Here is a 112,921-nt window from a genome sequence, read left to right on the forward strand (position 1 = left end):
TCACGCTTGTTGCTTAACTGTACTTTCTACTCAAGCCACTTACCACACTCCAACGTCTTTCCAATAGCCATACACCCATCATCACCAAAATGATAACCAAGAAGCCAGCTCCATGGATCAATAATACACTTCAGAAATAGCAGGCATAGAAACTTCCCTTTCTTCAAGGCCAAAAGGGCCAAAAACCCTGATGATTGTATGTATGAACAACTGAAAAATCGAGCATGTCAAGAACACAGAAATGTTAAAATATGCTTTTATTTTAGTTCTTTATCAAATCAACAATCAATAAAGTCGCTATGGGCAAAAGTAAAACAGCTAGGAATAGGAAAATCCTCTAATTCAGATCTCACAACCTGTAATCTCGATTCCATAAATAATTTCTTTGTAATTATACCCAGAGATGTATCTGGCACTGAAAAATATTTAAATGTGCTAATACTTACCCTGGAGATGTCCATCCTTGTCAATTTAACTCCATTCTCAATGTCACTTAATGTCAATATGTGTGTAGTTATTTATACCACTATAATACAAAACTACACTCCTCATTAATATCGGGGGGTGCTACAATAATCTTAAGTTTAATAACTCAAAAGACTTAAAAATCATATTTTGAATTAATGTCATATAAACTGGTGTGTCACTTGTAGCCCGCATAAATAAATATGATGTTTCTATAAATAGTACTATAGTTTTTTGTAAAAAATGTACTATAATATTTAATACTGTAATATTGATGTAGTTCGTATAAATACGAAGCTTATCTTATTAAAAGCATATGCGATAAGGTACATAGTATATAATGTATACTAGTAGGTATACAAAAGTTCAAGGACTACATTTAGCATTTTTTAAGACCGTGTATTAAGTAATTTTATTTAAAACTCAATGAAAATGTACGTATTCTAGTATCTTCCCTTACCAAAATAGTATGAAGGGAGTACAAGTAAGACACACCTATAACAAATATACTTACAACGCTGGGTCACAGCGGGGACAATAACAGTGTCTGTTGACTTTCTCAATCTATCTCTTTCTTCTCAGCAAACAGAGAGAAGCAATTCTCTTACCCCTTCTTACTTACTTTCACAAGACGTTTTGGTTAATTAACATAGAAGCAAATGTACTTTAAACAAAACAAAATAAAAAAATAAATAAAAAATAATTTTTTTTTAATTTTTAAAAAATTAAAAAAATTGATAACTGGTTAAAGATGTGTTATATATTTTGTTAAGTTTTGTTATTGTTATTTAGATTTGTTGATATTTCTATATGTGTTGTTAACTATATTTTAATTTATTTATTTATTCATTATACAACATTTATTTACATTATTTATTATAGAACATTTATTTACATTATTTATTATTATACAACATTTATTTACATTATTTATTATATTTATCTATGTGCACAAGCCCGAAGATATTATGTGTCTACTTGAGGTAGACTGAATAATTAGTTTTTAATATGGTTAGTGGAATTCCGAGACGAAAATGTATTTCTAATTTGTATGTACTTACGGAATAAATATCATTATTTCATCATTATTTCATATCATTATTTCAGAAAATCGAATCATAATAATTCAGACTACAGCACAACAGAATAAAATAATAAAATGTTTTTAATTCAGAAATTCCTGCATTTCGAAGGGCGATCAATAATATAGGCTATAATTACTCTCTGTACTAAACGTGTGTACAGTATTCATGATTTTTATTTACTGTCAAGATAACGATTTTGGCGATGTTTTTTACGATTACTAAGTATTGCAAGATACAGTAAGAACTTATTTTAATTTACGAAGATCCTAGAATGCCTTGCATTAATAAACTATATAGTAGACATTTCGGCTAAGGCACCATTAGATGATTTGTATTATTACTATCATTTCAGTCAAGGTTTAGATTATAAAATCACAATGAATCATTGAACTGAAAGATTTATTGATAAAGCAATTCTTCCCAAAATAAAACTATTTCTAATACAAAACTAAATTTTACAAGAAAACCTGTAAAATTCTAAATGTGTATTAGAGCTTTGCACGTAGCCTACCGTACAGGTGTTCCATAGGAAGAGTATCCATGAAACCTGCAATGGATTTTTTCAAGGAGGTGATGGAATTTCACGCAGATGGAGATCATTTTTTGTTCGCAAAACATTAGTTGGATGGGAAATTCTTGGTCGTTTACTCGGTTTTGGCATTACACTGGTGTAAACAGTATCACTGTCTTCGATGTTTTCATTACGATTATCGTGAATCAAGAATTCGCCATACTCTTCTTTGAACTTAATCGAGTTGAGCAAACTTCCTTCCTTTCGTGTTCCCAAAGCTCGTTGATCTGTTATATACAGAAGAAGAGATGCTGCGGTGATTGAAATATCACAAGAAATACATGATCACACGAACTGTCCATTTTCTTGTTCTTACTGAAATTAAAAGTAAAATAAAGATGTCTTATTTTACCAGGCGAAGTTAAGGCTAAGAAGCCCTTTCTAACACTAAACCTGAGGACCAACGGCTTAAAGGTGACTTCCGAACCACCACCAATGGCCGGGCAAATCAAAAACATCTTGGAAATTCTTTAGTAACTGATAAGCCTGTCTAGAAAGTCCACTCCTTCCGTGCAGGGTTTTAGCTTTTTACAGCAAAAGGCCTATCGATTTTAAGAAATGTCCTTGCTATCCTATACTACCTTCTGCTTTTTTCGTCAGGTTCTACACCGTCTTTAAATAAAATTAGCAGAACAGCTTTGTTATCAAACCATATAATAACACTTACCTACCCGTCTGACCTTACACTTTGATCTATTGTTCCTCTCCATTCTTGTCCTTGTCCCTGTTCCTGACACGTCACACTCAGAGCGCAGCAAGTCTTAGGAGGTCTTCCGAGGTAAAGTACCTGTCCATGAAACTATACCCCCTTGCGGGAAGGTCCTTAACAACCTTATTACTGCCTAGCCACCAATGTTAAGTCGGCTAAAAGTTGCCTCCTCAACAGTGGGAATCGTCTTTGCTATTTTAAAATAACGAATCAAGCTGTAAGCCTCCTGGGGTTGCTTCAACAAAGATTTTAATCCCGCATTGCTTGGGAAATTGCCCCAAAAAGGGACCATTTGTCCAACTTCTAAAGTTTGAGTTCATTCATTTAGGAGCCAACCGAATTTGACAGAGTTCATAAGGATTCCAAACACTTTTGTAGCCTTTTTTCAACCTCTGATACCTCATTGTCATATAACACTTTAAATAATTTCTAATGGCAAAGTATTGGTCTCTTGGTCAAATAGATGCTATTACAGGCACCTTGGTCCTGGCATCTTAGTGTATGCTCGTTCAAGGAAGACCAATTATTGACATTTTTATGGAGGCACCAAACACTGTTTGGTTTTTTTCTGAATTTACAGTAAGGGGATGGGCGTTATTTTAAATGTAGGTCCAGTTGGAGTTTTCCGTAATAAGAATAAAAATATAACCATAAATATATTTACTAAGAGGCAGATTTAATCTTATATGTCTTCGCTTTAAATGTTCAGGATCGGTTGGTAGAGGATCAAAGCATACTTGATTTTATTCCAAAAAAACCTTATTTTTTCTTTTCGATCTTGTCTATTTATATTTGTCGCTAAAGCATGCGCCCAAATATTGAAATGTGTACAGGCTATATACAATTATCTGTTCAATCCATTTATAAGTTTTGATGTTATTGCATGAGACAGGGACAGCAAAAATAAAAATAAATCTATATAATAATAATAAAAAAGCAAATTAGATAATTAAAAGCTCAATAACAACAATGACTTATTATTTAAATCAAGTATTTTCAATCTAACAAGTTCAACGTTTTCAAAATACACTTTAATATCCTTTCCATCTATTAGCTAGTGAGATAAGTGTAGATATACATTAATTCTCTAATCTAAGGATAAGGAGGCTGAAGGTAAGTAATGTTCCCTGTACACAACAAGTAATACCGTCGCTGTATTGCTCCATTACTCTAATTGCTAACTGTAAATCCTCCCTTTCGGAGTTCAGGACTTTCTTTCGTCTGAAACACGGCAATTAGCTGCAGAGGAATTATCTATCTTCTTTGAACCTTTTTCAACTCCAACGATCCTTTGAATACTGTAATTTGCAATGTATAATTAATTGGCGGTATATTATAAGTGCACTCTGAGCCCCGGCATTATAAAATTCTTTGTATTAGGTTTTTGTTTTTATGCAGGTTTATAATCTACCTTTGGTCTTTTGTTGGCATGAAGAAAACTCATTTCATGTAAAATTGAAATTGTACACTATAGAGCTCCGTAGTAGAAACTGTGTTCACAATTATTTAAGAATAATGGATTTGAACCAGAATTGATATGGGAATTTTTCGGAACAAATGATAACAGATAGTCCATTTAGAACTAAAGGGCTACAGCAAAATTGTGCAGGAGTAGCACATCACTAAGCGCAAATTTCGAGATATTTGTGTGTAAGGGTAGATCAGAAGTCTACTGAGGGAGATGATTGTCGGAGTTGGTGGGGCTCCCTAAGTGTGTAAGTGCGTGCCACCCCCTGTCTGTTTTACCGGAGAGGCTGCTACGGAGCTGGCTTCCCCTTCTTCCCTGGAGACATGACTGAAATTAATGCCCAAGAAATCCCATGGAGAGGCATGCATCATCATGCAGTTCTTGCTTATCTATATATTAGTAAACCGATACAACTGAGTATCGAAATGCCCGATAAAATTTGGAAGTACGAGTCTTGCCAACCAATCCACCTATTTAGTTTTATTTTCCATCTGAATGATAACTTGTCAGAATGTCCGCATCGGCTATAATAGGATAATCTGTTTATAAATTTGTTTATTCTGTGATATTCTCATTGCCATCTCGGTTACCCAAGACTAATGAAATATTTTCGCTAACGCTCAGCCACATCCCATAGAGTGACATGGTGGTTATGACTGTAAGTCGCACTCACTTTGATTTGGTAAATAAAGATTCCAAATGCGACCTTGAGTAGACTTCTTCACATATTACTTACTACAGTATACAAATATTATAAATAAGAGATACGTTGTTTATGTTGAGCGCAATAGATGAATATCCAAGCGTATGTGCTACGTAGCACCCACACACAGTGCTGCTGTTTTCCACAGTGTTTATGTTGAGCGCAATAGATGAATATCCAAGCGTATGTGCTCCGTAGCTCCCACACACAGTGCTGCTGTTGTCCACAGTGTTTATGTTGAGCGCAATAGATGAATATCCAAGCGTATGTGCTCCGTAGCACCCACACACAGTGCTGCTGTTGTCCACAGTGTTTATGCGGCACCACTACAATATTACTGCTGTTCCAACAAAATATCTTCACTATAAATATATATATTGATTTACATCACATGTATACATCTTCTCTTTATTGCTACCACTGCATTGTGTTCTTGTATTGTCTTGATACATTTATACGAGTACAAATCGTATCAAAGTAATAATCTATTATATCGTACACCCGTTAGTGTTGTTGTTATCAGTATTAGGCCCCTCTACTATTCGTTGCTACGATGTGAAGTATCTAGATACTTTAAATTTTTATTCTCTAATTTAGCAATGAACATAAAATTCTGAGTTCATAAAAAATCGTCCAGGCAATTTATCGTAAATATTAACATTATTTTGCTACTAGCAGTTACCCGCGGCTTTGCACGCAATTTTCTGTTGAAAAACTGGACAATATATGTATGTATTCTTTTTCTATGACATAATAAACAGTCTAGAGATAATCGATAGTCACTCAAAGCTATTCCAATCTCCTGATCCAATTTAGATTTAAGTTTAAAGAACAGAGATTTGGGATCCTGAAATCTTAAAGTGAAACAGTTTTTATAAGATTAGTATTTCCCTCCCACATTCCATGATAATTTATTGAAGTTCTTCGATGGCTTCAGTAACAATAAGAGTTAGCCTTTTTATCACAATGACGAAAGTGTATCGTACAACTAAACAGTTGCTGCGGTCAATATGGGTCTGTTCTGGTCGTTTAAATTCACCCCCGTTGTTTTGGCATAATAAGTCACCCGCCATTATCTTTTTATGTTCATTAGCAACGTAAACAGATGTTTCAGAAAGTTTGTCGAATTATAGCTTTTAACAGCTGTTTAGTGCCAATCTAATTTGAATTATGAAACGTTATTAAGTTTCGTTCTTATCATAACATTCGAATGTAAACAAACTATTTTTTCAATTTGAATTCGACTTTATTTGGTGAAATGAATGTGTTATGGGTGGAAAAAACACTCTAAATGTTAATTCAGACCAAAAGCTATACCTGTTCCAAATTTCAGCACAATCCGTATAACAGTTTCAGCGTGATTCGAGGACAATCCTCAAAACATCCAAATATTCAAACATTCAAACTTTCGCATTTATAATATTAGTGGGATTGCGGTACCTAAATACTTCTCTAGTGAATCTGAATGACCTTATACGGTAACATGATCGGTAAGACATAATACATTTATGCCCAATTAACATCATGCAATATAACCCACGGCTCAGGCATATAACCCTCTGCCCTGTTTCTACTAGGTAGCGAATGCCGATACTGGCACAAGTTGAAGATGAGAGCTTAAGCACCCCCCCACCCCACCCTTCACCTACCAGCTGCAGCTATCACACACACGTAATGGTTATGAATAGGAGGAGCACAGCTATCTCTCATAGCTAATCTCAATGAACACTGATGGCCTGGAGGATCGCAACTGACACTATTAGCTAAATTAAGTATAATCTGGAAGGTTGTGCTGCTCCTAATAGTTATTTTTACTATTCGCTTACCTAAAACAAGTGTACAATGGAAAGAGGGAACAGGAATCCCTTTAATTTATTATGTGAGCAATTATATTTACTGCATGCAACATTGATGCCATGTAAAGCTGACAACATGAGAAGCAGGACAATTTCATATTATTAGCGACAATCATAACAATTCTTAAGAATGTTATGGATTTAACAAAAATTCCGTTGTAAACATATTATAATTATCTCATATAAATCAACAGATGCTCGCTACGTTTAAAACTATATTTCCTACCGTTGCCGATATTCAGCAAATGTTTAAACGTCACACAAAATGACAGTAGAGTGAGTTCTGTATTATTTACCGCAAATTCTGGTTCAGCTAAATGTTCATTGAATATTTACACGCCAATAAACTGCATTGTTTCCGCTCACTGCGCTAATGACGTAGGCTACTACTACAAACCACCTTGCTGCTTTCAACCCGAACTTTATATATTAGTAACAAATTACACACTTACTAAGGTATAAAACAATAAACTGCATTGTTTCCGCTCATTGCGCTAATGACGTACTACTACAAACCACCTTGCTGCTTTCAACCCGAACTTTATATATTAGTAACAAATTACACACTTACTAAGGTATAAAACAATAAACTGCATTGTTTCCGCTCATTGCGCTAATGACGTAGACTACTACTACAAACCACCTTGCTGCTTTCAACCCGAACTTTATATATTAGTAACAAATTACACACTTACTAAGGTATAAAACAATAAACTGCATTGTTTCCGCTCATTGCGCTAATGACGTACTACTACAAACCACCTTGCTGCTTTCAACCCGAACTTTATATATTAGTAACAAATTACACACTTACTAAGGTATAAATTCTGTTACTTACTTTATCTTAATATACCGGACTGCATGAAAACATTTCGTTGTGAAATTTAGAATTTTAAAACACTGAATATTCTTTATGGCACTTATCTTTTTACGAAGGTCAAATTACCAAGCATAACCATCACGTCTACTGATATATGACTAACCCCATAACTTTGCAGATTATTTCGTGACTACATTGTTGTGGCAGAATAAAATACACTTTAGGACTTCCTAATCGAATTGTAACGCTGAAGATATGTTTATAATGTTATAATTCTTTTAAAATAAATTGATGGCTGACTGTTAGAAAAGCCTATCGGTCGAGGAATTGAAAATTTTTAATTTGTGTTTGTCTGTTTGTCCGCACGATATCTCGATAAAAACTTAAATATAAACTTTAAATTGTCCATGAAGCTTCATTTATATGCATGGAACATCGAGTTCGATGTTGGTGCATTTAACTCTATGATTGGTTGGATCTGAGAATGTGTTGTATGTTAAAAGTTCTCTAGTTATATACACCAATTAATTCTACATTGTACATTACAGTATTCAAAGGATCGTTGGAGTTGAAAAAAGTTCAAGGAAGATAGATAATTCCTCTGCAGCTAATTGCCGTGTTTCAGAGGAAAGAAAGTCCTGAACTCCGAAAGGGAGGATTTACAGTTAGCAATTAGAGTAATGGAGCAATACAGCGACGGTATTACTTGTTGTGTACAGGGAACATTACTTACCTTCAGCCTTCTTATCCTTAGATTATAGAATTAATGTATATCTACACTTATCTCACTAGCTAATAGATGGAAAGGATATTAAAGTGTATTTTGAAAACGTTGCATTTGTTAGATTTTAAATACTTGATTTATAATAAATCATTGTTGTTATTGAGCTTTTAATTATCGAATTTACTTTTTTATTATTATTATATAGATTTATTTTTATTGTTACTTCTTATCCTTAGATTACAGGATTACTGTGCATTTACACTTATATCAGTTACTACTAGGTGGAAAGGATATTAAAGTGTGTTTTGAAAATGTATTTTTTTATTGAAATTACTTTGGTGGAATAATAAGTAATTGTAATTATTGAGCTTGTAATTATTTTGTTATTATTACTATATAAACTTATTTTTATTTTTATTGTTACTGTCCCTGTGGCATGCAATAAAATAAAAACTTATGAATGGGTTGAACAGATAATTTTATATAGCCTACACACAATGACCTTATAATACGTAATGTATATTGCAGCTGACCTGTAACAGTTATTATTTCAATATTTGGGCTTTAGCGAACAGTACAAATACAGAAACGCTTTATTAAATCGTTTTCTGTGTATCGTTTTTCTTTATTTTACTATAAGCTATGCGTATGTTTGATTAAAATGTTACACGTAGATTTTGTTATTGTTGATCAAAATATTTCGGTTGTTCTCAATACAGGCGGGGTCACGTTAATCCGTCTTACGGATTATCGAAATATTAGGATTACGAAAAAGCAAACTGTCTCCTCAGCTTGTTGCCCCCATCTTTTAATCCAGCCTGTTTATCGTTTAACTAACAGCTACGTGAGAGAGTATCCCTTGCTTACTTTCTTCTACCTGCTTCTACGCTATTTTTTACGTATTTTTAGTAAGTGGCATAATTTTCTATAGTGTATTTATTTATTGAAATTATGTTCTAGGCTAGAATGTTGTTAGTTCAAGAATCGCGCAGCTATCGAATATACTGCAGTGAATACCACAGTATAACAGATTTATCCTAACGAATATTGTAAGTGCAAAAGTAAGTGTGTTTGTTTGTTACACTTTCACGCGTAAACTATTCAACAACCTGCGCTAAAATTGTACGTGGATATTATTTAGGTCCCTGATTAACATGTAGGCTAAGCCTATTTCTATTTTTAACTCTTCTTGGCTACTACGCCCCACTGGTCTCTAAAATTACATAAAATCTCATCTTTGTCTTTATATTTGCATTATAGCAAACACATTTGATTAATGGAAAATAATAACCTCTTAATTGTAATCAACAAATGTAAATATTACTTTGTGACAGCACAACCATATTTATAATTAATTTTAACCACCATTTTTAGTTTGTTTACATTTATAGCGTTTAAATCACAGAATAAGATTGATAGTAATAACACTCCTTATTTCATCCTTTTCTGCAATCGGCTTAAACCGAAAAACCAACAACAATACACAAAAAATGCACAAAAAATACTGAGACCTGAATAAGTTACAATGGCCAAAAATATAAACGTTTTGACATACTTTCGATCGTGACAACAAGGCAAACTCAATATTGGCATCGGTAATATAATTCCCTCGACCCAGAAGTGCTCATACATGTGCAAAGCCTACGGAACTGTGTGAAGCGGAGTGTAAACAGCTACTAACTTACAAACTTCTTTAGTAAATTATGCCAATCTTTAGCAGCGTGTTATTCCTCGGGATCAGATTAGAGTTATATAATTTACTTCATATCGTATACGAGGTTACACAGTTACTCAACAACACATTGACTTTTCGTAAAGTAAAATCGTTACAGCAGTGTTATAACTTAGACCTAGTAAGTTGCAGTCAGGGACTTCACTTTTTCGTTAATTAGTCAGATAATTGGTTCATGTCGAGGTCAGACGCTCTACTGAAGTGAAGGCTTCTCCCGTCAATGACAGTGAAGGCTTCATTTTACAACAGCTGCAGAGATCCTCTCCTTTGTGTCAAGGCATTAATGATCGGGAAACTCGTCTCAGTTCCAATTTAGTCTTTCTATTCCGTCTGCAAATATATTTTTAACGTTTTCAGTGTTATTGTTCTTTAGATTCATTCTTTTTTCGAATACATCCTTAAAATATTAGATCTTCACTAAATGAAGATTATTACATTTGTTCTATATTCATTTATTAAAAGTTATTAGGATCAACAAAAAATTAATAGCATTAATTTATTTTGGTAATGGCATTAAGAGTATAATGGTTTCTTAAAGATCATTATGTAAGATCATGTTTCAGATTATTACTTATACATTTTACTAGGAATTCGATGTTGGATTACCTACTATCATACTACAACTGTTATAGTATTCTCAATCATAGTATTCTCAATCATACCGTCATAAACACCTACTTATTGAAATTTAATATTAATTTATGACTTGAACTCCGATTTCTTTTCAATCCTTATGTAACAATTTAATTTGTAATTTTAAATATAATTGTGGCCTAACATTTGACTATAAAACCTCTTGTGACAGTTAAAAATATTTATTTATGTTCAATAATTCAGTAAACCGAGGAATATCTGTCTTTATATTCACGTTTTGACATATTTTATCACCATTAAGCATTTTAAAAGTGAATATGAACACCATAAAAATGGAAAATTTATACTTATAAGTATATATTTTTCCAGTACTAATTATGTAGACTGCTATAATTTCAACCCCTCTCAGTTACCTTATTAAAAACGTAACGTTTGTACAGACGGACTCAATCATAAACATTAACTTCGGGTCAATACGGGAGGGAGTTCAGATAAGTTATACAGGTAATACATTTGGAGTTAGCACTATCCCAGTTACGTCTTTTTATTCAATTATTGTTATTCAACTCAGAACCCAGGTTATGTAACCAAAATTAATTTGTTTTAATGAAGAACTAATAATCTTAGCTAGAAAATGTCTATAACCAAATTAAACAATTAAAATATGTAATTTGAATTATAATGGTAGCTTAGTTTATATTATTTCTATCGGCACTTTTATACAAATAAAGAACATTACGGTCATTATGTACTCTGGTAAATACTCCTGCTCGATTTGCGAGCAAGTCCAGACTTATATCCTCGGCCGAACTTTTTATGCGGTACCTCACTAGCTAAAACTTGCTACGTATGGGACTAATCCTAACCTGCTTAGGTTCCTAGGTAACCTTGGGACCTGGCTGGTAGTTAAAATCGCTCTTCTTGATAAAATTATCGCCATCTGGGACTTCAAGCCTTATATGATCTGCTATACATCAAAGAACATTTGAGTATACAGGGTGATTCAAAACTAAACGGCAATCTCTCGGGAGCTTATTCTATAGCTAAAAACAAGTAAAAAAGTTCATATAACCATATGCCCGGAAACGCTTCGTTAGCGAGTTACGCCTAGCGAAAGATTTCGCCCGGATTTCAGAACCCTTGGTGAAGTCAGGCCGTATAAAAATGGTAAAGGTAGTTACAAAGATACAAATACGATTGTTTTTTATGTTTTTATATCTGACAAATTTATTAAAATTCGTCCCAGAGCTGTAAATGCAATACTTTCAGAGATATCTTACGTAAAACACAAAAATTGGTGCAAAAAAATAACACATTTTTGTGTTTAACGTAAGATTACTTCCATAAATGTTAAATAAAGGTCAATTTTTTTCTTAAACAGATTTGTAGAACATTTAATTCTGAAAAGATTCATGTGAATTACTTAGGAAAAAAATTAATAATAGATAATGAAATTTAGCTTTATTTAAAAATAAAACAGACGCACAAAAATGCATATTCTTATCTGCATAAAATATTAACTAATGTTTAGGTTGTGAGTAACAGCTGATCATTTATTCTAGACTGAACATTAACATAAAATGTATTTACCTTTATAAAACTGTAATAATCACCTATAATAGTTGCTCAAAGTGTCCTCCGTTGTTAGCAATGCACGTTTTCGCACGACGAATCCACTATTTTCTAGCGCGTTTCATAACGTTTGGAGCATTCTTATTAGTTTCTGCCGCCTCTGTAATGCGATTACGTAACTCCTCTATGGTGTTAATCCGTTTTGAATAAACAATTGACTTCATCCAACCCCATAAGAAAAAGTCTGCTGGCGTGAGGTCAGGAGAACGTGGTGGCCATTTTACTGGTCCATTTCGACCAATCCATTGTCTACCGTATGTATCATTTAAATAGTTTTTCACATCATTAGAAAAATGTGGAGGTGCTCCGTCGTGCATAAACCATGCATTTATTCTGTTTTGAACAGGAATATCTTCCAAGAGGGTAGGCAGGTTTGTTCTTAAAAAATTTAAGTACGCTACTCCATTAAGTCGATTAGGGAGGAAAAATGGATCAATCAAATTATCACCCAGAACACCAAGCCATACATTGACTGAAAATGTATGTTGAAAATGCCTCGTCGCAGTTTCATGTTGGTTGTCGTACGCCCAAGTATGGGTATTACGAAAATTTACAATTCCATTTCTAGTAAAACAGGATTCATCAGTAACGAGAATACGCCGAAGAAAATACTGATGTCGTAAACAATTTCCTCTTAACCAGCGGCAGAACATCTTCCGTTTATTAGGATCTTGCGGTAATAAGTCTTGAACACGTGTTATATGGAATGGGTACAACTGTGCTTCATGAAGTGTCCGCCATACGCTTGACTGGCAAATATTTAACTGACGTGATAATCGTCTGGTGCTTGTGGTTGGTGATAATTCTACAGCATTTATTATTGCTTGTTCATTATTATAGTTCCTTGCGCTACGTTGACGACCAGTATCTATTCGCTTCGGTTTAAAGCTACCAGTTTCTCTAAGTCGTCTCTTCACAGCTTCAAATGTTTTGCGATCAGGTGTTCTTCGATGTGGAAAAGTATCACGATATTCCTGAACTGCAGCTAAACCATTCTTGTTAACTTTGCCGTAAATCAGTATCATGTCCGTATACTCTTCAAACGAATACATACCATTTACATTATCTGCCATTATTTACTAAGATAATTACATACACTTTTATAAAAATATTTAATAAAATATTTTAAAAATAAATATTTAATAAAATATTTTATACACTTGTATAAAATATTTCCAAATAATCACAGGATCTCACAAAATACAATCTTCACACGCCACAATACAAAAACCTCCATAAAGGTTATTCAAATATTACTTCATGAACTTAATTGTTGATCAGCTGATATTGCCAACCTTTGCAAAGAAAATATGACGATAAAAAGTGTTGAATAAATGATCAGCTGTTACTCACAACCTAAACATTAGCTAATATTTTATGCAGATAAGAATATGCATTTTTGTGCGTCTGTTTTATTTTTAAATAAAGCTAAATTTCAATACCTATTATTAATTTTTTTCCTAAGTAATTCACATGAAACTTTTCAGAATTAAATGTTCTACAAATCTGTTTAAGAAAAAAATAACCTTTATTTAACATTTATGGAAGTAATCTTACGTTAAACACAAAAATGTGTTATTTCTTTGCACCAATTTTTGTGTTTTACGTAAGATATCTCTGAAAGTATTGCATTTACAGCTCTGGGACGAATTTTAATAAATTTGTCAGATATAAAAACATAAAAAACAATCGTATTTGTATCTTTGTAACTACCTTTACCATTTTTATACGGCCTGACTTCACCAAGGGTTCTGAAATCCGGGCGAAATCTTTCGCTAGGCGTAACTCGCTAACGAAGCGTTTCCGGGCATATGGTTATATGAACTTTTTTACTTGTTTTTAGCTATAGAATAAGCTCCCGAGAGATTGCCGTTTAGTTTTGAATCACCCTGTATATAATATTAATTAGTTTTATAACAATCACTGATGCATACTTCCATTGTCTGTGACACAAATTTAATAATGTTTATAATGCAACAAATTCTTAAATGATATATGTGATACAATTATAGTTTATTAAATTTAATCGTTTAAAAGAGTCGTAGAGAGAAACAGTTTTCATACGATTCGAATTTCTCTCCAACATTCAATTATAATTGCTCCAACGATTTCAATAACAATGGAACTAGCTTAGACCATTGTGAAGAATTCTTTAATTCGAAGACAATAGCAGGTAATGATGTAATAAACGGCTATTGATTGATATTTTTAATAATTCTACGTACTTATAATTCTAATATAAGTACATAAGTTGATGAATGTATTATTAACAAATGAGACGTTTTAAGTCTGAAGAGTTAGATAAATTGGAACAACTGCCTTCTTCTTCTTTATGTAAATCTTACACTTAATCTTACTTCCTCTTGCATGCCTGAATCTGGATTAAGTCTAAGTAATACTGAGCTTAAAGCTAGTGTCGACTTAACTAATGTAGTAGAAACTGTGTTCATCATTGGTCCTAGACCTACTACTGAGAACTTTCATTAGACATCGCACTGTGGCCCCCAAACCCTACAAGCGAGATGATAGGTTCCCCCTTCCCAAAATATAATAAAAAATGTTAATACATTTTCAAATCTAAAAAAAAAAACAATTTACATAGAGTAGTATTATAATCATATTTTAGACGCCTACCACAAAAACGCTTTTTCTGGATCAAAACTGATTGGGGAAAATAAAAGCGAAATTGGTTAACATTTTCTGAGACTACTAAATCAGTCGCTCACGGTCTGGCCAACCTCACCACTTCACCCCACTCCGGTCCTAAATGTGTCCTGCAATTAATTATTTCTAAATATGTTATTAAAATAATATTTTATTCGATTTTAAATATTTAAAAGTATTTTTGTTTTTTTTTCTTATTCAAAAGAGCTTTACATAATTATTATAATACATTTTTATTTGTTAGTATACTATTTGCATATTTATATATATATATATATATATATATATATATATATATATATATATATATATATAATTTTTGTGTGTTCAAGATTATCGACTTTTTAAGAATTTACTTAAAGAATCCATCCGAAGTTTTTTTAAAAGAAATTGACGGGTTATTGTTGTTAGATGAGTTAAATCATTCCGTGAGTTTCTGAATAACTCAAAATAAGCAAATGCAAAAAGCAGGACCACCGTAAGTAAAGGAACAGACGTAAACGTGAGTAAGAATTGTCCAGAAAAATGGTATAAGCTTATAATGACAAACAATGGGCCCAAAGAAACCTTTCTCAATCTATATCTTGAAAATCTTTCTTACAATTTCAATATCCAATGCTTCTGGTGAGAGATTCTTTAGTGCTTAGAGGAGAATAAAAAACTCTTCTCACAACTCTTTCTGAAGATCACCTCAATGACTTAGTAATTCTCTATATTGAAAGTGTCTCTTTGAAAAAAAAAATACAGCTACGACAACTAACTGAAAGATGCTCAAAAATGTATAAAAGATTGTATTTAGCCCTTGCTCTACATATGTCAATATAATGAATAAGCTCCAATTTCTTACGAGGTCGTACAATGTTATTATCTTTACATTATTACTACTTTTATTTTCAATAGATCCATACAAATGTATTATAAAAATTGCTTTCTATTCCTGTCACTAAGATTTAATTGAACAAAATTTCCACTGTGAAACTATAGAACCAATTATTAATACACGTATTTTACGCTGTAAAAGTCTTATTTATGGAAATTCATTCATATGGGTAAATGATATTAAAACAATTATATCTACAATGGTGTAACCAATAGAAACCCATGTAACTAATACAGTTTCTTTGTTGATTTTAAAACATGGGATTTTTTATTTATAGAACGTTATGATGTTTTGGTAAACGTATATTAGTGAAGTACGTACCTGTTCTCGATATGTTGTTACACTTCATTTAAAAAAATGTTGAAGCGTCTAGAAGCTAACAACGTAAGTATCATAGAAATCACAAATTACAATATGTTTATATCCATAAATGTAAAGACTTATTATCTGCTTTACATTGTACTAGGAACAAACTGGACACATTGTATCATATACGTTATACGAGGCAGTCGACATTGGATAAATAACGGTATAACACCATTGCAAGACATATTTACTTCTTGCCAAGCAACTACTGTAAACTATTCAATAACCTTATAACCTCTATGCGGTGAAACTTATTATCTGCTTTACATTGTACTAGGAACAAACTGGACACATTGTATGGATACACGTTATACGAGGCAGTCGGCATTGGATAAATAACGGTATAACACCATTGCAAGACATATTTACTTCTTGCCAAACAACTACTGTAAACTATTCAATAACCTTATAACCTCTATGCGGCGAAACTTATTATCTGCTTTACATTGTACTAGGAACAAACTGGACACATTGTATGGATACACGTTATACGAGGCAGTCGGCATTGGATAAATAACGGTATAACACCATTGCAAGACATATTTACTTCTTGCCAAGCAACTACTGTAAACTATTCAATAACCTTATAACCTCTATGCGGTGAAACTTATTATCTGCTTTACATTGTACTAGGAACAAACTGGACACATTGTATGGATACACGTTATACGAGGCAGTCGGCATTGGATAAATAACGGTATAACACCATTGCAAGACATATTTACTTCTTGCCAAACAACTACTGTAAACTATTCAATAACCTTATAACCTCTATGCGGTGAAACTTATTATCTGCTTTACATTGTACTAGGAACAAACTGGACACATTGTATCATACACGTTATACGAGGCAGTCGGCATTGGATAAATAACGGTATAACACCATTGCAAGACATATTTACTTCTTGCCAAGCAACTACTGTAAACTATTCAATAACCTTATAACCTCTATGCGGTGAAACTTATTATCTGCTTTACATTGTACTAGGAACAAACTGGACACATTGTATCATACACGTTATACGAGGCAGTCGGCATTGGATAAATAACGGTATAACACCATTGCAAGACATATTTACTTCTTGCCAAGCAACTACTGTAAACTATTCAATAACCTTATAACCTCTATGCGGTGAAACTTATTATCTGCTTTACATTGTACTAGGAACAAACTGGACACATTGTATGGATACACGTTATACGAGGCAGTCGACATTGGATAAATAACGGTATAACACCATTGCAAGACATATTTACTTCTTGCCAAGCAACTACTGTAAACTATTCAATAACCTTATAACCTCTATGCGGTGAAACTTATTATCTGCTTTACATTGTACTAGGAACAAACTGGACACATTGTATGGATACACGTTATACGAGGCAGTCGGCATTGGATAAATAACGGTATAACACCATTGCAAGACATATTTACTTCTTGCCAAGCAACTACTGTAAACTATTCAATAACCTTATAACCTCTATGCGGTGAAACTTATTATCTGCTTTACATTGTACTAGGAACAAACTGGACACATTGTATGGATACACGTTATACGAGGCAGTCGGCATTGGATAAATAACGGTATAACACCATTGCAAGACATATTTACTTCTTGCCAAGCAACTACTGTAAACTATTCAATAACCTTATAACCTCTATGCGGTGAAACTTATTATCTGCTTTACATTGTACTAGGAACAAACTGGACACATTGTATGGATACACGTTATACGAGGCAGTCGGCATTGGATAAATAACGGTATAACACCATTGCAAGACATATTTACTTCTTGCCAAGCAACTACTGTAAACTATTCAATAACCTTATAACCTCTATGCGGTGAAACTTATTATCTGCTTTACATTGTACTAGGAACAAACTGGACACATTGTATGGATACACGTTATACGAGGCAGTCGGCATTGGATAAATAACGGTATAACACCATTGCAAGACATATTTACTTCTTGCCAAGCAACTACTGTAAACTATTCAATAACCTTATAACCTCTATGCGGTGAAACTTATTATCTGCTTTACATTGTACTAGGAACAAACTGGACACATTGTATGGATACACGTTATACGAGGCAGTCGACATTGGATAAATAACGGTATAACACCATTGCAAGACATATTTACTTCTTGCCAAGCAACTACTGTAAACTATTCAATAACCTTATAACCTCTATGCGGTGAAACTTATTATCTGCTTTACATTGTACTAGGAACAAACTGGACACATTGTATCATATACGTTATACGAGGCAGTCGGCATTGGATAAATAACGGTATAACACCATTGCAAGACATATTTACTTCTTGCCAAGCAACTACTGTAAACTATTCAATAACCTTATAACCTCTATGCGGTGAAACTTATTATCTGCTTTACATTGTACTAGGAACAAACTGGACACATTGTATCATACACGTTATACGAGGCAGTCGACATTGGATAAATAACGGTATAACACCATTGCAAGACATATTTACTTCTTGCCAAGCAACTACTGTAAACTATTCAATAACCTTATAACCTCTATGCGGTGAAACTTATTATCTGCTTTACATTGTACTAGGAACAAACTGGACACATTGTATGGATACACGTTATACGAGGCAGTCGGCATTGGATAAATAACGGTATAACACCATTGCAAGACATATTTACTTCTTGCCAAACAACTACTGTAAACTATTCAATAACCTTATAACCTCTATGCGGTGAAACTTATTATCTGCTTTACATTGTACTAGGAACAAACTGGACACATTGTATCATACACGTTATACGAGGCAGTCGACATTGGATAAATAACGGTATAACACCATTGCAAGACATATTTACTTCTTGCCAAGCAACTACTGTAAACTATTCAATAACCTTATAACCTCTATGCGGCGAAACTTATTCAATTATGATTTTATCTCAAGTTACACTTCCATTAAAAGTTGCTCAACCTGGACACGAGATTTAATTTAGTTAAGGAGTTTCTAAGCTGTAAGTTTGTTTTATCTGCGTTTTGCTCTGAAGAATATTAGATTTTTCTCTACTGCGTTAGTCCTTCTATCCATTTTATGTGCTACATCCCTACAAAAAAGTGTTTTTTTTTTCTTTTAACATTACCAAGTATAATTCAGTTGCGTGGTAAATGTTTTCATATTCATAAAATTATACTCTCGTCAGGATTATTATTGCTTATAAAGAGATGTCCATAGCTTACGTAGCTATGGTAGGAGGGATTGATTCCATTTGAATGTTGAGTTTAGCTCCAGTTCAACTTCCTTTTATTGCATCGTCTGGTATCTGACGCTGTCTCAGGCTTGACTCCTGGAATCTGGAGTCATGTTCGTCTGAAGAGATCCAAAGAAAGTCGGCGACGAAGAAGCTCAAAACGAACCTTTACATCGTTTTTGACATCAGATAAATAATTGAAGTGGTAGGCTCATCGTCTCATGTTACAATTTGAGACATTGAATTTTATAAGTGTTCAGTATCTATTTTAATAACCACGACCAGGACTTTTAAACATATTTTATTTATTAAAAATAAAACTAATACAATGATAAATTAATAAAGGGGGCAGTGTTAAGGGGGCTGGCCCAGTAAAAAAAAATTTTTTTGCAATTTTTTTTTATATTTTTTAATTTTTTCTTGTTTATTTACAATTAATTTGATGTAAATATCATGGGCATACGATTTTTTTTGGCTGAGTTACAGGTAAAAGTGTAAACGTATGTCAGACAAGACTTTGTTTTGATTCTATTTTCCAGTCTTTTATACCAACAAGCAGTTGCTTCAAACAGTCTTGGGACTTTTAAACATAAAAACACTATCCCCAAAGCCATCATGCTGGAGATAAAACCAATATTTGTAGACCTAACAATGCCAAACCTCCTCCAAAGATGTCTTATGGGAAAAACACAGAACTCCAACGAAAGTTTCAACAGTATTTTGTGGTCACTGTGTCCTAAAAAAGGATTTGCAGGAAGGGATATTGTGGAAATAGCTGCTCATGAAGCTTCCCTGATATTTAATGAAGGGAAAAGTCAAAGTCAAAAGTGCTAGACCACTTGAAAATCAAACCCGGAAAACACTTCAACAGCTGCATGGAGACTTTTGACGTTCGACGAGTGCGCGACGCAAATAAAAGAACTATGTTGGCAAGTCTGGAAGAAAGGAGAGCAAGGAGAAGGCTTAGAATAGAAAAGGAAAGTCAAGACAAGGAAAAGGAAGGTGTTTCTTATGCTGCTGGAGGATTTTAGAGTACCATTTTAGTAAATTTATCAATAAAATATGTTTGTTTGCGATTTCCCGAAACATTGTTTTTTTCCTATTATTTACATCATAACTCCAAAAGTATTGGAGCAATCTTCACCAAATTTTCACCAGATCTTCATTTTAGCTGTGTAAATGGCTTGAACTAAAATTAAAATGGTGAGTAAAGTATTTCTTATATTCCAAGCCTATTTACCTTCTAAAAAGTCAATTTTTTTGGTAAAACTACTTTAAAATTCGGTAATTTTTTTTATTTGTACATTTTTTTTATATATTTTTAGTTCAGGCCAAGAAACTATTGCCTAGGAACAAGATACATTTTATTTTGTGAAATTATCTCATAAGGTAGGTAGATTATTTATCATGTTAAAAACCATTAGACTAAAGATTTTTTTTGCAAAAAAAACAAAAATTAAAAAAAAAATAATAAATTTTATATTTACAATTTTGTTTTTTTCTTAAGTGTGTATAAAAAGTCTATTTTGACTTAACCTGAAAGTTTCAAACAAATTGGGCAATATTTGACTGAATACAAAATTGTTTTCCAAAACCATGCAAACGTGATTGTGATACTGGGCCAACCCCCCTGAAGACACTATCTGTCCGAAAACTATCATCTACTACTATCTCAATAAACTATCATCTACTACTATCTCAATAAACTACCATCTACTACTCTCTCAATAAACTATCATCTACTTCTATCTCAATAAACTATCATCTACTATTATCTCAATAAACTATCATCTACTACTATCTCAATAAACTATCATCTACTACTCTCTCAATAAACTATCATCTACTACTATCACAATAAACTATCATCTACTACTATCTCAATAAACTATCATCTACTACTCACTCAATAAACTATCATCTACTATTATCTCAATAAACTATCATCTACTACTATCTCAATAAACTATCATCTACTACTCGCTCAATAAACTATCATCATATACTACTCTCTCAATAAACTATCATCTACTACTCTCAATAAACTATCTCTATTACTCTCTCAATAAACTATCATCTACTACTGTCTCACGGTCCAATAACACTATCCTGAAGAGCATACCCAACAAAAATTCTTTGGAGAGTCCAGAAAAGAAATCTCCAAAAAAACTATACCAAATGGCTCAAATATACTTTCTCATTAAACTCAATAAACAGTGCATGGTAAACAATGTCAGATTCCTTATTTATCTCACAGAGAGGTAATTTTTGCTCATTTTGATTGAACCAAAGCCACAGCTTTTCGAAAAAAATAAAGAAACAGCGGAAATGTGAAGAAATTATGAAACCCAAATTAAGATCAATTAAGCACATTATATTATTGTTTTCAACAACAAATTACAGAACAGTAATGAACTAAATTATTGTACTGTAATATAATAACGCACATTAAATTCTATGTTATGCAGGAATAAGCAAATATGTAAAATATTTTTGAAAAAAGCATGTTTTCAGAATGGGGATAGCTGCAATAATCTTCAAATCTGTCGTGAAGACACTGATACATATAGGAGTAGAACAAGAAAGTCAAGATACAGGGATAGCTCAAACCTTATTCTTTAACGAATAAAGAAGGCAAGGAAAAAACTGAGGAGAAGCGGTTCAAAATGTTTAAATGTAAAGACCCATTAAGTAACACCTTAATTGAAAATTATTAATAAAAGAAGAACGGTGGAAACTAAAGCTTTCTATGTCAACCCAGTACCAAATCGCAAATCACTGAAATTAATTGACGCTAATCATGAACATCCTAAGAAGGTAAATACTTCAATAGACAACCACTTTACTTACAAACGCAAGCCCTTTTTTACAGTTATTAACTGCTGCAGGGCAGGCCTCCCTTATCGTATCAGTTTTGAGGAAGTCCAGTATCGTGTTTAGTTTCTGGTTGGAATTAACAAAGTTAAGAAGAGTTTTTATGATACTTTACACTGAAATGGAGTGTTTAAGTGAACAAGAGCGTATTATGATCATGATGATGCGAGGCTATGGAGACCGGGTGAGATCTTATGATGAAGTAAGGAATTTAATTAATGATTCTTATCCGAATCTAAACCCTATGTGCAAATCAGGCGTTCTAGAATGGTGTCCCGAGTTCCATCCGTCCATCTTTATCCATAAAAAACTAAACTAAAACATACTTTGAACTCACACTGTACATCAGTTTAAACGTCAATACCTTTTTATGATAGATAACATGGTTTGAAATGTAAAAACACAATTTATACGTACAGTACATATTTAAATTGTAAAAATACATTCCCATTCTCAATGTAAAATATATTTAGGAAGCCTATTTTATAATCTATAAATTCAACCAATACAAATATTGATAATATGACTTGTAGGCATTCTCTACAGCAATTTTCTGCTAAATGTCTTTAAAATAACGTAATTTTCTTATTTTTATGTGTTATCGGGTGGGCTCCAATTATATTGAACTAAGTTATGACGATTTTTTGGAACACAAAATAAGATCAATGTGCTGTCAGAAGGCTGCCAAACCTGCAGTGTTTAATGTTTTAACATATTAAACATATTCCGGGGGAGTGCCCTCGGACCACAGCCTCACTGGGAGGTGTAGAAAATTCCCAAAATTCTTCGGTTATGGTAACCCCCCTCCCCACCAATAATATCCCGTGTCTTAGATACGCCTATGCCTAACAGCTTAAGTAGCCTGCCATCGTTGAGTGATGTACAAAGTCACTGTATCACTGAACGATGGCAAATTTTCGGAAAATTCCTGTTTCCTTCGAAATCATTCATCGCTAAAAACCACTGCAAACAAAGAGTTGAGTGGTTTGCTCTTTTACCGATTTATTATTTCCACCTATACTGTTTATTTAGCTTTGACGTGATTTTACAAAATCTCAGTTTTCCTATTAAGATTTTATGTGTGGATTACTTCTAAAATCTTTCACTTTTAAACCGGCTACTTCATTATTTATCTATAATATTTTTGTCTGGGTATAATTTTTTGTGAAACTTATTTCAGTGAACCTACCACACAAATCTCGCAGTTGCAGCATGTGTGACTCTTCACCCCCTCTGGGGAACGTGCTGTAAAGAATTGATAATTGATATGTGCACAATCATAAGTCGGTTGGCCAGTTCATCTGAGATGTCTCGAACAAAATCGCTGTGATATAAAAATAGCCAATGATCCATGAAAGCGGCACCTTTTCGAAGTGTTGGAGAGAAAGTTACGTGACTTAGTTACATGAAGCATGTAATAGCTACAAAACATGTTAAATAAATCCGCTCGTCGTTGAAGTTCACTTATCTGGCAATCTGAAAACCTCATATGCCTTGTGGTAATAATAAACCACGATATTTTCGATAAGATATAGCCATTAGTAACAAAACATGCGTGTCAATAAAATTATGGAGAAGAGAAGTTTTAAAGTATACATGGAAATCGGTAATGCAGTATTGTGTGTTTCTCCAAATGGTTATTCGTCAAAAAGAAAACTTTAGGATTCTGGTTCACCTATCAAATTCAATGAATATATATATATATATATATATATATATATATATATATATATATATATACTAGCTGTTTCCAGCGGCTTCTCACGCTTTTCGTCAGCTTTGCCCGTATATGAATTATATTTACAGCGCCGATGTAGAGTTTGTCTTGTTGCCATGATCAAGAAAATCTGTCAAAAGTGTACGTTTGTAGACGAAATTGTACACGTACATGTACTTTTGTTATAAAGTGGTCTAACACTCAAGCTTTAAGTTCAACAAAAACATTATTTTAAAGACAAATATACGTCAAAACTTAGCGCCTTCAAATAGTGTTTGGCTATTTAACGTACGTAACTGTCTCGTCATTGCAATTTATAATGTGCAGGCGCTTTTAAAACTTGCAGCGCCGCCTGTTGGCGAGTTACATTGGACATAGCATATAAACCTTCTCCGTGGAAAAATACATATACATACAAAATTTCATAATGATCGGTCAAATAGTTTACGATTCCATAAAGGACAAACATTCATTTATATATATATATAATATGAATCTCACCGGCAAGTGAGAGATCCGGGTTCGACTCCCGGCGGAGCAAGTAATTTTTGCGATTCAATGTTTATTGAAATTAAATAAGGCAATTGCCATTTATACAATTTAATGTAAATAAAAGTCGTTTGACAGGTATTTGGGCTTCCGATCATATGTTAGTTTGCTTATTTAAACGCATATGTGACAGATACGGCCAAATACAAAATAATTGAATCGGAAAAAGTAAGCGCTCTGTGGTGTAATGGTAGCACATTCACCCGGCAAGTGAGAGATCCGGGTTCGACTCCCGGCGGAGCAAGTAATTTTTGCGATTCAATGTTTATTGAAATTAAATAAGGCAATTGCCATTTATACAATTTAATGTAAATAAAAGTCGTTTGACAGGTATTTGGTCTTCCGATCATATGTTAGTTTGCTTATTTAAACGCATATGTGACAGATACGGCCAAATACAAAATAATTGAATCGGAAAAAGTAAGCGCTCTGTGGTGTAATGGTAGCACATTCACCCGGCAAGTGAGAGATCCGGGTTCGACTCCCGGCGGAGCAAGTAATTTTTGCGATTCAATGTTTATTGAAATTATATATATATATATATATATATATATATATATATATATATATATATATATTGCTTCAATGTACATATTAACACAGATTTATGCTTCAATTGCAATTGACAGGAAAATGTTATCTGTAATTCTATTTGAAACAATTGTGGGAGTCCGATGTAAATTACTCCAAAACAATGGCGATCAGAAATAAACAGAAACATTTGCCTTGGTTGCGAGAAATAAAACTTCATCTGATGAATTATTCATGGATCAATAATTTGCATTCAGATGTAGATTTTCATTTGGTTTTGTTTTGATTATTTATCACGATTAATTATATAGCTACTTTAATTTGGATATACACTGTACGTTTTAAATCACAGTAAATTATGGTGCAACCTATGCATTAACATTAGACTGATAGTGAGTTTTTACGTGCTCCCTATTATAAATTTTGTAACTAATTAACGAAATATATAACAAGTTATAATTTACTATAACCGCATGAGCGTTTTCAAAAAATTTGTTTTTTAGAACAAAATATGAGTTCAGACGACAAAAATGCGTGTAGAATATTTTACAAGCTGAAAAAACATTAAACATGAATAATTCGTATATATAAGTTGTTATAAATTTTGTGAATTGCATAAGAAAAGACCGCACATCTTCCGAACTTATTATTATACTTATTATGACAACCCATAATATTGAAATCAAGTTTCAAATATTTTTTAAGCTGGAAATCGCAAATAATTTGAGAGGTTAAAATGCAAGTACGAGAACCACACATAAAGGGACCGAAATAATTTCGTTAGTTGATTATTTGCGGTTTCAAGTGTTTATCGGCGAGAGGTTTTGAATTAATTATGCCAATTCTATGAGATGTTTTGTATTTGTAAAGTTCTATGCCCTGTTGTGTTGAAATTTTCAAATTCATCTGATTGTAGTGGAATGTTAATTTTGTTTTTATCAGATTAAATTTTCATAGTAATTCATAAGAATTAAAATATATAAAAATATATTTTTTTAGAACTATCTTGAAGATGTTTACGCTGAAACCTAAAAGCACCTGCTTGTGATTTCAGTGAGACCATACAAATTTATGTTTGATAAATAATAAATTGTGGTTGTTTTTTTATAAAGTAGGCACTGTGTTCGGTTTATTTTAATTTTTCAACTCGAAATAATTTCATTTCTCCATTAAGGACGCGCACCTGACCAAAACTAAGGATGTACACAAATTTTAATTATGTTCGTAATGAAATGGACATTACCAGCTAAAAATACTCGTGCTTCACTAAGTAAAGGTTCATTACGTAAGTGACGATTGAGTTTTATTTCGTTCACTTACAGAAATATGGACTTCCAATAGTGAAAAGCTGGGTAAAAAGCAACCTCATGAACAATGTTTATATATATATATACTCTGTCAGGAGAGCTTACACGTTAACAAGGAAAATAAAGATGACAGGGTATAAGCAGTCAATCCTGTTTAAACTGAAAGTGGTTGTAGCATGGCACGGAACTCTAGGTAGAACAATTCTATTCCCGCACCACTGTCTGTGAACAATGTTTTTTCGTATACTCTGTCAGGAGAGCTTACACGTTAACAAGGAAAAATAAAGATGACAGGGTATAAGCAGTCAATCCTGTTTAAACTGAAAGTGGTTGTTAGCATGGCACGGAACTCTAGGTAGAAACAATTCTATTCCCGCACCACCGTCTGTGAACAATGTTTTTTTCGTTTACTCTGTCAGGAGAGCTTACTCGTTAACAAGGAAAAATAAAGATGACAGGGTATAAGCAGTCAATCCTGTTTAAACTGAAGTGGTTGTTATGGAATCTAGGTGACAATTCTATTGATCTGTGAACAATGTTTTTTCGTTATACTCTTGGTTAACAAGGAAAATAAAGATGACATTCCTGAACTGGCATGGGACGGAACTCTAGGTAGAACAATTCTATTCCCGCACACCACCGTCTGTGAACAATGTTTATATGTAAAGCTTTAACCTTTAGTCGCGTGCCACTGCATCGTTTCGGAGGAATCAGATTAAGCAAAAGTATTACTGGAGCAGCAACTTTCAATTGAAGGGCTGTATCAAATCCCAGGCCTTTACAAAACCATGAGATCTTCTGAACAATGCTTTCCTGTTCCAACCCTCTTCCACAACAAAACCAGAACCCACAGATTCATATTTTACTACCTCAGTAGGAAGTAGGCCCAATAAAGAATCATTATACAAGCCGTTATGTCATGTTTGGTGATATAATCTACCCTAAAGTCATTCAATATTATTATTGTTTATGGTTACATTGGAAGTAAACCGTTTAACAATTTAAATGATTGACGGCTGTACATAGTCGTAGATTGTTTGAAATTTTAATTTACCATTTTACTGCACTAAGAGGAAGGTAAACTGGAACAAACCCAACATGCACATCAAATCGACTATAACTACGTTATGTGTATAAAACTTGATTGCTCCACCATGGATTGGGATCCTTTCTGAAAGATCGTAGTGCACTCAGTTGTGCACCTGATGAGACAATGAGAATACCTCTTCACCTAGTTTACACTATGTTACATAGTTTATGTGTATCTGATGTCGAAACGACGCAAGGAGTTCGTTTTGAGCTTCTTCATCGCAGACTTTTTTTGGATTTCTTTAGTCGAACATGACTCCCGAATCCAGGAGTCAAGTCTGTGAAAGCGTCAGATCCCTGACGCTGCTCTGGAACAAACTCAACATTCATATAAGTCAACCCTTCCCGCCATATCTACTTTATGTGTAAGATACTCACATGTATAATAAGTCATAGAGGAAAGTAGAGACAAAAATCGACCAGCACCTACTTACTAGATGAGCTCTACTCACTAGCGCGGTCCAGGCTCAAGTTTATGTGTATGTGTGTGCAGTGAATTGATACATTTAGAGCATTTGTAGGGTTTTAAGTAACAAAATTTAGTAACGTACCTACATGGCCTAATTTGTCTGTATTCGTAAAACGTGCTTGTACACTTATCGTGTTTAGCTTAAGTTCTTTTTGATGCTGAATCCAGTCTTTCAGCCCTCCAAAGCGTGAAGTAGGCGTGTGGAGTATAGAGAATGGTAACAGTATCGGTAACAGAGCTATGTATAAGGGCTAGACTTCCATCGTTCCCAACAATCTCAGTCAGACAATGCGGTTCATCTCATCTGGTTTAACAATCTATGGAACATGTGGAGTATAATTCATCTGGGATAACAATCTATGGAACGTGTGGAGTATATCTCATCTGGAATAACAATCTATGATACATGTGGAGTATATCTCATCTGGGATAACCAATCTATGATACATGTGGAGTATATCTCATCTGGGATAACCAATCTATGATACATGTGGAGTATATCTCATCTTGGATAACAATCTATGATACATGTGGAGTATATCTCATCTGGGAAACCAATCTATGATACATGTGGAGTATATCTCATCTGGGATAACAATCTATTATACATGTGGAGTATATCTCATCTGGGATAACAATCTATGATACATGTGGAGTATATCTCATCTGGGAAACCAATCTATGATACATGTGGAGTATATCTCATCTTGGATAACAATCTATGATACATGTGGAGTATATCTCATCTGGGATAACAATCTATGGAACGTGTGGTGTATATATCATCTGTGATAACAATCTGTGATACATGTGGAGTATATCTCATTTGGGATAACAATCTATGATACACGTGGAGTACATCTCATCTGGAATGACAATCTATGATAAATGTGGAGTATATCTCATCTGGGATAACAATCTTTAATACATGTGGAGTATATATTATCACGGAAAACAATCTATGATACATGTGGATTATATCTCATCACAATTAGTTCGTGAATATTTTTAGACTCATATGTGGCGCCATTAACGCCATTTTCATTATATTATAAGTTTTCTAAATGCCAGATATTTTTGTAATTCTTTGACAAATATTTGTGATCATATTTAACCTCTAGATGCAACAACTATATTATATCTATATATATATATATGCCTCCTCTTGATCTACTCGAAGACTAGTGTTAAGTTATGAGTGTAAAGTTCTACTAAAGAAAGAAGTATAATTATAGTCATTGTGAGATGATGTAAATGCAACATTAATTCAATGGAGAAAGGACAAGGTCTTTTTAACTAAATGTCGTTACAAAATTAACAACGTATTTATTAATCTCAGGATTTATTATTGAGTAAATTTTAATACACTTTCTGGGAATTGTTTTTCGATTCAATCTATATATTTAAACCCTGCCTAACTCGTCCATTCGTGTAGAAAATTACTTAAATCTACTTTGAAGAGGGAATCAATTCCAAACTTGCCTTCTTTATATTTCCCAAAATATCACATAATCAACAGATTACTAGATTTATTTATAGACTAAGTATATTTAAAAATTAATATTTTAGATAGATTGTTTCAGTTGAAACTAATAATCAAACAACGAACTCGCGCGTTAGCATGGAACTAACTCTACCTACTTACAGCTATTGTGGTCTCCTATCACAGTTTGTGGCGTACAAACAGCTAACTGTGCCAAACCCCAACACAAACAGACAAACACCTGAGCAAACCTTGATCGTTGTGGGAGAGTAACGATGTAATTACCGGTATGAATACTAATTGTGCGTACGAGTATAGTTCATTTACCGAAGAAAGACACGGACGTTGAATCTTTGAACTCGCATTACCTTTGTTTCCCGCAAGTTTAATCACAATAATTTACGTCTACAGTTCAATTAGAAACAGACATCTCAACTTTTGAATTATTTCCCCTATGATCAATATCATAGTCGAGTAACGAGTAAATGCAATGTTCTAAAAATGCAAAAGTTCTATAACATGCAATAGAATAGCAAATGTTTATGATGATATTCCATTTTATTGCACTTTGCAGGTAAGCGACGCTCACACGTAAATTGTGTGAACTGCTTAGTTCACAATATAAACCTTCTTGTTAAATCTGCTCTCCTGACTTATAGAATAAACCAAAAGTTATGTTCTGTTACCACATGATCTAAGAAATAGTTTTACTTTTTAATTCAAGAGAACAAATCTTAATACTTTAGTACAATGTGAAATTTCTAACTCGACATTCCATGGGTGCGGGCCAACGACATGCACCTGATAAGGAATTTCTTTGTAGGTATTTTGGAGGTGCAAGGCACGTGAATGATCTAATAAAACTTACTATTATTAATTATAGTATATCCTCGGTTTAACATTTCAGTGCCACGCGTGAAATTGACATGTTATACGCATAACGATGCAAAGGGTATTATTTTGTACGTTGTATAACCTTCTAATATTATTTAACCCTTTGAGTGCCAAACACTTTTGAGAGGGTGGTGCTGTCAGTGCCAAGCATTAGTGTTCAGCCAAATAATCCATAACTTTAAAAATAATAAACATATTGAGATGATATTTCTTTTATTATGTAGAAGGAAAACTAGGCTATAACTTGTAATATTTATTTGAGTAATAAAACACGTTAAAACTTTTAAATAAAAAGAAATAATACAAACAAAATATTATTTTATTTAATTTTAAAATGTTTTAATAACAAAATTTCAATGTTATAATCTAAATTTATATGTAAGTACCATTTTTATGTCTTCCTTATGTACGTAAGAACAAATACTCGTATACCAAATTTCAAAAAAACTAAGTATCTATGTAAGTGAGTTTATGTTTTTTTTTATAGTTAAGTTTTTATTCTTTATACTTGGTATTTGTGAAATGTTACAAAAAAATAATTTTAATTTTTCAAAAATAAACTAAATTTGATTATTTTTGTTTTTTTTTTTGTTGGGGGGGGAAGTGGGATATGACATATAATGTTTATTCAGGTGATAAAATCTGTTGAAAGTTTTAAATTAAAATCTTTTTTTTAACTTGTATTTAAAAAAATTTAAGTGTCGATAACAATATTGTAATGTTTATTGCAACTTTTTCACTGTTCTTTATATAAATAGGAACAAGTGCAACTTACTAAGTTTAAAAAAAAAAGTAAGTATCTGTAATACTGAGTATGACGTTTCTTATACATTAGTGAAAACTACTGAAAATCTACACTCGTATAAAAATCAAATCAATATGGATAATCTATATTTATTTGACTTATTATGTGTACAATGCCATGTGTTTTTTGTTCCTGTTATTTGTTGAAGTAATTTTATATTATTTATTTTAAAATGTCCTTTACCTTAAAAAGAACAACCCTTAAAACTCGTATATTCTCTTTAACGTATGGTGAATAAATTTGTGAAAATATGATTATACAAATTTTACTTGGGTTACAACGTGATGGTACGCCTGAGTATTGTTTCATTCGATATGAGCACTACTGAAATGGAGCACTATGAGCACTACTGTGGATATTTGAAGGTGACAAGCTTTTATCATGGCATTATCGAAGTACGATGATGTCAGTGCTTCAAACCAGATAAAACATTTCGGCAATTTCATAGACATCCGATTCCCTTTTGAAAAGTTCAAAACAAATCAAAAATACATGGATTAATGGTGGTATTTAAAACCAAGATAGGTTTTACCATACGATTTTCGTGTGAAGAAAAGGGAATTTAATTTTTTGAAAATTATAACAAATTTTACAAAAACGTCATGAGTCGCAAAAGCTTGTCGTAAATATAAATGCGAAACCACTGCAACAACTCCTGGAACATCATAAATACATCAAAGGATTTAAATCGTCAAAATATCAAAATTTTCAAAAATCATAATCGAGACAAGTTAGTTAAAGATCCGTTAGAAATATCTATCAACAAGTTGTTTTTCTTCTGTTGCGTTGCCCGATCCATCATTTACATCGCCCCTGAGTTATAAACTACTTTTTACTTCTATTTGCACAATTTGGCAAAGCTGCTGGTTCGCTGTCTTTCTTTTTCTTTCAAAATGTTTTTAACACTTAATAAAAAGTATTAATATTAAATAGGATTTTCTCATGATAATGAATATTTAAAATTTATTTTTAGTGGGACAAGTAATGGTTATGAAAAATGTTAGCAGTTACCAACTATATGTTTAATGTTTACAGAAACATTACTTTAAATTGTCCGATTTGAATTATTTTTGCATATTCATATGTATTGACAGTGAAACTATTACTGTATTGTTATCTTGGAAAGAAGTGAAAATATGCTTAGCATATTTCTATATCTTTCCAAAGCTATTTATTGTGTGTTGCATGAGATATCGTTGCATCAGTTAAAAGCATGTGACATTCGAAATCTCCCACACTCATTGATCTCGTGTTATCTCGGAGATAGTATATATATGATATCGAGTATTGTATCGAATAAATTAAAACTTATGCTTGGAGTGCCGCAGGGTTCGATTCTGAGTACAGTATTTTTCTTCAATACGTGAGTAAGATTGAAAGGTTGTGCAATTCGCGGTTGATATGACTCTTCAGTCATATCAATATATCAAGATATATCAAATATTTTTCATAAGAGGAATTTAAAATTATTCATCGTTATCGAATCTTACATTAAAATTTTTGCAAATCGCTGTTTGACCTGGAAAGTGTTCTAAAGTTACTTCAGGCATTCATACTAGTAGCCTACGGAGTTCTCTCTTACGTAACTTGGAAAATGTTCACTGCAAGTCTTGAGAATGGCGTACTTTGGCCTAATCCATCCTCAGTTGACTTATAGGATACGACTTTAGGACCCTTGTGCTAAATCCAATTTATTAACAGAGTATTTGGGCTACAAAAAACGAACTGTTCGAATCATTTCAAAATTTAAACCCAGTTATGGAAACTAACATAGAGTGGTGACAAACGCCTGTTGGTGTACCAAGCTTATTACTTGGTAGACGAGTTTGTGGAAAAATAATTAATGAACAATTGAGTCTGTTAAAATCTGTTTTCCAATCTACATTCCTGTCAAAATGGGCATTACTCAGAAGCTTGTATGTGCAGGCGTGTATCATCGTTCATTATGTCCAATCTATCCATACGCCGGAGCTTGTAATTTCCCTTACACACGACATAAATATGTCATCGACATCAGTATTCAGTAAATAACCCTTGCACAATCTCTCTCATTACATTTTCCAGTGATTCTAACATCCTCTCTTTAGCCTTGATACGTACGTATTCATTTTATTGAGCAACTTACTATATTTTAATAAAATATGAGTTATAAATCAGTTTGACTTATGAGGTTTTTCTGTAACGGAACAATCAAAAGAGCAAAAACCAGTTCAGAACATACTAGGAGATGTATAAGGATATATCTACAATATTATATGTGACCTAATATTTTTAAGAACTGAAGCACAGATTCTGCAAACACATTCTTGTCCCGCAAAATTGTTATGTGGCTTATTTATTTTATAAATAATTAATTATTCCGAAAGCAAATATTTACGTCTTCAAAACAGCAGAACACGCTGTCTTACTATGACAACATTTTTAATGGAACTCTACGATAAAATATTCATGGTGAGGGAAGATATTGAGCTAATTATTCTTCTGACAAGAAATAGGTTTTCAAGAAATTTGGAAAAGGTAAAGATAGTCATATACATATTATTCTAATGACTGGTTCAGTACACATTATACTCATGCACCGTCGTGTCGGTGTACAAACCTACCCTTGCTAACAGCGTTCTACAAATGAAACGTACCTCTTGCAACTAGATATGACCTTGTGTAACGTGCAAGGAATTTACAAGTTAATTTGGTTAGGCCGCGAGCTCAACACAAAACAAGAATTCTCTCAAACATCTTCAACAAAATATAATCTTTGTATAGATGAAAAGTATCATCCTATTCATTAAGAAATTTAAAAATATATTCTCGTCAAAATAACTATGCAACTTAATTTAAGTCTCTTAATAATTTGGAAATTGAGCACAATGTATCCAGACGATCGTCTGCAAGGAGGTTTAAACGAGCAGGTCTTATGCAAGTGCAACAAGCAGGGATACAGTTACAAGTGTACCAGTACAAATGTCACAAATATCAATAATCAGATTAATAAGCAATAATGAATTATACAACCATCACGGCAGCCAGCTAACCTTTCGTGGAAGCTGCAAAGCACATATTATTAGCTATAAGTGCAATGCTCATTGGGCAGAGTCGTCCACTACGTTAAAAAAAGTCAAGCAGTTGGTAATTTGAGCCTGAATTGCACTGTTTATTAATATACAGTGAGACTATTTAAAAATGTTTCAAACGGTTGATGGAAATGTATTAATTGGACACCAGGCCAACTTAGCACTATCATACTGTCGCAGATTTCATTATAAAATTTACATTACGTTATTTTCGGATTATTTACAGAGACTTGAAATTAGATGAAAATATTAACCCGTTTAATAATGACTAGAATCTTGTGATATATGTAAGACGCCATTATTACAGGCCAACTTCTCACTAGCGAACTACACATAATCCATTAAAATTAATGTTAATCGTAAGTTTACGATATTTTAGGTTAGTTTGCAGAGATTTTAAATTAGTTTTGAATTTTAACTTATTCAAATATGACTAGAAACTTTTTTGAATTATGTATGACACCATAATTTAAGGCCAACTACACCCTAGTGAACTGTCACAGAATTCATTATAATCTTATTTTACGTTATTTTAGGTTTATTTAGAGAGATTTAATATTAGTTTAAAATATTAATCCCCGAGATATGATTCGAAACTTTTGTGATATATGTTTGACGCCTTTTTTGCAGGCTAACTTCACCGTAGTTAACAGCCACAGAAATTATTTTAATCTTTATTTTACGTTATTTTAGGTTTATTTACAGATATTTAACATTAGTTTAGAATATTAACCCGTTTTGATATGACCCGAAACTTTTGCGATATATGTTTGACGCAATTTTTGAAGGCCAACTTCACATTAGTTACACTACGTTTCGAGATCTGTAATCTGACCTCTTCTTCAGGTAAATAACTAACCTAACACATACTTAAACTAGGTTAAAATAAACTAATCATACCGGAGCGTTGTGACATGCCTGTCAGGAATCACAACCACCATGTTGTGTGTCAAATTCACTAACTCTAAAACATGCAGTTAATTGAAATAGAACTAAACACAACACTAATTAGTTAAACAGAAATACAGAATACATGCCACAATACGTCTGCATTTGTTTATTACACGGTATACACCATTTTACATAAATTTGTGCAAAAGCTGATGGCCAATAAGAACAATAAAGTCAAAAAACAATAAAGTTGTGCGTGTGAATATTGTATTTAAAGCAACATCTGAACTTAATAATATAATAAATAACTTATGAGATTTAAATACTTTGTAGCGCAACAAGGAGGCAAAAATAACTAATATCGACATGCAATAGAGAAATATAACAATAAATACAATATTTATAGGCTACATGGCCGATGTTCCTCTGATGAAGCCTAAACCTTTTACCTCCTATGTTCCTTCGCCTGACTTTCGTCGATGTAACTTGGATGGCGTTTTGGAGGATCTGTCACGAACATCTCTTCCTCCTGCATTCACATTCGATGTCAACATGTTGTTTGAGTTTTTTACCCACCAGCTCAAGACAATCGTATTTCGCCATACTCCCATGAAGAAACCCCACTCCTCGGTATTTCCTTGTTGGTTTACTAAGGAGCTCAAGGATCTTGTAATAAGGAAAAAGATATTGCATAAAGAGTACAAACGGACTCATAAATTGGCGGTCTATTTCGAATTTTCCAGAGTTAGAAGATTGTGCCGTGATATGTCAAAGCAGTGTTACATGGACTATGTTCGACACGTTGAGAATGTCATCCCAAATAACCCGAAAGTTTTCTGGAGTTATGCGAGGAATTTAAGAAGACAGGAACCTCTGCCATCCAAACTAATTCTTGATGATGTATCTTCATCTAACCCTGACCAAATGTCTGATATGTTTGCAACCTTTTTTTCCTCAGTGTACTCTCCTACATCATGCCTGGCTGTGAACTATGAATTACCTTCGTATTCATCGATAACTAGTTTCTCCTTCTCCTACGACGAAGTCAAGAAAGAACTCCTTTCCTTGGACACTAATAAGGGATGCGGACCTGATTTGATACCGCCTAATGTTTTGCGTCATTGCTGTGAGCTGGTAGCTGGCCCCATTCTCACTCTGTTCAATTTATCAATAAAAACTGGAGTCTACCCGCGAGTTCTTAAGCAAGGATATGTTATTCCTATTCATAAGAGCGGCTCCAAGGAAGATGTTAAAAACTACCGTCCCATCACCATTAAGCCTGTATTAGCTAAACTGTTCGAAAGATTAGTTCTCAAGAGAGTTGCCCCGTTTTTTTAAAAGTATCACTGTCCCCAACCAGCACGGGTTTATCCCCTCACAAATCAACAGAGACTAACCTTCTGACATTCCAAAATCATGTTGCATCGTCATTTGACGATGGAAGGCAACTTGACGTCATCTACCTGGATTTTTCCAAAGCCTTCGACAAGGTTAGTCATACACATCTCATAGCTAAACTCAAAGCCCTAGGAGTTACTGGGTCTTTACTCAGTTGGTTCTCTAGTTACCTTGATGATCGTCAGCTCCAGGTCAGATTCTCTAACTGCCTTTCCTCTGAGTTTTCTGCCACGTCGGGAGTTCCTCAAGGATCTCACCTTGGGCCTATCCTCTTTCTTGTTTTCATCAACGGCATTTTGGAACATTCTTTGATTGAATATCTACTATTTGCTGATGACATCAAAATCTTCAGGAAGATTGAAAACTTGGCGGACTGTGTGTTGCTCCAGGAATGTCTCGACTGGGTGCTTCGGTGGTGTGAGTTCAACTCCATGTCCCTGAACATAAAAAAGTGCATATGTGTGACATTTCATCGTACAAAAACTCCTATTCTCTTTTCCTACACCTTGGAGGATGAAATCTTGGAACGCCGCTCCACTGTGCGTGATTTGGGTGTACTTCTGTCACATGATCTTAGCCCTGAGCAACATGTACTTGATGTGTGCAAGAGAGCCCAGAGAAATCTTGGTTTCCTTTTTCGATCTACCAGAGGCATGACTAGCACTACGGCACTCAAGATGTTGTATTCCTCTCTCGTAAGATCCACTCTTGAATACTGCTCTTCTGTGTAGTCTCCGCATCAAGCTACTTTCCAGGCAGAGCTCCGGAAAATTCAGGACCGCTTTTTGCGAATGGTTGGTGTGAGACTGGGTTTTGCTTACTGGGATGCTCCTATTTTGGCGATTGGTCAGTCTCTGTCTCTTCACGCACTCTCTACCAGGAGAAGTGTCCATGATGTCCTATTCCTGTTTAAGCTGCTGAACAACTTGGTGGATGCTCCAGAACTACTTGCCTTGATCTCCTTCAGATGCCCCACTGCTCTAACTAGGTCCAGGGAGCTTTTCGTCCGTAAGCACGTGGACACCAATTATCGGGCCAACTTTTTCAGCAACAGAGTCCATCATTTGGGTAATTTGGTGTGCCAGCATCTGGACTATTTCGCATGTAGCTATTGCTTTTTTAGAAATAGTCTTTTCACCATGCTCAATGATGCTTAATTTATTTATTTTTTATGTTATTATTTTTTTCTAATAGCTTGGTGGTAAATTGAACTTATTTGTTTTGTACTTTTTTAATGAATTAATAATTGTTTCTAAAATTGCACTGCTGAATGTGATTGTACATTGTTAATTGCCTGATTTCTTGTAACTGTATAGACTTTTTCAAGTAGATCTGCTACTTTATTTCTTGTTGTTTGTTATTTGCTCTAAATTTATCTAGTTAATTCTTAAATGTTTATCATTGTTTTTCTTTTATCTTGTTGTTGTTGTTATTGTTGTTGTTGTTTTTGTATTATACTCAAGTTATATTAGTTTTCGAGTTGGTTAGTGTTATTTATGATTTGTTATTTTTTTATACTTATTGCATAGTCAAAACTAACACACCATGTTTTATTGTAAATTTGTTCGATTATGCTGTCTGTCTTGAATTAATTAATTTGTATTATTCTTATAAAAAATTGTTGTCCGTTGATAAATAAATAAATAAAAGAGCACAACAATAGATAATCCAATAATTTACAACTAAGATAATAAGTTACAACACTCCCAACAAGAATTGACATGCACAACACTCCTAACGAGAAAGACATGCACAACACTCCTAACGAGGAAAACATGCACTGGCTCAGAAGTGAGGGGAGTCGTCGGCCCCAACACTATATCACAACATTCTCAACATTTAAATACAACCTAATGGTTAAAGAACAATATTGGGGATAGAATATTTTTTATTAAGTGCATGTTTTAGAGTTAGGTAGTGAAGTTAACACACAACATGGCGGTTTTTATTTCTGACTTAGGCGTGCCACAACGCTCTGGTATGATTTGTTTATTTTAACCTAACCTACTTTATAATTATGTATTAGGTTAGTTATTTACCTGAAGAAGAGATCAGATTGCAGATCTCGAATCGTAGTGTTACTGATTTTTTGTTTCACTGAACGATGGCAAATGTCCGAAAAAATCATGTTTCCTTCGCATTCTGTTTATTAATATCATTCATGAACAGCTTACGATTAATGTTGTGTACCATTGCCACCTGATTGATGTCATGAAACTGGCCTATTAGCAAACAAAATATGAGATGCGCCTATTTTAAGTGCAACCCTACTCCATAAAAATGCTCTTGTAGATATAGCTGAATTGACTAAAAAATTGGACAACATTCATTGTGAAACATTTGAACATGTACTGTACCATTCATTCCTGAAATGGTTCCAGGTGCCTTCCACGTTATTGGGAGGTCATCAATTTGTCGATGATGAAGAGACTGAAATACTTACGTAAACACGTTACAGATGCGATTAGCTTCATCTCCAGTAATTGCATTAAAAACTTCTGATTCTAGGGAGAAAATGTGTTAATAAAAGTGGAGATTATTTTGAAAAATATGATGTGTTCAAAAATAAGTTGTATTCGCTCTACAAACACTAGAAATCTTGTTAATATTTCACTCTCTTTAGCTAACAATTTGGCAGCCTGGATTTCATCCATGAGACTTTTAACTTGTGCTGTGGTTGTCCGTCATTTTTGTTCTTAAAGTAAGATATTGTGGTTAGTATATGAGCATTGGGTGTGATATCTGGCAAGTTCAGGTTAACGGTTAGCAAGAAGGTTGTCTTACTAATGACTAACTGGAAATTCAACAAATGAACTTAAAAGCGCAACTCAAAACATGAAAATCTGCAAGAAAATACCAACCGATCAAGGTGCTAGCCCAACGTAATCAGACCTATCTAAGACTGTGTTAATTTACCCACAAATTTTCCGTGAGTTAGTAATCTGATGTCTCCCGATATTTTTAAAGGTAGTATCACATTACACATAGACGACTATGCCCGTAGTCGGGCAAACGGAGACCATGTTTTCTCTTGTGGGCTCACTTTTATGTGCGCATCCTCTCTCATTACATTATGCCCATAGGACCTATCAGCGGATTGTTTTCTTCTCAGATTCCTCTTATCTTGATTTCCATACAGTCCATACGATTTGAGACTGTGCCCTAGGGACTTCGTTTTAAACATTTATTCAATATTAAATTAACTGGTTGAAATATCCGGATACAGTTTTTAAAAGGTTAAAATTCGAGTTATTTTTCATGTCAGGGAAATTCTTTCTTAGGGGCTGGCAACCTGTAAGGATGGTGGGAAATATTTCATTGGCATTTTACTAGTGTTGTTACAGTTGTTTGAATGATTCAATGTTTTTTTATCACCACGCCAAAGTAATCTAATCTCAAGTTGGTTTGGTAAATTCAAGTAAATTGAATAAATGTGTTGTCATTTTTTATTCGTAAAACTTTAACCTAAGAGACCTGGATTTTGATTTGATTAGTCATAATTGATTATTACGGAATATAATTTGGAATTATCAATTTACTTGACTTCATTTGTGTATTTCTCATCAAATTTAACCTCATCATGACTGAGCCAGCATTTAAGTCTGTTGGAAATGAAAAGGTACTGTAATGACTCATTTAAGTTAGGCTACAATGATATATAAGCATAATTTTGCGATTTAACCATTAGTTCTTATTAACTGTACGAGATAGTTTCTTTTGGATTGAAGATGATTTTACAGGACACATGATTTCAACAAGAATTTTAGGTCCAATTTGCATTGTAGATAAGAAAAAAATGTCATGTAGGTAAACTAGCTACCAGTATTTAAACCTCAAGTATAACACCATTTAATTAGCATGTAATCGTTTTTTAGGCTAGGTTGATTCCCAGGTGTTGAACAAGAATCAGCTTTAGGGTACGGTCCAATAAGCGGACCCGGTTTTTTATATCGAAATTGGCAAACAATATTACTTAATCATAACCATCGATATAATCAATCGATACTGATGAATTATTTTTAACAACTTAAATAATCTATATGAACAGCTGTAAACACTTTCAAATAATACAAGGTAATATTTTAAATTTCACGTAACATTGTGTATTAAAATGGCCGTCAATCTTAGGAAGCTTCACGAAATTGCTTTAAAAGACGATAAAATATGTTTTTTATGGCTTCAGGATGTTGGGTTAGTACCTAAGAATCCATTATGTGATATTTGTGGAAAGGTAACAAATGTAACTGTCAGAGGAGCTAACATGGTCGTCTTCAGATGCAAAAAAAGAAGGTAATGGTGGACACAACTTTAGTAAAAACGTTTTCGTTCTGTTTCATTTAGTTAAAGTTATGAGTTTCCCTGATTTTGGTTATGTTCATTTATTATTTGTTATCATTAAATTCACATTTTAATTTAAACATATGATTGTTATTACTTTTATATCGATTGATAGTCTATGATTCGATATGTGAATATTAGGTATCGATGATTATATTCTTCGATATAAAAAACCGGGTCCGCTTATTGGACCGTACCCCAGCTTTAACCTAAGTGGTAAGGTATACTTGGCTTGACTTTAATAAGGGCCTACACTTGTTGTTTTTATCTGAAGGAATAATTCTATATTACGATTTATTTAACTTATTATATGAATTCAACTTATTAGTTATAGTAATTTTAATGTAAGCAATAAACAGCAAGAAGAAGTAACTAATATTTTGAGACTTTAAAAATGGCGATAAATGAGGAAAATATGTGAGATATTTATCACAAGTGACGAGATTTATTTAAGTGGTTTCAACTTGTAGATTTGGCTCCTGGTAACACATGGGGAGAGTTCTTTCCTTCATTTCACAAAAGCGGATATTCATTGATGTCTAGCTGGGCAAGTTATTAATATTATAACGTTTTTTTGATATGTAAATCTAGGCCATAGTTGGTTTTGTTGTTTTGTAACGTTTGTATTAAATTTGAGTTTTTTAAATTATAATGTAAGAGATTCTTCTTGTTTCTGTATTTTATTAAAACTTATTGTGTACGATTTACATATCAAAGTTGGATAATATATCAAATTGTCCAATAAAAACAACCGAATAACGAGTGTAGACTGCTTATTAAAGTCTCCCCTATTACTTAGTTGAAGAAAATGAATATTGTGACAGCAATATGCTTTATTTATTAACCCAGAAACAGGCAATGATTAAATTGTTTACTAGCAATCCTATTTTATTTTTGGAAGGTAAGCTATAAATTATTTCAAAAAATGCTGAGTTATAGTTTTCATAGTTTATTTACTCCTTTGTGTTGTGTATTCATATGAACATGCACTTTTATCTTCTATCATAATAATAATTGTTTGTAGCCGTTTTCTGACTGTATATAAGTTTAGCGTATGTGTAAAATTTAAAAAACAAGCCAATTTTTCTTTGAACTAAAATTCAAATTCTGAATCTTTTTAAAAATATCTAAATGATTTGTAAGTTAGCCTATATAGGCCTAACATCTATTTTAGTTTAAAAGTTAGAATTTAATAGGCTATACGAGGATTACTTCTGGCAGTTTGGAGATATATGAAGAGTATTTGTGTGAGACTTAACAAACTCTAATCGTGTTCAAAGTAATCCACTCCATTGTCAATCCACTTTTTAAGGTGGATTTTCCACTCATTGAAAGCACCCAGCATTTTTGGAATGGAGTCAAATTATGTATGAATCTCATCATTAGTTTCGGGTTCTGAAGAAAAACAACCACCATGTCAATGTTTCTTTAGATGGAAACAGAAACCAGAAATCGTACATAGCGATGATTAAGGGGATGCTCTATCATCTATATGCCACTTTCAACCATACATTCTAAAGTTTTTCCAGCAGTGTTAGTAGAGGCATTATCGTTATTGTTCAGTTCAGAACTTCTGTCAAGCATTGTTCTGTGTACCAGCTGCTCACAATTAATTGTCTTTTGTTCCTCCAACATAATAGCCTGACTCTTACTCCTGAAGAAAATAGTGACTAACTTACTAGTTGGATATTAATAGGGTTTGCTCTGAAAATATGTTAAAATAAATACGAGCTGAGTGAACAAACAGATAAAAGTCCGATCGGATAGAGTTAAGTAAATTAAATATGTTGGCAGTAGGCTAACTTCTCATATGTGAGAGGCTAGGGTTACAGTATATCTAACATTACAAGTTTATTTATGGTTATTTCATGTACCTTCTTAAAAAGGAGATTTCAAATTTTAAATAGAATATGTAACACGAATATACTTTAATAAGCAGCCTAAACTCATTATTTGTATGTTATGACATAAAGAATTTGATATTACAATTTATTGTAATAAATGCACGGTTTTATCAAGTATTAATTATAACAATGTTTTAATTTAAACAATAGACGACAAGAAGTATTAGTAACTAAGTTTTGGAGAATTGTAAATGGCAATGAGTATAAGGAAATTGTGTGAGATAAACAATTGATGACAGTTGTTGGGGAACAGTCAAGGGAAGTTTGAGGATACAAAAGAGGTTATACATTATAATGTATTGTTAATAAATTATAATTTTATTCTTTTTGTGCATGAATCAGTCGATAATAACAACTGAGTAACAAGTGTAGGCCGCTTATTAAAGTCTTCTCTGTTACACTTGAGTGTAACCTCAATCCCTTATTTAAAAGATGAATCGTACAGAAAAAGTAAGATTCTTATTTTTTTTTAAACACACAAATTGCTTTAAATTTGGTATGAAGTAATAAAAAGTAAAACCGTTTTAAATTTGAAATACCCTTGAACAAAGATGAACAATAATATTATAAAAGATATATATAGCCCACATATATAAACTTTTAATTTAGTATTATTAGATTAATAAAAGCGTTAAATTTTAAATATTTTATTTTGGTAGTAAGAATTTAATATTCAGTGTAATATACTCATCTTGGAAAGGCAACTATAATCCCTAGGGAGGGTTCACTTATACCTTTCGGTTGCATCTATACCGTGTACAGCAAAAACTGATGTTTCACTTTTATCTGGGCAACTCCGTGGATGGACATCACTAACCACAAATATCAAGATATCGGTGTAAAAGGGTGGATCGATAGGTCTAGTCGGTTGAGTGTTGGGGGGACGTAGCTCCCTTAGTATTCTAGCCTGGACATAAGGACATGCTGTGACTGGATGAACTGGAAACGAACTGGTCTCCCTTTCTCGTAAGGTAACATGACTGAGATATAGAACCTGTTATCCCTCCTCAAGGGATATCGACAAGAGGCAGCCTCTATTCTTACCCTCCATCCTACCCATTTTGTAAATCCTATCACTCTGGAAGCAAGAGCATTAAGTACTCTGAGTAGTTATTCTACGGCCACATGGATTGCAGAAAACAAGTTCAATTACTTAGAAACATTGTAGACCTACAGACTACACTTACTCTTTGTATGTTTTCAGTTAAAAATAACAAAAACTTAGCTGACCACTGTCCCCCATGTATAACTTTTCCTACCAACAATTTAATCTACCCAACCAAAGTCTTAACTTGTCTCCCACCCTATCCAGGACAAATATATTGGACTTGAGAAAAAAAAGATAAAAACACGTGCATGACAGTAGGTTAGATAAGTTTTTGTTCTTTTATGGCATGACCAATATATTTGCTCCGTGTAGGTTAAAATATAGATATAACAAGTTCAAGACACAGGTAGGACAGGCTAACGTACCACGGCACAGTACTAGTACTGCCAGGTTGATTGTGAACACGCCAATGAGTTGCCTCTATCTACTACGTCTTATAGATACTTCAGTAAAATAAATTGTCTAGCCCAATATTTTGAAAAAAAAACAAAGTTTGTTTGCACCCAAAGACATAAAACAGAACTTAAATTATCAAAAGTTCCCAATCTACTCATCGGAGGGAAGGAACTTGAAATTTTAAAATGAGTTGATTTTCTGGGGTGAAATTGGATGAGACCGTGGATTGGAACAAGCGTTTGGGAACAATTGGAGGCAAGGTAGCAAAAGGCATGATTTTACTGTGTACCACTGCTCGCTTGAGTCCAATATCTCCTACTATGTGGTTCTCTGGGGGTCGGTGTGCCGAATCTGGAAAGGATTTTTGTTTGGCATAAGAAAGCCCTAAGATGCATCCTCAAACTCCACCCTCCAACATCTTGTAGATGCTCGGAATTCTGATGGTTCCTATTTCATACATATTGGAAATAGTAGCCACCTACATTTCAATCAAATAACCCTTAACACATAAAGAATATTCATGCATATAACAGTACAAGCCAGCATTTGCTGAGCAACATAACAACTTTTTCAACAGACACAAAAATTACCCATGGCATTAGATTGGAAAATATGCCATTGAGATCAAGAGTAAATTAAGACTTTTTTATATAAATCGGAACATTTTATACTATGAAAGAATTTTTTAGGTTAACAATTTGGTAGTAACCATTGAACCCAAGTCCCCTACACACATTCCAAACTCATAATAAAGACAGTGTTACTGAATAAGGCACTTGACAGATCCAACACTAGGAGAGGCCAATCAAACCAAAATATCTTTATTCCTTCAACATAAATATATACAAAAGTAGTGTCTTAAAAGTTCTTAACAACTAATGTAACCTAAATAATTTATATTACTGAATTTTTATTTCTGTAAATATTTGTTTATTGCTAGGAACTAAATTAATTAAGTGGTCGTCTTTCAGTAATGTTTCAAATGTCTTTTTCCCAGTTTTAGGAAGATATTTTTCACACAAATTTATTTTTCACACATTTATTTTTTATAGAAATTTAATACGTGATGGCAGTGAACTTTAAACTCCTTCCCTCTTGTGTTATAGGCATGCATCAGTTGCTCTATACCTCTAGATTGCTTGACAGAAATTAAATTGTTTCATAAATATAATGTCCATAAACAGTAAAAATATTTAAATTTTGAAAATATGATTTAACTAATTTGTTATAATGAAGATTTTTAATTATTCTAATTGTTTTCTTTTGCAATACCAATATTTTATCTAAATTATTCTTCGTTGTCCTTTCATTTACACAAATACAATAGTTAGTTTGTGAAACAATGTGTGAATGATTACTCATTTTCAATATAGGTTTGTCACAAAGGTGTGACATTGTTCTAAAAGCATATAGATAGAGGTAATTTTACGTACTACTATTTTTATATGTGCATCCCAGCTAAGGCACTCATCTATTGTAAGACCTAGAAATTTAGTTACTTTTGTCTGATCCACGTTAATTAACACACATGGTTTAATGATATTCCTATTATTTTTGTATGAAGAAAAACATTTTTAGTTTTCAATATGTTGTACCATTAGATTATGCTCATTGAAATAATTAATAAGTTTTCCATTTTCAAAAATGCCAAGATTTCTGTTTCAGTTATATTTTTCCCAGCTATAACTAAATTAATGCCACCAGCATATAAACATGGTTTAATTGTTTTAAGTATTGCTCTAGTATATAAAGGTATATCCATTTTGTAGTACCTATACAAATATCAGTGGACCTAATATTGCACCCTGTGGAACTCCCCATCACAGTTGACCATGACCATCAAAGTACCAAAGTAAGTGTATACAAATTTGTGATATTATTGGAGGTCAATACACCTACAGCCCTAACACTAGAATATGACATAGTGGATGCAAAACATTGAGCAATACTTTGAATATTTTATACTTTTTATTTACCATACATGTTCTGTAGAATAAGCTGCTATGACCAATGAGAGATCAATTTCTTGATCCAGGGATTAGAATATTTGTATACTAATCATATTGGACATTATAGTTTGTTCACTGATGAAGCTCAAGGACTGACTGTCTGTAATACAAATATTTACAGGACCATGTCAAAAAGTTGAAGCGTGAATTGGAGGGCTGGAGGGAAATCATTCTGCAGCTCCACTCCGTGCTGTTATGGGAGAACCAGTGGTACCCAGGGCTGGTGGCGGGAGTCTCCACAGCTATCTTCACGTGAGTTACCTGAGCAATTCAGAGGGATATTTGAGACAACAGTTTTCACATTGATGTCAACATTTATTATTAAACAACCGTGCTTGAAATATATTGTGCCATACTGATTTTGTGCACAAATATCAGATCCGAGTTTTCTCATGTTTCAAGTTTATACTGGTTTTGTTTTGCTGATTGTAACTGGTATGCTACTGTTATTTATTTTACTATTTGGGGCCCTGTTAGTTCAAGAACAAGTAGGAAATTACTCTCTGATTGGTGTTGCGGGCTTATAGCTATTAGCCAAACTAATTGAATGCTTCTGCATTGAGTCATTGGCTAGTATTACAGTGCTTATTTGTAATTATTTGTTGATAATTGGGTAAATAGATATTTATTAAATTATATGTATTATACTAGAAGTTATTATACCCGTGGCTTCAAACGCAATTTCATTTTGAAAAGAGAGAAACCATTAGCATTCTTTCAAATAGCATTCCAGACAATCCTGAGATAAGTGATAGTCACTGAAAGATATTCCAATCTCTTGACCCATTTTAGATTTAAGTTTAAAGACTGCGTCCGGAAGATAAGAGTGAAACAGTTTTTTATGAGTGTCTCTCAAATTTCTCAAATTTTTCTCCATTATTTCAATTATTTATTGAATAGCTGTTATTTATTTCAGTAACAAAATTGAATTATTTTAGGTCAGTGTGGAAAAACCTAAGTCTAAAGGAGACTAAAGTCAAAGTCCTTAAGGGGGCTGGCCCAGTAAAAAAAAATTTTTTTGCAATTTTTTTTATATTTTTTAATTTTTTCTTGTTTATTTACAATTAATTTGATGTAAATATCATGGGCATACGATTTTTTTTGGCTGAGTTACAGGTAAAAGTGTAAACGTATGTCAGACAAGACTTTGTTTTGATTCTATTTTCCAGTCATTCATATGTAGGCACATTTACCCGTTACCAACAAGCAGTTGCTTCAAACAGTCTTGAGACTTTTAAACATAAAAACACTATCCCCAAAGCCATCATGCTGGACATAAAACCAATATTTGTAGACCTAACAATGCCAAACCTCCTCAAAAGATGTCTTATGGGAAAAACACAGAACTCCAACGAAAGTTTCAACAGTATTTTGTGGTCACTGTGTCCTAAAAAAGGATTTGCAGGAAGGGATATTGTGGAAATAGCTGCTCATGAAGCTTCCCTGATATTTAATGAAGGGAATAATGCAAAGTCAAAAGTGATAGACCACTTGAAAATCAAACCCGGAAAAAACTTCAACTGCTGCATGGAGACTTTTGACGTTCGACGAGTGCGCGACGCAAATAAAAGAACTATGTTGGCAAGTCTGGAAGAAAGGAGAGCAAGGAGAAGGCTTAGAATAGAAAAGGAAAGTCAAGACAAGGAAAAGGAAGGTGTTTCTTATGCTGCTGGAGGATTTTAGAGTACCATTTTAGTAAATTTATCAATAAAATATGTTTGTTTGCGATTTCCCGAAACATTGTTTTTTTCCTATTATTTACATCATAACTCCAAAAGTATTGGAGCAATCTTCACCAAATTTTCACCAGATCTTCATTTTAGCTGTTTAAATGGCTTGAACTAAAATTAAAATGGTGAGTCAAGTATTTCTTATATTCCAAGCCTATTACCTTCTAAAAACTCAATTTTTTTTGTAAAAATACTTTAAAATTCAGTAATTTGTTTTATTTGTACATTTTTGATATATTTTTAGTTCAGGCCAAGAAACTATTGCCTAGGAACAAGATACATTTTATTTTGTGAAATTATCTCATAAGGTAGATTATTTATCATGTTAAAACCATTAGACTACAGATTTCTTTTGCAAAAAATAATAAATTTTATATTTAAAATTTTGTTTTTTCTTAAATTTGTATAAAAAGTCTATTTTGACTTAACCTGAAAGTTTAAAACAAATTGGGCAATATTTGACTGAGTACAAAATTGTTTTCCAAAACCATGCAAAAGTGATTGCGATACTGGGCCAGCCCCCTTAACTTTTTAGTTAACATAATTATGACGTAGCATTTTACTATCGATTAAAATGCCAAAAACAGAAATCCCTAGACAAAGAAAAGCTTCTGCATGTAACATAATATTATAGAGTGTAACGGACTTTTATAGATGAATAACAACAAACAACGATTATAACAAACAGGTGATTAAAAATACATTTACTATCTGCTGATTAAACCTAGCCCTTATATAATGGAGTATTAAGGGAGTTTTCAAGCTCAGTGTGGCATAGCCCGGAGAGATTTTCCTAATAGGAATAAACCTTTATGTTATCCAGGAACCCTACAAATGTCCATGTAAAATTTTATTACAATTGGTCCAGTAGTTTTCACTAGATAGAGTAACTTACACGCACAGACAAACACCATTATATTTTTACATAATAGTTCAGATGTTACACTTTACTTGGCTTAAATAAAAATAAAATTATTAATTAATTAATAAATTAATTAATTATTTATTATTAATTTATTTTTATTAAATAAAAATAAATGTGATTTTTGTTTTTCAAAATTTATTTATATAAACTTTGATACAAAATCTTAGTATGTAATTTACTACCCAAAAACTACCTTCCAACAATATCAGTCCTCCAGTTCTGGCTCTTTTATTTAGGTGTTCTCCAAGAAAAACCCAACCAGTATAAAAAGTTATGGTTATCAATTTTCTTTATTATGTTTTGTTCTATTTGACGATTTTGTAATGTTTTGATATTGGGAATAAAGATGAATTCAAGAAATGGTCCAAGTTATAGTATAGAAAATTCATTATTAGTCAGTTTTAAGTGTTTCTCATTAGTTCAATCACTATTGATGCAGCAGATCTTTTTTACATAAGTACATTCTGTATATGTAATAAACAATTGGTAAAATTGTATTGCAAACGTCATTTCTAAAAAGTTTTTTAATGTTATCGTAGTCAACCATAGTCACAGTCAGTTTCATTATCAACTCTCTGTAAATTTATAAAATATATGTATATAGATGTATCCTAATATGTTTACATGTTTTAAGTATAAGAAATGGAAAATTAATATAATGTGACAATGCTAATTTTCATCCCAGCGGTCCATTGTAAGTCCCTCTACGGAGTAAAATGGCTTTAATAACGGAGAGTTTCTTAATCAAGTTTAAAATTTTTGGGGTTTATTGACTGTTTGAGATGTCCAGGGAGCTTAGTGACTCCCTACTTGAGGCTGCAAGTGCTCAAAAGTAATCGTTCTGTGTTTTTTAATCCAGAAATCGTCTCTGACTCTGGTCTATATAGACTGGAATATATAGACAATTAATCGTGTTTGAATGAAACTGTCTGATGGATGTCCAGATTGCTATGGCTGCTGGAGCCATCTCTGCTGACGACAGTGAGTTTTATCGGTCTTCTGGTTACACTGCTGGACTATTTGGTGCCGACCGTGTGTGCCGGACTGTACCGGCCTGAAAACTGGACTGGGGCCAAGGAGAAGCAGTTCGAAGAGATCTGCCGTACCCTGGCTCTGTGTTACTCTGCTGCCAGTCATCAGCTGCAAGCCTTCAAAGAACTCAAAGTGACCAGCCCCAAACTGGTAGGGAAACTGCTTCACAACCGGTCATGGATTGCATTAGATATTTATATCTTAATCTTCGCTTTGTACATAATATTGAATCACCAGGTTCATAACGTAGCTAGCTAGACTGGGAGGGATTGGGCCAATGCACATGTTGAGTTTAGTCCGAGACAGTGTCAGATTCCAGGCACTGCACTTAGAGGAAAGTGAACTGTAGCTAAATTCAACATGTGCACTTCTCAGATACTTAACCATTTTTTATCACACAAAACCCTGTTAAATCTTATATCCTATTGTGTATTTTCATAATAAAAAAATGTACGTACTAGTTATTAAATGTCCCGTATTATTTTGAGAGACATTTAAATACTAACTTGTAACCCTTTTGTAAAGATTGTTTTATGTTTATCCACTAGAACAGGGGTTCTCAACCCTTCAGGATTTGTGCCTCCCTCAGTACACCGACATTTTGGTCACTCTTCCCCTCTACCTTCCTCACCTTGTGTGGTCAACACTAGTAGTCTGTAGTTTAGGGTAGACTTTAGATTTGCATGTTTTAAAATTAATAATTTGATAAATTTTCAATAAAACGTTTATATTACCTCAAATATCTGTTTGAGTAATCTTTGCTTACACTTATTGTCACCAGTAAGTTCTTTTTAATAAAACAATACTGCAGAGAACAAAATATTTTTTAATAAAATTTACAAAATTTAGTTAACAAAGCTATCAGTCACCAAGTGAGAAGGTTAGCACTGATTCTCTTTTACAAGTTTTAAAATATCTGGATTTAGCAGCGACAAAGCACATCACAGATCACTTTTGACGTCCAGTTTTGTTGAATTTTTAACTTAGATAAGCCATTGTTGAAAATCCTGATCTGTCACAGATGTGTGTGGATACGAATTGTACTAACAACTTCGCAGCTTCCAAAACCACTTGCGGGTAAACAGGAAGATAATTAACAACATATATTATAACACCCATGTTTTGAAATTCTACTAGTGATTGAGAATATCATGTTGTTGATTGTCTGTTCTTGAATGTGGTCAGGAAGTACATTCACATCAATTATAAATGGATTATATCAACTGAAATGGCAAGCTCTCTGTCCTAACATCTGAAAAGTACTTGCTAATTTTGTATATAATCTTTTTGCTAATTTTAAGTTATACCAAATGCTGTGATACAAGTTCATTGATAAATTGCAGCGGTTGATGTATCTTCAACAACTTTAATGTTTTCCATTCAAAAACTTTGAATACAATAAAGTTTCAAACATCTAGGCTGCGTAGCATTATTTCTGAAAATAGCATTGTAAAGAACGAACTGAGGTAAATAATAACATGTTTTACTAAATGGAAATTAATCCATATTTAGTATAATTATACGATCTTTTTTTGCAGTGATATGACCATTTTTAAGCATACTACAAAAACACAACTTGCCTATCCCACTTTTTATGTTTACTGGAACAACCAACTACAGTATTCTACACTAATAAACCACGTAAGCTTCAAGAAACGCTCAGTAAATAAAAAGAAAGACATGTGAGCATTATGAGAATCACTTGCAAAACCGTGTTCTCCAACACTTTCCTATATATACAGAAATAATTACCGGTAATATCAAACATGTCTCTGGTTGTGTTAAACTTTGGCATACCACAAGGATCCATATTAGGACCACTCTTGTTCTTAATTTATATTTATGATCTTCCAGTAGCCATTGGTAGGGACTTCTTAATTCTATTTGCCGATGATATAACAGCAATTTTAAAAGAAAAAAACAACAATAGATTTGTTAGAAAAACTTTCAGTTGTGATAAATGGAATGGAGGCTTGGTTTGCTTCCAATGGGTTAAAATTGAATGCTACTAAAACTGGGGCAGGCATCGGAAATTTAAACAGTATTCAGACTTCAAAAATGCTTAAAATGTATTATAACAAATTCCCATCCAAGAACTTCATCCAAAAATAATTTAAAACCATTCAAAATATTAACTATAACGGAACTGTACATCTACGAGACTCAATTGGATTTATTGTAACATAGTTTACCAGAAAGTACAAAATTTCAGCATGATTGGACATGAAACAGTAATAAATACAGCTTACCAAATTATTATAAAAGTTTAAATCAAAATCAATTCAAGGAAGAGTTGAAGACGTTATTATTGATTAATAATCCTTTTTATTCTGTACAAAAGTTTTTTTAATTTTGACTGATTAACCCTTTGGGTGCCAAGGGCCGATATTATCGGCTCACTATATTTAACCAAAGCGTGCCGAGAGCCGATATTTTCGGCCCGTTACGTTTAACCGAAGTGTGCCGAGAGCCGATGTTTTCGGCCCATTACGTTTAACCGAAGTGTGCCGCGGGCCGATATTTTCGGCTTTGCGATTATATTATTTTATTAAATCATATAGTAAGCGAATCTTCATAACAGATACAACAAACGAAAGGGGAAGAGTTACTTAACAAATTTATATATAATTTGTTATGGTATAAGGTCCAGGACAGTATGTGTCAAGTGCACCACCTTGCCACCTTGACTGTGTCCCCCGCCACGAGTGTAAATAGACTGAACGTTTATGTAACAATGTATATATTGTATATAGAGACATTTCTTTGCATAGTTTTTTATAGACTTAGTAACATTTTTCAATAGGCCTATGCTATAGACTATAGGCACTAAAAAATAGTGAGTGATTGAAGATTGGACTTTTTCTGCCTTTCAATAACTGAGGGTGAGTAAAAGCAAATAATATAAAAAAATAGGCTATTTGTCATGATTTTATTTTTTGTGAACATGCATTAGGGTCCTAACCAATGTTTTTCAACCATCTCAATGCTAGTTTAATAAATATAGTTTTGTTTAGAAAAGCCCTTACAATAACATTTCCTTACATTACATTGTCAATATTTTAGCATTTTAGTCCAAATGTAAAGTTTTATTAAAAATCTTATAAAACTTTTATTTCTCAATATTTCTTTCTGAAATTTTCTATATTGGTTCATAATTATACATACTAATGTAAAATATAATATATGTTTACATAAATAGTAAAATAATATAAGTTTTCTAATTTAAAAAAAAAATAAAATAAAAATTTGTTTTTATTTTTTTTTAGTTTACTTATTTATATTTTTGGATATTATCATAAAACTTTGTTATACCATAACAGTATATTTTATAACCTACAAAAAAAGAATTGTCCATTTATCAGTATTAGGATTGGAGTTATACAATTTTTAGTCTAACATAACAAAATAGCTGTTTTGTGCTTGGCACACTTGGCTGTTATAGGCCATTTACCACTGGCACTCAGGAAACACCCACAGCTCACATGCATGGCATTACTCAAAACGAATCTTGAAATTTGCTTGGCATCCAAAGGGTTAATACAAAAAAAAAACTAGTGTAGTATTATACAAAAAATAAGTTGGTTAAAAAATAACTGTAAGCTGGTGGTCTGTAATTTTAAGATTTTGTATTTTAGGATATTTATTGTATTCGTTTTACGTTTATGACAAATCACTTGTCCAAAATGTGTTCTCATTGTATTTGGATATAATGTGTTAATAAAGAATGTCTTGTGTCTTATTCTAATACGCTGACGCCTCTCTTGAGAATCTTCGATGTCTTTTCAAGGGTCCCCCAGGTTGAGAACCCACTGCAAGAGAGTTCAGACACCTGCACAATTTCTGATACTAAATATTTTAACTCTCAGTTTAGTCTGAAACGGACCAAACTGATCAGTCTCAACTGAGTTGGTTTTAGATCCTCAAGTTTGTTAAGAATCGGTGTCATACACATTTATTTTGAAATGTAACTTAAAATTCACATTATTTCTTATCATTATTTTTCTTACTCTTAATGTTTTTGACGTGATTTAAATATTATCTGTTAGTTTTATTATTGCTCAGGTGATGATAGAATAGAATAAACTCTTTATCTGTAGTCTATTTTGTTTGAGAAAACAACGACATCATATTATATTCATACATTTTACTAAAGTTTTATGTATGATCTGGGAGATTGGTACGCTGTCTGCTGCCAATATAGTCAGGTTCATTCTCGAAAAGTGTCATGGCACAAAGTGACATTCTTATCTTGTTTGATATCCATGGATATTGTTATGTCTTTGTGTTGTCAGCATATAAGATTACATCTCTTACATGCCATTTAACAACTGTTATGATCCTTAATTCCTAGAAGGCATTTCATCATGTTTCCATTTGCTGTAGGTTGGTAAGGATCCTTTTGCCTGTTTTTTTTTTTTTTTTTTTTTATCCAAACGCTCTCCATATTTGTCGTAGATGTGTCTCCACATACAATTAGACCATATCTGATATGGACTTCATAAATTATGCTGTAGTATCTGTCGTGTTGTCAGCAATGGTTCTAATTCTTGTCAAGGCAAAAAGTTCACTTTAAATCTGCATAGCTGGTCAGTATGAGGTGTTCATTTGAGGTATATGTCAATCATTATTCCCAGGAGCTTCAAGATATATGTGTCCAAGCTCTGTCAGTTTGTTTCTGATTCAAAAGAGGATTTGTTTTGTTTTTGCCATATTTACAACGGTAATTTTCTCTACATTATTAGTAACCTTTCTTTTGGCTTAAGTGGGTCTTAACTACCATTCTGTCAACGGTCAAGGATGGTGTTGTAAGCTTACATTACCTGGACCTGTGTTGTCCAGGTAATTTGTACATAAAATGAGAGCTGGTCCTAAAATGGAGCCATTGTGGAACATCTTTCGGTGTAGATTGTACAGTAGTCAGCACTGTTTTCTGAATATTTACCTTCCGTCACTTGGCTGCATCACTTCAAGTGTTATATATCATCATATATAAAAATACTCACAAATTAACCAAATTGATGTATTCTACAATAATAGTGCTTTTATTTTTTTATTAATGGGTTATTGTACAGCTTACTTGTTATAGGACACTACACGTTTGTATCATGAATAAACTTATTTTTGAAGTAATGATAATGTAATTTAATTTTTGTTTACAGTATTACTCTGTGACCATCACGTCTCTGGCAGTACTGGCTTATATTGGCAACAAAGTGGACAATTTATTTCTCTCCTACATTCTGGGTGAGTCACAACAGTTTAAAATAAATGGTGTCAAAATACGGTACAAACTTAGTTCCTTTATGTACTAGACACTACAAATACATATCAGACACAGAATAACTATCAAATATTGTATTCACTAAAATATGCTGTTTATGTTTTTCTATGTGTTATACTGTATTTAGCCGTTACCACAAATAAGAAAGATATATTTTTGTGTCTAGTATCTTTAAACATTGTCAGAATCAAATCTTTTGTAGAATTGTAATGATTTATTGCATTTAAAATTATAACATTTTTTAAAACTTTTTTCATAGAGATTTACAAATAATTTAGATGCCTTCAAAATTTAGTTAAAACTAGACACTTTATTAGTGTGTATGTTCACGATTTCAATTAAATAAATTTTTCCCAAATAAAAACTACATCGCACAAATATTGAACAAGGATTCCTGCATGTAGTTTGTACTGGCAGTTGCCTTTATTCTAGCCACATTAAAAATTAAAAATTTTAGACCTCAAAACAGTCATGCCTTTATTTTTGGCCTTAGAATTAAAAAGAATATTTTAAAGATATAATCAGTACACATCCAAACACTTAGATTTTGGAAAACATTTATTCATGCAGTTTTGTTTAAGTATTTAAAAAATTATACACTGTAAAAAAATCCCTAAAGCATTTGAATTTGTATTGATATTTTTTAAACTATTTATCTCACATGCTTATATGACCAAAAATAAGGGTTAAAAATAAATGTTTTTGATAATTAAGTGTTACTTTATTATTAAGAGGTCAAACTCTAGCTTGGTTCACTATAAAAGCTCTTAAACCCTTTGAGTGCCAAGAGTTGATGACATCGACCCACGGGTAATTCCAAAAGTGTAGAGGGCCGACTAGATTGGCTTATAAAATATTTATTATTCTAATTATGTATTAGGTTAATTATTTACCTGAAGAAGAGATCAGATTGCAGATCTCGAAACGTAGTGTTACTGATTTCTTGTTTCACTGAACGATGGCAAATGTCCGGTAAAATCTTGTTTCCTTCACTTTTATTATTTTGTTACTAAATTTTGACATATGGCATTGTTCTCAGTCTCATTTTATACATAATAAGTCAAAAATAAACATAGATTATCTATTTTGAGTTGATTGAAAGCTGGTAAAAGCCAATTGGTAAATATGAGAAACAACTTTTATGCAAGTGCAGATTTTACCATTTTGCAATAATATATTATAAGTAAAGCCAAAACACAGTATTAAAGATACTTACTTTTTTTAAACTTTGCAAAAACTTGTTTCTAATTACATAGGAAACAATAAAAAGCTCGTATTAAGATCAAAAATTACAATTTTTCTATATCAAAATGTAAAAAAATTAAAATTTTGCTGTGTGATATTTTAACCCTTAGCACGCCGTAGACGAAATAATCCGCAATGTTTTTAGGTCTTATAACGCCGTAGACGAAATAATCCGCCGATCGATATAAATATATTTTATTACTGTTTATGAAGTTTATAAGCTCAGTATATAAGCCACAATACTAAGTAATGTACTGACTTGACCAAATAATCCAGTTGCAGCTGTCAGCTGGCCGCAGTAGGTAAACAATACATTTTTTTGTTGCTGGCAACTGTTCTCCCTCTCCCGTCTGTACGCCAATGACATACTATCCGCCATTACCAACTGTCAGTGGAGCACGCATCGTGCCTTTGGGAAGTGTTCTTTCTTTGTCATTCCTTATACAAACAGCTGTAAAAAGTTATTGTTACCGTGTTTTCTGTGTTAAAATCAAGTTTTTATTGTTTTGTCTGTTGTGTAATTATAGCTTATCACCCTGACGATTCTGATTATGACGATTTTGTTGCTAACGTTTTCTATTGCTTATAATGATGTGGATGAAGATGATATTAGTGACACTCTCTTAAACAATTATACTGACAGTGACGATAATGATGATGTGAATGTTCAACGACCACAAGTATTAGGCCTAGACCTATGTCAGCAACAGGTAAGAAGTCCTACCTTGCACAATAATGCTCAACCTACGCCTACATCTGTATGGATCAATGTTACAAATGATGATCCTAGGCCATCTAAAAGTATACCAATTTATAATGTGAATCATGGTCCAGTTTTACCATCTCATTTTGACAGCAACACCAAACCCATAGGATATTTTTAATTATTTATGAATGATGACATAGTACAATTTATTTGTGATGAAACCAATATGTATGCCAACAAACGAAAAGATAACACTCACTCTCCTCATGCACGAGTAAACAAATGGGTAGATATAAATCCTTGTGATTTCAAAGCTATTGGCATTATTATAAACGTGGGTTTGATGCCACTGACTTCAATTGAGGCATACTTTTCTACAAAATGGGATAGTAGAATCCCATTTTTCAGCAAGGTTTTTTCGAAAAATGAATTTTTGAACCTATTTTGAAACATTCATTTCTATCATGAAGTAGGTCAGGGTGATGCAAAACCCAAAGGATACCTGATTCAGCCATTTGTAGATCACATACGGGAAAAGTGTGGTCTATTTTATAATACTAGTAAATATGTAGCTGTGGACGAAAGTACTATTTCTTTCAAGGGAAAAGTATCTTTCAGAGTCTACAATCCACAGAAACCCACTAAATTTGGAATAAAAATATTTGTAATTTCAGACAGTACAAATGGGTATATATACAATTTTATACCTTATTATGGGAAGCAAACCCTAATTCCCAATTCTACCCTTCTCAAGACTACACAAATTGTAAAAGTGCTTTGTGAGTCAATTTTGCAGAAAGATCCTAAAAACCCTTATGTAGGATTACAAGTTTATACAGACCATTACTACACAAGCCCTGAACTTGCTAAAGAACTCCTTGATTTAGGGTGTGTTTTAACTGGTACTGTTATGCCGAACCGAGTTGGTATGCCTCCTAATTTGAAAGCTGATAGTAAAAAGCTCAAGAAAGGAGACGTTCTCTCCAAAAGAAAAGGAGATTTATTGGTCGTGTCCTGGAAGGATAAAAGGGTTGTGCACATGTTGAGTACGGGAGCAGACGTAATATGAGCCTTGTACAAAGTAAGTGGCCAAATAATCCTCCAACCCCTAAACCAGATGTAGTAACAGACTATACAAGATTTTATCTTCATATTTATTTCTTATTACTATTTGTATTATCTTTTATATATATATTATATATATATATATATATATATATATATATAACTGTAATTAATTTTTTAATTTATTTAACACTTTTACCATATTTAAAAGTTGTTTATACAATTTTATTACAATTGTTCTTGTTATAAATTAAATATATTTTATTATTGTTAAAAATACTTGTTAGCTTTATATTTTAAACTCTTGTTATTTGTTACAAAAATTGTATATTTATTCGTTATTTGTTTTTAATATTTTACTGATTTTTAACCATATATTTATTTTATTCTATTTTATATATTCATATCCTCAATTTATTATGAACATGTCGTTTTACTGTTGAAAAGACGAAGACTGGTAAGCCGTGCATTCTTTTTTAACAATGTTAAATATAGGCAGCAACGGATTCTTAAAAATGGCGAAGTGTCTTGGCGCTGTCTAGGTAAAAGCTGTGGCGTCGTCCATTAAAACTGATGCGGGTATGACAAAAGTTATTACTTATAACCAAAAACATAGTGGCGAGCATCCTGTCACGATGCGTACCCTCCTATCACCACTGCTGAAGTCTCAGTCTGCGACCGCCGCGCTACCTGCGGTGCCTTTCTACGCCGGTTGCACCACCTGTACTGGATTGCTGTAGAACGCCCGTCCTGCTCCACACCCCCTTAGATCTCTCACTGTCTGACGATCCGCCTGGTACAACAGAACAAAGAGATATATACAACAAAATATCTGAAGATCCGGTAGCGGAGAGTTCCCGACTCAGAACAGAGATTGAGCGCCTTGAGACTGAATACCAAAAGCTGCTAAACCACACTATAGAATCGGACACTCGTTTGCTTGAGTTCACGGACCAGATATTTCAAGTGAACGCATCTCGCGTCGACCAGAGCGCCCGCGCTTCCGCGACGGTGGACTGCGGTGGTCCAGTGCGAACCGTCACCCACTGCTGCGGACTTCGGTACGCAGTGCGACCTATCGGAACAGTCTGTCGCATGTGCGCGATGTGCCGGAAACACTGAGATTATTCGCTGCATGAAAACGACCATAGAAGTTCTAGAAGCAGAAATCAGTGCTTAAAACATCAGCAAACTTCGTGCAAGGTTTCGAATTTTAAATCTGAACAAAATGGACCAAAGTTAAAATTAGAAATATAAACAACAAAAGTAATAAACAAACGTTTCCAATACCTATACATAATAAATTCCAAGTCCTAATCACATGAAAAAACAAATACCACCGAATCACCAATCCAACAAGACATCTCAAAATGTAAAAACAGATCATTTTACATCAGTAAATTATCAGATGGTGACAGCCACGCCCGTCACATCGCTGGACTGGTGAGTGACTTAACCGCCCCTGGAACCTCAGTTGATGGCGTGTGCCTGCCAGGCGCAAAGCTGCTCGACATTCTTCTAAAACTCGGACCAAACATCCCTCGACCCGGAACGCGCTGCGAGGTGTTGATCGCTGGCACCAATGACCTGGCAGTGGGCAAGCAGCAAAATATCTACCGTCACTTAGAGACATACATCACGTCCCGATCAAAAGACACCGAGATCGTTCTAACCTCCCTTCCACACTGTCACGATCTGAAACCGAACCACCCTATCCACGATGAGAACCGTGCTCGTGAATGCCTACATTGAAGAACTGGCAATTCGACACAACGTCCGTGTCATAAACTTCAATGACATCAGCCGTAGGTATTTCACGAGACACGGTCAGCATCTTTCAATGCGTGGCAAGAGACTACTGGCGAGGATGATCGTGGGCGGCCTCGTACTCTCGGGTTCTGCCGGTACAAGACTTGAGACGCGCTCACCACCACCACTCCTAGTGACTGCCCCAGCAGTAACCGTCTCACCCCCCATCTTGCCAACGTCTGCTGCTACCCACCGGTGAATTAAGTTTTGCCCCTCGGCGATCATCTGGTCTCCAGCTACTCACGTACGCGAAGGTGGTCAGAGTACCTTCTACACCGGGAGGTCCGGGCCAGCCTGCGCCTCCACAAACACAACTGCATGATGCAAACATTAATAGCATTTCACATTCCAAACTGTTTTTTTAGGGACTCCACTTGCCAACAAACAGACTAAATTGACAACAACATCGACACCTCTCCATCACAACAAACAACCACCTCAAAATTTCTCAATCAAAACAATTCAGTCCGACTGCTTCACCAAAATGCCCAATCAGCGAGAAACAAACTGGAGGAACTGCAACTCATTTGTGAGGACGAAAAAACAGATATCCTAGTTGTGACCGAAAACGGTTTCAACGACAGGAACATTGCCCTCTGCAAAAATTCCAAATTTCACTTTGGCCAACGCATTTTGTAGACAAACTCTCCAAAGGAGGGGGTGTCGCCATTTTTATGAAGAAAAATTTTAAGTTCAACCCTTTTTCCAGTCAAGGAAACAATTGAAAAAGATTTTGAAGCAGTTGGAGTCAAAATTTACACCAAAAAGTCAAAATTAATCGTCGTTGGCGTTTATAGGTCTCCCAACGGGAACGAAGAAGTTTTCATGTCAAAATTTGAAGCTTTGCTGACGGAATTGACTACCCAGCAACTGAACTTCGTTCTGATGGGTGATTTTAAACTTCGTTCTGATGGGTTGATTTTAACATCGATGCGATGAACCAAACTCATCCGTCGACTAAACGCTTTGTCGATATGCTACAATACTTTGGCTTGGAGTTGCTGGTCAAAACTCCAACGAGAGTGATGCCGGCAACACAATCTGCAATCGACAATGTCATTTCAAATCTCCCAAATGTCGAAGTGTCCGTGATCAACACAGCAATCGCGGATCATTATGGCCAAGAGGCTATAATTACAGGACAACAAATCGAGAGGGAGCCCAAAATTAATAAAACCAATAAGAGACATAAGGCCTAGCAACATTGCTCTCCTAAAACGCCTCTCTTTTTAAAGAACAATGGCACTTTCTAAATTCAAGCCAAACAGTAGAACAGCAGTTCCAGGCATTCAATAATTGCTAAATTTTTCATCTAAAATCTATGCTGTCCTACAAAAACGATTAAAACATGCCAAAAAAAAAGACAAGAAATACTTGGATCACGAAAGGAATATTGGTTTCAAGAGATAAACTAAAATTCCTTTCCGAAATTTATAGATCAGATTCAAATGAAAATTTAAAAATTTATTACCGAAACTACAAAAGAATTTACCGAAAAGTGATCCAAGCCGCGAAATTCATATGATGTCTCAAAAAAATTCTTTCTTCTAAAAATGTTTCTAAAACTGTTTGGGGACATTATTAACAATAAAAAATAAAGCTCACAAACAGATCAAAATTAAAATTGGAGATACCTTGGTGCAGGATGAAGCTGGGATCGCCCATGAGTTTAATAGATTTTTTGCGTCTGTTGCTTGTGGGCGAGGTCCTCGACCGTCAGAGCCCCAGGTTAATCACGCGCGAAAACGTGGTCCAATAGAATCAATGATACTGGCACCTGTACTTGAGGAAGAATTGGAAAAAAATTATTCAGCAGCTCCCCGGCCAAAAAATCAACCGATCTAAAATTTATTGTCCATGTGGATCTTGAAAAAATGTGCCAAGCATATAGTGTGAGCCCTCTGACTCAATTGGTAAATCTGTCTTTTCAAACAGGAATTTTCCCCTCCCTCCTGAAAAAATGCTAAAAGTACACCCCATTTTCAAAAAAGATGACCCATGCTCCCTTAACAATTATCGGCCTGTCTCTATTTTGCCAACTGTGAGCAAGATTTTCGAAAAACTATTTTTGACAAGAATGCTTTGTTTTTCTTAGCAAAACACAACCAGCTCTCTGAAGACCAATTTTGGCTTCAGAACGGGAAAATCGACGGTAGACGCTGTGGTGAGTCTGGTCGAAATGGTTGTAGAGGGTTTAGAAGTGTCGGAATCCACCATAAGTGTGTTTCTCGACTTATCCAAAGCATTCGACTGTGTTGACCATAATGCACTTCTTGACAAACTTGAATCTCATGGCATTCGAGGTGTGCCCCTGCTGTGGATTAAATCATTTCTAAGCCATAGAACACAGACTGTCCAAATTTACAAATCACCTTTCAAGTCCATTGAATTTGAGATATGGAGTTCCCCAAGGCTCCATCCTCAGTCCAATCCTTTTTCTGGTCTATGTCAATGACATCGAGTCATCACTTCTGTACGGGAATCTCGTGCAGTATGCTGATGACACGACTCTCTGTTTTAACGATAAATCAAAAGAAGTTTTGGAACAAAAAGCTTTTTGTTGACCTTAACAATTGCGTCCAACACTTTCATAGCCTCAATCTCACAACAAATTCCACAAAATCTAATTTTCTGAATTTCGCCCTGCGACCAATGGACGTTGGGTGTGGGCCTTCCGTCATGCTGGGAGACTCCACATTAGAAGAAGTTTACTCCTCCAAATTCCTTGGTATATACCTTGATCGAGGTTTGACATGGAATGTTCACATTGACTCAGTTTGTTCAAAATTAGCATCTGGCGTTTTATGTTTTAAGATCTTTAGCCAAATACTGCCCAAGTCAGGTTCTGATGGCGGCGTATTACGGCCTGATTTACCCACATCTTTCCTACGGAGTGATTTTGTGGGGAAGCTTGTTCAAACAATCAAATTTTGAGAGTTTTCAGGACTTCAAAAGAAAGCGATTAGAACAATCGCCAACATGAACTTCAGAGAGTCGTGTAGACCAGCTTTCAAAAAATTGCAGCTGTTGACCCTGCCATGTCTCTATATCTTGGAGGCAGTTTTATTCTGTAAGTCAAAATGTGCCCTGACTGGGGGCCGTGACGTGCATGAATATGAAACGAGAGGCAGAGACAACTACCGTACTGGGCGACACAGAACGGTGGTTTATGAACACCTGCCCTCGCAGGCAGGTGTCCGTTTCATCAACAGTTTTGCCGGATTCCATGAAAAAACGTACAAACGCCCAAGGCGTTAAAAACTCGTCTGAAGCGCTTTTTAACGTCTAAAGCATTCTATAGCGTCGACGAGTTTTTTGAATTATAGTTGGGAGACCTCCAATCTAGAAGACTAACACTGGCGTTGGCAGTGGAGAGAATTGGCGAGTAAGTGGTATGGATGAATGTAACGATTTGTATGTCTGAATGTGGTATTGTGAACGAATGTAAAAAATTATAGATTTATTCGGTATGACTTTTTGCCACATAATTGTAATATTATCAACAGCAATAAAAGACTTGACTTTGACTTTGACTTGACCAAAAGAATGGGAGCAGTTGATAGAAGCAACCATTTTATCGCGTCTTATCAGTTCATGAGGCGTACGAAGAAATGGTACCGTAAGGTTTTTTTTTCTTTTAGAAGTGGTCAAGAGCTCTCATTTCGGGATGAGGTCTCTCAGCACAGAACCCGCCATGGGAATCTTCTTCACTTTCCCAAAGTTAGGCTGGAGTTGGGAAGAAGGAGCTTCTCTTATTTCGGCCCGAAATCGTACAATGACCTCCCACCAAACGTGAAACAATGTTCAATAGCTACATTTAAGAATAAGATGAGGCAGAATTTGTTTAATGTATAGATTTTCTTTATTTATTTGTATTTCATTTTCATGTATATGTTGTATGTGACGATAGTTGTTCTGAAAAGCAGTTGTTCTGTATGTAACTGAGAAACGTTTGATGAAAATAAACACAACATTATTATTATTATTATTGTCAACTCTTACTTATTATACAAAAATGTTCAAGAAGCAGCTGGAAAAAAACCACTTACCCATAAAGATTTTAGGAAAAGTTTGGTTAACGACTTGGTAGCAGATAGAGTACATCTACGTACACAACGAAGAAAGTGTGGAAGACCAACTCTAAATGTCCCTCAAGAAAAAAGCAAGCAACATTTTATGGGGAAAAGAGCTCAAGGATCCAGGAGGTGTGTTGTTTGTACAAGAAATGAATTACGAAAGGAGACAATGTACTTTTGCAAGTCATGTCCCGAGACCCCATGGCTTCATCCTGATTTGTGTTTCGAAGTTTACCATACAACTGACTAAATCTATCATCAGAACTTGTAAACTCATAAGGATCAGCATATTACACTCTATTTGTTTTCATATTCATGTACATAGCCTAGATTTTATCACATGTATTTGATTACTATGTAACCATTTGATTTTTATTGAAATATTCCATTGTTATTAAAAAATGTGGTTATTTTAATGAAAGTATTACATTATTGTAAAATTTACTTTTTTTGTGTGTTATTAGTCATTAGGAATGATTAAAAAAATTAGCTCAAAGGAATTTTCATTTTCATTTTTTCACCTTAAATGAGCGTAATCTAAAAAAATACTAAATTTAAATCGGCGTTCAAAGGGTTAATTTTAATTTAAAAATTACAATAGATTTTACCATTCAAATAAATATAAGTTATACTCTATTTTTTCTGCCAAAAAAGGAAACAAAATGATCCCATTATGTTTATTTTTGCAAAAGGTGTGAATTGGCTTGTAGAGCACTAAAAAAAACTAAAAAATTATACAAATACTTAATTCTTGAAACTAGGTTGTTCGGATGTACATAAGAAACAATAAAAAATACACATACAAATAAATTAAGATCATAGTATTACAAAATTTGGATTTCAAAATTATTCAATATAAAAATTAATAGTTTTGTATTTTAAAATGTTTTAATATTATTCAAATGAACAATATAAACTGTAGAGTATAAGTAAAAACTGGGCTAAGTGCCAAAAAGTTACTTTTGAGATAATCGATGAAAACTGCATATAACTGTCATAATTAAATATTTTTTAACTGTAATATATTAAATAAAAAATATACATCACTACTAATAGTATCAGTGGAAGAATGCATTATATACCATGGCAACAGTAAAGAAAAAAAATATTGAATTCAACTTTTTTTGAAAAGGGGTATGTCACAACTTACTGAGGTAAAAACCGGGCTAAGTGCCACATTTACTTCGGGCTATGTCACAACTTACTGATGTAAAAAGAGGGCTAAGTACCAAACAAATGTTACTAAAAAACCAGAAAAATGAATGAGTAAGCAAACGTGTAGTTAAACAGTAATACAGGTTAAAAAAAACAAACAATATTATAATGTTATACCAGTTTAATTATTTTAAACTTTTACTCAAATACTCGATAGTATATTATACACTAAACTAAAGTTAACAGTCAGGAACACTGAAACTTCTATGCAGTTAAATTATTATAAAAGTCTTTGTTCTCTTCTTTGAGGTAAGGTATCATCTTTTTCAGGTATTCTTATTTTTCTTTAGTTAATCGGTTTATTGTTTGCAAAGTGGATAGGTTTTGCAAGATGTCCCCTTCCATAACCCCCCTTTTTGAACACATTTATTTCAACCAAGTTTCAATATCAGTCCATGATTTTTTTTACAAATACTAATTGGTTTTGTTTTTGTAATATTTTTGTTAGCCATTGGACTTTGGATATTTCCAATTTCTTTGTATTCAGACAATTGTTATTACTTTCCTTAAAATAAAAAAAAGTCATCTTCATCCATAAGTGTGGCAAAAAATTGCTTTTTGTGGGAGGCACTTACAAGAATTTGAACTATGTCTAGTGGGACTTCACACCTACTTTCTCGATGAGCACAACGTCTCGATCACAAGAAAGATATGAATATGAAAAACTAAATAATTCCATAAAAACAGCAACATTTTGTTTTTTATTTTGTCCCCCACAGTTGTCGCTCCAAACAATCAACTTTTTTTGTGGGTTATTTTGTTCAAGACTCCTTTCAACAAACAAGATGCTTCACCCTTTGCTCGTCTCTTACACTTCGGTAATAGTAAAGGCACATCCATTATGGATAACACAAACTCAATCTAATCACAATGTAAAGCGGTAACACACACTCCTCATACAGTGGTTAGAATGCCTGTGGCAACAAACATAACCTGCAAAACACGAGTAGTCTGGCGTGTGTTGCGCGCGGCACTTGACTCGGTTTTTTACTGATGTCACCCTTGAACATAGCCCATGCGCATTCTAGCGGCAAGGAGTTGAACGAATTATTGATTTTTCTCGACATAGCCCGGTTTACACTGTATTGGGGTTGGCTTATAGCACACATTTTGATACTAAACTCAATTTCTTAATTTTTGGCACTTAGCACGGTTTTTGCTTATACTCTACAACTATAGCCTACCTTTCCTCCTACACAATAAAACAAAAATCATCTCATTAAGTTTATTTTTGAAAAAGTTATGGATTATTTGGCTGAACACTACACAACCACACTGGAGAGTGCTTGACTTTGAGAGATGTGACCTGTCATAAATGCTTGGCACTCAAAGGGTTAACCATGTTATTTCAGATTCTGATCCAGTAGGTCATAAGTAGGAAAAATGATCAAGCATTTTGATTGGGTTTCAGATAATTTTCAATTGTTTACTGGAAACTAATAGTGCAAGTAAAAAATACCTAAAAAAACATTTTTTTTTAAGAAATTTGGTGTTTGTTTACCAACTAAATGTGTATGCCAATTCTGGTCAAAGTCAGTCTCTCTGTTTACAACAGATTTTAATATAACAAACAAAACCCATTTTTTTACATGGGTCATCCCAAAATCAGAGTTTTCTCTAAACCAAAATTTGGTTATCGATTGTCCAATACTTTATTATGTATGTATGGTGGAGAAAGTAGAGATGACAAGAATAGCTAATGAAATTGTTTTCTTGCAATAAACAATCATAAATGAATTGTGTAAATAAATAAATCGTTCATTATTTATCTAAAACAATTAATGAAGCGCACATTCAGTGTAACGGCACATTTTAATCAGAAACGTATCTTATGTATCTTAAAGGTGATTGTGGAAATCCGTTACATAACCCAAAGTAGTTAAATTAAATTAGAATTTGTAGGTCTCAAGTTGGTAGAGTCAATTTAATATGGTTCAGTTAATTTAGAAATTTATAAAAGTCGAATTTGAAGTCAGTAACACAAGTTCATGATATATGTTGTTGTAATGAAAATAAATCACTTTATCTTAAATTTGGATTTGGAAAAATAACACACTGTGTATTACTTTTATGCTGTAGTAAAAAAGACACGGAATAAATATAAATTTTAATAAATTAAATGTGCCTCATTACAAATAAAACATTTAAATTATGTATTTTTTTAAACAAGTTGGATTGCTGTCATATGTCACATATGCATATTTTTTATTTAGGGCTTTGGAGGGGGGGGGGTTGTCCACCTCGTCCCCACTCCTTAGTTACACCACTGGACAGAGCCTACATGGGATCATGTTCTGTATGTGATGTTATTTTTCAGTGACATTTTTGCTGTTGTTACCCGGGCTGAACCATCACGGAATCTTGCATCAGTACTACCAACTGCTGCTACACAATGTTGCCAATGTGCTCAAGAGTTTGCACGGTGGCGGTGGCGGTGACAAAGTCAAGGTCAACTGATGCATATTCTTCAGCAAGCAGCTACCTTTGGTTCTTTTATTTGTAATATAATTACTGGCTACGATTTAATTTTTATAATAATGTACGGTAACGTTCTATTTTCCGTAGAATATTTAGGCTATCGTGCTTTAATCTACATGTACATATTTTAATCATCTGTCAATGTCAAAATACATATTTTTAAAGCGTTTCGAAGTACCAGTCCTGTGTTATAGATTAGTTTTGAAAACATATTAACTGGTATTCAATAGTAGTAAGATAGTTTTTTATTAACTGTCTTATAGATGAATTTGTTTTGTTTACCTTAATATAACTGTTATAAGTTTAATCTTGAGTTATTTTTGACGTCAATTTGTTTTCAAACGTTTTGACAAACTGCTTTTTTCAATCGTTTTTGAAGTCAGTTGTAAATAAGTCGTATATAAATTAAAGTAATAACTTATTGCAATATAAAGTAAAATCATAATGATATATTTTTGACGTGTAACAATACAACTTGAACAAATACTTCAAAACGTTAATTTTAGTCATTAAAAATGAACTGTGATCCATTTTATAGACTGATAGCAACTTTCAAGTGTGAATTTTTGTCGTCCTTTATAACCTAAGCCATCTTTAGTTTTACATAAATATAAGCCAAAGTTTGCCTAACCAAGTTTGTTCTCTACTTTAGCTCTTCTCACTTACTCTGTTTAAAATTTGGATAACTAGCTTGTGAACTAGTAGAACCTATAATAGTGTGTTAACGACAAATGTTTTTGTTTAGATTAAAACTGTGTAAATATTATTATTGTCAAAAATCCTGTACTTCGGTCATGCTACTGGCCCTTTGTATGTTTTACATTTACACCCTGCCTGTTCCCTTTACAGCAAACCCTTCTTTTGGTCTTTTATACTTAAACAATTCTTCACGTAAATGTTACAGCAATCTAGATAATCTAAAAATTGAACAGTGGGCGAAAACTCTTGCTAACTAAATGGAACTAAAACTGAAAGGAACAGCAGTGAACTCTACGCGTTATGTGTCATACCAACCAACCTCTCGCAGGCAGGGGTCAAATATTCTAAAAGTAACTATAATTCTTACAAAAAAATTAGTTAGAGTAGAAAGTAAAACCAGACAGAAATAATAAAAAGAGAATCTCATTGCTCATTGCTTTCAAAAACTTAATAGCACAAGCAATGCATTTCATACAATTTTAAAATTCTCTTTTCAATATGATTAATGAAAATAATACAAAGCGTAGACTGTATCGCCCTTGGCAATACTTGCGCCAAATTTGAAATAAATGTCTGATGGTACTCGTAAGACACTTCTCAATATTGTGGTTTGACAGAGTCTCCCTACCATGGAGCTGATACTATTCAAGCAATATAATAATGTTTGAGTAGAGATAATTGGTAACAATCAGGTAAGCTCGTGCTCGACAAGATAAGAATGTCACTTTGTGCCATGACACTTTTTGAGAATGAACCTGACTATATTGGCAGCAGACAGCATAACTATCTCCCAGATCATACATAAAACTTTAGTAAAATGTATGAATATAATATGATGCCGTTGTTTTCTCAAACAAAATAAACTACAGATAAAAAGTTTATTCCATTATATTCTAACTTCAGCTGTGCAATAATAAAACTAACAGGTAATATTTAAATCAAGTCAAAGACTTAAGAGTAAGAAAAATAATGATCGGAAATAATGTGAATTTTAAGCTATTTTCCCAAATTAATGTGTATGACACTGATTCTTAACAAACACTAGCTTTTTCCCGCGGCTTTGCACGCTTTTCGTAAGCTTTGCCCGTGTATGTGAACTTCTGGTTTAATTGAATTATATTTACAACGCCGATGTAGAGTTTGCCTTGTTGCCACGATCAAGAAAATATGTTTATGTTTATAGCCATTGTGCACGTACATGTACTTTATTATAAAGTGGTCTAAAACTCAAACTTTAAGTTCAATCAGAAATGTATCTTAAAGACAAATATACATAATAACTTAGCACCTTCAAATAGTGTTTGGCTATGTAATATACGTAACTGTCTCGTAATTGCAGTTTATAGTGTGCAGGCGCTTTGAAACCTTTTATCTTTTGCAGCGCCGCTTGGTGGTGAGTTACATCAATGGGCATAGCATATAAACCTTCTACTACTACTACTCCCAGGGCCATTTATATCGGAGGTGATATTTAGCCGCACCAACAAAGCTCCTCCATCTTGAACGGTCCTCTGCATCTTCCTCTGAAGCGCCCACCTTCTCCATATCAGCCTTCACCTGGTTCCACCATCTCAGTTTCGATCTCCCACGGGGCCGTCTTCCTTCTGGGTTACCGTACATTACCCTCCTCAGTTTGCATTCCTCTTCTCTTCTCAAAACATGGCCTGCCCAACGGAGTCTTCTGCACTTTATTTCTCCTATTACATCCGTACTATTGTAGAGCTCCCTGATTTCTCTATTATGTTTTCTTCTCCATACCCCTTGTTCATATGATGGCCCATAAATTTTACGTAAAATTCTATTCTCGAAAACTAGAAGCTTTTTCTCATCCTTCTTATTTAACCTCCATGTTTCGGATCCGTACAAAAGCACTGGACATATAATTGTTTTGTATATTCTAGTTTTAGTTTTGTGAGAGAGAGATTTGGTTGAAAGTACCCTATTGCATGCATATGCACATCTATTTGCTGAGTTGATCCTATTTTGTATCTCTGGTTCATCTGTGTTTTTATTTGATATTGTGACCCCAAGGTACTTAAAGTTCTCCACTTGTTCGAAAACATGCCCATCAATTTGTAGGGGTCATCCTCTTTGATTTTGATTCCTTCTAAAGTGCATATATTTAGTTTTTGCATCATTCGTCTTCAACCCCACTTTCTCTGCCTCACTCATAAATAGTCTAGTTAGTGACCTCAAATCATCTACATTTTCTGCAAATATGACAACATCATCTGCAAAAGTTAGGATGTTTAGTTTAGCTCCCACTTCCACTCCTAAATCCCTCTCTGCTACACTCTGAAGTGCTTCTTCTATGGCAATATTAAATAAAATTGGAGAAAGACCATCTCCTTGCCTGACTCCTGAGTTTATCCCAAAAGGTACACAGTCCCGACCATTAATTCCTACTGAGCCTCTTGACTCTGTGACACTCATCTTAACTAAGTTTATTAAGTTTCTCGGGATGCCAAATTTATCTAGTTGTGTCCACAACTCCTTTCTGATTATGCTATTGTTTGCTTTTTGAAAGTCAATAAATATGGCAAAACATTCTTTATTATATTCCCAGTATTTAGCTAATATTTCTTTGAAAATGAAAATCTGATTTGTGGTTGATCTGCCCTTTATGAACCCTGCCTGTTATTCCCTGATTATTTCATTTGTATAATGTTCAAGTCGGTTTAAAACAATTTTGGATAAAACTTTATATGGGATGCTGATTAGTGAGATGCCTCTGTAGTTACCACACTCTTCTTTTTCACCCTTCTTGTGTATGGGTATTATTATTGCTTCTTGCCATTCAGCTGGCATTTCTTCTTTCTCCCAAATACGAAGTATTAGTCTCCATAGATTTTCCACTATTATTTGCTCCTCCTTTCTTCAAGAATTCTGCTGTTATTTCATCCTTCCCAGGAGCTTTGTTGGTCTTTAGCGCTTTGACTGCATCCATATAAACCTTCTACATGGAAAAATACAAATACATACAAATTTTCATAATGGTCTGTGTAATATTTTGCAATTCCATAAAGGACATTCATTTATATATATGAGCACAAAGTTGACAATATTTGTTTGATATCGAATTGGGGGAAACGTATTTTGTACTTTTGCTTAGTTCAGGCTGATCTCAGTTTTACTGTTGTAAGAGAATGAAATACCTTTACCAGGGCAGACATAATATTTTGAAATTTCATATTTTAAGAACGTATGGATCCATACACAGTTAGCATAATGGTGTTTTTTTTACAAGTTTTGTTTCTGTCACAAAACTGATGTGTTGTGCAGAATGTAGTTTTCTTTAGTGTAGTGTGTGACTTTAGTTTTGTTAAGTTATTTGTTTAAGTCTTAGTACTATTCAAATGTACTATTTAAAAAAAAAACTGATATTAAAATAATTATTCACATTTTGTCTCTATCTACATCCTGCGAGTCATAATGATGCATGTAACCGTAAAACACAATGTGTAAATATAAAAACGTTGATGTTTAGCCCTCCATAAGCCCATTGGGCTGGCTAATGCTTCACACTAGTGATTGAAATAACCAAAATTACAGTGTTCTTATTCAAACACTCACATCTTTAATAAAAACAATGAAAAATCTAATTAAGACTTTGTGGATAAGACTTCCTTGTACTTTTTATAAAATTGGCTGTACTGACATTAATGGTGAATTTTAATGTTACTTGTCCCTCCCAACAAAATGGGGGATGTGGGTTAACTAAAAATGTATAAATGTTGTGAATAAATTGAGTGATACCTCAAATTGTGCTAGTTCAGCCAGCCATTTCCCCCATTTTGCAAATATTTTCATTTTATTTATAAAAAATATCTGTATTGTTTGAACCTTTTAGTGTTGTTCATTTCATGGTTTACTAAAAATGCTAGATTGCAAATGTTTGAAGCGTAAAAGTTTTTATGGGTATATAATAAAGTTACAAAGAGAAAAATGAACAATTTTAGTTAGAAAATGCATTTTAAAAGTGACTGCATTTTATAAATGTAAATAATTAATTATCTTAGCTTATTATGATGTATTTGAAATATATTGTACACAGAAAAACCTTTTTGGATTACTCCAAAGGACAAAAAAGTTATTTATCAAAATTTTTACCCTTTAGCTGTAACCGAATTGTGTGACAGGCTCTACCCGAAATATAAAAGTGGACCAACCACAGAAAGAAACAGTTACAGGCCAATATCCTTAATTTCAACATTCTCGAAAATAATAGAAAAAATAGCGCTCACCCACCTCATACACCATCTACAACAACATAACCTCCTCAACAATCAGCAACATGGTTTCTGCAAAGGCAGATAAACAACCACTGCCATAATCCAACTTACTGAATATATCTTAGACCAACTTGAAGAAGGATGCACTGCCACAAGCCTCTTCCTCGACTTCAGTAAGGCGTTCGACTGCCTGAACCATGAACAACTTATCTCCAAACTACAAGGGCTGGGTGTACGAGGAATGGCGGCGGAATGGTTCAAGAGCTACCTTTCCTATAGGACACAGCATGTGGAAATAGCCTACACAAAGGACAACACCAAACACAAGACACTTTCCAAAGCCACCGGTATAAGAAGAGGAGTGCCGCAGGGGTCAGTACTGGGGCCGGTCCTATTCATCCTCTTTGTTAATGACCTGCCTGGATGGATAGGTGAAGCAGGCCACAATATAATGTATGCTGACGACACAGTACTCACCCTCACCGACAGAACAACAGAAAGGCTAGAACTAACAACCAGCATGCACTTCCACAGAACAAAACTCTACTGCTCCTCCAATGATCTGGTCCTAAATGAGAACAAAACCGTACAAATGACATTCACCACTAAGCGCAACAACACAAATGTATCACTACCCGGACTACAGACACAAACCTCTACAAAATACCTAGGCATCATAATTGACTCCAAACTATCCTGGAAACCCCACGTCGATCAGCTTAACAAGAAATTATCCACTAGCCTGTACACCATAAGAAGAATTAAGCAAGTATGCAGTCCAGACGTGGCCAGAGTTGCTTACTATGCCCTTTTTGAATCGCACCTCAGATATGGTATTGCAGCATGGGGAGGGGCGTCAAAGGGCATTTTAGATAAATTACTTGTAAAGCAAAAAAGAACAATTAGATGCCTAGCCAACTTAAACTACAGGGACAGCTGCAGGGAGTCATTTAAGGACCTAAAAATACTCACAATAGTATCACTTTATATAAGGGAAGTCATCATTCACACAATTACAACAACACAGCCAAGACACCGAGACCTACATCAGCACAACACCAGACACGCAGCAAACTTCACCATCCCACAGCATCGCCTGAGCCTGTTCGAGCAAAAACCATCTTACAAAGGTGCCCTCTATTACAACAACCTTCCAGAGCACCTCAAGAGAGAACAGCCAAAAAACTTCAAGAGGCAACTCACAGCATGGCTTCTGGAACGGCCGTTCTACTCAGAGGATGAGTTTATGGACTTGCTCCAGTGAATTGCTGCAATTTATTATAATTTTATTTATTGACCATTTGACGTGTAACTGTTCTCAAAGAATATGTTAATAAAGAAATTGTGACACTTCATTTACAAGGCCTTGGTGAAGAATGGTGAAAATTTGAGATTTCTAAGTTTACTGCATCAAACATAACACCAATCGTAGTTAGAATTTGATTTTGTTCAAACGGATCCCACAGATATAGTGGTCAGAAATCAGGTTTGCTTGTGTCGGTATTTTCCTATTAAAACTTGTAATTTGCGGTAACTCTCAAGTTATTATATTTCAAATATTTTAGATGCCCCCTAACTCCCATTTTTTGAGAGAGAGCAATAATTTCAAAATTCATTGAAAGTGTTCTCGGTAATATTACATATCACCCTAAACAAATGTTAGTGGGACATTGGGTGTAAATGTGAATATCTGTTAAAAATATGTGCCTTTAAATAGGTCTACAAAGTAATAGAATCAACATGTGATCGTATATATTTTATTAATGAATAATAATAATATTGCATGATACGTATTGTTCAGTCAACCTAAACTGTGTAATAATATGGCATTATTAAACATCGTCTAACTACATAGCTATTTACTATATTAAATTATTCACAAAATGTTATGTAGAAATACAGGACAAATAATCAAGAGTGAGTGTATCTGCAATATAGTGGTAAAAATTGTAAGAACATGTAAGACGTTTGATACAAGAACTTTAAAGGAAGTTTCATAAATAGAATTCATAAATTTCTGTAAATGTAGAAATAAGCATATGTTACATGTCAAGACCAGTTACGAGACTTTACACCACAAAGCAACAAATTCCACCGAGTTAGCACAAATTCTATTCCATGAAGGTAGCTTTTTTCAAGGTTTTGTTCTATCTACCACAATAGATTATCAGTTCATCGTAATCCAGTAATGACACATTACCTTTGTAAAGTAGAGATCATGATGGTTCATTTTCATAAACTCTTTCATCTACTGATTACAATATAGTAGAGGCTTAGGGAAAAAGTAAGTAGTTATTTAAGTACACTGTATGTAGTACTGATGAGTACTTACCAATCACAGATCCCCCCCCCCCCACCGTGTGGGAAAAGTACAAGTTTTGAAACATTTTGCAGTCGTCCATTTCTATCTTCCACCACCACTAATTTTTCAGCCAATAGAAAAAAGAGAAAATTCAATTTCATAAATATTACACTATTTTCAGCTAATCATTATATACAAAAATTGTGAGCAGAAAGCAGCATTTGACAACAATAAATAATAAACTATATATTTGCCTTTCTAAATAATAACAATTCTAGAACTATGTACTACGATGGTCTATAGCGGTAAATTAACTATTAAAAATACTCATAAAAGTAACAGTAACATTAATATAATAATAACAAAGTTTATAATTTTATAAATTTTGAAGCAGAAAAGGCCTATAACAATAAAATTAACTAAAATAATTAACAATAACATTTAAATAGTAATAATAATTTCATTAATTCTATAAACTAAGAAGTATAAAAGGCCTATAACAAGAAATAAACTGTAAAGTAGAAAAGGTCTATAACAAGAATAAACTATGATTAATTAACAATAAAATAATATAACTAAAGCAATGAACAAATAAACATTATAAATTAAAAACAGTACAAATAAAAATGTTAAACTAAAACAATGACAATGACTTCCCATCAAGTTATATCAATCTTTGGTGAATGTACATATTAATGTCATTAAATTTTATATCCATACAATATTGCCTTCCGTAAGGAAGAGGCAATATCTACTGAATTGTTGCACATTCATATATTGCAATCCCATATCCATGGTACCTGAAGACAATATTTTTAATACTGGTGAGTGACTTTTTAAACTTAACAAAATAATCACTACATATAAATTTGTGAAATATATTATATGAATAACCTATTATACTAAATATCTAAAATAAATATAACATAACAAATAATAAATACCATAAAATAAAAACAATAATGTACAAATACTATGTAACAATTAAATAATATATAACAAGTAACTATAGTATAATGTATAGACACATCAATCCATACAAATACTTATGAGGGATATCTAGAATTCTTAATGGGCAAATCACATACCCTATTTGTTCACCTTCTATGACACTGTGTCTTTACATTCAGATCTTTTGGAAATTTTAAAAATCCTCACTCCCTCTGCCAGTGGTTTATTCAGGATTTCACTTAGGATGGGGGCGGGGACCAAACTCATCATCTTGTAAGAGGAGGGTTGAGATTAGGAGGTTAGTTTGATAACATATTCCCTGTTCTTCTATACAAACATGTATCATTGGGGTCCTCGCTAAGGACACCCATATCTCTGTACTAAAGGTCTAATAAAAATTACAGGACAAGCATTTAACAATAAAATATACCTGTATTTAACCAGGTAATTGATTTAAGTAGAACATTGATGATATATCCACACATTTATGCATGCTAATTAATGTGTTAAAATGATAAGAAAAGGAAAGAGGTTCTGATATAGTTATTAAAGTTATGAGAAAACTAAGACCAATCAGATAAAAGTATTACGACTCAAAGCATAAGTACAATTTATTGCTTTATACAATCGCTGAACAATTCTTTCCATTCTTAGAGTTGGTGAAAGTAAAAAATACGTACAAATCTAAATCAGCATTTTCTTTTATTATTATTGCCTAGAAAGATTCACTTCTAACAGATAACCCCTGTTAAACTGATGTGTTGGACTAAAAGCTCAGTGGATGTGCAGGAGTACTGTAGCTGCATCACTAACCAGAATTGTGAGATATTGGGTAAAAGGGTCAATTAGGTCAGTATATTTAGGAGGGTGCTGTTGGAGTGGGGGGGACCCACTCAGTGTTAAAGGATTTTTAAAGCCTAATCGTGAGGAAAGTTTGTTTCTTTGATTGATGATTCTTAACAATGAATTGATAATTGATGAGTTGATGATTCTTTGAAGATGCTGAAACTAGCTTCTCCTTCTAAGATGGCATGACTAAGATAGTGGCCATATTAAGCTCATGTCACTACAGAAGCAACACAAAGGTTCTTTAGGACTAAGTGCAATGGATGATTTCCTCATCTTCATGTCCTAAGTGAAACACATACATGTATATATTTGTTCTTATTAGATTTTTAAATTAAATTTCTATAACAGTAGAACATTCAAGCTATTAGTACAAGAGGCTCTATTGTGTTTCTTTGTTAGTTTGATATGAACCCAGTTCCCCTGAATACTCTGTTAGTTCTGAATTTTCGTATTTATGTATTTACCTATTCTTATTATTTTGCTTCACTGTAATATATATCATTTCTCTGGGAAGGTTTATTTTCAAATGTTTGTTAACGCAGTATTGACACCACATTTTAAAATAAAGTTTTACTTTGAGTGGTAACTAACTTACATAAATATTAATGATTCCTTAATTTATGTAACACTTACTTATAAAATACAAATCAGTTTATCATGTGTGTTTAATATTGAGAATGGATGATTTGAAGGGATAACAGGATTACGAACACTTGTGATCCGTAATTGTTACAATAATAAATACGTTTTTAGGACTGAAAAATATATTCTTCTTTAGTTACCAAATACTAAAACTTATGCTGATTGACGGCAAGACTATGTAGGCATTCATACAAAGGTATATTGAAACGATACCATTAAGTTATCTTTATTATATCACTGACTAAATAAACCTTAAATCAATACGGGCAAGGGTATTTATTTGCTAGATATTTTATGTATAAGAGAATATTTAACCATATAAAAAATAGTACTTGTAACTCACTGTCATTTTTATCCATTATTGCTACACATTATTTTAAAATTATTATTCTTTATGTAGTATGCGTGTAAACATCGAAGCAGCTAATAATCCTAGTGGCTTTGATTAATACTTTATTTGGCGGCAAAATAATTATCAATTATCATTAGATGTTATAAAGATATCTTAAAATTCATTAATATTAATTAATACGCTATTCTCAGGCTAGAGTTACTAATTTTCAATAGTCTAAACAAAAATAAATAAAATAAAGTATTAAACCTGACCTTTGTATTGTTGGCACTTATGAAAAATGTCAATGTATACATACAAATTTATCCAATCTCGATTGGAAGCTATCGATAGTCGAAATGTTATATTATGCTTTACTATAACAATTTAGTTACAAATATTTTTCATACTTATTTATCATTGAATTTTGACGTGTTTTGAATCTTAAAAACTGTAAGCTAGGCCATTATAAATAATACTAGAATTGTTTTTGAAAAATATATAACATTGCTTTGTTGAAAATATTCGTGCAAACACATCCATTTTTTAGACATATCATTAAAAATACAATACCTGTTTTCAAATACAAATTAGATTTTTCTTGAGAATAGTTATAATTTTTTTGAGAAAAAAAAGGAAAACAAATACAGGTTTATCATCAAAGGGCTTCAAACATCAACAATCGATTATTGAACAACTTTGCAGGCTTGTATTGTGTAGTTGATGAAAAACATCAAGTGCGTTTCTTGATAATTTGGGTTATGTTTATTTATTTGTTTTCAAGATGTAGTGCTGAAATGAAGTTATTAAAATGATTTCAACTTAATTTACAGGTAAGTGTGAAGCAAACATTAGTAAATACTCAACTGTAACTTTTACTCTGAAATATGTGTGATGCAAGCGCCATTACATCTCGGAGCCCTCTACATTTAATGAGGTTATGGCTAAACGTAAAAAACTGTAAAATAATCATGAACAGTTTCTAATATAGAATTTCTAAAATTTTTGCTACTAATTTACGTTTTAATCTTTTCTAACTGAGCCAAATTTGTCTTGGAAAATGTGATTACATCTTAAAGTGGCCTTTGTCAACTCAAAGCATCCTAACCACAATGGAGATGGATCAGCTATAGAGGTAGGCTTTACAGGCCCATTCTTCTCTAAAAACATAATAATATTGAATTTTATCCATTATATTAGTATTTTTCTAACAATTTTCCCTTTTATCTTCAAACTCACATACATTTATTGATGTAACATATTAACAACTATAGTCATTGAAATAGGGATTGATATGATTAAGTAAGGCCTTATATACTTGGTACATGTAACACATACAGCTCTAGCTTAATTACAGTGAAAAACTGATATTAATATAGTAATTTTGGCTTGATTGTTAAAAGAGCAATTGAAAATGTATCAATAGTGTTTAAAATAAACAAAATCTAACTCAACTAGGCCTAAGTAGTGTCAAGGCCATGAGTAAAGAAAATTACTGAAAGGTACAATATATAAGAATTTTTATTGCCTTTGAATAAAATACTTAAGCAAATGTCACAATAGGTTACAACAAAATTATCTGAGTCGTTAAAAATACATTTTGAGCTGAATGTCTAAATAATAGGCCTATAATATTGTCTTTTTACAGAAATAAACTAATCTAAAAGGCATTCCTCACATAAAAATGATTTTACATTTTTACAAGATAAATGGCATATCTTTTATCAGAAAAGCTGTCCGGAAGAAATTTATAAACATTGCAGTCCGAGTGTTGGTTTTTTAACCCTGTGACACAGTTATTTTAGAATACACAGCACCTTCCATGGTGCTACTTTATTAACAAAGCATGTATAAAATCAATGATGTTTAGTTAAGCTTCAATATTTTAGCTTATTTTTGTCAGATCCTAAGGTTTATTTCAATATAATACTCGTAATGAAACTCACAATAAATTTATAATTATTTTACTAATCTATATAGGCTAGTTAATTTTCTATGCTTAATCTTACTTGTTATCATCAGACAACAAAGAAACATTGTGCATCCAGTGATCAATGTTGCTATCTCGAGCTGCAACTTATCACTTTTTTGAGACTAAATATCACAATTCTAAACACATTGAAAAAAATCAGTAATTTTAGATTTAAAAGCCAACAATTTTGTAGGACAGATGTCTTAACAGTTTCATTTACTCATATTACCGTAACGGAGTTAATTGGCAGAAGACTATTTGAATATTTTACATATTCAATCTAGGCTAATAAAACAAGGAGCGAAAAAAAGGATTATGAACCGTTTTTCTTGTCTTGTCTAAACGATCTCAAACTGTTATTTATTAGAGATAGATAAAGAATTTGCCAAAGATGAGCATTATAAGTACATAGTGTGAACATTGACTTTTAAAAGCTACTGTTTAATGCAGCATCTGAAATTTGACTGGTACAAAATGACTCCTGGAATCTGGAGTTCACTGTTTCGACATCAGAGACACTTAGGCTACGAAGAAGCTGAGTCCGGTTACCCAGCAGCTATCCAGTGTAATCTGGATGAAGAGGTATTCTCATTGTCTCATCAATCAGGTGCACAATTGCAATGAGGCAAGACCATGAGAGACCTCTTTATAACAATCTTTTAAAAGGTTATGATATGTTTTCATATGATATACATAAGATATTACACTAAATATTCAATGTAATCGGTAAAAATTTTAAATCTTAAGCTCAGCGGTACCACTCTATTTTAAATGTCATTCTTAATGGATTCTATGGACAATTTCAATCCTTTTAGAACCAAATAATGATACTCAATGGGGTACTCATTTATTACTGGTAAATATTACATACATTGTCCCATTGAAAATACATCAGTGTACACTTCTATGTTAAGAGCAGTGCAATCCTCCAGTTTATCCAGATCTTTAAAAAAAGCAATACATTGAATAAATAAAAAATCAATTAAAACAAATTAATTAATTAATTAAAAACTAATTACAGCGCAGATAAAAGAACTTCCTAAAATCAACAATAATTGTTTAATTCATGATTAATCATAAAAAACTATCCACTTCATAAAATGGGTGTTTCAAAAGGAAAAGCCAATTTTTCTTTTGAAAATACCAAATGGCAGTGATCTTAATCTATTTGGCAGTGCATTCCATAATTTTGGTCCAAGAGATAATGTTGCTAATGCATATTGTTTGGAAGTCAGTTTTTTGGTTACAATATTGTTTGCTCCCCTTGTGTTATATTGGTGGATGTTTTGATATGTTAAGTTGTTTGACATAGCCATATAAAGCAACAGTTTATACACAGCTAAATAAGGGACTGTCAATGATATATTATTGTCTCAGGGTAAAAAGACCAACTAACAATACATTGTATGGTTTTAAGAAGTATGATATTAATAATAAACCGATAGGGTTTACAGTTAACAAAAGCGAGATTGCTGTTGGTATTACAACAATGTTTTAAAAAGCTTTTATTCTTCTCTGTGGACACAGGGATATGAAGTCTCAAAAATGTGCTACTTATTTTGACCAATTATTATAAGGCAGTCAAGAGAGACCCAGGAGTTATTTCTAATTCCTGTAATGAAAAACCTATGTACCGTCTGAACTATATTCAAACAATTATTTCTTAAATTGGAAAAGAGTGGATTGACAAGAAAAACAATGTTCTCCTTCTGAGGATTAACCAAGGATAGTCTTCTGTAAGTGACAGCTACCTGGAAAAATTCAGTGCCTCTGCAAGGAGTGCAGCACAGATTACACAAAACTTGTGTTAAATGTGAGAAAGGGATGGTGTAGGACTGGTGTAAATAGTTTTTGTGTACATAAAAAACATGTTGCAATTTTAAAATAAAAAAAAAAGAAAATGTTGAAGAACTAAAAGTTAGAGTACGTAAACTTATTATTTTATTTATTACTTTTTATTTTGTATAGTGTAGTATAGGTTTAGATAAATTTTTATCTGTAAGTAATATAGGACAGTTATTTCTGAACTTATGTTTGCACAAAATGGCTTTTTGTTGCATTGCGATACCATGTTACATTATAAGGTAAAATAATGTATTATATATGATTTTTATTTAGTTTTAGTTGCTCTTTCATGTCCTGTAATTGAAAAAATACATTATATAAAGTACTGTTTATACTGAAATTTACGTCAAACTTAAAATTGAAAAAGAAAATAGTTTTTCATTTTTGTTTATGACAAATTTTTACATGAATAAGAATAGAATAAAACTGATACATGTTTCAAAATCCTCATTTAATTACTAACAAACCAAAAAAGAAGTTATAACATTTTGTTGGTTAGCTTTTTTTATATAGTTTTTTCCAAGATGCTTGCAAAGCTGTGAGAAATGGTCGGACAATCTATGCATATGACTCGGGGAAATGACAGCAACATTGAAAGGGTTAATAAACAATAAGAAAGATAATATACATATTGGTACAACAGATTTAAGTACTGTAAGTATGATGCTTAAAAATTAGTACATTTTCAAAATATGCATTACAAAGGTAAATTTGTTTGTAACAAATACCATTAAAAGGTCTTATGTTAAAAATGGCTAAGTTTTTGTTCAAGCATGTTATGTAGCTTTTTCTCCATTCTTTGTGATATTGTACAAAATTTATATAAATTTTGTACAATATCACAAAGAAAATATATGTGTATTAAATATATGTATATATTATTTGTGTATATGTGTGTATTTGTATATATGTGTGTATTAAATTTCCACATATATATGTGGAAATTTAATTTTATAATTTCATAGATCTTAAAACTAATTTCTCATGAAGCTTGTATTCTCTATCATTTAATATAGTTTCATGGCAATTGGGCACATTATTTCAAACAAATGTTTGCAGGCATACAAAATAAATCAGATGTTGCCCATATTGAAAAACTAGAACATGCATTATATTGAATATTGGAAGTGAACCAATTGAGGATTTTATTACAAAGCTTGTATAGATAGAAAGAAAATATGTTTATTAAGAGAACAATATATACATAATTAAACTTGCAAATTATTAATTTTGTTGTTGTTGTATTCCCATTCTTAATAAATTTCAATCACGAATTTCATTGATTGAAATATAACTTAATAATTTTATTTTTTTAACCTTCCGACTGCTATTCAACGGATATCCGTTGTTTATTTTCTTTCCCTAAACATCAATAATCGGATATCTGATGTTTAGGACCACAGGGCTACCTGCTCGCTTAATCCCATTTGTTATAATACGTAAACAATCAAGTATCAATGTGATTCATATACCATTGGAAATGTAAAGAGCTGCCAAACACAGTACTGTTATTTTTTATTGTTATATGACAGCGGAGTAATTTTGAGTGATGTTGCTATTTTTGTCTGTGCAGAAAAAATTGTGTCACCTACTTTTTGTTTTTATAAGTGTTTTATAATAGTTTTATAACAAAATATTAATATATATATATATATATATATATATATATAATATATAAAACGCGCATGTGTGTGTGTGTGTGTTATTATAACATTTTTACAAAACATTGTTAGAATAACTGTTTTTTATGAGGTAACAAAAACCGTTACCTCATAAAACCGTTACAGTTACCGTTATCCATTATAGGATAGGTTTTATCCTATTTTTTAAAACCGTATTAATAAAAATTTTGATTTATACTAACTATAAAAAATAAAAACCTTAGGTTTTCTTACAATATTTATAATTGTAGTGTTCTCTAGTTTATTGTAAATAAAAACGATACCAAATACAGTTAGGTTTACAATTTATAAACATTTTTACAAATTAGTATGTTCTTGATCACAAAACCTACGCTTCTTGTACTACTTTCAATTTTTGCGCTAAAACCAATTTATTTACCCAAAGACCTATACATTTTATGAAACTAGACTAAATTTGTGGCCTTATAGGCTGTCTTGGAATTTGAAATTCATATACTGAACTATATTTTCCAGGTACACTCCTTCTTTTATACATGCAAATAACAACAAAATTCCCCACTCACCATACAAAATTCAAATTTAAATATGTACTCTAGTTACTTATTATTATTGTATTATACTGTTCATTGAAAACAAAATTATACCAAATACAATTAGGTTTGCAGTAAAACATTCCTTTTTACATATTTTAAAAAGAAACTTGTAAGAGTGGGGAAAAATCGGCTTGGCGTTTTAGAAAGACACTAAGGGCAGTTAATGAGTTATATAGCTGAAACAGCTGTAGGAGAGCATTGAAACTGAATGGGCAAGTGAATAAGGGCTGTAGGGTGAAGTGATGGAAAGTTTGAGAAAAGGCAAGGCAAGTTCCACAGCTGTGATTGGTGCTTCACAAAATGTTTGCGATAGGTCAGTTTTTGGTGTAATTAAACTTGTTAGTTTTCAGAAATTGTGTTTTTGTTTGATGTAATGTAGTGAAAAATTAATAAAAACCTGTTCTTGGTGTAATAAAGTATTATAAGACTTCATCTTCAGTAAGGTACAGTATGTTATGAATTACACTTGAATTAAAAAAAAAAAAAAAAAACTAAGTGAACAGTCTAAGAGAAAACTTTGACATTGATATGATAGTTAAAGTTAAAGATATGATAGTTAAAGTTAAAGATATGATAGTTAAAGATATGATCGTTAAAGTTAAAGATATGATAGTTAAAGTTAAAGATATGATCGTTAAAGTTAAAGATATGATCGTTAAAGTTAAAGATATGATAGTTAAAGTTAAAGATATGATGGTTAAAGTTAAAGATATGATAGTTAAAGTTAAAGCTGAATGATCTGTTGTGAGAAAGTTTGTGAATGAGTAAAAACTTATACTTGCTGTAAAATAGAATTGGATAGCAATTGTTCAAGATACCCTAATGAAGTAGTTGAAACTTAAAAATTTCTTTATTTCAATCGCTAACATTTTATCTGTAGGTCTTGTAACAGTCAGTTGCTGAGCACCTATTCTTGACAAGGGCTGTTGACGATTTATCTCAGGGACCTGACCTATTATGTTCATTGATGAGTGAAATTCTGTTTAATGATGAAATGGCAAACTAAACATTAAGTTGATTTGTCTCAAGTTAATGTGGGCATGTTTATTTTTATATTTTAATTTAAAAAATATTTTATTTTGCTGCATAAAATAATTCTCAAGAGATTGATACAAATCAAATAAATCAAACAATATAAAATTATCTATTTTGAAATATTTATAAACTTATAAATAATAATATAATCTTCAAACAAACAAGGAGCTTAAAAATAAAGAAGAACTTGAGAACACAATAAAACCCAATTATTGTGAAACAAATCGAAATATCCAGTAGGCAAAAGTCTGGTGAAGGATGGACATTACATAAAACTAACACAGTAAAAAAATTTCAGAAGGATTTAACCACTATATAAATAATATATTTATAAAAAATCTATAATATAAGTCATGGATGTTGACAATAAAAGACTAATTGGAAAAAGCTATGAAAAGTAATAAAAATAACTAAACGACACACTAGACTGCATTATTTCCTTAAAAAATGTTTAAAATGCACTTGCAATCATCCAATGCAAACAATTACATTTTAAAACACTGATGATTTAATAGTGCTAGATGTTCTATTTAATGGAAATAAAATTAAACAATCTTAGAGCATTAAAAGTGAATAAGGTTTAAAAACAGTTAAATTAGCCTTTGGAACTGGAAAAAGCAAACTTCTGAAATTACGAGTATATCTAATATTGTGTGGAGAGCTGGGTTGGAGATTTTTATAAAATATATTTTCAATACCCTATATATGTAAAGACTTTGCAAAGAGAGTATTTTAAAATTTACAAATAGTGGTCAGGAATGATCTTATTTGATTTAGTAATAATGCAAGAAAGGGATCTTTGAAAGGAATTGATTGTTATTCTGGTCTTGTTAAGCACATGTAGATAACATTACCAAAATCTGATGAGCATTTTTATCTCATATAACATTGCAGTTTGTTTACTGTACAAGCAGTACATGTGCATTAGTTGTTCATGTTTGTGATAAATAATGTGTGAACTTGAACTAAATTACTTTGTAGTGTATCTCATAATACACTGAGTTTATAATCACTCAAAATTCGGATTGGTTACCTACGTGTGCAACCATTGAGCTATTAATGACAAACAATATGAGAAAGGTATCTTTTTCAATTTACTAACCTACAATTGGTGGGGACACAAAGGAGCGTCCTCAAAGACTACTGAATGATAAGATAAATGCTAAATAAAATAAAGTTTTCAGGTGTATCTTGGGCAATGTTGGCTTCGTGCAAGCGGCTAACTACTTCACTAAGTGGTAGCTGCACTCCCAAAATTGGTGATCTCTGAGCTAAATCAGTTACCACAACCAAAACAATCTTCTCTTTCAAGGGCCAAATTGACTTCAGTAATATGAGATTTGTCCTGAATCTATGGACATTTCAACACAGAAAGTATGATCAGCTCCAAGTCTGGATACTTGAGTTAAATAATTTCAGAATTTAAGGTCGATATCCTTGCTCTCCAAGAAATTTGTGTCGTACACAGCTAGAGAAGTGCAGGAGACAATATTCCTGGATTCAGGCTTGTGGCAGCTATTGGACATAGGATTTATGGGATAGCAATGTATGTACGACAGGACCTCAACACTACCATCTATGTTGGGGACTTTAACAATGATCACAGCCAATGGGTTCTCACTTCGGATGATTAAAATGATATGTGTTACTAACTTTGGCTGACGTTAAAAATTTATCTTTAATTCTAGACATTTTTCTTCAAGTCTTCAAAATAACAACAATCTCTAGTCATAAGTACCTGCAAGTTAGGTTTTTTAAGTTATCTCCCAATTATGAAGCTGCTAAAGGAAATATTTGAAAAGTAGTTTATCTCTGGTTGATTCGAAAGACTCAATTGAAAGATTCTTTTAATGCGATTTGGTAAATTTCTTCACCAACACTTGGTCTATTGTTTATTTATTTCTTGTGTTAACACACTGAACACAACTTTACAGTGACCTATTTGCAGCTATTTGTATGGCATACCCCTCTCTTGTTTATTTAACTAACTAGGTGTATTTCAGTAAAACACAAGTACATACAAGGTTTGGCTAGAAAATAACCGGATCAGTATAGGCGGAGCCACAGAATAAACACAATAAGGGTGAATATCTTTCGGTCAGTAAAGCAAGTGACAACACACGCATTGGCAGACCATCGTCATCAAACACTGATGGTAACATTGAAAATATTTCCCCAGTAATCTAGTTCAACTACATTACCGATAATTAGAATTACTACATTAGTCCTGACTACAGTTACGGAAAATGATCAGCTACAGGTGTAGTAAGTACAGGAGCAGACGAACACGAGGAGGGGTGGGAGGGGGAATCACGTGACCGACTGTAGGATATTCAGCCTTATTCCGTTTGTCCTACGGCACCACCAATTTCTATTTTCTAGTTAGGCCTTGTATCTGAGGCTACAGAGTGATAATAGCAATTACCAATCTTCTATGTACACCCTTGACAGGAAGTGTGAAGCAGCAGATCAGTATGGCAGTGGTGGTAAAGAACACCGGTGTAGAGGAGAGTGAGCTGATCTGTGGAGTCAGCAATGATTGTGTTGTCCTGCAGCCGATGAAGATGGAACCAGAGCCTGTTGGTTTCATCAGTGTCAACAATGGCAGCTACGACACAGCCACTAGTATCGCAGATCTTTACAAACCCTCGTACCAGCAACTCACCTCCTTCCAGCCGTACTCGCAGGTAGACCACTTAAGATATTTACATCCACCATCAATAATGTTTTACAGTGTTAAGATCTGAATATAATATAAATATAAATACAAAGTAAAGTATTAAGTTTTTCATAAGAAACATTAAAATTTTTTAAAACGTAATTTTAAGTAAAAAAACTACCTCTTGCAGAAGTTTTTGCAGGATGTGGATGATTTTTAGTGTTCTCAATTCTTACTAACATAAATTAAAAAGTCCTTCTGACCCTGCTGGAAGAAGTAGGTGGATTTTGTGACAACTGAGGGTTAGAGTTAACCCATTGCGGATCGTATTGTTTTGGCGCGCGGGCAAGAATTAATTTACGGTCAGTGGCCGAACGAACAGCAATGGTGCGCCACATCGAATCGCTTGCTATTGTATACTAGAAAATTCAGCTGTGAAGGTATTCGTTCAGGTGAGACATGGGCCTGCTGGGGTATCCGTGATGTAGGAACGATAACACGCGAGCAAGGTTCCGGGGTGGTAGGGATGATGTCTGAATCACAGTCTAAATAAAGCGGCTCGGGTGAAGCGATTACAACATCCGAGCCATTGTCTAGACTAAACCCGCCAACATGTACGTCTGCGTCGTTTAGTTGTTGTCACTAACCTCAAAAGTATTATAATAACACTGAGGAAAACACCCAATCAGAAGCGCTAGAAAGCAGAGAGTAAACTCATATAAATGATTTTTCAACTTCAACATACAACTGCGATCTGTAGGATATTTATACAACTTTTGAAAGTTTCTCTAAACATAGACCGTTGTTAAACACTCTTAGTTGACAAGTGAAGACAATCGCCCGATCTATCAGACATTACTAGAACTATTTGGAGGGAAACTTAAAAGCAGACCGCTTTTGCGAGCTGAGCTCGTCGTCAGTGTTAGGCCCGGCCACTGCGTGACGAGCCCAGCTCGTCAGTGATCCGCAATGGGTTAAACCCTTATTTGGCAAACGTTACATTTTAAAATTTCACCCCATTAGTAGGCAGCTAGTGACTGAGGGGCCGCCCGTAAAGTATGTAACACCCTAGTGCGAAGGTGGTGTTTTCAGCAGTGTCATGCACCGGCACGGAGAGGGGTTAGGTGGTTTAGACCAAGCATTACGTAACTATAAAACCTCAACAATTACTTTGCTTGAATTCGTTCACAAAATTCGCATATATACCCTTCCTCCAAAGGTTTTAAATTTAGTACAATATTACCCCCTCCCTATAAGAAAAATAAATTGTATAAATGGTAAAGTAGTTTGTTTAACTCTTTGACTGATGATAAGACTCTCCCAGAATGTCTTTGTGAAGCATATTTTTCTGATATTAAAAAAAAATAAATCCTAAATGCTAAGTAATAAGTGTTGTACATCAATTTTTTTTGTTAGAAACCAGAGATAAATGTAAAATAATAAAAATATGCACTTACTAGAGTATTGCTTTTTTATTTGTACAGAAATAGAAAAATGTATATTATAAGTTTTTTTTTCTAAGTCACTCTGTAACTTTCACATGACTTGAGATAGTAAGATTTTGTAAATGTACAAAATATACATAGTATTGAAGTGAACAAAAAAATTATAACATATATAAACTTATTTACAACACAAAACAGTTTTTTTTAGATAAAATTGTAAAGTATATACTACTTTTTAGGCAGTACGCATGCATATCCATATTGGTGTTTGATGAATTCCTTGGGCAAGAGATATATCAGATAATGATGAATTGTTGTCATTGTCACTATCAATTTGTTCACAACCCAATTCAGATTCCACCGGTTCATAATCTTTCAGACTACCTGAAAACAAATCTGACAGAGAAATATTATCATGCACTTCATTTTCAGATATGTCATATTCATCATCAGAATTAATATTTTCATCATCCAATAGTTCACGTATATCATTTGAACAACAAGTATTGTCCATTTCACAGCATAATTATAAATTATAATTTGGGAACGACGTTAGCCACAACTCGTTCTGAGTAAGAATGAGGGCTGGTCCAGTAGAAGAGAGAACCAGTCAACATCGTCCTGTCCCAGTACAAGACTACTACGAGATTCAGGTTGTTGAAGAGGAGGTGGTCAGTGATAATTGTCTTCAATATTTGTTTATCTTTGATACAGTTGGAGGAGTACGAGGGGGGACCGAGTGAGGGGGGTCCAGCAGAAGAGAGAGCAAGTGAACATTCATCCTCTACACTGTCAGTCCCAGTACAAGACTACTATGAGATTCAGGTAGTGGAAGAGGAGGTGGTCAGTGATAATTGGAATGTGGACCATACAGAGTAAGTTCCTAAACTTAAATTTAATCTGATTTCTTATTACATACAATCTCTTACATAGAAGAACTCCTGTCTTCTTAAAGTCAATTTTCAGAAATCCAGATTGCTGTTTCAATATTAATATAATTTGTTTTAATTAAGAATTAATTAAAGAAAAAAAATAAAATTCTCTTTTAAAATTAAAAGAGGTTTATAAGCAACGTTCTTTTTAAGAAGCTGATGATGACTCCCACCCAAGTGCAAGATTTATGTCTTTTTGGGTTGGTATATTTTTCTCAAGCTTTATATTGTAGTATTCTGTATTTCAATGAGAAAAATAAACACATTTATTATTATTTTAAAATCAAAAAAATATCATGCAACCAAGTACAATGAGAGTGTATTCCGTAATTTTCAGATGTCCAACTTAACCCTCCGAGCGTCCATCATATTTCCCTAAACGTCCACCTGTTTTTGTAACTTTTGTAGTCTTTTTTGCACAATTCATAAAATATCTTAAGAATGGTTTAAATATAGTGTACTATACATCATCTTTCTTGGAAAGAATCACAGAATATGCTTATATAAGAATTAAAATCTTTAAAAAAACTTTCTTTTTGCAACAGCCTGAGAAAGGGGAAAAAATATTTTAGAAAATATTTTTTTAAATATAAAAGTATCCACATGTTATTGTTATATTACCTCTACAACAATTTCATAATAGGCAAATTATAACAAATTTAGTCATGAACGCATAAATATACAGGGTTATGGGGTTCTGTGAATATATTCATAATGTTATATCATAATACATTCACAACAACACACAGAACAATCGCGCGAGCCGCGTCCCGCCCGAAATAACAGCTGGTATAAACTACTTACACTAGCATCTGGTACAGACCAAGAGGTATGCAAAGACCACTAAATGTAAAGAACAATTCACAGGCTTTCGGTATATGTAATTTATAACAATATTACGCGAATAATAGCGCGGGTCGAATTAATTTGATCGGCAAGTGCCCGCCGTCTTAAAATAAGACGGCGACGTTTAGCGAAAGGTGCCGTCGACTTAAAACAAGTCGGCCGACGCTCGGAGGGTTAACACAGTGAGCTGATAAGATGTGTAGTGAAATTTATAGTTATCTCTCTGGCCCTTTTTTTATTTCAACAAGTTCATCCTCCGTTCCAATTATAATTTTCTAGCTACACTTGCAAGTGATAAAATATGTGTTGTGTACAACATATTTTGGGAGTCAAAAGTTTTAATATAAGATTTCAGGGATTTTTAAGCTCAGAAAATGAAGATTTAGCAGGTCAGCAAACTGCTCAAAACCATCAAAGACCAACTACTCTTTCCTATTACATGCCCATCATCTAACTGATCAAATCCATCAAAACAACTGCTCTCCTATTACTTGCCATACATCAAACTGATCAAATCCATTAAAGCTACTACTCTCCTATTATATGCCATTCATCAAACTGATCAAATCCATCAAAGCAAGTACTCTCCTATTACATGAGCATCATCAAACTGATCAAATCCATCAAAGCAACTACTCTCCTATTACATGCTCATCTTCAAACTGATGAAATCCATCAAAGCAACTACTCTCCTATTACATGCCATTCATCAAACTGATAAAATCCATCAAAACAAACTAATGTCCTATTACTTGACAATCATCAAACAGATCAAATCCATCAAAGCAACTATTCTTCTATCACCTGCTCATCATCAAACTGCTCATGCACCAACTAAATAATATTCAGTACCTGACCAGAGGTAGTAGAACATTGAATTTTTCTCAGGATCAGCTATATAGGAGGTGGAGGATGGTGAAAACCAAACTGCTTTGGATAAGACAGACAGATGGAACACAAAGTATTTTTGGACACATGTTCTTTTTTATTGCTTTTTTATTTTGATGCAAAGAACCAATTCTTGAATATTGGTCATTTTTTATCGGACACCTTGTTGGAGGTTTATGCTATGAAAAGTGCAATACTGGTTTAGTTCAAGCCATTGGTATGCTAATATTCAGCACCTAGATATTTCTTTATCCGTGATTTTATTGAGTTTACAAACTAATTTGCAGTAGTAGCAAATAAAGTTATGATATAATGATAAGATTAGGAAGAGTTCACAGCCTTTTCATTGCTGCCATCTAACAGACAACATTAAATAAATGAATTGAAATGTTTTTTTATTTCAAGCGCCTCTTAGTGTACAACTGCTGTACAGAGTAGCTCAAGTCAAACTTATTTTTATTTAAAACTGCATTATAGGCTATTCACAAATTTAACCACAGTTTTTTTAATTTGGGAATGTCGATGGCCAAGCGGTCTAAGGCTTTGGATCATCATTAGCACAGGTTTAAATCTGCATTGACCTTGTACTGTATCGACTCTACTTATTTTCTTTGATCCTCACACAGACAGTGGCCCATGAGGACGGGCAGAATAAAGCTTTAAAGAAAATCGGCATCTCATTTTGTTAAAAAATGTTAGTTCTATTAAAATCAAGAGACATTTTAAAATGAGACTTTACTTTATGAAGGTAAAAGTACGTAAGCAAAGTTTAATTGCGACACTGTCTTGCTACAGCATGATTTCTGTCAACACTCCATAATAAGCTAATGCGTAATGTGTATTTTTTTAATATAAGGGTTAATTTTAAGGTTTAAGTATAATATATCATCTATGATTTGTTTTTAGTATATATCTTTAAAAATTATCGAATTTAGTGATAAAAAATAATGAAAACAACAATATCCGCCTGTAATTATAACAAAACCATATCTTTGTTTGAATCACAGCTGTTTGGTATAGTCATAGATGTTTTAACATTGGGGTTTGATAGGGTAGGAAGGTCATAGTTCTTTTTTCCGAGTATTTATTCCAATTTCTCTTAATATAGAAATTAAATTGAACACAATTACAGAAATTGGATATTTTGTGTCTATTACTCAGTGTAATTAAATTACAAAATACTAAAATCACTATTCACTCAACGGGACAATTATACAAAAAAATTTTTAATATCTCTGTAAGAGTCTTCTTCTTCTGTGGGGCGGCCTACTGCCATGCACTTAAGCCTCAAGGGCCTTTTGCGCACCCCGGAAGCACACCATGAGGCCTACCAGTCTATGATTTTAGCAGTTCCACAAACCCCTAAAACAACCTATCAAATCCTCCTGAGGAAATTCACCATCACTATTCTTGTCCAAACCACCAAAGATGGCATACCACTCCTTTGCTATTGTAGGACAATCAAAGAGCAAGTGTTCGGCAGTTTCATCCTGCTCATCACACATTCTACAGAGCGAATCCTCCTGAAGGATGCCGAATTTGTGATGGATGCTTCCTCAGGTGACCATGTCCCTTGATCAGACGTATAAGAGTCTATTTTAAAATTTAACAACAAAATTTAAGTTTTCAAATCACAAGCTGTAATAAAATGATTGTATCAGCTGGTAAGTGCAAAATAAACATATACTGTAGTTCATAATTTGTTTCCCCATAACCAGAAAAAAAAACAATTATCTTAGTAACAAAACCACCATTGAATAGCCTGGGAATGTAGAACTATGCCTTCAGTATGAAGTTTCCATTACAAATAAAAACAAGCAGTAAGTAATAAAAAACTATGGATGATGCCACAAGTCCAGTAGCGATGTCAGATCGCTTGATAGTTTCCTTACACTGTTAATTGTCACGTATGAAGTTTTATTTTCTTAATTGCTGGATCCTTAGTAGCAACGGCAAAACATACTTTATTTTAATTTCTGACAGGGTGGTGGTAGAGGATTCTAAACCGCAGGTGGACAGTGGCACGTCTGCGGCAGTAGACGACGTGGAGATACCGCTGCCTCAGGACCAAGATCTCTACTCACAGATGCACCCTTACCCTTGCGACTTCTGCAGCCGTCGCTTCAGTAAAAAGTCCACCCTGATGAGTCACATGATCTCGCACCAGACAGAACGTCCGCATGGATGTAACTTGTGTGGAGCACGATATCGGCGCAAGTGTGATCTGGTGAACCACATGAAGATCCACGCGTATCCGCCGCCACGAACTGCACTGGACGAGGAGGAGGAAGAGACACGCAGTGCGGCTGAAGGTAAGGGTCGACGGAAGAAGGCGCAGTCTCTGGCTCCGAAGAAGAACAGTTTCAGCAGTGACCTGAGTGACAACCTGGAGTTCCGAGATGAGAAGAAACCTGGTGAGTGTTGGAAATTGACTAGTGTTGCTCAGTGTGGAAATAAAATTGGTTTATTTATTCAGATACAATGGACAGTTAGATAAAACTATTCATTATAAATTCGGAAATACAAATATTTAAGGTGATTATGAAATGTTATAAATGGAATAATTCTAATAACAATTTGAATTACATGTATGTCCACAACTTTGCAGCGGTTAACACTTTTCTCTCTAGGGGAGATCATGATAAAAAATAAGTGTTAGTAAGAAACCTTCTTGTACTTCTTGGCTTACTATTGTTGGAAATTTAAAGTATGCAATTGGAATAACATTTACTGTTGAATAAATTAATGATAAATTGTAATCTCGAAGTAGCAAAAGAATTTGTCACTGACTTTTTGGGAAAGTGAACTAGAATAAAATTATATTAATCAATTCAAAATAGTAATATTCTCTAATTACCCTGAGTTTGTCATGTTATGAAAAATATAATTTATATTAAGAACAAAAACAAAATATTTTTAGTATGTGAACTTTTTTATTTGAAATCTTTGCATTATACAGCAAAAGTTCACAATATTTTAGTCAAATTAAGCAAAAAATAATGTTCCTATGTATATTTCAACCAAGCACGTCAGCAAACGGTCCCAAATGCTCAGCAAGCTTGGAGTGAACGTCAAACAATTAGAGCTAAAAAATTCACTAGCCATCCAAAAGTCCTTTTTTTGCACATGTAAATAAATTATAATCATTGATGCTTCACAGATGAACTTCACGGCCTAAAAAATGAAGTATTTATAGTCAGCTGTTCTTTTTCGCGTAGTTATCTAACGGCAATATATAGTTGGCCGGTCTCCAAAGGGTGAAGTGTCATTCCAGGTATTCATCAGTTATTATCCCCATGTACATTGTCTCTGTGGTGCTTACATTTAGCAAGTTAACTTCTTGATCTTCTATGGCACATTACATGCAGAAAACCTTTTAGCATAATGGGATTAAAAAATATTATATAGAGGATTACTATACATATACAAGACAATTAGAACACAATTGGATTTTGGGAACTGATTGGGCAAGTGTATGTACAGTAGATTTCTGTTATCAATATCAATTATTGCATTCACCAGCAGATTGTGAGCCAGAATTTGAATTTTGGAAACCTCAAATGATTTCTTTTCTATACAGTGTATTTAACCGGAACACATAGACAGTTGTGTACATTATCCCATATCCTAACAAAACTGTTTCTGTCCACTTTACTCTCCACAATCAAAACTTAGACAACTATTTTAATTTATCCATCAGTGAGTAAATCACCAAATCCTGAGACATTACTGCAAGGTCCAATATCCTAACAAACCCGTTTCTGTGCACTTTACTCTCCACAACCAGAACTTAGACAACTGTGAGTGAATCACCAAATCCTGAGACATTACTGTAAGGTCCAATATCCTAACAAACATTTTTGTTCACTTTACTCTCCACAACCGAGTAAATCACCAAATCCTGAGACATTACTGCAAGGTCCAATATCCTAACAAACCTTTTTATTCACTTTACTCTCCACAACCGAGTAAATCACCAAATCCTGAGACATTACTGCAAGGTCCAATATCCTAACAAACCTTTTTATTCACTTTACTCTCCACGACCGAGTAAATCACCAAATCCTGAGACATTACTGCAAGGTCCAATATCCTAACAAACCTTTTTCTTCACTTTACTCTCCACAACAGAGTAAATCACCAAATCCTGAGACATTACTGCAAAGTCCAATATCCTAACAAACCTTTTTATTCACTTTACTCTCCACAACCGAGTAAATCACCAAATCCTGAGATATTACTGCAAGGTCCAATATCCTAACAAACCCGTTTCTGTGCACTTCACTCTCCACAACCAGAACTTAGACAACTGTGAGTGAATCACCAAATCCTGAGACATTACTGTAAGGTCCAATATCCTAACAAACCTTTTTGCTCACTTTACTCTCCACAACCGAGTAAATCACCAAATCCTGAGACATTACTACAAGGTCCAATATCCTAACAAACCTTTTTATTCACTTTACTCTCCACAACCGAGTAAATCACCAAATCCTGAGACATTACTGCAAAGTCCAATATCGTAACTAACCTTTTTATTCACTTTACTCTCCACAACCGAGTAAATCACCAAATCCTGAGACATTACTGCAAGGTCCAATATCCTAACAAACCTTTTTGTTCACTTTACTCTCCACAACCGAGTAAATCACCAAATCCTGAGACATTACTGCAAGGTCCAATATCCTAACAAACCTTTTTTCTTCACTTTACTCTCCACAACCGAGTAAATCACCAAATCCTGAGACATTACTGCAAGGTCCAATATCCTAACAAACCTTTTTATTCACTTTACTCTCCACAACCGAGTAAATCACCAAATCCTGAAACATTTACTGCAAGGTCCAATATCCTAACAAACCTTTTTGTTCACCTTACTCTCCACAACCGAGTAAATCACCAAATCGTGAGACATTACTGCAAGGTCCAATATCCTAACAAACCTTTTTCTTCACTTGACTCTCCAAAACGGAGTAAATCACCAAATCCTGAGACATTACTGCAAGGTCCAATATCCTAACAAACCTTTTTATTCACTTTACTCTCCACAACCGAGTAAATCACCAAAGTCCTGAGACATTACTGCAAGGTCCAATATCCTAACAAACCTTTTTGTTCACTTTACTCTCCACAACCGAGTAAATCACCAAATCCTGAGACATTACTGCAAGGTCCAATATCCTCACAAACCTTTTTATTAACTTTACTCTCCACAACCGAGTAAATCACCAAGTCCTGAGACATTACTGCAAGGTTCAATATCCTAACAAACCTTTTTGTTCACTTTACTCTCCACAACCGAGTAAATCACCAAATCCTGAGACATTACTGCAAGGTCCAATATCCTAAAAAAATCTTTTTGTTCACTTTATTCTCCACAACCGAGTAAATCACCAAATCCTGAGACATTACTGCAAGGTCCAATATCCTAACAAACCCGTTTCTGTCCACTTTACTCTCCACAACCAGTACTTATGTTTCGTATGTTGGCAGGTAAGAATAACAAGAAGGTGAGCAAGAGCTTGCCACCAAAGTCAGTCAGCTACGTGGATGAGGACATGAGGCTGTTGACGGAGATGTCCCGCAATTCCGACATAGTGAACCAAGTACCCCGCGATGGCCCGTCGTCGACCAGTCAAGGCCCTACGTGTGTCAGCATTGCGGTGTCGGTTTTGCCAGAGAAAAGGTAATTTAACTCTCTGTGGACACACTGGTGTACTACACGTGTGTACACGTTATAGTGGTCTGTGCGTGCAGCTATGGTAGGACAACAAAATTATTAGATAATGTATGCTGTGATAAGTACAGTACAGTATTAAGTATTAATGTTGCCTCTTCTTTTAAGTTTCTTGCAAATTTCAAACCGACCAAACAAAACAAAATTTTAGTGAATTCATCTCTCACCACATTGTTATACATGTTACACTGTACAGGCGCTGGGGTCTCACTCTCGAATTCATGGAGGTGACTCACCCTTCGAGTGTGACGTCTGTGGAGAAATGTTCTGGGATGTGAGCTTACTGCGGGAACACGCACGCAGCAAACATCCGCACTTGGACACCACACAGGGAGACGCAGTGTACACCGGTGACGATCGGTTCGGCAACTTCTTCTGTGAGACCTGTGGTGTCTCCTTTCAGCGGCTAGATCTGCTGAAGAAACATCGCAGGTCAGCTCTGTTCTTTTTTCTCATAATAACAGACTGAGTGATAATGAATAATAATAAGTTCCTGCCGTACATCTAGAGACAAGCTTGTAGCTGCATGTGCTATGTATGTAGTCAGTGCCCAGCTTTATAACTGTGTAAAATTTGCAGGATTTTATTTAAAAATTGTTAAAAAGTACTGTATAAAAACAATTATTCACTGTAGGTACATTTCAAACATTTATAATTACCTAGTTTGAGTTTTTTTATCAGGTAGTAAGTGAAGAAAATGTTATAATTAATGTTAAGTTTCCAAAATAAATCTACATACTGTAGAAAAATTCCAATTTTTCAATTGGGGTTTTAAACAAAATGTGTAAATTTTGGAACAATATTTACTCTATAGCCTAAACAAATTTTATAAACAAAAGACAAAACTAATGCACTCTGCAGAAAATGTCTATTTGAGACAGCTATTGTCGTTTGAGCAGTTCCATTTTGTTACCACAGCTGTTTGTTATCAGTATAATTCGGTTGCTGAAAAAACATTTGAATATGCAATCTCTTCTGGTATTGAGAATAAATGTGTCCAGTGAGGCGCAGACACTGGTACAGGCAGGTGTTTATAGCAATGTTGAATTGTGAAGGAAACTTTATTTTTACGAACATATGCCATTGTTCAGATACAATACAATTAGTAACAGTACGTTTCGTGATCTGCAATCTGATCTCTTCCTCAGATGATACTTCAAGCAAGGAATGTTGAATTGTCGGCCATAAATCTGTTGTATTGTGTGATTTGCTGATGCAACATCAATAAACAACAATAGCATTAAGTGACTACTAGGTAGGAGGTATTTGACTAAATGACTACCACTAGGTACGAGGAATTTGGCTAAATGACTACCACTAGGTACGAGGAATTTGACTGAAGATTACCACTAGGTACGAGGAATTTGACTGAAGATTACCACTAGGTACGAGGAATTTGACTGAAGATTACCACTAGGTACGAGGAATTTGGCTAAATGACTACCACTAGGTAGGAGGTATTTGGCTAAATGACTACCACTAGGTAGGAGGTATTTGACTGAATGACTACCACTAGGTACGAGGAATTTGACTGAAGATTACCACTAGGTACGAGGAATTTGACTGAATGACTACCACTAGGTACGAGGTATTTGACTGAATGACTACCACTAGGTAGGAGGTATTTGACTAAATGACTACCACTAGGTAGGAGGTATTTGACTGAATGACTACCACTAGGTACGAGGTATTTGACTAAATGACTACCACTAGGTAGGAGGTATTTGACTAAATGACTACCACTAGGTAGGAGGTATTTGACTAAATGACTACCACTAGGTAGGAGGTATTCACGAAATGACTACCACTAGGAGGTATTTGACTAAATGACTACCACTAGGTAGGAGGTATTTGACTAAATGACTACCACTAGGTAGGAGGTATTTGACTAAATGACTACCACTAGGTAGGAGGTATTCACTAAATGACTACCACTAGGTAGGAGGTATTTGACTGAATGACTACCACTAGGTACGAGGAATTTGACTGAATGACTACCACTAGGTAGGAGGTATTTGGCTAAATGACTACCACTAGGTAGGAGGTATTTGACTGAATGACTACCACTAGGTACGAGGAATTTGACTGAATGACTACCACTAGGTACGAGGAATTTGACTGAATGACTACCACTAGGTAGGAGGTATTTGACTAAATGACTACCACTAGGTAGGAGGTATTTGACTAAATGACTACCACTAGGTAGGAGGTATTTGACTGAATGACTACCACTAGGTAGGAGGTATTTGACTAAATGACTACCACTAGGTAGGAGGTATTTGACTAAATGACTACCACTAGGTAGGAGGTATTTGACTAAATGACTACCACTAGGTAGGAGGTATTTGACTGAATGACTACCACTAGGTACGAGGAATTTGACTGAATGACTACCACTAGGTAGGAGGTATTTGACTAAATGACTACCACTAGGTAGGAGGTATTTGACTAAATGACTACCACTAGGTAGGAGGTATTTGACTAAATGACTACCACTAGGTAGGAGGTATTTGACTAAATGACTACCACTAGGTAGGAGGTATTTGACTAAATGACTACCACTAGGTAGGAGGTATTTGACTGAATGACTACCACTAGGTACGAGGAACTTGACTGAATGACTACCACTAGGTAGGAGGTATTTGACTAAAAGATGTGGTTAACCCTTATAAGACCTCATTGAATGTGATAATTCAGCATTATACTAATTGTAGCAGAGTACATTAGAGTTTGTCAGTAAGTCTGTTGTGTTGGCACAGGAGCCATCTGAAGACTGAGCCAATGCAGGAAGTAGGAGACGATGACCACGTGTGTACCGTCTGTGGGCAGTTCTTTGAGAACGCATCGGAGTTGCGCACACATGCAGAGACTCATGCGACCGAGAGCCATCGTTGTATGGCGTGTGGTGCACGGTTCTCACAACCGGCCGAGCTCAGCGAACATGTGCGCACTTCTCACACCGACCACACCCAGGACACCACTTGTACTCAGTGTGGCAAGGTAATACAGTGGCAAACCAATACACCATCTGCGACTGATAAGTAATTAACATTTTGTTAGTATCTCGTAATGGTTTATATGACATCGACTACATCAAATTTTATTAATGTAAATCCCATCAGAATTTTTCTATCACAAAAAAACTGGCGACAGGAATGCTGAAACAAGTTCAATCTGGTATAAATTTTGATCTTATAGATATCTTGACTATGTTCGTTCACCAGCCTGATAAGCAATTTCATGTTTTGTTTGAGTGGCCATTAAAAACTTTCAAAAATTTACAACCTTTTTTATTTTTGAAATGAAAGGAAAAAAAAAATTGTTCTGGAATGCTTTTGTTACAAACAATTTTTGTTCTATCAAATGGTTTTCAATATATTGATAATATGTAGCACATATGTTATGATTGATATGTATTGTACATGAGAATACAATGATAATATTTTAGATGTTATAAAATCTACCCACTTCTACCGACTTGAGCCGGAAAGACTATTTACATCTTATTATTATAACATATTCTGAACTACTTTTATAGAATCACTACTTAATCTTGTATATACATTCGAGCAAATTTGGACTGTTGTATTATCTGTTGCGCAGGTGTGTAAGGACCGACGAGCACTGGCCAAGCACGCTTGCGCTCACTCCGAGAACCGCAGCTTTCCCTGCTATTCTTGCAACAAGCGTTTCCACAGTCGAGCACGACTCCGCAGGTCAGTTTAAACATTATTTTCTCAGATAATACAATTATTCAAAATTTTAGCAATATTGTTGCTCTCCCATGTTTTGTGCATTTATTTTTAAATAAAAATCGAACAACAGGGTGATTAGCAACTGGAAACCCCGGAAATAGTCAGGTAATTCTAGCAATAAAAGAGAAAGTGATGGAAAGTCAGCAAATTTCCTAATAGATGAGAAATTTGTCCGGTTAATTCCGCAAAAGTGTCTACCGGTAATGGAACTACCGGACAAGTCATGGATTTTAATGAAGGTTCACGAAAACCACCAAAAATTATTGATTATGTCACTGAAAATTTTTTTCTAAAATATCAGTTTTATGGTATTTTTATGATAACTTGTGATGTGTCAAAGCATAATCTCGAATCAGCAAAATCTTCAACAAAGATTCAAGTTGGAAAATTGATCGACGGGATTCAACAATAGACTCTAAGAAGACTTGCTGCATCATTAATTATTGGCTAATCTTCAGAGTACTAATAACTGATAAAAAAAAATGTTTTTATAAAATGTTTTGTTTTGTAAATAGCTTATCATATTATCAAATTGTTTAATTTTTTTTTTAAATAGTATTTTCCTTATTAGTATTTATTAGATTCACGTTCGTAGATCACTGGGTGCGAGTCTGCTATGTAGGGAAACAATTTATCCAAAAGTTTCACCAGCCTTTAAAAAGCCTAGAAAACACAAAAAGATTTAAAACTGAACTCACTGATTGGCTTATCAACCACTGGTATTAGAGTCTCGAGGAGCTGTTTGAATCCCGAGAGGTGGTTGCTAACTAACATACCCAAATATCATAACTTGCACCTATTATAAATTGCTTTTGTTTAACATGAAATATGCAGTATCATTTATTTGAATATCAATCATATTATGTGACAGTAATTTATAATAATCGAAAACTATAAAACGTCAGTACAACACTCGCCATGAAAGTAACTTTACAGAATCACACTGTTACAACATTGTATGAATCTAAACCAAGCTATATAGAGAAAACATTTTTCTAAAAGTTTCCATAAATTTATTTTAAAGTTTTATAACTTTCATTACGTATACAGGATTAGAATATTTAAACTCATTAATGTCTTGAGATACAGCTGTACATTACATACTGTATAATGTTGATATCAACTTGACAACCTTTACACCCTGAAATGGGGTTTGTAAATAAATGACATAGTTGATATTTTCATCTGTGATCATGGATGCACAATGCACATGTCAAAGATAATAATGTTCTTAACCCATGATGTGTGTGTATGGATATGTCCGTACCGGTCGGAATCAAAGTAAATTGCAACATCCAGGAATATATGTATTGTCTTATTTTAGTTTATTGTGTACAGTACAAGATAAGTGCCATGTATGTGTATGAATGCACAAATGTTTTGATCTATGGTCATTAGGATGTAAACTGGAATCCCCCAAAACAAATCACTTGTGCTACCTGTATATCATTGTTTTGTCTGATGATGCATAGTGCAGTACACTGAGATACGTGCACGGCGTGGCTACGGTACGTGTAGAACGCAATCGTCAGTACCAGTATAATTAAAAATTGAGTGTATGTTTATTATTTCTTCCTCCTAAAACAGAAAATAAATTAAAATTTAATAATAATAAATATAATTAAACACGGAATTCCTCAGCCCAAATGTGTGGTCGTCATAAAATGACCAACTTGTACGTATTTGTTGTCTGAGGAGTAACCCATCTAGGCAGCAAATAATTGTTAATATTGTGTAAACCATAAAGTGATTATTTCCCATTGCAGACACATGGTGAGCCACAGAGACAAGGCTGTGTCGTGCTCGGACTGCGGAGAGGAGTTCCCGGATGGGCGTGCGCTGCTGTCTCATCGTCACGCACACACGGCTCCCAGTTCTCATGCTGCACGCTCATTCCCATGCCATGACTGTGGCAAGACCTTCGGCTCACGCAGCTCCCAGCAGATACACGTCCGTATACACACTGGTGAGCGGCCCTACGGCTGCCGATTCTGCTGGAAGGCGTTTGCTGATGGTGGGACTCTGCGCAAACATGAACGTATTCACACAGGGGAGAAGCCTTATGTCTGCCCTGTATGCCCTAAGGCTTTCAACCAGCGGGTCAGTAAACAGTAGATTTTATTAACCCTTTGAGTACAAGAAAAACATTTGAGTACAACGCAATTGTTTCTTTTGGTTTTACTGCAAATATGACTAAAAAAAGTACATAAAAATAATAGTAGGCTGTGTAGATAATTTTTTTCATGTGATTACAAAAAGTATATAACTAGCTTTGTATTTAAGATTAATTATTGTTCAAACCTGTAACAAAAGTTTACCAAATTGAGCAAGATACATTTATATAATTTTATACTGTATTACATGAAATGTTTGATGTATATACTGAACATGAAGTGGATTTCTTTTTAATAAACAGTCTTAATATTTTAACATTTGTCGATATCCAAAGGACATAATAGTATACATGTAAACTGAAGTAGAAACTTGAAAATGAAGCAGTATCAAAATTAAAATTAAAAATTTTTTGATTTGTTAAAAACGTTTTTATTCTTATTATAAATTCTTATAGTATTAGTAATACATATATACTATATACAACTAATATAGTATTAGTTATATATTAGTATTATAATATATATTCTAAATGTTCTTGGCATGTATCTGACCTGTAAGCATCTCTCTGATCATGCTCACATCTGCTTTAAAATTCGGAGACCTAGAACTTCAGTGTAGAAATCTGAGAACTACAGACTGGGTGTCATACACGGAATACCTAAGGGTACAATTAGTAACCGGAAACAGGTCGCAATACAGCACAACTGGACAACTCTGCTAACAGCTTGATTTCTGCATTTGTGGGTTCATTTGATCACAGTTGTACTGTTTTTAACAGGAGAAGATCCAAAGTAGTCTGGTGGAGCCCTGAACTGACCTTTTTGAGGAAGAGGGTCAGGGCTTTATTCAGGAGAGCAAAAACTTGGGGTACTTGGGAGACCTACCATGAGGCTCTTGCACTGTACAACCTTAAGGTCCGTACGGCTAAGAGATTAGCCTGGAAGAAACTCTGCACTGACACTGACAGTAAGCAGGGCTGTTCAAGGCTTCAGTAGCTATTAGCAAAAATCTCATCTCGCCACTTTGTGGTCTTAAGGGTGATCAAGGTAGATAAATTACTGAACCTGAGAGAGTTCTAAAAGTTATGATGGGAACACACTTTCTGAACTGTATTATTTATGACAAGGATCAACCACTCAGATGCAAACAGGAGGCACTGCAGAATTAGCATCCTGATTCAGGGGAATGCTCTGCACAAGATCCCTGATCAGACACCTGAAGGATGTTGCTTTCACATACCCTTCAGGATTGTGATACCTTCTATGGAGGCTTGGTTCAAGGGAAAGAAACCTCGTCCACCAGCGGAGCTTGAATTGTCTACAGATAGGTCTAAAATCAAAAGTAGCATAGGCGCTGGGACTGTGGTAGTGAGACAAGTAGGCTTGTGGCTTGTGGTTCCTATGGGTGATTCCACAGTTTTTCAGGCAGAAGTCACACTTATTATGGAATGTGCTTGTGAGAATCTTCATCTGCATGGAGTGAGATGATTAGCATTTTCGCAGATAGCCAGGTAGAATTAAAGGGGTTGGACTCTTGTTGTGTGTTCTTCAAACGTTTCTGGGATTGTTAACAAGTTATTTCTTCCCATCACAGAATCAACAAATGAAGTGTTTTTAGGTTCATGACAAGGTTTTTGGGAACGAAGGAGTTGATGGCCTGGCCAACTGGGGTTCAGCATCCAACGTGACGGGGCCTCATCCGTTCTGTGTTATTTGTTGGTGTGATTTCTTTGGGGCTGGTTCGAAGTGGATTCATGCTAAACATTAGAGAAGGTGGAGACTGCATACGGGTCTGAGAATGGGCAGAATGGCTGTACAGACGCCTTCCCCTAGGGTGGCACCTGACCTTCTTTCATTGAGTAGATTGGGTGTCTTCTAATTACAGGACATGGTTACCTGAGGAAGCATCTTCCAGAGTCTGCATTCTGCGATAGGATCCGCTCTGTAGAATGTGTGTGGGCAGTAAGAAGAAACTGCTAAAGAACATCTGCTCTTCGAATATTCTGCATAGCAAGGGAGCACTATGCCATCTTTGGTAATGTGGAAAAATATGGTGAATTTCCCCAGGAGGTCCTTATTAGTTGTTTTTTATTTCGATGGTTTGTAGAACTGCAGAAACCGTAAACTGGTTGCCCTCATAGTACACTTCTGGGGTGTGTAAAGATCCTTTAGGCTTAAGTGCATGGCAATAGGCCATCCCTTAGAAGAAGAATAAGAAAGGTTATCTTTAACTACTAGTAACATATTTATGATAACCTTATCTAAACCTATTTATATCGGGTATTAAGGAGTAGAAGATAGGTACAGAGTGATTTCCCTGCCTACTTTGCTTCCTGTTGGGAAGCAGAAAACAAGAACTGATCGTCATAATGACAAAGAAATCCAGCTTTATAATATTTTTTGTAAACGATATGAAGACTAGCAGTAGTTATATTAACGACCTGATATGTGACAGGTGGTGTTGAGGGAACACATCCGAGCCCACCACTCCGGCTCGGACTCCAAGGTGAACTCCTGCTACGAGTGTAAGGTCTGCGGCTATCTGTTCTCCTCGTCCAGTGAGTTGTGTGTCCACCTGGTGCAACACAGTGATGAGAACACGGCCAAGCACCGGATGCCGACCATGGGACCACGGAAGTACAAGCGTCGCCGCAAGCTGGGCCCCTCCTCTCCGGCCAAGACCTCCCCCGGCCTGGACTACGAGTCCACGGACTCCAGTGACTCCATGGTGGAGAAGACCAAGAAGATCATCAAGAAGAAGTACAGTTACGACTCCCCACCGCCCACACAGGACCTGGGCAGAGAAGTCGTCCAGTCGTTCGAGAACGCGATACAGAATATCAGTTCTATGGTGCGAAGTGAACCAAAAAAACAAAAATTGGATAAAGCGTTAAAAAAGCACAAAACAAAAGCATTGTCGAAATTGACCAAGTTAGCTCGCATCGAGAAACGGGCCAAGGCGGCGAAGTTGTTAAACAACACGAGTTACGCTTCCAAGTACGTCGTTTCTCGTCCGGACGACATGAGGCCGGTGGACGGGCAAGTGCGGCCGAGAACCAAGAACGTGACATTTCCGGTGTTGGAGGACAGTCTGGAGACCATTCTCAACGGATCTGACGCGATTCGCAACCGACCGCGCACGAAAAACGTCAACTACCACAACATGAAGGTGACGAAGCTTGAGCCGGCCACGTTCCCTCTGACCAAGTCGAAAAACAAGAAGACGAGAGTGAAGAAAACGTTCATAAAGAAGGAGAAGACAAAGTCGAGTCCGAGCAGTAGTGTCCTGAACGGTTCCAAGGAAAACGAGATCGGTGACAGTAATTTGGTGAGTGAGGAGAAACTGGAGACCTGTATCGTGGACGACTTCAACATCGAGGGAGTTCACAACGAGTTGAAACCGGAGGAGATGCCACAGAGAATCGAACCGGTGACTATCAAGACGGAGGTGGTGAGTTGTGAGATCTGCGGCGTCGGTTTCGCCGACAGGTCCGAACTGCTGGCTCACATACGAGTACACATATAGTGGCACGCCAGGACTTAGACACCCAGTGTCTGAGTTTCGGGCCGCCACTACTGTAATATACTGTACAGATAACAAATACTGACTCTTCAGAGTGTATTTTTATTATTTAAATACTAATCTATTGACTGTGTCATATTTGAATATAAGAATCTTTTATTTATGTTACTCCCACTGTATAGTATAATTATTGTAAATGTTATCTACAAAATATGTTTAATGAGAGTAATAAATATCTGGAGATCATAGCATATAAAGAGATGTGTAGAGTAATAATGATGTCTTAAAAATATTTTTACATCGTAGTGTCTTGTATATCGAGGTGAAATAATATTTCTAATTGTTAACTTGTAACTGAAGTGATGTTGTTTAATAAATAGTTGGTCACATTTTTATAATGTTGATAATAGTAATTTCTATTTGCACTGAGCAGTTCGATTTGTTGACCTGTAGATTGCACTTCTAGTCACCGTACATCGGTTGCTAATCGTAATAAATGTTCTGTATCTAATTATGTAATAAAACGATGAACTTATCGAGTTCCTAGTTGTTTTCATCAAAGTTCAACTTACAGCTTTAAAATATTTCCTTGTTCCAATTATTTTTCATTTATTCGAGTTAACTTATCACTTGTTAAGTTTTACTTTAATGTTATTTTTACCTCTCATTCCACCCTTGATTCCTTGTATTTTTTTATTAATTAGGAGTAATGCTATCGATTATAGAAAATATATTTGTTTTGAGTTTGTAACTTTTAATAAATTTGTGTTTTTCCTGAATCGTTTACTTAAGTTCATGCTACAAAATGACTGTCTTTCACTGTGGTACCGTACGTTGGAGAACCTACTCAGTTTGTTTCATCATACAGTAAGATATTGGTGAGTTAAGTTATCTCATAAACTGCTTGTAATTAATTTATATTGTACAGAGAAGTTGTTGTTGTTATTTTATTTTGCATGTGGTAGAAAATGGAGTGCATGATGTATATTTGTTTTATTTCCAATACACCTTTGAAACTGAGGAGTTTGGTGTGGAGTTAATGACTCATTTCCCAATTCATGCTACGATAAGAATGTGCAGAATGTGGTGTCTTCCGCCCACGTGACGGCATACCTGACCATCTTATATTTGATGACGGATCTAAAGTGGCCAATGGTCAATATACAGTAGCAATATGAGGGTCACTCTGAAAGTTTTGAGAATATGAAGAGCTTTATGCTGGACTTGCCAAACTTTAAGCCTGTACCACATAATCTCTTCCAGCATCAATGTAGCCTACTTTTGATTTCAGATTTTCCACTTGTTGAAAGCAATGCTGCACTCAAATTTTGCATTGGAGTAAAATGTTTACGAACCTCGTTATACATTTCAACTTTCAAAGAAAAACAACCATGCAAATGTTTCTCTTCAGATTGAAGAATAACCTGATATCGCACTTGGCGAGATCGTGTGAATAAGAGGGGGGGAGGGTTGCTTCATCATAATGATCTTATTTTCGATCAAAGACTTTAAAGCAGTTTGAGAAGAACCGGGGTCTTTTGTGTTATACGATCTCATTTCTTTAAACGTTTTCCAACGTTTAAAGAAGGTTAGGTACAACAAGACACTGCGACTGCATAGGTAGACCGGGACCTGCGCCAATACCAGATAAAACCAGATTTTGCGATAAGATAAGGAACAATGATTACTGGTCGCCGTTCACTGATTACTGCTTACCTACGTTTATGTATTGATGTAATACATGTCTAAAAATGTGTCATAGCATTAATGCATCAGAGAAACGTTCTTATTAAACGTAAGATACGTTTAAAGAAAATGAGGTCGTAACCCAAGAGCTGTTGTGGTGGTGCAAAATTATACCCTAAATTATGGTTACAAAAGGTATAATACAACGTTTCGAGAATTGGAATCTATCCTTTTCGTTAGATGGAGGAGGTATTAGTACATACAAAAATTGATAACAGAAAGAAAAGGTTTCAAACATACCCAAAAGCTTCTTGGAGTATAGTCCAGGCATGGTCACTGCACAGGTTGCAAGTTCCGAGCACAACGACTCACTGCAGCACTTGCATCAGCAGAACAGTCTAAAAGTTCTCTCAATAACTCCATGATTGCACAAGTACGTACACGAATGAACCCAGACTGTTGTCAGATACCGATAGCGCTTGGACAATCAGATAAGCATTATGTACTGTCTGGCTGTATCTAAAAAACGTGAGTGACTTTTGCATAGCAATATTCACTTCATCTGAGTAAATGTACGAAAGTTTAAGTGTCTGAATAGTGTATGCAAACATGTATTCCATGTTAAATAGCAGAGGTTATTTCTTCCCATTCATTATCAATGAGAGGCAGTTCCTCCAAAGAAAGATTAAGCTATTATTTGTAGAGTGACAATTGAGGTTATGGTGAATCACACTATGAACAACAAGTTTTACAACAGTATTTAAACAATACAATAAAAGCTCAATTTACTATTAAATAACCTGTCACAATAAACAATGCAGAAACCAAAGCAATGTCAGCAGCGATAAGATTACTATACTAAAAACCACTACAAACTAAGAGTGAATAAGCATTTAAAACATTTACATTTTTTTGTTTTGTTTTAGCTTTAACGTCTCAATTATAAACTATACTATGACTTAAAAATCTAATGTTTGTGTGCGTGTTTGTTTCTCAATAACATAACAACTACTGGACCGATTGTACTGAAATTTTACATGGACATTGTTAGTGTCCCTGGTTAATGTGTAGGCCCATTTCCCGTTTGAAAATTTCCTTCTGGGCTACACCCCACTGGTCAGGATACTCTCTTTTGGCTTACTCAGCATATAGTTAATCACCTGTTAAAGTCAAGAATAATAATAAGTATAATAATTTAATTCAACAGGTGATTGTAAATGTTTGTTGCTATTAATCTTCCAAAATTAGTTGCACATTACATGTGTCATGTGACGTACGGAAGCTCTTCTTTGAGTCTTTATAATTAACCAGTAAAATGCCATCATGTATTACACTATAAGTGTGTTTACAGAAAAGCTAGACTTCAACTAGTTTTCCTTTAGACTTATGATTTCTCCAAATTGGCCTAAAATGGTTAATTGTTACTGCAATCATTGTAGCTATTCAATAAAACATAAATTATTGGAGATAAATTCTAAAAATTCAGAGATACTTATAAAAATCAGTTTTGCTCTCTGAATTCTGGGTCCCATCTTAAAACAATCTAAAATGATCAAGATATTGGAATATTTTTCAGTGACTAAAACTAAGGATCAAATCCAAAGGATCGTCTGGAATACCAGAGTATGCTCATGGCGTCCCTGTTTTTCAAAATGGATTTTTTAAGACGTGGGTAACTGCTAGTAATTGATAAATTAATAAAAATCGACCAAATGTTCTCATTTTTACCATGATTATTCAATTTTTTCTTTTTTAATTAATTTCTTCCACAAAGCCTACAAGATCACAATTGTATGAAAAATATTCCTATAGCAAGTATTGTAGACGTACAAGTAATTACTGAGCATGTTCGTCATGAAACCCTACCAAATGCCTTCCTGGTTAATTACAGTCTTATCACAGCTACTGTAAATAATCAGAAGGGTGGGGTAGCTAACAGCTTGTCTGTGGAGACTGGCAGAGGATATACTCGCATGTACCGATCATCCGGTGTCCCAGGGATCTCAATAATGCACAACAGTTAAATAAGCTTGCATCATTCAATGTACAAAAACTTGATCTACCACCCTTTGTTTCATCAACTGATGTACTAACTAAGAAGAGTCTTTAATCTACGTTGAGGTTGCCAATACTGAGCAAATATTTGCAGATTTCGACACGTGGTGTAATTTCTTGTATCATTGAACAAAGGCAAATATCCAGAAAATCCTGTTCCCTTCACAATCCTTCGATCATTAAAATACAAACTTTTTCTTATTATACATATTGTTTCTCTAAACTTGCATCTGTATTTTTTAATTAAAATATACATAAACGGATTTCTGAAAACATCTACTTCTATGGGAGAAATCGTGAAAAGTAGATGTTTACCGCAAACTCTGTATTTATCTTTTTGTTTTTTTTTTAATAAGACTGTAAGTGAAAAAAAACAAATATTCAAGACGATTCATCAGATTAAATTTTTAGTTCTTCTTTTAATCTTCTTTAATTTCATATGTGTAATCTGGTAATTTACTTTGATATTTGGATAGAGTTTAGGAAGGAATAGAGAGGGCTTGACTTTTAACGTGAATAGCTCCGCTAAGGAAGTATGTACATGTTTGCTGCAAACTCTCTTTTTATAAGTTTTTAGTGTTTTCTTTTAATATACAGGGTTTCAATTAAGTCTGGAACCTCTTTTTTAATTTTTGAACCACAATATAAAAAAATACCAAAGTTCACACGTGCTTACTGGTGGTAGTAACGCACACATCTGCCCAATTACCGACCGGATAATCCCTTTGGGGTACGGTCCACAAGGAGTCAGACAAAATTCTTAAATAGCAGCATAGGTCAAGTTTCAAATTAAAGGTCTTACTTAGCAGAGTACAATGCCGCAAACCGGACTTCAAAAGGTGGATTCATTCTGTAGTTATAGCTATTTGAATTTTGTCTGACTCCTTGTGGACCGTCCCCCAAAGGGATTATCCGGTCGGTAATTGGGCAGATGTGTGAGTTACTATCACCAGTAAGCACGTGTGAACTTTGGTATTTTTTTATATTGTGGTTTTAAAAATTAAAAAAGAGGTTCCAGACTTAATTGACACCCTGTATATAAATGCAATTACAAAAACGCTCAGTATTCAGTTTTTATACAAATAAACTCTTCGAAATTCTAAAATCCTTCACATCAATTACCTACAAAAATTATAAATCAAGCATCTCTCTCGGTCAATAATTAGTTCCCGATATTCACTTTTTAGTGAATTGTCTAAATCCTCTTTTCATATTTTAATACTACTGGAAGAAAAGTACTTTTTCATTAACAATTCTAAGACCTAAGTAAAAATCCCTGAAGATACGGATATGGATTTAAAAAACCAAACGTTAAGTTAAGGCACCAAAATTTAGATGACAGTAATAATAAAATTGCTGGAACTTCTTAGTAATTTTCACTCAATGTAATTATATATTATGCGTAACAAAAACAATATAACTTCTCAAATTGGTACAAATACAATATAATAATATAGGGACTATTTTTTTCGGTGAAATTACGTTAACCTGTGTTAGTATGCAAAAAAAATACGGCGATCGGAGCGGTAGTCGCTGATCTTAAGATTTACCTGGTCCTACACAATTATTATGCTCTAAATGTAATAATTTTTATTATAGAGCAAAATTTACTGTAAAGATGAGGAAATAGCAACATATTTATGAAAACGTCTGAACAAAAAGGCTTGGCTTCAGTTCAGCTCAATCTGAAGATTTGGTGGAGATGTAGATGATACCTCTGTTGGTTTAAAATCTAATTTGACTTATTCGTAAGCTATAATTTTATAATTATATATTTTATAATTTATAATCTCGTCCCTTGTACAAGACATAGAATAATTAAAATTTGGTGTGACAGGAAATATTAGACATAACATCCATATTATGTAGGACGTGTAATCAAAAGTCCGGGTATTGAAATAAACGTGATTTTCGTTACGACAAGCTCAATTTTTTATTAACATCAACATGCCCCTGCAACCACACCACTCCTAAGAGCCCAAACAGATGAAAATTTATGTCAAAACTACGTTTACACTGGCAAGACTTATGTCCGATAGTAAGAGGAAAATTGCTAATCCAAAAAAATCCTTCCCGGTCAAAAGAGACGAAAGAGAAGAGTTGGGCGGTTGTTTGTGAGAATCGGAGAGCAGTGTCGAACACTAAAACTTTAGCGATTTTAGACACTAGAGCAGCACACATCAAAATAGTCCAGTGATGGCTGTTGCGTTTTAATCCATTCTCTATACCCCGTGCCCAACACTGTTGTCAGGTTTACGTGTATGCAGAATTACAGATCCG

At 34.0% G+C, this 112,921-nt stretch overlaps 2 protein-coding genes across 2 annotated transcripts; both read left to right on the forward strand.

The window, feature by feature from the left end:
• The first annotated feature begins 39,927 nt into the window (after nucleotides 1–39,927).
• LOC124368234 (ADP-ribosylation factor-like protein 6-interacting protein 1) lies at nucleotides 39,928–68,693 on the forward strand. Its single transcript, XM_046825510.1, has 5 exons — nucleotides 39,928–40,209; nucleotides 46,467–46,597; nucleotides 49,945–50,182; nucleotides 55,192–55,276; nucleotides 67,747–68,693. The coding sequence occupies exons 1-5, from the start codon at nucleotides 40,171–40,173 to the stop codon at nucleotides 67,884–67,886; spliced, it is 633 nt and encodes a 210-aa protein (XP_046681466.1). The 5' UTR covers nucleotides 39,928–40,170; the 3' UTR covers nucleotides 67,887–68,693.
• A 9,907-nt stretch (nucleotides 68,694–78,600) lies between these two features.
• LOC124368362 (zinc finger protein 16) lies at nucleotides 78,601–107,920 on the forward strand. Its single transcript, XM_046825645.1, is given in 11 exon segments — nucleotides 78,601–78,746; nucleotides 87,453–87,688; nucleotides 89,820–89,980; nucleotides 93,755–94,185; nucleotides 97,265–97,375; nucleotides 97,378–97,457; nucleotides 97,705–97,940; nucleotides 100,268–100,508; nucleotides 101,112–101,224; nucleotides 103,030–103,363; nucleotides 105,833–107,920. Coding segments are annotated over 10 exon segments (2,991 nt in total). The 5' UTR covers nucleotides 78,601–78,746; nucleotides 87,453–87,475; the 3' UTR covers nucleotides 106,904–107,920.
• The last annotated feature ends 5,001 nt before the right edge of the window (nucleotides 107,921–112,921 follow it).

The sequence above is a fragment of the Homalodisca vitripennis genome, chromosome 8 (assembly GCF_021130785.1).
Source record: "Homalodisca vitripennis isolate AUS2020 chromosome 8, UT_GWSS_2.1, whole genome shotgun sequence".
Classification (NCBI taxonomy): Eukaryota; Metazoa; Arthropoda; class Insecta; order Hemiptera; family Cicadellidae; genus Homalodisca; species Homalodisca vitripennis.

Excerpts from the sequence above, each read along its gene's own strand:
- LOC124368234 (XM_046825510.1), top strand. The coding sequence starts at position 40,171 with ATGACTGAGCCAGCATTTAAGTCTGTTGGAAATGAAAAG. Across the intron at positions 40,210-46,466 it reads AGTCTGTTGGAAATGAAAAG|GACCATGTCAAAAAGTTGAA; the intron begins GTACTGTAATGA and ends AAATATTTACAG. Across the intron at positions 46,598-49,944 it reads GTCTCCACAGCTATCTTCAC|ATTGCTATGGCTGCTGGAGC; the intron begins GTGAGTTACCTG and ends ATGGATGTCCAG.